Genomic DNA, 120974 nt, shown 5'->3' on the forward strand with positions numbered 1-120974 from the left:
CCTATGATAGACACCGGGAACTCAATACTACGGAAAGCTTAGAGGAGTATACAAAGTGCAGGGGTGAAGTTAAAAAGGAAATTAGGAAAGCAAAGAGAGGGCATGAAAACATATTAGCAGGTAAAATCAAAGAAAACCCAAAGATGTTTTATAAATACATTAAGAGCAAGAGGGTAACTAAGGAAAGAGTAGGGCCTATTAGAGACCAAAAAGGTAAATTGTGTGGAGGTGGAAGATGTGGGTATGGTTCTTAATGAATACTTTGCATCTGTCTTCACAAAGGAGAGGGATGATGCAGGGATTGAAGTTAAGGAGGAGGAGTGTGAAATATTGGATGGGATAAACATAGTGAGAGAGGAAGTATTAAGAGGATTAGTATCTTTGAAAGTGGATAAATCACCAGGGCCGGATGAAATGTATCCCAGGCTGTTAAAAGAAGCCAGGGAGGAAATAGCGGAGGCTTTAACAATCATTTTCTAAACTTCACTGGATGCAGGCTTAGTGCCAGAGGATTGGCGGACAGCTAACGTTGTACTGTTGTTTAAAAAGGGAGTGAGGGATAGACCAAGTAATTACAGGCCAGTCAGCCTAACCTCAGTGGTGGGCAAATTATTGGAATCAATTTTGAGGGACAGGATAAACTGTCACTTAGAAAGGCACGGACTAATCAAGGACAGTCAGCACGGATTTGTTAAGGGGAGGTAGTGTTTGACTAACTTGATTGAATTTTTTGAGGAGGTGACAAGGAGGATCGATGAGGGTAACGCAATCTGATGTAGTCTACATGGATTTTAGCAAGGCTTTTGACAGATTGGTCAAAAATGTAAAGGCCCATGGGATCCAAGGGAACGTGGCAAATTGGATCCAAAATTGGCTCAGTGGCAGGAAGCAAAGGGTAATGGTCGAAGGGTGTTTTTGCGACTGGAAGGCTCTTTCCAGTGGGGTGCCGCAGGGCTCGGTTACTATGTCCTTTGCTTTTTGTGGTATACATTAACGATTTGGACTTAAACATAGAGGGCATGATTAAGAAATTTGCGGATGACACAACGATAAGCCGTGTGGTTGATAGTGAGGAAGAATGCTATAGACTGCAGGAAGATATCAATGGACTGGTCAGATGGTCAGAAAAGTGGCAAATGGAGTTCAATCCGGAGAAGTGTGAGGCAATACATTTGGGGAGAGCAAACAAGGCAAGGGAATACACAATATATGGGAGGATACTGAGAGGTGTAGAGGAAGTGAGGGACCTTGGAGTGCATGTCCACAGATCCCTGAAGGTAGCAGGGTAGGTAGATAAGGTGGTTAAGAAGGCATATGGAATGCTATCCTTTATTAGCCGAGGCATATAATACAAAAGCAAAGATGTTATGCTGGAACTGTATAAAATACTAGTTAGGCCACAGCTTGAGTACTGCGCACAGTTCTGGTCACCACATTACAGGAAGAATGCAATTGCACTAGAGAGGGTGCAGAGGATGTTGCCAGGACTGGAGAATTTTAGCTATGATGACAGATTGAATAGGCTGGGGTTGTTTTCCTTGGAACAGAGGAGGCTGAGGGGTGATTTGATTGAGGTGTACAAAATTATGAGGGGCCTAGATAGAGTGGATGGGAAGGACCTATTTTCCTTAGTGGAGGGGTCAATAACCAGGGGCATAGATTTAAAGTGATTGGTAGAAGGATTAGAGCGGAAATGAGGAAAAAAAATTTCCACCAAGAGGGTGGTGGGGATCTGGAACTCACTGCCTGAGAGGGTGAGTTCCAGTTAAAATTCTCTCTCTCTCTCTCTCTCTCTCTCTGCCATTTTAAGTTTCTTTCTGCCTGCCTGTGTAAAAGACACAATGTATATCGAGTGTACTGGGACGTGCTGTTCTCCGTGACTGGCCTGTTTGAATAACAACGACACCTTTTGATTGGTGTGATGCTGTCCCAACATCGTATAAGATATGCGATTTGAGAACCTTTTCATTCAATCATCTGACGAAGGAGATAATCTCCGAAAGCTTGTGATTTTAAAATAAATTTGTTGGACTATAACCTGGTGTTGTAAGATTCCTTACATTTGTCCACCCCAGTCCATCACCGGCATCTCCACATCATGAGAGGGTGGTAGAGGCAGAAACCCTCAATTCATTAAAAAAAATACCTGGATGTGCACCTGAAGAGCAGTGACCTGCAGGGCAATGGACCAAATGTGGGAAAGTGGGATTAGGCTGGGTGGCTCATTTCTCAGCTAGGGTGGACATGATGGGCTGAATGGCCTCCTTCTGTGTTGTAAATCTTCTATGATTCTATCAAAACAACGTTGGAGCATCTGTAGCTTCCAGGAAATAGACAAATAAAAACACACACAAAGTAATACAAGCTTTTAACTAAATGGAAGGTTTTTATTTAAGTGAAACGTTGGTTCAATTTTATATACAAGCTTTTGTTTCTAGTATAAGGCAATAATCACTAAAGTAGCGCACAGATTCAGTCTTTGCTAAATAAATGTCGATGGCAATTATATTAGCTTTGCACTCAAACTCGTAAGCAAAATTCATTCATCACACCAGCACTGCAAATAAACACATAGGTAATGTAAATACATGGGAATGATGTCAAACATGAAATAATTACATAAAAAGTTGAAAATTCTTCGAATAAGGATGAAGGCCTGATTCTTTGGAACAACATATAATCTGTGCAATAGACATTTTAAAAATAAATTCATATTACATCATTTTCTATGTAATACATCAAAATAAACAAATGCATAGTATTTAGCAGTCTTCCAAGTATCAAAATATGCAATAGGCAGTTCTTCCCCTGTGGCCACAAACAACCTTCTGAAAGTGGCTGAGACTTGAGTGTTTTTAGTTCCTCCTGGATTTATCCTATACAGGAAGTGCAACACTTTATGACAGCATCCCTAAAAGATGACAAAAAAGAATTAGGAAATAAAGAAAGAACTTGCATTTATAAAGTGCCTTTCACAACCTCAGGACATCCCAAAGTGCTTTAAGCCAATACTTTTGAAGTGTAGTCACTGTTGTAATGTAGAGAAAAGGTTGCAGTACATGAACAATAAATGTACTGTTAAAAAAAAGTTTAAAAAAAAACTGGGCCAAACAATCAGATTTCTGTGTAGTACTCTAGACTCCGAGCAAATCATTGAGAGAGTGTATCCAAGTTCCTTAATGATTCTGCACCACGTTAGGATTGTGAGGACATTTATTAACAAGTCTCTTAAAAAAGGAGGAAAGGAAATATATAGCTGCTCCATAAACTGCATCATTGGAACAATTCAGCAAGAGGGTAGAGACCTGAAATGGTAGGCCTCCAGGCTAAAATAATTTGCCAGAAAGATATTGACGTGGCTTGTAGAGTATGTTTTCTTTCTCAGAGGTATGGAAGGAGTACTTGGAGCAGAAAGTAGTCTTTCACTCTCTGCCTTTCCTTCTCTTTTAAGGAAAGTTCAAAAATGGAAATTTATTTTAAAGAAATGTTCTTGTCATCTTGTGCAAAAACACAGGAATGTACAAGTAAGCAAAATTTTCAAGTAAGGTTACTAACAGGAATTCAGGTATGTGAGAAATATGTGTAAATCGCCAAGGCTTCTTCGACGGCACCTCCCAAACCTGCGACTTCTACCACCTAGAAGGACAAAGGCAGCAGGCACATGGGAACACCACCATCTGCACGTTCCCCTCCAAGTCACACACCATCCCGACTTGGAAATATATCGCCATTCCTTCATCATCACTGGGTCAAAATCCTGGAACACTCTACCTAACAGCACTGTGGGAGAACCTTCACCACACGTTCTGCAGCGGTTCAAGAAGGCGGCTCACCACCACCTTCTCAAGGGCAATTAGGGATGGGCAATAAATGCTGGCCTTGCCAGCGACGCCCACATCCCATGAACGAATAAAAAAATCGTTGCAAGTTCAAATTAAAATATTGCCAGGACTGCCATTTATGCAACTGTTATTATATCACATTATGTGCTGGTAATTGAAACTTCAATTGCCAACAATTCTAACAACAAAAGTTAATCTTAATGGGGGCAGGATAAACAGAACTTGATAACCAGAGCATCGATCAAAATAAGTTATTGACAATTAAGCAATTCAAAATTTTAACTAACTTGAAAAGCACATGAAAGTACTGATAGGCTAGTAAAAAACTTGACCATGGTGCAATATTGGACACATGACAATAACTGCAGAGAAAAATCAAACAGAAACACACAAATAGAACTGTAAGGGGTAAGATTTGTGTTTTTTTAAAAAATTTGTTCTAATAATCAGCTATTAAGTTGTTTGGTCAAGTTTAACACCCATTGTAAGGATTCACATAACAAAAGGCTATTTCGGCAACATTTTGGTGGGTTGTTGGTGCCCACTGAATCATGGCTGCAGCACAAGTCATTGCTTTCAGGACAGAAGCATAAGGAAGAAACCTGAATCTGCACACGTTTTGTGCAAGTATACGCACAGCTTTCCGTGATTTATTCTCACACATCAGAAGCAGAGGGGGTCTGTTAGGTGAGGGAAATGTTCAATGGAAGGGTAGAGTTTTCAAACTGGCTCAGAGACAAGATTTGGTGCCAATTTGGATAACTTAAGATACTTGGAAACTCAGAATGCAGCAAAACTAATTCAATATGCTACAGTTCCATCTCTAATATTGAAGGCTGTAATGATTTTGTGGACATTACCTGTATTAAATTAATAAGAATGCAAAAATTGGTAAATTATGATTTGTTTAAAATACAAACCTCTTAGACTTCTTTATTACTAAAGTCAGCTAATACAGATGTTGATGGTGGTAAGACCCTAACAAAGCCTATTTACTTATTGTAATAGGTTGCAATGGATTAAATCAAAATGGATTACACTTTTGCTTACATTTGCAAAACGAATAGAACACTGTATATACTACACTAATACTACTACAACATCAGCAACAACTGCCAGCTGCAGCCCTTCTCTCCCAAATTTCTGTTTGAATCCCTCCAGTCTGGCTTCCACCCATGTCACAGTGCTGAAATGCTCTGCCTAAGGTCACAATTCACATCCTTTGTAATTATTCCTCCTTGATGTTCAATGTGGTTGACCACACCATCCTCCTCCAATGCATCCCTGGTCATCTAGCACCATGGGGTTGCCCTTCTGTGGTTCCATTCTTACCTATCTGAATGCAGCCAGTTCATCTCCAGCAATGGCATCACTTTCCTCCCATACACCATCACATCTGGAGTTCCCCATGGATGTATTCTTCAACCTTTCTCTTCCCTTATCTACATGTTGCCCCCAACATCATCTGCTGACATGAGGCCAGCTTTCACATGTACACTGATGATCTCGCCACCACTTCTAACATCAGGAAGACCAAAACCATGATGTTCAGCCTCTACCATAAACTCTGCTCCCTTGCCACTGACTTCATCCCCCTCCTCAGCCACTCTTAGGCTGGACCAGATAGTTCATAATCTTGGTGCCCTGATGAACTCTGAGCTATATGCTGTCTTCTAGATTGGCAGGTTTCCAATTACTTTTAGACACATTTTTTATCAATGTCAGTTTACTTAATATTGCATGCAAAGTTTGTAATTTAAAGCGACAGTACCCGTCTTATCTACACTCACCGTTTATATGTTAAAAGGAATCATTACCATGGTCAAAGGCTTACACTGACTGAATTCTGTTTTTATTACCTTCAGATTCTGCTTTTTTAAACCAAGTTTTTAGAGATTTCATTCAATCCATTTTTCACGAAAACTGTAAACTAGCATCTTTGATAATTAACTCTTTATTTACCTGTCTTTCCATTAATACCTTTGACTATTTTATTTAAATAGCAAGTGCTGAGCACGTAGGATGAGGAATCAGAAGCTAAATCACTCAGAATGAATGCTTCTCTACTGATGTTAAATTCAGCACTAACAATGCGACTCTTTAATGCCCCGGTTATACTACAGGCTTGGCTCAGATGGTAACAATTCTGATTCTGGTGCCTAAACCATCCTTGTGGGATTTTTTTCCTGTCTACCTCTGGCCAAAAGTGGTAAGAGTAGTAAAGCGAAACAGCTGCCATTTTGGGTGACTGTGGGCAGCCCAAGCTTTCAATACACCCAACATCAGGGAAGGGTCAGACAGGCTGTCATTCAGATAAAGGAGAAATCCACACCTGCAGTTTTCCCTGTTGTATCCAAATTAATTCAGCAGTATAAACAGGAACTGACTCCATTACTCAAAATGTTTCAATATTATAAATGGGAGATAAGATTATCTCTGGAACCCAAAGAAGCTTCCTCTTACCATGTGTAGTGTGAAGATTACAGTCCGCTAGATTTTATTTTACCTTTGGGCTGAGTGAATTTATAAAATGGGGAAGGTTCTCACCTCATTTTGAGAGTGGTGGAGCCGGCTATCCTAGACTGTGCTCTCAATGTAAATACTGGAGGGAAGTTTTCACTCAATTTAGAAAGAACCTAAATGACTATTCTGTCTGCTGTGAGGTATCAGTGGCCAATGCTTTCTGCTCTATTGCATGATGATACCTCTGCCAGAAGATCCTAGCTCCCTGAAGTGCAGGCAATAATTTTCAGCTTTATACTTCCAAATTAGAATGTTTTAACATGGCTGGCTAAAATAAAATTGTATGGCAGGATACAGTTTTCAACCTGAACTGATCAGCAAGTGATCATTTTCAATGAGCAACATCAGCCCTAAGTAGCAGAGCTAGCCCTAAGTAGCAGAGCTAAATATCACAGGGCACAGCCTTTGTTTACAAGTATGGTAGAAATATAGAAAATTGTGCTCATTAAGGCGAGAGTGCTAGAAAATTAACACTTCTGTATTTTGGACACTCTGGGTCAGCAACATGGACTCCAAGGTCATATTGAGCATAAATTAGGTACAAAGCTATACCTAAGCAAAGGCAGGAAGCAAAGGGTAATGGTCGACAGGTGTTTTTGTGACTAGTTGGCCGTTTCCAGTGGGGTTCCGCAGGGCTCAGTACTAGGTCCCTTGCTTTTTGTGGTATATACGAATGATTTAGACTTAAATGTAGGGGGCATGATTAAGAAGTTTGCAGATGATACAAAAATTGGCCGTATGGTTGATAGTGAGGAGGAAAGCTGTAGACTGCAGGAAGATATCAATGGATTGGTCAGGTGGGCAGAAAAGTGGCAAATGGAATTCAATCCGGAGAAGTGTGAGGTAATGCATTTGGGGAAGGCAAACAAGGCAAGGGAATACACAATAAATGGGAGGATACTGAGTGGTGTAGAAAAACATAGGGACCTTGGAGTGCATGTCCACAGATCCCTGAAGGTAGCAGGATAGATGGAGAAGGTGGTTAAGGCGGCCATCGGGGTACTTTCCTTTATTAGCCGAAGCATAGAATATAAGAGCAGGGAGGTTATGCTAGAACTGTATAAATCACTAGTTAGGCCATAGCTTGAGTACTGCGTACAGTTCTGGTCACCACATTACAGGAAAGAAGTGATTGCACTAGAGAGGGTACAGAGGAGATTTACGAGGATTTTGCCAGGGCTGGAGAATTTTAGCTATGAGAAAAGATTGGATAGGCTGGGGTTGTTTTCTTTGGAACAATGGAGGCTGAGGGGAGATTTAGGGTAGAAGGATTAGAGGGGAAATGAGGACAAATTTTTTTCATCCAGAGGGTGGTGGGGGTCAGGAACTCACTGCCTGAAAGGGTGGTAGAGGCAGAAACCCTCATCACATTTAAAAAGCACTTGGATACGCACTTGAAGTGCCGCACCTACAAGGCTACGGACCAAGGGCTGGAAAGTGGGATTAGGCATCATAGCTCTTTTTCGGCTGGCACAGACACAATGGGCCGAATGACCTCCTTCTGTGCCGTAAATTTCTATGATTCTAAGCTGTTTGTACTCTTGTACTGTTTATTGTAACAACAACAACAACTTGCATTTAGATAGCGCTTTTAACGTAGTAAAATGTCCCAAGGTGCTTCACAAGAGCGTTATTAAACAAAATTTGACACCAAACCACATAAGGAGATATTAGGACAGATGACCAAAAGTTTGGTCAAAGAGGTAGGTTTTAAGGAATGTCTTAAAGGAGCAGAGGTAGAGAGGTGGAGAGGTTTAGGGAGGGAATTCCAGAGCTTAGGGCCTAGGCAGCTGAAGGCATGGTCGCCAATGGTGGAGCGTTTAAAATCGGGGATGCGCAAGAGGCAAGAATTAGAGGAGCACAGAGATCTTGGAGGGTCGTAGGGCTACAGGAGGTTACAGAGATTAGGGAGGCGCCAGGCCATGAAAGGATTTGAAAAGAAGGATGAGAATTTTCAAATTGAGGCCTTCCTGGACCGGGAGCCAATGTAGGTCAGCGAGTACAGGGGTGATGGGAGAACGGGACTTGGTGCAGGCAGCAGAGTTTTGGATGAACTCAAGTTTATGGAGGGTGGAAGATGGGAGGCCAGCCAGGAGAGCATTGGAATAGTTGAGTCTAGAGATAACAAAGGCATGGATGAGGGTTTCAGCAGCAGATGAGCTGAGGCAGGGGCAGAGACGGGCGCTTTACAGAGGTCAAAGTAGGCGGTCTTGGTGATGGAGTGGTTATGTGGTCGGAAACTCATCTCAGGGTCAAATAGGACGGCAAGTTTGCGAACAGTCTGGTTCAGCCTTAGACAGTGGCCAGGGAGAGGGATGGAATCGCTGGCTAGGGAACAGAGTGTGCAGCAGGGACCAAAGACAATGGCTTCAGTCTTCCCAATATTTAGTTGTAGGAAATTTTTGCTCATCCAGTACTGAATGTTGGACAAGTAGTGTGACAAATGAGAGACAGTGGAGGGGTCGAGGCAGGTGGTGGTGAGGTAGAGGCGGGTGTTGTCAGCGTACATGTGGAATCTAACATGTTTTTGGATGATGTTGCCGAGGGGCAGCATGTAGATAAGAAATAGGAGGAGGCCAAGCATAAATCCTTGGGGGACTTCAGAGGTCACGGTGCGGGAGTGGGAGAGAAGCCATTGTAGGTGATTCTCCGGCTATGACTGGATAGATAACAATGGAACCAGGCAAAGGCAGTCGCACCCAGCTGGACGGAGGAGAGGCATTAGAGGAAGGTGGTGATGTGGTCAACTGTGTCAAAGGCTGCAGAAGGGTCGAGAATGTTCTTTAAGCCCAAACTCTGCAAAGCACCCCATACTGCACCAGCAAGACATTTTCCTTTCTCACAAAAGGCTACCTTGTAACCTTTAATTTAGTAAAACTAAAATAGGAGTGGCTTTTTGTTATGCCCACCTGGAATTGAATTAATTTTACATAAGACTCTTTTAGCCGGCAGACAGAGGAGACTTTCATAACCTAATAGATTCAAACCCAAGTCCCAGAGGTGAAAGTGCAGTGTAGTAACCCAATCTCCCACTAATTTCCCATTCTTTTACTAAATGCAATTTTTGGGTGATAATGTATCCACTACTGAGTGTGTAATACTACCCATAACCATTTAAACTATGAGGAAACAGGCCAGTAAAGGCCTCACCTACAGGCATTTCTTTTAAAACAGTGAGTCCGTTAAATGCTGCAATAATAAAGCACATACTTAGGGAACTGATCGCCATCTTAAAAAACAGAATCTTTTAAAGTCTCACCTTGCAAAGGGAATGTATGACAGACTGTACCTGAAAAGGAAATTGAAAAAAAGTCAGAAATAACGACCAAGGTCTGATTAAAATCTATTATAATGGATTGTCACAAAATAGGAAGGAGATCTGCCTCTTATATCACCGTAGGATCTCAAGCAGTTGTTTTAATCAGTGCATACCTTTTATTTTGAATGGGCTGAGCATCTGACGCCAAATACGTCAAAGATATTTGTACCTCAAACTAATTCAATTAAGAAACTAAATAAAAATCATTACTGCAGTACAAAAACACCACGCCTCATTAGAACTTTATGGTTCAGAGTAGTTCCGTCAATTTAGACTGAAAAGGCAATGCACCACTGTAACTGTGTTACGTTTTGTTTGGGGGTCATTTACATTAACTCATTCAATATACGTATACCTCTATTATATGTGGGTGCCATTACTGCACGATAAATATGCATAGATAGAATTCAGCTAGACGCACACTTTGGTGCCTGTCAAATTTCTACCCAACACTCTGCATGCACATACAATGCAAGACGTTATGTGTTGCGACATATTATTGAATGCACTGTGTAAAGAATGGTGTGTTGGTTGGAGGATAGAAAGGGGAAAAAAATCCTCATTAATAAACAGCTGAGCTGTAATTAGTAAACAGTGGAGTTACTATACCATGATATGAGTTTGTTTCAGGTCGGTCAACCAGTTTGTATCATTATGAAAATGTTAAATTAGCAGCTTAACATAAAACCATAACCAAATCACCAACTTTTTAGAGTCTCACTACAGACAGTATGAATCTCAGAGTGGCCTTTGAGCCTTTGGTACCAGACTTTGCATTATTCAGGCATTAAGCTAGTATTACCATTGTGAATTTACTTATTTTCTCCCATTACCCCTGTGCTTTTTCCATTTCCTCTTTCTTAAAGTACTGATTCCTTGCAGTTCCACGGGTGCTGGTCACCCTCAGGTTCCTCATCTAAGTGGCCATTTGTGTAGGCCTAGACAGCGAGTGTCAGTGGGTTATTTGACCACAAACCCTTTTTCCGTATTTGCTTGGCTTCTAAATGCATAGTTGCAGCAGGATAGTGGGTTGTAATCACCAGCAAGAACTCTAGCTTATTTTCCGCTCCCATACCCAGGGGAGAAGCTGAGGCTAATTCTAGTGACCCGACTGCCACCTTAGCTGAGATCAGTTAAATCAGCATTGGTAATCAATCTGGTATTTTCTTCATCTGTACATTAACCAACAGAACCACTGGGGAGCTGTAAATTAACTTTCTATTGGCTGAATCCGCTGAGCACTGCACAGACATTAATACTGTAAATTTAGTAGCAAATGTCTCAAATGACATAGGTTGCAGAAATGCCATTTCAAGTTGTTTACCAAATGCATATGCAATTCTCCTATTTATTTTCTACAAACATTTTTCTTTGTGATGGACCTCTAGCATCTCAATGTTTGAAATTCCATTACAATTTGGTGGTAATGAAAATTACGAATAGACCTTTGAGATAATTATACTAAATAGACTTTCAAAAAGGCATTTGACAAAGTTCCACTTGAAAGGCAATTAACCTTCACCACACGGACTGCAGCGGTTCAAGAAGGTGGCTCACCACCACCTTCTCAAGGGCAATTAGGGATGGCCAATAAATGCCGGCCTCACTAGCGACGCCCACATCCCATGAACGAATAAAAAGAATTAAACTCAAAGCTGCAGGGATTGAGAATAAATCTTTGGTATGAATAATAAATTAATAGAAGGGTAGAAAATGATGGGTGCCTACTAGAGGAATTATATAGGTGTCAGGAGGAGAACTAAGTGGGTGCCCCAGGATTGGTGTTGGGACCATTACTAATGTTTCTAATTTACATCAAGGACTGGGATTCAGAAAATCAATGCAAATTTGCAGATGGTACCAAGCTAGGAACAGCAGCGGAATCGGAGGAGACAGTTCAGAAATTGAAGAAGTTGGACAAACTATAAGTTGGTAGAACAATGGCAGATGAAATTTAAAGCAAACAAGCAAAAAGTACTGCACAAAATAAAAAAAATGGGCAACACATATAACTCTATGAATGATGCTGGAACAGCGAAGAAAGAAGGAAGGAAAGAACTTGCATTTATATATTGCCTTTCATATCCTCAGAACATCACAAAGCACTTCACAACCAATTCATTACTTTTTAAACTGTAGTTACTTATTATGTAGGCAAATATGGCAGCCAATTTGTGCACAGTAAGGTCAACAAACATCAAATGTGATAAATGAACAGTAAATCTGTTTTGGTACATAAGAACATAAGAAATAGGAGCAGGAGTAGGCCATACAGCCCCTCGAGCCTGCTCCGCCATTCAATAAGATCATGACTGATCTTCAACCTCAACTCCACTTTCCCGCCTGATCCCCATATCCCTCGATTCCCCTAGAGTCCAAAAATCTATCGATTTCAGCCTTGAATATACTCAACGACTCAGCATCCACAGCCGTCTGGGGTAGAGAATTCCAAAGATTCACAACCCTCTGGGTGAAGAAATTCCTCCTCATCTCACTCCTAAATGGCCAACATCCTGCAACTATGCCCCCTAGTTCTAGACTCTCCAGCCAGGGGAAACAACCTCTCAGCATCTACCCTGTCAAGCCCCCCTCAGAATCTTATATGTAGTTATGGTAGTGTTAACAGAGAGATAATTGTTGGCCAGGACATCAGGAGAACTCCCCTGCTCTTTTTTGAATAGTGCCATGGATCTTTTACACCCATCTAAACTGGCAGACAGGACCTCAGCTTAATGCCTCATTTGAAAGATGGCAACTCCGACAATACAGCACTCCCTCAGTACTGTACTGGTGTGTCAGCCTAGATTATGTGCTCAAATGCTGTTGTGGGGTTTTAAAGAAAGAAATAACTTGGATTTATACTGCATCTTTCATTACCTCAGGATGTCCTAAAGCACTTTATAGCTAATGAAGTACTTTTGAAGTGTAGTCAAATGTAGGAAATGCAGCAGTCAAATTGCACACAGCAAGGTCCCACAAACAACATTAAAACAAATGACCAGATCATCTGTTTTTAGGTGTTGTTTTGAGGGATAAATGTTGGCCAGGACATCAGGAGAACTTCCCTGCTCTTCTTTGAATAGTGCCATGGGTTCTTGTACATCCACCTGAGGGGACAGGCAGGCCTTTGGTTTAACGTTTCATCCAAATGACGGCACCTTCGACAGTGCAGCACTGCCTCAGTACTACACTGCAGTGTCAGCCTAGATTATGTGTTCAAGTTTCTAGAGCGGGACTTGAACCCATGACCTTCTGACTCAAAGGCGAATGTGCTACCACTGATCCATGGCTGACTCAATGAAGCTGACGTCAGGTTCCACATGAACTCTGACGACACCCAGTTCTACCTCACCACCACCTCTCTCGACCCATTCATTGCCTCTTTGTTGTCAAACTGCTTGTCCGACATTCAGTATTGGATGAGGTACAATTTCCTGCAATTAAACACTGGGAAGACTGAAGTTATCCGTGATGGCCCCTGCCACAAACTCCGTTCACTTGCTACCAATTCTATCCCTCTCCCTGGCCCATGTCTCAGGCTGAATCAGACTGTTTGTAACCTCGGCATCCTATTTGACCTTGTGCTGAGCTGCCATATCCTTTCAATCACAAAGACCGCCTACTTCCACCTCCATAACATCACCCATCTCCGCCCCTGTCTCGGCTTATCTGCTGCCGAAACACTCATCCATGCTTTTGTTTTCTCCATATTCTACTATTCCAATGCTCTCCTGGTCAGCCTCCCATCTTCCACCCTCAATAAACTTAAGCTCATCCAAAACGTTATATCCTAACCTGCAACAAGTCTCGCTCAACCATCATCGTGCTCAGTGACCTACATTGGCACCTGGTCCGCCAACACTTCAATTTTAAAATTCTCATCCTAGTGTTCAAATCCCACCATGGCCTCACCCCATACTATCTCTGTAAACTCCTCCATTCCTACAACCCTCCAAGAACTCTGCATTCCTCCAACTCTGGCCTCTTATGCACCCCCCACTTCCTTCGTCTCACCATTGGCGGCCGTGACTTCAGCCGTTTAGACACTAAGCTCTGAATTCCCTCCCTAAACCTCTCTGCCTCTCCACATCTCTCTCCTCTAAGACACTCCTTAAAATCTACCTCTTCAACCAAGCTTTTAGTCACCCATCCTATTATCTTGTTTTTTGGCTCAGGGTCAATTGTTTTGTCTGATTATGCTGCTGTGACGTATCTGGAGACATTTTCTTATACTTAAGGCTCTATGTAAATGCAAGTTGTGAAAGAGACCTAGGAGTCTTCAGGTGTCCAACTAATGCAAAGCCAATTAAAAAAGTGGGAAAAAAATTAATTATATAGCCAAAACAGAATACAAGTCAGAGGAAGTCATGATCAAACTATTTAGCACACTGATCAGGTTGCACCTTGAGTAGTGTGTCCAGTTCTGGTCACCAAGACAGAAGGGAGACATTCAAGCGTTGGAGACAGCACAAAAAAAAGCCATGAGGCTGAGCAATAGTGTTAGAAGTCTGAGTTATGATGAAAGGCTAGTGAAACTAGGGCTTTTCAGCCTTGATCTGAGAAGTGATCTTATAGAGATACATGATTGTCAATGGTATGAAAATGTAAATTCAAAAAATTAGCTTAAATTAAATTGAGAGTAGGACAAGGGACCATAAGTTCAAATTAGTAAAAGGCAAATTTAGGACCGATATCAGAAAGGTTCTTCACATGAATAGTGATCAATACATAGAATGGATTTCCAGATACAGCAGTGGAGGCGAAAACCCGAGTTTCATTTAAGGAACCAATTGGATGCCGCAATGGGGGGTGACTTATAGTCTTTCTGGATAGATGAACTAAAATGGGCCAAATGACCTTCCTCATCTGTAATTATCTTGTGGTTTTGAACTCGATCACATTGCATGATTTATGCATTTCTCATGACTCTGATTTCTTGATCTTACAAGGCATTATACTAGTAAGCCAGAGAGAAAGATAGATGTGAGAAAGAGAATACGAAAGATAATATGGATATACTGGCAAATATTGGCAAGATTTTCTGTGCGTAGGCAGGCCAATTCAACAATTTAATACAGATGTCCCTTTTTTTGTTATGCACTTTAATTTCCATTTGGTCAGTGACATCTCCTTTGCACTCAAAATATACATCAATCAGTCTACAATATGCCTCAATATTTGAAATTCATTTGCCACTGATTCCCAGTTTAATTTCAAAGAGAACTAATTCTGCTGTTAATTAGTCTTTCAGTGTACCAATGTTTACTGATACAGCTTGCAGCCAACTGCATCTATTTAAATAAAACACAAGTTCACTTTGTCTACAAGTCATTGTTAAAATAGCTTCTCTATCCACACTGCTCCATGCAGACATTCCAGCTGATAAAAATTTGGAATGAACCGCTTGATGTACAAACCATACTAAATGCAACTCTTGCTGGTGGCCCCTGCTTTTGCATTCATAGTGTTACAGCTGGTTGCCACAACAATCTTTGAAGTGCAGCAATGATTCATGCTGCAGTGTAGCAAAAAGTCACGAAGAGACAGGCTTCCAGACAGCTATTACTAATGCGATAGATAAAGTCAGAAGGGGTAAAGACTTTTACATTTTGTCAACAATGGATGCCGAGAGGAGTTTCCCACATAAGGGAACACAGGTTTAGAAGGTTGAGGGGTGATTTAATTGAGGTGTTTAAAATGATAAAATGATTCAATAGGGTAGATACAGAAAAACTATTTCCTCTGGCGGGGTAATCCAGAGCGAGGGAGCATAGTCTTAAAATTAAAGTTAGGCCATTGAGGAGTGAAATTTTCACACAAAGGATAGTAGAAATGACCTTCCCTCCATCATAAGGTCAGAAATGGGGATGTTCGCTGATGATTGCAGTGTTCAGTTCCATTCGCAACCCCTCAAATAATGTAGCAGTCCGAGCCTGCATGCAGCAAGACCTGGACAACATCCAGGCTTGGGCTCAAAAGTGGCAAGTAACATTCGTGCCAGACAAGTGCCAGGCAATGACCATCTCCAACAAGAGAGTATCTAACCACCTCCCCTTGACATTCAACGGCATTACCATCGCCGAATCCCCCACCATCAACATCCTGGGGGTCACCATTGACCAGAAACTTAACTGGACCAGCCATATAAATACTGTGACTACAAGAGCAGGTCAGAGGCTGGGTATTCTGCGGTGAATGACTCACCTCCTGACTCCCCAAAGCCTTTCCACCATCTACGAGGCACAAGTCAGGAGTGTGATGGAATACTCTCCACTTGCCTGGATGAGTGCAGCTCCAACAACACTCAAGAAGCTCGACACCATCCAGGACAAAGCAACCCGCTTGATTGGCACCCCATCTACCACCCTAAATCAGAGAGCAAGTTATTTTCTTAATGGCGAGAGACTGGAAAGTACTGCAGTACAAAGGGATCTGGCGGTCCTAGTGCAAGAAAATCAAAAAGTTGGTATGCAGGTGCAGCAGGTGATCAAGAAAGCCAACGGAATGTTGGCTTTTATTGCTAGGGGGATAGAATATAAAAACAAGGAGGTATTGCTGCAGTTATATAAGGTATTGGTGAGACCGCACCTGGAATACTGCATACAGTTTTGGTCTCCATACTTAAGAAAAGACATACTTGCTCTCGAGGCAGTACAAAGAAGGTTCACTCGGTTAATCCCGGGGATGAGGGGGCGGACATATGAGGAGAGGTTGAGTAGATTGGGACTCTACTCAGTGGAGTTCAGAAGAATGAGAGGCGATCTTATTGAAACATATAAGATTGTGAAGGGTCTTGATCGGGTGGATGCAGTAAGGATGTTCCCAAAGATGGGTGAAACTAGAACTAGGGGGCATAATCTTAGAATAAGGGGCTGCTCTTTCAAAACTGAGATGAGGAGAAACTTCTTCACTCAGAGGGTGGTAGGTCTGTGGAATTTGCTGCCCCAGGAAGCTGTGGAAGCTACATCATTAGATAAATTTAAAACAGAAATAGACAGTTTCCTAGAAGTAAAGGGAATTAGGGGTTATGGGGAGCGGGCAGGAAATTGGACATGAAGCTGAGTTCGGATCGGTCAATGCCCTGTGGGTGGCGGAGAGGGCCCAGGGGCTGTGTGGCCGGGTCCTGCTCCGACTTCTTGTGTTCTTTAGATTTGTGGTTGGGATCAGATCAGCCATGATCTTATTGAATGGCGGAGCATGCTCGAGGGGCCGATTGGCCTACTCCTGCTCCAATTTCTTATGTTCTTATGTTCTTATGTTCTAAACATTCACTCCCTTCACCATCGGCGCACTGTGGCTGCAGTGTGTACCATCCACAGGATGCACTGCAGCAACTCGCCAAGGCTTCTTCGACAGCACCTCCAAAACCCGCGACCTCTACCACCTGGAAGGACAAGAGTAGCAGGTACATGGGAACAACACCACCTGTACGTTCCCCAAGTCACACACCATCCCAACTTGGAAATATAGTGCCGTTCCTTCATCGTTGCTGGGTCAAAATCCTGGAACCTTCACCACACGAACTGCAGCGGTTCAAGAAGGCGGCTCACCACCACCTTCACAAGGGCAATTAGGGATGGGCAATAAATGCCGGCCTCGCCAGCGCGCCCACATCCCATGAACGAATAAAAAAAAAAGAAATCTGTAATTCTCTCCCCCAAAGACTGGATTCTGAGGCAATCGAACCTTCCAAGACTGAGAGCGACAGATTTTTATTAGGTTAAGGGTATCAAGGGTATGGATCAAAGGCGGGTAAATAGATTTGAGTTACAGGTCAGCCATGATCTAACTGAATGGCGGAACGGGCTCGAGGGGCTGAATGGCCTACTCCTGTTTCAATTTACTAGAAAAAGGAGAGACAAGGAAGAACTGCACTTATCAGAAAAATCTCATGCTACATTTACCTTACAGTGCTGCTGAAGATAGCAGCCTGACTTTAGCGACAGCACCGGTAAAGGCTGCTGCCTCCAGAGGCCCTGAGACCCAGCTAGAAAAGTAGCTTTCATTAGCGCCTCGGTCAGCCTGAAGCATATAAACGCTGCCTCTGGATACAAATCACTTTCTTTTGAGTGGTTTTATATATCCAGCCGTTTATTCCAAATTTTTATCATCCAGAATGCCTGTGGTGGGAGCAATGTGGATAGGAGAAGGTACTTTAATAACCTTTAGACAAATTGAATGCAGCTAGCTGTACGCTCCATCCATACATATTGGTACAGTGGATCACCAATCTGTACAGGTCAGTGATGTAGTCGTCAGAGCATTGCCCTGTACAGACCTTCCCTAGTCTGAATGACAGAAAATAAAATCATGGGATTTGACTTTCAAACAACTCTAAACATGCAAGATTGTGCATATGTGGCTGTTTGCTTGTTGCTTAGGTGTTGTGGAAATCTGCTGGGAAATGTAAATAAGACTAATTGCACAGCAGTAGCAGCCAGCCCATTACAGAATTGTTTCTTCTTGAAGTGATGCTGCATTATTTTACAGTATCACTTTGTTTTGTTTGTAAAGTGCCATAACAACAGATTGTGGCTAGAGGCAACTGTAACTAGAACAAATGTCTAATGAATTTGATGCTGATGTTTGCTGGGAGCACTTTTAAGTTCAATGGGCAGCTTCATAGTAATTATACTCTCTGGGAAAAGGCTCCATGGGTAAGGCAAGTAGTGCATGAAGATTATTGCACTCTGTGAAATTTTTGGATCGATTCAGAATGTAACAGTGAGGCTGCATCAGCTCTTGTATTTCCATCAGTAGTACAAAGGTTTGGTTTAAGTGCCAGCAATTTGTGGTGCTGATCCAGTGATAATTCTGTGGAGCACTGACTGATGTTGTGGAGAATTTGGCATGGATTAAATCATTCTCATCATGTCCGCCAATCTCATGGCTTTAGACTGTACTGAATATCGAGTTAAGAAACAGCCGCTGATTACATCTATGAAACCGATTGTATGTTAATTGTACTCTTCTGGTTATCCCTGATCTGATAATATCACCACTGGGGCATTATAATTCTCTATGATTAACACATTACAATTTCCTGTTGCCTCTTTTACTTCTCTAAACAGTTATCGACCTGCTCTACTTCAGCCACTGGTTTATAGCAGATGGCCGTTACTATTATCAAAAGCAAAATACTGCGGATGCTGGAAATCTGAAATAAAAACAGAAAATGCTGGAGAAGCTCAGCAAGTCAGGCAGCATCTGTGAAGAAAGAAACAGAGTTAACGGGCTCGATATTAGGAGGGCTGCGGGTCCGTGGCAGGGGGGCGACTGGGCACGTGGGTAACGGGCCCGGTGAAATCAGTCTGCCCCGCGCGCGATCGCAGCCTAATTGGATCCACTTACCTTTACTTCCAGGTTCCTCGCTGCTGAGCTGCGCGTCGGGCGGACTGCGCATACGCAGTAAGGTCTGTCAGCTGGAGGAGCTCTATTTAAAGGGGCAGTCCTCCACTGACTGATGCCGCAGGAAATAGGAAAAATTACAGCATGGGGCAGCCCAGGGGGAAGGCTGCTCCCAGGTTTAATGATGCCTCACTCCAGGTATCATTGGATGGGGTGAGGAGGAGGGGGAGGACAGAGATCTTCCCCCCGGCGGGCGGGAGGAAGCGGCCTGCCTCTGCCACCAAGAAGGCCTGGCTCGAGGTGGCAGAGGAGGTCACCTGCACCACCAACATATCACGCACCTGCATACAGTGCAGGAGGCGCTTCAATCACCTAAGTAGGTCAGCCAAAGTGTGTACACTTACTCATTCCCCTACACTCCGTCTGCCACATCACCGCCCCCAACCCACATCTCCTTCTGCACTGCCAACACTACTCTGTCACATCACTCCTCACACCCACTCAAAGCTCATCCTCATCTTACCTGCACTTACTCACCTCGCCAGTACTCATCCCGCCACTACCACTCAACCCAATCCTCATACAATCTCATGGCTCTATCTCATACTCACCCTCTCATGCATCTCTTTCACGGTCAGCCTCACTCAACCTGCCACCACCTGTGCTGCAGCCACAGGGCATGCATCGCACATGTGCAGTAGGAAGCGTAAGGCAAACGTGTTGTGAGCATGAAGGGGATGCACAAGGGTGTTTGAGGGTTTCTCATGGTTTTTACTTATATTTAATTCCTGACCAACTCACATCACATATTATATTGGCACCACTACTGCCACGTCTTTGCGAATCTTGTCTGGTTTGTGCAATAATGCCATTTCCTGAGGATCGCAATGAAGACCCACACCTAATGCCACCCATTGTGTCACTGCAGAGTGGGTGTAGGTGTATTTGCAGGGCTCTTTTGTGCAGACAACTGAGAGATGTCGGCGATGTCCCCTGTGGCACCCTGGAAAGATGCAGAGGAGAAGTTGTTGAGGGCAGTGGTGACTTTGACAGCGACAGGTAAGAAGATGGTGCTCGGGCCAGCTGGGAGCAGCTCGGCATGAAGGAGGCTGCAGATGTCCACGACTACATGTCGAGTGACTCTGAGCCTCCGTGTGCACTGCTGCTCAGAGAGGTCCAGGAAGCTGAGCTTCGGTCTGTGGACCCTGTGGCGAGGGTAGTGCCCTCTGCGAAGCATCTCTCTCTGCAGTTGCCCTCCCTCCTGCCGTGCAGCACTGTGTTGTGGAGCTCCAGAGGTGGACGGCGTGGCTGTTCGCCCTCCGAGGAGGTCATGACTGCAGCTATGGCGGCCCCCATCCGGAAGATGTACATCTGAGGGGGTCTGCAAGGTAGGCACGTGTCTGGACCCCGGGGTAAGTGTGCAAGTTGGTGAATTTGATTGTTAGGAGGAGGGTGGTGGAGGCCCAACTTTGTCCCAAGTGACAGAGCGGCCTCCTGCAATGAGTGAGGGTCTCCCCCCCGCCACCTGTCAAATGGACCTTTGCAGCTGCCACAAGCTGATAGCTGCAACACGTCCATTACAACTGGGAGTGTTTCCCCCCAGTACGGGAAACAGTCCCAGTTGTTTCTAAAATCCCACCCCTCCTGAAATATTCCCGTAATCAGGTCTGTTAACGGCCTGAAATAGCAAGATAAATACTGTTAAGTGGCACCCCGCCGGCTTTTATTGCCTGCGGGAGTCCCACATGCAGGGGCAGCGCGTGCACGTCAGCGCGTCTGTGGGGAACCCGGAAGTGGGCGGGTTGGAGCCGGGCTCCCGACCCGCTCCGGGATTCCCCGATTTTCGGAGCCCCCCCACCAGGAACGCCCCCGATAGCGGGTGCTAATATCGGGCCCAACGTTTCAGGTCGAAAGACCTTTCGTCAGAACTGGAAGATGTTAAAGAGTTAAAGTTTTTAAGCAATACAAAGGCCAGGGAAAGACGGGGTAGGGAGAGGAGGGGAGGAAAGAACAAAAGGGAAGGTCTAATGGCATTTACAGCTACTCCTGACCAATCTTTTGTTTCTTAACCTGTTCTATTACCACCCTCCTTGCCTTGCACCATCATCCCTTTTGCCCTCTACCCTATCACAGACCTTCCTTTTTTTCCTCCCCTCCTCCAGTCTTTCCCTGTCTCTGTACTTGCATAAAAACTGTTAAATCTTCAACTTCTTCCAGTTCTGATGAAAGGTCATTGGCCTGAAACATTAACTCTGTTTCTTTCTCCACAGGTGCTGCCTGATTTGCTGAGCTTCTCCAGCATTTTCTGTTTTTACTGCAGTTACTATTTTGTTGCCCTTATTGTTATTCAGATTGCTTCTGTCATCTCCCTTTCGGCTATAATATCCTTCCTTACTAATAACATCACTCCTTCACCTAGCTTCACATGCCTAACGATTCAAAACATTTTGAGCTAATTTTCCCCCTCTGCACCTAGGGATGTACAATTCCCACAATGCCGATCACTCTGCAGTACCTCATTCATGTGGCCATTCTTCATAGGAGCTCAGTAAGTTTTGGCAGGTTATTTTACCATGGGGGCTTCACAGCCAAGTCCAATTCTGTCCTCCTCCAATGATTTCACATAGCAGGGATCACTAGATAGCAATCAATAGTGGGGAACCTGACTGATACTTTCTTTACTTGCCCAGGCACATTGAGCCCAATTGTAGTGATTCTACTGTCGCTTGGGCTAAACTGGATACTTTCATAACTGGTGAGATAAAGGGACTAAAAAATTACAAATAAAAATTAAAATTTAGCTTAATATAAAAGTTGTGAATTATTTATTTCCTATGGCAATGAGTAGCTGGTTAAGTTTAACAGTTACTGTATAAATGTTACTGCTATTATTCGCTTGTTTCATTACTGTTTAATAAATTTGTTTTGACAGTTAAAGCCTAAAATACAGTCTAGCATCATGTTATTCTGCTGCTTCTTGAAGAGGAGGAGGATCCCATGGAGGCTAAAGTAATCTAATGAAGCGTTCTTTGTTTGTTTCCTGAGCATGCTTTGAAACTTTGAAACTTACATGAAAGGGCAATGTCTGGGATGTAGGGAATAGGTCTCACCTATGCAACTAATATGAATCACTTCAACCAAAAATATCTACAGTAAAAAGGGTAATCCCCGCCTCCAAAGAATGTAAGAACACCATCAGGGAAGGTCTTTGCAATTAGTATAAATTGAACTTTGGAACAGCAAGCCACCTGGGTTTTAAAGAAATGTTTTCCAGCATCTGACCATGCTGTACCTGACATTACAGATTTAACAATTACAATACATAAGTGGTAACTGAGACAAGAATGGGAGTACATTTGTTCTAGCTCTTTTTGTTTTAAATTATGTCTTGCATGATGAGTCTTACCAAGTCGTTGCCAGGAACTGCAATATACAGAAGACAAGGGCGAGTCCTTTTTTGTGCCACTGAAAGAAAAATAGCAACTTGATTGCCCTGCCTTTTTGATCAGGTTAAAAATATTCAACACATAGTTAGTAATCAGCTGACAGCGCTAACAGAATATCATTCAAGCCATTTTATTGGCCACTTCAGTTTACATCAAAAAAAAAATTTTGAATTAAAAAATCATAATATATCTCTCACGTTATAGGACTATGCAAAGGAAAAAAAATGTAATAAAATCAGACAGAAAAAAAATCTGAAAAGTAAACAGACTAGATGATGAAGAGGCCTGTACATTACTGCTGTGAACTTGCATACTAGGGCAAAATATAAATCAGGAAATAAGGGGGCTTGTAAAAAAGGTAATGCAATAATCATGGGCGATTTTAACTTTCACATAGATTGAACAAATCAAATTGGCAAAAATAGCCCCGAGGAGGAATTCATAGAGTGTATTAGGGACTGTTTCTTAGACCAATACGTTGGGGAACCAACCAGGGAACAGGCCATTTTGGATCTGGTAATGGAAACAGGATTAATTAATGATCTCAGAGTAAAGGATCCCTTGGAAAGCAGTGATCATAACATGATAGAATTTCACATCCAGTTTGAGAGCGAGGATCTTGGGTCTGAAACTACTGTATTAAACTTAAATAAGGGCAATTATAAAGGAATGGTTTTTACTTATATTTAATTTCTGACCAACTCATATTACATATTATATTGGCACCACTACTGCCACATCTTTGCGAATCTTGTCTGGTTTGTGCAATAATGCCCTTTCCTGAGGATCACAATGAAGATCCACACCTGATGCCACCCATTGTGTCACTGCAAAGTGGGTTTTAGGTGTATTTGCAGGGCTCTTTTGTGCAGACGACTGAGAGACGTCAGCGATGTCCCCGGTGGCACCCTGGAAGGATGTAGAGGAGAAGTTGTTGAGGGCAGTGGTGACTTTGACAGCGACAGGTAAGAAGATGGTGCTCGGGCCAGCCGGGAGCAGCTCGGCATGAAGGAGGCTGCAGATGTCCACGACTACATGTCGAGTGACTCTGAGCCTCCGTGTGCACTGCTGCTCAGAGAGGTCCAGTATACTGAGCCTCGGTCTGTGGACCCTGTGGCGAGGGTAGTGCCCCCTGCGACACATCTCTCTCTGCGGTTGCGCTCCCTCCTGCTGTGCAGGTGGATGTGTCACAGCACTGTGTTGTGGAGCTCCACGTGTCAGAGGTGGACAGCTTGGCCGGCGAGGCTGGTCATGACTGCAGCTACAGCGGCCCCCATCCGGAAGATGTACATCTGAGGGGGTCCGCAAGGTAGGTACATGTCTCTGGACCCCGGGGTAAGTGTGCAAGTTGGTGAATTTGATTGTCAGGAGGAGGGTGGTGGAGGCCAAACTTTGTCCCAAGTGACAGAGTGGCCTCCTGCAATGAGTGAGGGTCTCCCCTCTCCCCTCCCCCCCACCTGTCAAATGGACCTTTGCAGCTGCCACAGGCTGATAGCTGCAACACGTCCATTTCAACTGGGAGTGTTTCCCCCAGTATGGCAAACAGTTCCAGTTGTTTCTAAAATCCCACCCCTCCTGACATATTCCTTTAATCAGATCTGTTAATGACCTGAAATGACAAGATAAATACCGTTAAGTGCCACCCCGCCGGCTTTAATTGCCTGCAGGAGTCCCACATGCGGGGGCTGCACGTGCACGTTGGCGCATCTGTGGGGAACCCGGAAGTGGGCGGGTTGGAGCCGGGCTCCTGACCCGCTCCGGGATTCCCCGATTTTCGGAGCCCCCCCACCAGGAACGCACCAGATAGCGGGTACTAAAATGGAGCCCAATGATTCTAAAACTTGACAAGTCCCCTGGACCTGATGGCTTGCATCAGAGGGTCTTAAAGGAAGTGGTTACAGAGATAGTGGATGCATTGGTTGTAATCTTCCAGAATTCTCTGGATTCTGGAAAGGTCCCAGCGGATTGGAAAACTGCAAACCTAACACTCCTATTCATAAAGGGAGTGAGACAGAAAGCAGGTAACTATAGACCAGTTAGCCTAACATCTGTCATTGGGAAAATCCTAGAATCCATTATTAAGGAAGTAGTAGCAGGACATTTGGAGACTCATAATACAATCAAGGAGAGTCAACATGGTTTTATGAAGGGGAAATCATGTCTGACAAATTTATTAGAGTTCTTTGAGGAAGTAACGGGCAGGGTAGATAAAGGGGAACCAATGGATGCAGTATATTTGGATTTCCAAAAGGCATTCGATAAGGTGCCACATAAAAGATTACTGCACAAGATAAGAGCTCATGGTGTTGGGGGTAATATACTGGCATGGATAGAGGATTGGTTAACTAACAGAAAACAAAGAGTCAGGGTAAAAGGGTCAGTTTCAAAATGGCAATCTGTAACTAGTGGGGTGCCGCAGGGCTCAGTGCTGGGGCCTCAACTATTTACAATATATATCAATGACTTGGATGAAGGAACAGAGTGTCTTGTGGCCAAATTTGCTGATGATACAAAGATAGGTGGAAAAACAAGTTGCGATGAGGACACAGTGTCTGCAAAGAGATATTGACAGGTTAAGCGAATGGGCAAAAATTTGGCAAATGGAATATAATGTGGGAAAATGTGAAGTCATCCACTTTGGGAGGAAAAATAAAAAAGCAAAATATTACTTGAATGGAGAAATACTACAAAATGCTGCAGTACAGAGGGATCTGGGTGTCCTCGTACGTGAAACACAAAAAGTCAACATACAGGTGCAGCAGGTAATCCGGAAGGCCAACTGAATATTGCCTTTATTTCTAGGGGTATGGAGTATAAAAGCAGGGAAGTCATGCTACAACTGTACAGGGTGCTGGTGAGACCACACCTGGAGTACTGCGTACAGTTCTGGTGCCCTTATTTAAGGAAGGACATACTTGCATTGGAGGCAGTTCAGAGAAGGTTCACTAGGTTGATTCCGGCTATGAAAAGGTTGTCTTATGAGGAAAGATTGAACAGGTTGAGTCTATACTCATTGGAGTTTAGAAGAATGAGAGGAGATCTTAATGAAACATACAAGATTCTGAGGGAACTCGATAGAGTAGATGCTGAGAGGATGTTACCCCTCATGGGGGAAATCTAAAACTAGGGGACATAGTCTCAGAATAAGGGGTCGCCCGTTTTAAGATGGAAATGAGGAGGAATTTCTTCTCCCAGAGGGCTGTGAATCTTTGCAATTCTTTACCCCAAAAAGTTGTGGAGGCCGAGTTAGACAAAGCTCAGGGGCACTAAGCCCAACTGTTAACATCCTAGCTAAAATCAGCTGACTCAGCACAAACCAAAGGTTGAATTGGGGAGGGATCTTCTGAGCCATATAGCTTAGTGCAACAAAAGTTTATGGATTTATGCACTAGGCCATTGGGTGGCCTGCATTGTTTTATTCTTAATCTAATGACAATCTATACTAGAGCAAAAAAAGGGATACCGTAAATGGCACCTACCCAAAAGACTGCACATAGCGTTAAGATGAAGCACAGCTGTAGAATAATACAAAGAGAAAAATGTTTAAAAAAAGAACTAATACAGTATATGTACAAGTAGTTCACACTCAAACAAGCCATTGTTACAGCTACTTGGAATGCTCACATTCGATGACCAGAGCAGATGAACTACCTTGCAACTGTTCATTCTGCAAGAAACTACCTGCCCAAAATCTGTCATGAACAAACTTTTTCTCCTCGTTTAATACTCCCTTTATTGGTTTTGTACACTAATTACCTGCGGCCACTGATGAAAGAAAAGCAGATAGCCTCTTCCCAGACCACAGTTAATTCCAGTCTATATCAGCAGCCCGAGTAACATAACAGTGGCATAGAGAAGGAAATAGTTACCCGCACAGCATGGCTCAGAACTGCAACTGAATGAAGGGGCAGTGGGGGGGAGAAATCAAATCTATGTCTTCCCACTCTATGGTGTCATGGAAACCAAATACACAGTCTTCTAGCAAAAGTTTAATAACAAAAGTTTAAAAAATAAAAGGGGTGAATTATTAGAGTTGAATTCCCTATGCAGTAGGGTTGCCATCATTTTTTGAATGTTAACTTCCTCCATATACTAAAGGATGCAGTATCTTTAAGCTGTCTATTTCAGTGACATCATAATAGTGCCCATGAGGCCTTCCCTTCGTACCCCCACCCTGTACTGATGCACTTCTCCTATGGGAGATTTCTTCTGACCAGAGGAGACAGAATACCAAAACTACAAGTATAAAATGTAACTGTGCAACTATGAACAAATCTTCAGAATCTTTAAAAGGAGAGAGCTCCATGGAGCGATTTGGTTGGAAAGGTACGTGAAAGCATTGAAATAATTAATTAGGTCTCATATGGGGTAAATGTTTCATTGTCAGTGCTTCTGGTGCAAAGCTTCATGCTGCACATAATTTTCTATCCATTTAAAGGAATGGACAGAAAACTATGCCAGCACTAGCCAGATTTTCCTCTATGTGTTCCTGAAGATGAAAATTTGCTTCATAATCTTTCTTCTTGCTACACCACCCTCTGCATTGTATTCAAGTCTAAGATTGTAGTATCTAGGAGGGGGTGCTCTCTCAAACTTAAGATAAAATATTTGCAGCAAGAACAGTAGATTGCCATTGGCCACTCGATCCAAACAATAGCAAATGTGCAATGAAAATACAAGAGGAACAATTGTAAGTTATTGCATTGTAGACAAATTAGGCAAAGGTGATCTAGTTTCAAAATGCTTCACTTTACATTAAAATTTCTCATTTTCCAGAATACAATGTAGGATATTTTCAACTGTCACTAATCTTTACCTCAAAATGACAATCCCAATACTGTATTTGTACCATGGGGGCCAAAAGACTGTCTAGATTTCTGAACAGACATTGTACCCAGACAGAATTTGTTTGTCACCCACATAATGGAACTTCTGAATTATACGGAGGTAGAAAGATGAATTATAACTTCCTGTTATGAATGAAATTCTGATACTACCTTCCAAACCAATTTCGTGAGAGGTCTAAGGATAGTCAGATCATCATACCAGATCATTTATGGCTGGCTAATTATCAGTTCACTTAGAAATCAATGACTCATCAACGTGAGGCCATGAGTTCAGTTTTCCATCATGGAATTTTAACTCCCAAGAATGCAAAGTTTCAGAAGAATGATACACAGGTTTATGGAAAATTAGATCAAATACCAAGGAGTTGCAGGTGAATTATAAATTGGCTTAAATTGCCATGATCCTTTCTGAAGCACAAATAGCATGGTGTTATCCAACAGTACCTTTCTAAAGGGAAATATGAAATGTGCAAGGCGTGCAGTATGCATCTGGTAGAACTTGACTTCCAGCCCAAATTCTGCAAATGTATCCAGAATCTTGCATGGTAATGGATCAGAAAAAAATGTTTCTGCTACAGATGATAACAGACCTTTAGTTAGCAGCCTTGTGTTCAATAGCCATGTGAACAGGCCTATCCAGTGAGAAAACCTCCAACTCTTGAACAGATGGAGTCAATTCAGAGCAAAGCATTCACTCATGGATGAAATAATGAGTGGCTTCAGCACCAATGGTAAATCTGAAATACATCCTAGAACAGGGATCTTGAACAAGACCTTTCTGGCTTGCTGATCGTGACTTTTGTTCAACAGGTGTACCAATATTTATAGACTAGCGAGTGAAAGTCTAACACTGCTTAACATTCAAGGCTGTTTATTGGCATTTTGGAGCCAAAGATGCCAAAAAATCAGATTAGGTCAAAACAGCAGAGAAGAGCAACTCACTGAAAATGAGAAAAAGGAATACATAGCAGCTTGGGGAGGCACCTAGAAATAACATGGCAAGGGTGCCACCTTGTTCAAATATTTAAAAAAAAGAACTGCATCTTTGTGATTTTCCCCATGACAACTTTGGCTGATTCGTATGGTATGAGGATGACAATGTAATGAAAAGTACACCACTCAAAGTGACTCATGCAACAGTCTCTGTTTGAGTGGTCATTAGTTATGTATCAAAATGCCATTCAAATTATTTTTAATGGGAAATAAGCTGAAGTAGAGAGATATTATGAAACAACAATATGATAAAGTATGAAAACTAACCAAAAAACACACAAGATATATGGGTTAACCTATAATTTAAATTTTATGTCTGCCTTTGCCCTGTTACTACGGAATGACATTTTAAACCTTAGCACTGATGGTGCACATTTCAGTGCCAGTACAACACTAGTAGTTTATTTTCTCATATCCAATGCTCCTTCATGTGTACACTCTGTATTTTCAAATGTTTTGAATTATTAACATGTATTATCCATTCAAACAGTATTCTAAACACTAGTGCTGGAAGGACTGCATATAAAGCGGCTCCTGTAGGATTATCACTTAAGTCATATTAAAAATAATTTGAGAAATTATGTAGAAAGATCAAGGCCCATAATGCAAGATAGAGCTAAGGGGAAAAAAGTAAAAGGTAACAAGATATACATCAGGATGCAGTGTTTAAGTGATGCCAAGCTTGGGTTGAAGCCTGAAGATTGTAGGAGGAAAAAAAATGGAAAAATCTATGGAATTCCACAGTTTTGAGATCCAGGGAATGAATCACTTAGAGGAAGAGACTATACAATGCGTGCTGATTTCAACATAGTGAGAATGTAGGGCGGGGGACCATGCATTTGCTATTGATGGATGTTATCTGCAGAGAGATATTTTGGTAGTGTTTTTACATAACAGTACGTTAGTAAATATAGAGCAGCAGCCAATGTCAATGTAATCGGAATGTGTGCAAGTTGCAGATTGCAACAATGGGTAAAAGGTGAAGCTGAATGGAAGAGTGAGAGAAAGATGCGACCCACAAAAACAACTAGCACAATCCTACTTGTTAGAAAATAAATGGGAAATGTAATCCCACTTCTCGCATAATGCGATTTTGGTCTTTTGGCAAAGGCAGCCCCAGGATCACAGGGTTTTAACTAGTTTTCTGTGTGCTAGAATTCTACTCCACCTTTCTAAAATACAATTATATATTGTATATTCTGGTATACTGACCAGCCTTGCAATTGTTAGTTCTTGACTTGTTTTTTTTTCATGTAATCCAGCGCAACACTTGTGGCAGAAGAAAATGCTTTGGTATTAAATTAAAAAATGCTGCAAAATACATGCTTTTAAAATCATGATCTAAAAAGGAACAATTTGACAACACCTGCTAACAATTACAATTTCCTATTTAAGATTGCTGTTTTAGCTTTCTTTTCTTAAAAAAGATGAATCCCCTTAGCCCTCCTCTCCTGGAGAGGCATGTATTCAAGGGCACAGTGGCCCTCCAGCATCTCACTCAAGTGACCATTCAAGGTCTTTCCCAATGGCTCAGTGAGTCTATCCAATGTGTAACAGAGTGATCTAGAGCAAAATAATTGTAGGTTTAATCCTGGGTCCGTCTAACTTAGCTAATCTCAGCTGAGGCGGCAGTACAGACGCTGTAGTTGGCAGTAGTAAAGCTCAAGTGGAAATCAGCTCCCTATTCAGCAACCCTTGCTGAAGATACATGTGTGAAAGATACATGATTGGACTCAGTTGTGATGGCCCCACAGTCGAACAGCCAGTTGATACTCTCAGTCAAGGCTCACACATAAATATTAACATGACTATCAAAGGCTACTTAGCTAAGATACTGTAGGATGTCCAGCACCCATGCAGCCAAAACCCCAGCAAGAATAGGGAAGTAAAATAAAACATGTGAATCCCAAAGGTTTAAACAGGCTTAAAACCAAATGTATTATCAATAAATTAGTGTTTTTTTTTTAAAAGCTGATGCACCACAGGTGTGCAATAAAGACACCAGAGCTGCTATATTTTAGCTATAGTTCTATAGTATTCAATTGTAGATAACCAATTTAAATATACTGTACCTTCTTTTGTGATGACAAGATTCCTCCTCTTTCAGTTACTTTCTCCCTTCACCTAGCGATGCACCCAAAATGCAGGCGATCGATCAAATTGTCCCCCGGCCTCTGCCAATGCCGCTCTGAAACAACTAATTTCCTTGCAGTGCAAAATTGTCTTCGTTTATATATTGTCTTTCATAACGTACATGAAGTTTTAAAAATTACTAATGGAGAAGAAAATGGAGGGAGCACTTCTTGCCCACTCTCAATTTACTCCCTTAAGTCTCTTCTTGTGACTCTTGCCAGTATGTACATTCATGGACATTATTCGTGCTCCATCATCTCATTCAAGTAGCCATTTTTCATGTCTGAGTTTGGATAGCAAGTATTGCTGGGCTATTTGTCCACAAGGGCCATTATAGCCAAATGTGACCCTGTCCTTTTTCAGTCTCCACAAGTGTGAACTTCCAGTAGGGTCATTTGTGAAAGACTGTTGAGGCTAAAAATAGTTACCTCATTGCTACCCTTGTTGTGATCGGTCAACTCAGCAGAGACCAGGGACCAAATCTAGGACATTCTTGGTCTGCATGACTCTGATCACAAAACATGCTGCATTCGTCCACTGAGGTACTCAGATTTAGGGAGTACTTTAAATGTGAAGTTCTCCAGCGCCCTTTCCTCTAATCATCGTGGGGGAACACCTCTGATCTGGGTGAGAACTGTTAGAAAAAGTCACAGCTTCTACATGAGATTTAAAACATAGATAGTTCTCCTCCTCCAGAGAAGCCCGTAATTTTGGGTCTCCACATTCAGGAAATATCAGCTACAGAACCATTTAGCGCCATGGTAATCAGCATTCTTCCTGGATGACAATCAATAGGAATCTAAGCCAGGAAATTTCATTACTAGCCAAGTATGACTGATACCTGAAGGAAATAAATCTTAAATATTTTCTACACAGTATGAATTTTTCTAAATTATGCTTCAAAAAAAATTTTTTTTTAAGATTGGATGAGAAGCTGGAAAGTCAATTCCTTGATATTTGGGAGTGTTTCATATTTTACTGCAGTTTTCAATCTGAATAGTAAAAATGGAGCTACAAACAAGTAACTAACGCTAATCCCAATACAGTAAACTATTTATTTGTAGATGATATAACAAAGAACTGCTGTAATAAGTGTTAACTACATTCCTGAGTTGTTGTAAGGCTAGCATTGGTGGGCATTTACGAATGATACGATTTAAACAAAGAGACTGATTAAAAGATATTAAGAACAGGTAGTAAATTGGTGGAATATGTCAATAATGAGTAACAGCATGAATAACCCAAGAATTTCTCTGAGGGCATTTGAAGGTCAGAATTAATAACTGTGAAAATTCCAACAGGTTAATTATTAACCAACAAGAACACTTGGGGGTTGAATTAAACAGGAAAGAGGAAAAACATTTGGAATAATACAAGCTGCTTTTCATCATGAAGCTGCTTTGGCTTTGCATTTGGAGGCACCCAGTCAAAGCCCTGCTCCAGGAAGATTTTGGTGCCTCTGACTGCAAGTGTCGGTTTGTTTATTTGACAGGGTTGTCCTCTTGTTGTTGGAGGTAACTCTGCAGTACAAAGGGGACTGAGTATAAATACATACCGCAAGTCAATATTCTCCACTCCTTCTGGAAAGGAGGGACAAAATAGAGGGGAAGGAATGGAGTCAGAAGTGAAGTCTATGCTTTGCATTTCATGATCCTTGCACAGTTTTGTGCTGGTCTGAGCTGAGTTTTGAAAAACAACATGCATTTATATAGCACCTTTCATGTCTTTGGGATATCCCAAAGTGCTTGTTATAAATTTGGGTCTACCGTAGATACATTCTCCGGTTAAGTGGTATCAGTCTGTAAGTAGTCTGAGCATCTTACTTTTTTGAGGGTTGACTCACATTGCCCAATATCTACTTGTAGGATAGAGAGACTCAGTGAAGTAATGATAGAACCCCCCCCAACCACGCTCTGGACTGGATATCAGCGTCTTTTGCACATGTATTTTGTCAATCACTCCGATGATGGATCGTGTTAACACTAGATAAGGCAAAGTTTGGTTTAATTCAAAAAACTGTTTTTCCACGGTAAGGTAAAATGTACAGTGAAGAGAGCTTTGAGGGTATGAGCTCAGTACATGGAGCACTGCTTACCAACTTTGATTCAGGCCAATTTTTAACCATGCAAGAGAATCTGTAGAAATTGAAGGCTAGACTGTTACACCCTCGGGTATTTTTTTAAAAAAGACCTTTAACAGAACTATAAACCAAAGTTTAGAGTTGTCCTTGCTTCCATTTATACTGACCTGCACCAGCAGCTTTTGGCACTGGTCAATTGAAAATCTCAGTGTGGCATCTGAAGTGCCCAGGGTGCAGCGTTGAAACAGTGCTATTCAAAATGAAGCACTCATGTGAAATTAAGAGAGTTAATTAACTTCTGTCAATTCCAGTTGTTCTGCATTGTTGCTTGTTAAATGGGTATCTGATGCGTATTGCCTATTTTCTCTCTTGCTGGCTTCCAAACAGTTCATCATTTTGTTCTCACGATAATCAGGACTAGTGGTTGGTATTTTGGGGTGGAGGAACAGGAAAAGAGATGGTCCTTTTTCCCAATACACAAAATAAATCTCCTGGAGTGCAAAGGTCACAGACATGACTACTGCTTTGCTTAATGTTCCAAATAAATTTTGGATGTCTGGGTTCATCCCACCAGATCTAGCACACATTCTGAAACTGTCACAAACTCCTGAACTGGCCCAGATTCTGAGATCTAGAACAATTAGGAGTCTCAGGCTGCAAACAGACACTTCAGCTCAACTCCTGGATCTCGTGTACCTAAAAAAAAATCTTTTTACATCAGGATTTCCCCAGCTGGCTTGCATGCAGCAATCAAGATAAGTAGGAGGAAAACTGTTAAGTGTGAGCCAGCTCCAGGGAGGTAGAAAACAGAAAAGGATAGATTTGAAATATAGGATGAATTCTACAAATACATTTTCTTGGAATTTTATATATCTTTAAACAAAAGGCAGGAATAGTTATTTCCTGTAAGGGTGTAGCATCTGCCCATTCTTCCTGTTTGCAGTACCCTAATTCAAATATTTCCATCTCTTGTAGGTCCGCTACATTATGTACCAATCCCTGGACAAAAGGTAGTCATTGGACTGATTCAGAACCTGCAAACAGTTTGGACCTATATTTTGTACCCTACTCGGATGGTGGATTATTCAGTTTGTATGGCAGTGATGAGCAAGGCACTGTCCACAGTCATCTAGAACCAGGTACTTATAAAGGCCAAATATTAAGTGAGAATAGATAGGATTTTCTGAAATACAAATTCCAGGCACTCCAACAATACTAGAGTCTGTTGGACCTCCTTTTCTACCAGTATTGAGGATGCGCTGATGAACCAGTTGCCCAGGTAGGGGTAAATTTGAAATCTCAGTTGCTTCAGGGAGGCTTCCATTACCAACAGACACTTGGAAAAGACCCCGGAAGCCAGAATCAGGCCAAATGGTAGCACATTGCGTTGCCTGGTTCTCAACATAGAGGGCAGGCAGTTCCAACTATCGGAGCAATTTTGGTGTCCAGTTGATGCTGTACGTATTAGACTGTGGCAATGGCAGAGATCTGTGTGGCAAGTCAGTCAATCTGGACAGACTGCACAAATTTTCACGAATGTACTTTGTAGGAGGCCATGCAACTGTGGAGTGTTACATGTGGGTAAAGCTATTTACCATACATGGCTAGTTGCTCCCATCTCCTTCTCAAGAACTACTGTTTTTTTCCCCAAGAATGGCGAACTCAACTTTAGCTAGATCTTGAAGATGACCAGAAAGTCAGCCGATGATTGGGAACTATTTGGGGACACAGTACAGCTTGATGGGCTGGATGACACTGGGGCTGTCTGGAACAGGTTCTTCCAGAATATCCTTGTTGCTGTCCACAGCGGGGTTAATATACAATATTGGTTATAGTGCCTGCTCTATAATCCTTATTCTTCATCCTTTTCTTTAACAGAGATGAGGGGGGAGAGGGGGATAACCTGGCATGGTCTCTGTAACATAATTGCTGGCCTCCGATAACTTAACTGAAGCCAAGGCTTTCTTTATGGGGCCGAGGGAGGCCCCATGTGGAGAGTAGCACAGCCACTAATGGAAATGGGGCCATGGGTAAAGCTGGCCATATGGTGGGTCAGACTTTCAATAGCTGAAAGTATAACTTCAAAAGTGTCCTTGAGGAATCCTGTTGTTGGGAGGGCAACAGCCTGGAAGTGTTCTTTAATCAACAGTGTGCACCTTTTTCCCCTAATAGTGTATCGATGATGGAAGGATCCACATCTGGTTAAGACTTTAGGTCAACTTGAATTCATATCTGACATAAAGCCAAGCCGAGCTTGACACAATGCTGAGCTTTTCTTCCGTCGCCATTGCCTCCGTGCCCACGAGTCTTCCCCCCCCAGCACAGCGGACCCATTCTCCCGCCTTCAGAATTTTCGTTCCACCTGGACCCCTCTGGCCTCTTACCTTCTCGATCTTTTCATTGCGAACTGCTGGCATGACATTGGCTGCTCCAATTTCTCTAACCTAACTCCCTCTGAACTTGCAGCACTCCGTTCTCTCAGGTTCAACCCTGACTTTGTCATTAAACCTGCTGACAAGGGCGGCGCTGTTGTTGTTTGGTGAACAGACCTCTACCTTGCGGAGGATGAACGTCAACTCTCCGACACGAATCACAAAAAGTTAGTATGCAGGTACAGCAAGTGATTAGGAAGGCAAATAGAATGTTGTCATTTATTGCAAGGGGAATGGAATATAAAAATAGAGATGTTTTACTACAGTTGTACAGGACATTGGTGAGGCCACGTCGAGAATACTGTGTGCTGATTTTGGCTTCCTTATTTAAGAAAGGACATAAGTGCTTTGGAGGCAGTTCAGAGAAGGTTCACTCGACCGATTCCTGGGATGAGTGGGTTATCTTATGAGGAAAGGTTGGACAAGTTGGGCCTGTGTACACTGGAGTTTAGAAGAATGAGAGGTGATCTTATTGAAACATATAAGATCCTGAGGGGACTAGAAGGGGTAGATGCTGAGAGGATGTTTCCACTTGTGGGAAAGACTAGAACTAGGAGCCACAGTTTAAAAAATAAGGGGTCTCCCATTTAGGACAGAGATGAGGAGAAATTTTTTCTCTGAGGGTTGTGAGTTTGTGGAACTCCCTTCCCCAGAAAGCAGTGGAGGCAGGGTCATTGAATATTTTTAAGGCTGAGTTAGATAGATTCCTGATTAACAAGGGAGTCAAAAGGTTATGGTAGGTAGATGGGAAAGTAGGGTTGAGGTCACAATCAGATCAACCATGATCTTATCAAATGGCAGAGCAGGCTCGAGGGGCCGAATAGCCTACGCCTGCTTTTAATTCGTATGTTCGCATGACCCCACCACCGAACATCAAGCCATAGTTCCCCAGACCGTAACTGACCTCACCCCTCTGGAGATCTTCCCCCCACGTCCTTCAATCTCATAGTTCCCCCAACCCCACACAGCCCGCTTCTACCTCCTTCCCCAGATCCATAAACAGATTGTCCCGGTAGACCCATCGTTTCAGCCTGTTCTTGCCTCACAGAACTTATTTCTTCCTATCTCGACTGTATTTTTTTCTCCCCTTGTCCAGTCTCTTCCTAACTACATCCGCGATTCTTCCGACATCCTCCACCACTTTAACAGCTTCCAGTTTGCTGGCCCGAACAGTCTCCTTTTCACCATAGATGTCCTGTCTCTACACCCCCATCCACCACCAGGACAGCCTGCGGGCCCTCAGCTTCTTCCTTGAACGTAGGCCCAACCAGTCCCCATCCACCACCACCCTCCTCCGCCTGGCTGAACTTGTTCTTACATTGAACAACTTCTCCTTTGAGTCCACTCAATTCCTCCAAATAAAAGGTGTCGCTATGGGAACCCACATGGTTCCTAGCTATGCCTGCCTTTTTGTGGGATACGTGGAACATTCTTTGTTCCAGTCTTACTCAGGTCCCCTGCCTCACCTCTTTTTCCAGTACATTGATGACTGTATTAGTGCCGTTTCCAGCTCTCGCCCCGAACTGGAAAATTTCATCAACTTTGCTTCCAACTTCCACCCTTCCCTCGCCTTCACATGGTCCACCTCCAACTCTTCCCTTCCTCGACTTCGCTATCTCCATTTCTGGGGATTGGCTGTCAACCAATATCTACTATAAGCCCACTAACTCCCACAGCTACCTTGATTACACTTCCTCCCACCCCGCTTCCTGTAAGGACTCTATTCCTTTCACCCAATTTCTCCGTCTCTGTTGCATCTGTTCTGAAATGCCATCTTCCACACCAATGCTTCCGATATGTCTTCCCTTTTCCTCAACCGAGGATTCCGCTCCACTGTAGTTGACAGGGCCCTCGACCGTGTCAGTCCCATTTCCCGCATTTCTGCCTCACCCCTTTCCCTCTCTCCCAGAACCATGATAGGGTCCCCCTTATCCTCACCTTCCACCCCATCAGCCTCCACATTCAACGTATCATCCTTCACCACTTGCAGCTCGATGCCACCACCAAACACATCTTCCCTTACCCTCCCCTTTCAGCATTCCAAAAGGCCTTTCCCTCCGCGACACCCTGGTCCGCTCTTCATCACCCCCAACACCCGCTGACTTCCCCACAGCACCTTACCGTGCGAGCGCAGGAGATGCAACACCTGCCCTCCCACCGTCCAAGGCCCCAAACACTCCTTCCAGGTGAAACTTGTATTTCTTTCAATTTAATATACTGAATTCGCTGCTCACGATGTGGTCTCCTCTACATTGGGGAGACCAAACGCAGATTGGGTGATCGCTTTGCTGAACACCTCTGCTCAGTCCGCAAGCGTGACCCTGATGTGCTGGTCGCTTGCCACTTTAATTCCCCGTCCCATTCCCACTCTGACCTTGGCCTCCTACACTGTTCCAAGTAAGCTCAACGGAAGCTTAGGGAACAGCACCTCATCTTTCGATTAGTCACTTTACAACCTTCTGGACTCAACATTTATTTCAATAACTTCAGATCATAACCATTGCTTTCATTTTTTTGGACAGCAGGAGCTGGTAATGGTTCTGCTGTTGCCATTTACAACTCCTCTAGACCCGTCTTTTGTTTCTTTACTTGTCCCATTACAACCCTCCTTGCCATGCACCATTATCCCTTTTATCATTTAATCACTCCTACCCTCCACCTTATTTTCCACCCTATCACAGACCTTCCTTTTTGTTCTTTCCTCCCCTCACTCCCCCGTTTTCCCTGGCTCTGTAATTGCTTAAAAACTGTTAAATCTTCAACTTCTTCCAGTTCTGACGAAAGGTCATCGATCTGAAACATTGATACTGTTTCTTTCTCCACAAATGCTGCCTGACTTGCTGAGTAGAATCATAGAAGTTTATAACATGGAAACAGGCCCTTCGGCCCAACATGTCCATGTCGCCCAGTTTATACCACTAAGCTAGTCCCAATTGCCTGCACTTGGCCCATATCCCTCTATACCCATCTTACCCATGTAATTGTCCAAATGCTTTTTAAAAGACAAAATAGAAACTTCCAGCATTTTCTGTTTTTAGAATCATAGAATGGTTACAGCACAAAAGCAGGCCATTCGGCCATTGAGCCTGTACTGGCTCTTTGTAGGAACAGTCCAGTTAGTCCCATTCCCCCATAGCCGTGCAAATTTTTCCCCAAGTGTTTATCCAATTTCTTTTTGAAAGCCACAACCAAAGAATCTGCTTCCACCACCCTTTCAGGCAGCACATTCCAGATCATAACTATTCGCTGCGTAAAAAAGGTTTTCCTCATGTGGCCTTTGGTTCTTTTGCCAATCACCTTAAATCTGTGTCCTCTGGTTCTTGACGCTTCCGCCAACGGGAACAGTCTCTCTTTATTTACTTTATCTAAACCCTTCATGATTTTGAACACTTCTATTAAATCTCCTCTTAAACCTTCTCTGCTCAAAGAAGAACAACCCTAGCTTCTCCAGTCTATCCATGTAGCTGAAGTTCCTCATCCCTGGAACTATTCTAGTAAATCTTTTCCATATCCTCTCTAAGGCCTTAACATCTTTCCTCAAGTGCAGTGCCCAGAACTGGACACAATACTCCAGCTGTGGCCGAACCAGTTATAGAATTATAGAATCATAGAATGGTTTCAGCACAGAAGGAGGCCATTGGGCTAGTTCAGGATCTCTGCAACAGCAATATAGCTAGACTCACTCCCCCACCCTTTCCCCTTAGCCCTGCAAATTTTTTCCCTTCAAGTACTTATCCAATTCCTTTTTGAAAGCTGAGTGAATCTGCCTCCACCACCCTTTCAGGCAGTGCATTCCTCGCCAACGATGCCCACATCCCAGGAACGAGTAATAAAAATAAATTCCGGATTAAAACCACTCGCTGCGTAAAAAAGTTTTTCCTCATGTCACCTTTGGTTCTTTTGCCAATCACCTTAAATCTGTGTCCTCTGGTTCTCAACCCTTCTGCCAATGAGAACAATTTCCCACAATCTACTCTGTCTAGACCCCTCATGATTTTGAACACCTCTATCAAATCTCCTCTCAACCTTCTCTGCTCTAAGGAAAACAACCCCAGATTCTCTAGTCTATTGTTTTATAAAGGTTCAACATAACTTCTTGCTTTTGTACTCTATGCCTCTATTTATAAAGCCCAGGATCCCGTATGCTTTTTTAAACCACTTTCTCAACCTGCCCTGCCACCTTCAACAATTTGTGCACGTATACCCCACAGGTCTCTCAGTTCCTGCACCCCCTTTAGAATTGTACCATTTAGTTTATATTGCTTCTCCTCATTCTTCCTGCCAATACGCATCACTTCACACTTCTCTGTATTAAATTTCATCTGTCACGTGTCTGCCCACTCCAGCAGCCTGTCTATGTCCTCTTGAAGTATGTTGCTATCCTCCTCACTGTTTACTACACTTCCAAGTTTTGTGTCATCTGCACATTTTGAAATTGCACCCTGTACACCCAAGTCCAAGTCATTAATATATATATAAAAAAAGCAGTGGTCCTAGTACCGACCCCTGGGGACAGCACTGTATACCTTCTTCCAGTCCAAAAAACAACCATTCACCACTACTCTCTGTTTCCTGTCACTTAGCCAATTTTGTAACCATGCTGCCTTTCCCCCTATTATCCATGGGCTTCAATTTTGCTGACAAGCCTACTATGTGGCACTTTATCAAACACTTTTTGAAAGTCCATATACATATCTACCACACTGCTCTCATCAACTCTCTCTGTTACCTCATCAAAAAACTCAATCAAATTAGTTAAACATGATTTGCCTTTAACAAATCCGTGCTGGCTTTCCTTTATTAATTCATACTTGTCCAAGTGACTCTTAATTTTGTCCTGGATTATCATTTCTAAAAGCTTCCCCACTACCGAAGTTGAATTGGCTGGCCTGTAGTTGCCGGGTTTATCCTTACACCCTTTCTTGAACAAGGGTGTAACATTTGCAATTCTCCATATCTAAGGAAGATTGGAAGATTATGGTCAGCACCTCTGCAATTTCCACCCTTACTTCCTTCAGCAACCTAGGATGCAACCCACCTGGACCAGGTGACTTATCTACTTTAAGTACAGCCAGCCTTTCTAGTATTTTCTCTATCAATTTTTAGCCCATCCAGTAACTCAACTACTTCCTCCTTTACTGTGACTTTGGCAGCAGCATCTTACTTCGTAAAGGCAGTTGCAAAGTACTCATTTAGTATCTCAGCCATGCCCTCTGCCTCCATGCATAGATCTCCTTTTAGCCCTAATCGGCCCCATCCCTCCTCTTACTACCTGTTTACTATTTAGATGCCTATAGAAGACTTTTGGATTCCCTTTTATGTTAGCTGTCAGTCTATTCTCGTACTCCCTCTTTGACCCTCTTATTTCCTTTTTCACTTTTCCTCTGTACTTTCTATATTCAGCCTGATTCTCTGTTGTCTTATCAACCTGACATCTGTCACGCGCCCCCTTTTTCTGCTTCATCTTACTCTCTCTTTCGTTATCCAGGGAGCTCTGGCTTTGGTTGCCTACCTTTCCCCCTTGTGGGACTGTACCCGAACCATCTCCTCTTTAAAGGCCGCCCATTTTTCGATTATAGTTTTGCCTGCCAATCTTTGATTCCAATTTACCTGGGCCAGATCCTGTTCTCAACTCACTGAAATTGGCCCTCCTTAAATTAAGTATTTTTACTCTAGATTACTCCTTATCCTTTTCTATAATGAATCTAAACCTATGATCACTAAATCTATGATCACTGTTCCCTAAATGTCCCCCCATTGACACTTGCTCCACTTGACCCACTTCATTCCCCAGAACTAGATCCAGCAATGCCTCCTTCCTCGTTGGGCCGGAAACATACTGATTTATTTCAGATTTCCAGCATCCACTGTCTTTTGCTTTTGGTAAGACCTAGGTGACTGCCTTGGTGATTTTTGACGTTGGCACCAGCGGGAATGAGGGAATTGTTGAGTGCTGGTTGATGCCTGGGATGCTTTAGTCACTCTATCGGTGTTGATACCCTGAAGGTAGGTCTAATAAATAACTGATGGTGGAGTAAGCAGTATCAGAGCTGTATGCTTCCCAAAACCTTCTCCCTGGCAATGTCAGGCTAAAGGGGTTAAATTATGAGGGCATGTTGCATAGACTAGACTTGTATTCCCTTGAGTATAGAAGATTAAGGGGTGATCTAATTGAGGTGTTTAAGATGATCAAAGGATAAATAGGGTAAATAGACAGAAACTATTTCCTCTGGTGGGGGAATCCAGAACAAGGGTGCATAACCTTAAAATTAGAGCTAGGTCGTTAAGGGGTGATGTCAGAAAGCACTTCTTCACACAAAGGGTAGTGGAAATCTGGATCTCTCTCCCCCAAAAGCTATTGAGGCTAGGTCAATTGAAAATATCAAAATTAAGACTGATAGATTTTTATTAGGCTAGGGTATTAAGGGTTACAGAATCAAGGCAGGTAGTTGGAGTTAAGATACAGATCAGCCATGATTCAATTGAATAGCGAAACAGGTTTGAGGGGCTGAATGGCCCACCCCTGTTCCTACATTCCCATGTCATCCAAAGTAGACCCAGGCTCAACCATTGCAACATGAAAAGGAATGGTCTTGGGAACTTAGCCTGCCCATGCTCATGCTCATTTCTGAATTGCAGCTGGGGGTCGACAAGTGGCTTGTGGAAAGCTGGAGGTTCAGATCTGTTCCAGAACATTCTGAACTTCTTGTACTCAAATGGCCATTGCTGTCTGTTAAGGGCATACTGAGCCCCCTCTGTTGAGCAAATAACAGGTTTGATACCAAAAGGAGTCATGTAACAATGAAGGCTGGCATTTGCTGGAAAGGATTTGTAGTATTTTACACAAATTTTAAAGCCATGAGTTAATATGAATCAGGTGTTGCAGTGGGGAGGGGTGCAATCTGAAAGCAGCCACAATCTGTGATAGCATTGGTGAAAATGGCAACAAAAAAAAATTACAAAGGAACAAGTGGATTAAACAAATTTTCACAAAACTCCCAAGGACCGCAAGAAAGTATTTAACGTACTTATGCCCACAAAAAATAACCAATTAAAACTTTGGTAAGAAAGACAACAGAATGTCTGGTGCCAATGATGGGGAAAATACATTGAAGGCATAGGGTTTCATACAGCAGAGTAGGTAGGGATCATAAATGACTGCTCAAGTATGATTTTCTCGAGGGGCAAAATCCCTGGATGGTTTTCCTCTATGGGGAAGAAAGTATGTAGAAGTTGAACAAATGTAGAATAGTAATTTTGTGTACAAACTCAAATTATAACCATGGGTGTATATTTGCTCAGAGGAGGGAAATAAAAGTCTTAGTTACCAACCTGTGAAATTCTTATTAACAGCTTAACACTTCTATAAAAAATATTCCTGTTTTAGCCAAACGATAGATGAAACAGATACTGAATATGACATACACTGTTCTACTGTAAACCAATGACATTGAATGTACAGCACAGAATCAGGCCATTCACCCCAACTGTTCCATGCCAGTGTTTATGCTCCACACGAGCCTCCTCCCAACCTACTTCATCTACCCATATCAGCATGACCTTCTAATTCTTTCTCCATCATATGTTTATTTAGCTTCCCTCTAAATGCATCTACGCTATTCTCCTCAACGACTCCGTGTAGTAGTGAGTACCAGACGCTAACCACTCTCTGGGTAAAGAAGTTTCTCACGAATGGACTTATTAGTGACTATCTTATATTTATGGCCCCTAGTTCTGGTCTCCCCCACAAGTGGAAACATCTTCTCTACGTCTGCCCTATCAAACGCTATCATAATATTAAAGATCTCTATCAGGTCACCCCTCAGGCTCCTCTTTTCTAGAGAAAAGAGCCCCAATCTGTTCAGTCTTTCCTGTTAAGTATAACCTCTCAGTTCTGGTATTATCCTTGTAAATCTTTTTTGCACCTTCTCCACTGCCTCTGTATCCTTTTTATAATACGGAGACCAGAATGGTGCATAAGTACTCTAACTGTGGTATAACTTCTCTGCTTTTTAATCCTATTCCTCTAGAAATGAACCCTAGTGCTTGGTTTGCTTTGCTTTTTTTTTTAAATGACCTTATTAACCTGTGTCGCTACTTTTAATGAGTTGTGAATCTGTACCCCTAGATTCCTTTGCTCCTCTATCCCATTTAGACTCTTATTTTCCAAGCAGTATGTGGCCTCCTTATTCTTCCTACCAAAATGCACCACTTCAAATTCATCTATATTGAAATTCATTTGCCAATTACACACCAATTCCACAAGTTTATTAATGTCTTCTTGTATTTTGTCGCAGTCTTCCTCAGTATTTACTATACTCCTAATTTGGTGTCATCCACAAATTTTGATTCCCAAGTCCAAATCATTTATGTAAATGGTAAACAAGTGGCCCCAGCACCGATCCTTGTGGAACACCACTTCCCGCCTTTTGCCAGTCTGAGTAATTACCCTTAACACCTACACTCTGTTTTCTATTTTGTAGCCAGCTTGTCCTGACTCCACATGCTCTGACCTTAGTCATGAGTCTACTATGCGGTACCTTATTGAAGGCCTTTTGAAAATTCAAATAAATTTCATCTACTGCATTACCTTTGTCTACTTTTTCTGATTCTTCTTCAAAGAATTCAATAAGGTTGGTCAAGCGTGAACTTAACTTTCGTAATCCGTGCTGACTACTCAATTATATTTTCGGTTTCTAGATGTTTTTCTATCACATCTTTGAGTAAAGATTCCATCATCTTACCTACCACCAACATTAAGCTAACTGGTCTATAGTTCCCTGGACTTATTCTATCTCCCTTTTTAAATATAGGAATCACATTAGCTGCCAGTCCTCTGGCATTATTCCCGTTTCTAATGACTTTTAACATATACGTAATAATGCCTCTGCTATCTCTTCCCTAATTTGTTTTAATATGGGTGGATGCAATCCATCCAGATCAGGGGTTTTATCCTATCTAAGTTTGATTGGTTTATCAATTATCTCCTCCCTTTCTATCTTAAATGTTGTTAAATCTTTTTTGATCTCTTTTTCTAATGTCATGCCCACCCTGTTAGTCACCCTGGTAAATAATGAGGCAAAATAACTGTTCAATATTTCTGCCATTTCACTGTCATTACTTGTGAGTTTATCTTGTATATCCCTTAGTGGTCTTATCTCTATCCTGATTTTTCTTTTGTTATTTATGTGTCTGTAGAATACTTTACTATTTCTTTTTATATTCCTTGATAATTTAATTTTGTAGTTCCTCTTTGCTTTCCTAATTGTTTTTCTTTAGTTTCAATTTTACCCTCATCTCTTTATTCATACATGGTGTTTCATTATTGGCTAGTTTGTTCTTGTTCTTCAGTGGAATATATTTCTCCTGAACTCTACTGATCACCTTTTTAAATATTTCCCACTGTTGTTCTATTTTTTTGTCTGTCAAAATGTTTTTCAGTTTACGTTCCTAAGCTTCATTCTCATCCCTTCAAAATTAGCTTTTTTCCAATCTATTACTTTGATCTTTGAGAAAGACATAAGTAAGACAATCATTATTTTAAACCGTATGATGTTGTGATCGCTATTGCCTAGACGTTTCCCCACGTTTACTTCTCTTATCTGCTCTGGTTCATTTCCCATTACTAGATCCAGCAGCGATTCCTCTCTTGTTGGGCTTTTCATGTACTGGGTAAGAAAGGAGCCCTGAACATACTATAAAAACTCCATTCCATTTTCCCCATTCCCTTCCACTTCTTGCCAGTTTATTTGGGGGTAGTTGAAGCTTCCCATGATTATTATTCTATGTCTTTTACTTATTGCATAGATTTGCTTAAATATTTCTTCCTCCTCTTCCCTTCCACTATTAGATAATCTGTAGAATACCCCATTACCGTGATCAATCCCTTCTTATCCTTTATTTCAATCCATATGAATTCTATTTCTATCTTAATGTTAGTTATGTTCCTTTTTTCTACTGCCATTATGTTATTGAGTACAGCTACCCCACCCCACCTTCTTCCTTCCCTATCCTTTCTAAATACGTTACAACTTGCAATATTTAGCTGCCAGTCTTGATCTTTATGTAGCCATGTATCAATTATCACTGCTATATTTGGCTCCTTGCTATGAATTATTGCCTCCAGTTTTGTTTCGGATGCTGTGCACATTGCAGTTCAGGCAATTTAATTTGTTTTTATTAATTGTGCCATTCACTTTATTTTTAACAGTCATTTTATACATGTTCTATAACTGTATCTGCCCCTGACTGTTTGTTACCCTTATTCCTTATCTTGGTCTGACTTTTATTCTCATCTCCTATTTCTTTTATCTTCAGGCTTACGTTATTTTCGCCAGAACTCTCTGAAAGTTTAATCTTTCAGATGGGTATTTCTCTTTATTTCCAATTTCAAATCCACAAATTAAAAAAAATCCATCTAAAAATATAACATGCCATCAAGACAAAACTTTGTTTATGATTGAGGCCCACCTTTACCAAATGTAGAATATTACAGGATTGCATTATGATAGCTTTGTGCGTAAAGGGTGCAGACAAACTTTTGCAATTTGAAAAAAAAAATTCCAGTCACATCAATGAAATCACTTTCAAAACCCCAGTGGCAGGAAGAGAGCTGATACGGAGATCCAACTTTTCAGCAAGCTCCGGCCATTTACTTCATAATAACTATAGTTTGAAACAGGGAAGTAAAGGTGCAACATCATCAAAGCCACAAAATGGGTTATGTATTTGTAAAAATTACAGTAGTGTTTTTTTTAATGGGGGGCTGGCGAGAGAGGGAGAGGAAATAAAAGAGTGCTAACAATATAATAGTCTCGCACAATTACAATTTAGATCTTTGAGAACTTCAGAAAGACTTACACTTTTTAAATTATTCAAAATAATTACTGGAAAAATGGCAACAGACTTGTCCCCATTCCATTTTCAATATCCCTATGAGAAGCATTCTCTTAAGGTAGGATACCCTGTATATATTTGCTCAGCTTATTGAAATAATACATGTCAAATTTATGTACTGGTAAAAAGAAGAGTTTTATGTCATAAAATTCTAATTACCAACATAACAATGGTAGCAGCCAAGCGGTTTGGGTCAACCATCTTCTTCAGTTGCTTCATTGGTCCCATGAGAAAACAGGTGCTGGAATTATGAGACAGAAAAAACAGATTAAGTTTCCAGAAATTAAGTTTTGCAGATAAGGCAAGAACAAATAAGACTGTTTTATGAGAGAGGGGAAGAAAAAGAAACCCTCAACTGCCAGCTAATAGTTATCAAATCATGAATAATAATCGAGTTTGGAGGTAACAAGCGTACGAATAAGGTTTTCAGCAGCAGACAAGCTGAAGTAGGGGCGGAAATGGACGATGTTACGGAGGTCTTTGTGATGGAGGATATGGGGTTGGGAGCTCAGCTCTGGGTCAAATGGGGTGCCGAAGTTGCTAACAGTCTGGTTCAGCCTCAGACAGTTGTGAGGGAGGGGGATGGAATCGGTAACGAGGGAACAGAGTTTGCGGCAGGGGCCGAAGACAATGGCTTTGGTCTTCCCAATGTTTATTTGGAGAAAACTTCGGCTCATCCAGGACTGAATGTCAGACAAAGAGGCTGACAATACGGAGGCAGTGGAGAGGTCAAGAGAGGTGCTGGGGAGGTGGAGCTGGATGTCGTCAGCGTACACGTGGAACCTGACGTCATGTCTTCGGATGATGTGGCCGAGGGGCAGCATGTGGATGAGAACTAGGAGGTGGCAAGGATAGATCCTTGGGACATGCCAGAGATAATGGTGCAGGAAGAGAAGCTATTGTAGGAGATTGTCTGGCTACGACTTGATAGGTGACACAGCTGGATAATGGAGGAGAGACTTTGGAGGAATATGGTGTGGTCAATTGTGTCAAAGATGCAGAGAGATTGAGAAAGATGAAGAGTGATAGTGCACTATGGTCACAGTCACAGAAAATGCCATTTGTGACTTCGGTTAGGGCTATGGCAGGGTCGGAAACTTGATTGGAGAGTTTCAAACATGGAGTTGTGGGAAAGATGGACACAGATTTGGGAGGCAACAACACGTTCAACGACTTTTACATGCAATATGTAAACCTCAAATGCCCACGGAGCCTGGTTGTCTCTAGCAGTTATTTATCCTTTGATGTAAAGTTGTATTTTCTTTCCCACATTTTAACCAGACTGGTTATCGTAGACAGTGGGGCTCTGGTTCACCATTTTATACTTGGAAGGATCAACCTCCATTTTAAATTCATGTTATTTAAACTATACAAACCCATACAGAAATTCCTATTTTTCTTATTTTTGGCAACAGCAATGAGATACTTTCCAGCTCCAAAATAGTAAAATTAAAAGCAATAGACATATAGTTGATATAAAACTTTCCTGGCTATCTGTGCAAAATCAGCCACATGTTTTAATAACTAGAATAGGCTTCTTCGAGTTCAGTTCTCTGCAGTACAAAGGTGGAAAGTAGAATTTGTTTCAATTGCTGAAGAAAACAAATTGCTTAACATTTTCACAATGCAGATTATTTTTGGTTAATGTACAGTAATTTGCAGCAACACTAAATATGTGAGTCGTTTTCTATGACCTCCATGCCTCAGTGCCAGTGTTTAATGTGTCTCCTGCTTCCATGAACGTAGGAGTAATTGTTCTGTAACTTAATTGGCACTCAGACTGAGGAAAGCAAGTGTGCCAAACTCTAAAATAGACTGAATTTTTGTACGCAGTTGATATTTAGATAGGGTGATTAATTTGCTTTTTGTTCTGCATAGGTATTTTATACGTCATACTGATTCATTCAATCCTCTCTGTATTGCTGTGCTATTCATATTGAATGATGCATAATATTTTTGCATGCTGCATTAAATGCTAAAAATATTGCCATCAGAATGCACAAAGCAATAGTTCAGAAATCCTCATTTTCCTATGTACCTTGCTATAAAGATCAATTTGGCTGGCTTTCAATATATTATAGTGACAGTATGTTGCAGTTTTTTTGTGCCTTAATTACAAAATTAGTGGCTTTAAAAAAAATTGAATCACATGCAAAACACAATAAAATCAGATACTTCGGTAATGTTACCAAGTCACTTTAGAAAGTGACACATATTACTTACTGTCCTTAGAAAGAAGGAAAGTGATGGCCACTGCCAGCTTGCATACCTGCCTTTAGTCTGCAACTGAAGCTTCTTTTTAGATTATATCATCCAAGAAATTAAGTCTTTTTCTAAGTTCTAGGCCCTTAAATAATTCACAAGGACATATTTTAATCCATTTCCTCTTTCCTTCCAAAACCCTCAACAACTTTCCAAAAATTCTCACTCTGCCCCAAAATGAATGACCATTCCTTACCATGTAACACATTCTGCTGTTATGAAAAGATTAAAACAGGAAGAAGCAGCTCCCCTCTAAATAATATAGCGTTTCTTTTTCGTTCTATACATCCCTATATTAGGTACAATGAACATGTTTCCCAATTGCTTTTTCTCTATGCACATTTGACAATCCTCACACATTTTCATGTAAGGACTATTAGAAGAAAAAACTGCAAATGTCATGAACAGGTGCAGAAAATAATCAAGAAGGCAAATGGAATGTTGGCCTTTATATCTAGAGGACTAGAGTACAAGGGGGCAGAAGTTATGCTGCAGCTATACAAAACCCTGGTTAGACCGCACCTGGAGTACTGTGAGCAGTTCTGGGCACCGCACCTTCGGCAAGACATATTGGCCTTGGAGGGAGTGCAGCGTAGGTTTACTAGAATGATACCCGGACTTCAAGGGTTAAGTTACGAGGAGAGATTACACAAATTGGGGTTGTATTCTCTAGAGTTTCGAAGGTTAAGGGGTGATCTGATCGAAGTTTATAAGATATTAAGGGGAACAGATAGGGTGGATAGAGAGAAACTATTTCCGCTGGTTGGGGATTTTAAGGAGTAGGGGGCACAGTCTAAAAATTAGAGCCAGACCTTTTAGGAGCGAGATTAGAAAACATTTCCACACACAAAGGGTGGTAGAAGTTTGGAACTCTCTTCCGCAAACGGCAATTGATACTAGCTCAATTGCTAAATTTAAATGTGAGATAGATAGCTTTTTGGCAACCAAAGGTATTAAGGCATATGGGCCAAAGGCAGGTATATGGAGTTAGATCACAGATCAGCCATGATCTTATCAAATGGCGGAGCAGGCACGAGGGGCTGAATGGCCTACTCCTGTTCCTATGTTCCTAAATGCTGGAAATCTGAAATAAGGCACTGAATATTTACAGCAGCTCAGTCAGCATTTGAAAAAGAGAGACAAGCTAACGTTTCAGGCGTAGACCTTCCGTCAGAGAAAAGTGTGTGCGCGATGTCTTTACCCTCCATTTGGCAAATGCCAGATTGACAAGATGCGAGAGGTGTTAAGTACACCAAAGATATTTTACTAGAAGCCTCTAAAGTCTTGTCCACCTTCTTCATACCTCACCCTGTGTTCCATTGAAAAGCTTATCCTTTTCCTGCAGGGATAGTGAGGGGGGGGGGGGGGGGGGGAGAAGAGAAAGGGTGCCTATTAAGTTGACTTTTTTGTGTAAAAGAAGTCTCAGTGTGCACATGAACAAAGTGAGAAGCATGAGTAGTTGCTGCTTCGAGTCTTTGCATTGTGCAGCTGCATGAAGTTATTGACAGGTGCCAGTGAAAGAAAGTAGGTGGTCAAGTAGGAGAAAGTCAGCAGAAAGAATGATGATGGGCAGAGAGCGAGTCACAAGGCTGTGAAGTGAACAATTCAGATGGCAGAACAAAAGGCAGGGTTGGCAGTGAAAGCAAAGGCACAGAAGAACAGAGGTGCCCCTCTCTTGCCAATATAAATGACAAGGCAAATAGTGATAAACTGGTCACTGGTCTCCTAAGACAACTTCTCTAGGTACTACTTGTCTGGCCTTTATTTTGCAGTTGCAAAAGAAGTTTGGTCAGTATAAAGATGTGTGCACTTCCTTCAGATTTCCAACATCCTCAAAACACACCTGCTGCCACAACTGTTCCAGCATTCTGGAACCACTTCCTCTGAACTTGCGTTACCTGCTCATTCTGGTGTATTAAATTTGAACTAAAAATAAAATTACTGCACATTTCACCCCCACATACGAGATTTTTTTTCCTTTATCACTCATTTAACTGTTAAAAGTTTACCATGCTGGGAGCAGAAACAGTGGGCAATTCAAGTTTTGGGCAGGAAAAACTGAGAAAGGATAAACTGGTTACAGGAGGGCTGCAGCAGTTGTGGCTAAATCATGATTGTTTCTGTTTTTAGAAAGAACTTGCATTTATATAGCGCCTTTCACAACCTCAGGACATTCCAAAGCACCTTACAGCACTTTTGAAGTGTAGTCACTGTTTTAATGTAGGAAAGGCAGTAGCCAATATGCGCACAGCAAGGTCCCACAAACAACAATGAGATAAATAATCAGATAACCAGAGAAGCAGACGCAGTTGAAACAGCTCCCTCGGCAACCACACCAGGAACTCTATGGATGCATCAAGCTGGTAATGGTTTGTAGCTTGTTTGTGTCAATGATCAAGCTCCATCGCTAAAATAGCTAAGTCACCTGGTCCGGATGGGATGCATCCTAGGTTGCTGAGGGAAGTAAGGGGGGAAATTGCGGAGGTACTGGCCACAATCTTCCAGACATCCGGTGGTGCCAGAGGACTGGAGAATTGCAAATGTTACACCCTTGTTCAAAAAATGGTATAAAGATAAACCCAGCAACTTTAGGCCAGTCAGTTTAACCTTGGTGGTGGGGAAACTTTTGGAAACGATAATCCGGGACAGAATTAACAGTCACTTGGACGAGTGCGGATTGATTAGGGAAAGCCAGCACGGATTTGTTAAAGGCAAATCGTGTTTAACCAACTTGATAGAGTTTTTTGATGAGGTAACAGAGAGGGTAGATGAGGGCAATGAAGTTTATGTGGTGTATATGGATTTTCAAAAAGCGCTTGATAAAGTACCATATGCTTGCTGTTAGGATGGCGGCCCATGGAATAAAGGGGACAATGGCAACATGGATACAGAATTGGCTAAATTACAGGAAACAGAGAGTAGTGGTGAGTGGTTGTTTTTCGGACTGGAGGGAGGTGTGCAGTGGTGTTCCCCAGGGGTCGGTGCTAGGACCACTGCTTTTCTTGATTTATATTAATGACTTGGACTTGGGAATACAGGGCACAATTTCAAAATTTGCAGATACACTAAACTTGGAAGGGTAGTGAACAGTGAGGAAGATAACGATAGACTTCAAGAGGATATAGACACTCTGATGGCATCGGCGGACACGTGGCAGATGACGTTTAATGCGGAAAAATGCGAGGTGATGTATTTCAGTAGGAAAAATGAGGGGATGCAATATAAACTAGAGGGCACAATTCTAAAAGGGGTGGAGGAACAGAGGGATCTGGGCATGTATGTGCATAAATCGTTGAAGATGGCAGGGGAGAAAGCGGTTAAAAAAGCATACGGGGTCCTGGGCTTTATAAATAGAGGCACAGAGTACAAAAGCAAGGAAGTCATGATGAACCTTTATAAAACACGGGTTCGGCCACAACTGGAGTATTGTGTCCAGTTCTGGGCACCGCACTTTGGGAAGGATGTGAAGGCCTTAGAGGGTGCAGAGGAGATTACTAGAATGATTCCAGGGACGAGGGACTTTAGTTACGTGGATAATCTGGAGAGGCTGGAATTGTTCTACTTGTTCTCATGAAGGGTCTAGACAGAGTGGATATAGAGAAACTGCTCCCATTGGCGGAAGGGTCAAGAACCAGAGGGCTTAGATTTAAGGTGATTGGCAAAAGAACCAAAGGTGATATGAGGAAAAACTTTTTTTTACACTGCGAGTGGTTAGGATCTGGAATGCACTGCCCGAGGGAGTGGTGGAGGCAGATTCAATCTTGGCCTTCAAAGGGAACTGGATAAGTACTTGAAACGAAAAAATGTGCAGGGCTACGGGGACAGGGCAGGGCAGTGAGACTAGCTGGATTACTCATGCATAGAGCCAGTGCGGACTCGATGGGCCTCCTTCCGTGCTGTAACTTTCTATGACTCTATGATTGCCATCTAACGTCAGAGAGCTAGAACTACTGTTGAAAATACTATTTGTACAATTTGCCAAAAGCACGCTGTCACTTAATCAGTATTTAGCCAGTAGAGGGATCTAATGGGCTGAGGGAGACGAGCTAATTTTGATCTACTTATATTTTAGTGTTGTAAAAATAAATAACTATAGAATGAAACTACCAAAATAAGTTTTGCCTTGTAGAATAGCATCATTATTCTCACCCTGCTCAAAATTTGGTTAAAATTTTTGGACTATTTTGAGATATGAATTTGCTGATGACACCAAACTATGTGGCCTTGTGCCGATAATAAAAGGGAGATGAACAGCATGCACTGTACCAATTAATTAGAAGGGCTAAGGAATGATAGATAGATTTTACTGATAAATGTAAGGTAATGCACAGTGGCATAAGCAGCACAAAACACATGCATGCGATAAAGAGGTGTCAAAAGCAGAAAAGGAAAAAGAAAAGGATTTGGGTGTGGTGAGTGATCAATCACCAAATGTTTCCCATCGATGTAAAGTACTTATCAACAAACCCAATCATGTACTAGGTAGATCTGGAGGGCATTGGACCGAGTCTGGAAAATTATTTTCATTTGTCTTGTAAAGATCTTGGATGAAGCCACATGCATAATAGTGCATATATGATTTGAGAGCGTTTACAAAAAAGCAAGGAGGATTCTGTGACTTATGTCTCTATTAGAAGAGTTTAACTTGTTTTGCTGAAGAAAAGATTAAGGAAGGACAGAAACCTGGTCTTTAACATGCTGAGACACTGAGGTGATGCAGAAGTAAACAAGATATTTGATTTGTACTGAGAGCACAAAAGGAGAGTTAATAAGACTCAAAATTAATGAGCCTCAAGCAAAATTAAAGAATTTTAAAAATACAACACACAGAAGCGGACATATGGGACAGACCTCAGGCTGAAAAAATGACTAAGTACTGATTGTGAACAAGAATGAAGTTTATAGATTGAGATACTCGAGAATTCCATAACACTTCATAATTAGTGCGTTACAGAGAGAGGAGACGGCTGAGCCTCTGGAAAATGTCTAGATAGCAGCAAGCCAGGACTGAATGGTGGAGATGTGAGTATAGATGAATATCTGGAGTTTTGCTTGCTATTCTTTAGGGATCAGGAAATACTTATGCAGAACAGTCTCAATTTTTCTTGGATAATTAAAAGGGTCAAGTGGATACATTGTACATAGTTTGCAGGAACAATATGCTTGATGGCTGCTTCTCATTTCATGCTTTATATACTGCAAAATTGCGCCAGTAACACTGAATTTAAAATCCTAACAGGATTGTATATTGAGGGGTTAACACAGTAGGCCTCACAATAGGTCTACTGAAAGGGTAAAATACAGTCAGTCACATCAGTCAGATAATCCTTTACTGAATTTATTGTTCTAAGAAAGCTGCTGTACTTTTCTAATGGTGCCAATCTATTGAAAGTATTTCCATAATACCACAAACACTGTAGCTGTGATGCACAGCACTCACCATAATTTACTACTGCTATATTTAGCACAAAACACTAACAATATTTCAGTAGAACATAGAAGGCAAGAAATAATTGCATTTGTGATAAAAGCTACTTTGATGATTTAAAAGGCACTAAAATTCTGGTCAATGGTGGCGTTGACATATTGTCAAAGTAACTTTTTTGTCAGATCAGTTGGCAAAAAAAATTAGGAGGCTGAAAAACAATAGAGATTGGTGAAAATTTGAAGCATTAAGGAAAAGCAGATCCCTTAAGTCTAAAACAAAAATAAGCTGAACATGCAAGAGCAAATGTATCCATTACAACCAACAATTTGTTGCTGTTAAACTAGTAAACACTTACCTGGCAAGAGCAGCAATGTTTCCTGTCGTGTAAAAAATTGCAAATAATGATATTCCTTTAGGAAGCCAGAGCAAAGCTGTTCCCTGAAACAGTAACACACAATACAAAGAGTAAATGCTACCATTTTATCATTGATCATTCAAGCTGCAGTTATGCTGACCCTTGCAGTGTATGTAAACTTCACCTACAATAAAGTCACTTCAATGACTTTTACTACCTTTTGAGAGAAACTGAAAAAATAGTGACCTTCAGTTTGGTCGTCTTCATTCTTTGCCTGTATTTGATCTTTTACATACCTATGGACTGGCTCATTATCGAAAAAGGGAAACCACCAACACACAATCTTAGAAATTTTATATAGTCTGAAGCCATCATAGAAAGTTACGGCACAGAAGGAGGCCATTCGGCCCATTGTGTCCGTGCCGGCTGAGAAAGAGCTATCCAGCTTAATCCTACTTTCCAGTTCTTGGTCTGTAGCCCTGTAGGTTACGGCACTTCAAGTGTACATCCAAGTATTTTTTATAAATGAGTTGAGGGTTTCTGCCTCTACCACCTTTTCAGGCAGTGAGTTCCACACCCCCACCACCCTCTGGGTGAAAAAATTACTCCTCAGCTCCCCTCTAATCCTTCAACAATTACTTTAAATCTATGCCCTCTGGTCACTGACCCCTCTGCTAAGAGAAATAGGTTCTCCCTATCCACTCTATCTAGTCCCGTCATAATTTTATATATCTCCCCTCAGCCTCCTTTGTTCCAAAGAAAACAACCCCAGCCTATCCAATCTTTTCTCATAGCTAAAATTCTCCAGTCCTGGCAACATCCTCGTAAATCTCCTCTGTATTCTCTCCAGTGCAATCACATCTTTCCTGTAATGTGGTGAGGAGAACTGTACGCAGTACTCAAGCTGTGGCCTAACCAATGTTTTATACAGTTCTAACATAACCTCCCTGCTCTTATATTCTATACCTCAATTAATAAAGGAAAGTATCCTGTATGCCTTTTTAACCACCTTTTCACCTGCTACCTTCAGGGAATCTGTGGACATGCACTCCAAGATCCCTTTGTTCCTCTACACTTCTCAGTACACTCCCTTGCCTTGTTTGCCCTCCCCAAATACATTACCTCACACTTCACTGGATTGAATTCCATTTGCCACTTTTCTGCCCACCTGACCAGTCCATTGATATCTTCCTGCAGTCTACAGCTTTCCTCCTCACATCTGCAAACTTCTTGATCAAACCCCCCACATTCAAGTCCAATTCATTCATATGTACCACAAAAAGCAAGGGACCTAGTACTAAGCCTTGCAGGACCCCACTGGAAACAGCCTTCCAGTCACAAAAATACCTGTCAACCATTACCCTTTGCTTCCTGTCACTGAGCCAATTTTGGATCCAACCAGCCACTTTCCCTTGGATCCCATGGGCTTTTACGTTTTTGACCAGTCTGCCATCTGGGGCCTTGTCAAAAGCCTTGCTAGAATCCACGTAGATTACGTCAAACTCGTTACCCTCATCGAGCCTCCTTGTCACCTCCTCAAAAAATTCAATCAAGTTAGTCAGTCACGACCTTCCCTTAACAAATCCATGCTCACTGTCCTTGATTAACCCGGGCATTTCTAAATGACAATTTATGCTGTCCCTCAGAATTGATTCCAATAATTTGCCCACCACCGAGGTTAGACTGACTGGCCTATAACTACTCGGTCTACCTCTTTCTCCCTTTTTAAACAACGGTACAACGTTAGCAGTCCTCCAATTCTCCTGCACCATGCCAGTAGCCAGGGAGGATTGGAAAATGATGGTCAGAGCCTCCGCTATTTCCTCCCTTGCTTCTCTTAACAGCCTGGGATACATTTCATCCGGGCCTGGCGATTTATCTACTTTCAAAGATGCTAAACCCCTAATACTTCCTCTCTCACAATGTTTATCCCATCTAATATTTCACACTCCTCCTCCTCAACGACAATCTCTTCATCGTCCCCCTCTAATGTGAAGACAGATGCAAAGTATTCATTAAGAACCATACCCACATCTTCTGCCTCCACACATAGGTTATCTTTTTGGTCATTAATAGGCCCTACTCTTTCCTTAGTTATCCTCTTGCTCTTTATATATTTATAAAACACCTATGGGTTTTCCTTAATTTTACTTGCCAGTATTTTTTCATGCCCTCTCTTTGTTTTCCTAATTTCCTTTTTAATTTCATCCCTGCACTTTCTATACTCCTCTAGGCATTCTGCAGTATTGAGCTCTCGGTGTTTGACATAAGCTTCCCTTTTCTGCCTTATCTTACCCTGTATGCTCCTGGTCATCCAGGGGTCTCGAGATTTGGCAGTCCCACCCTTTTTCTTTGTGGGAACATGTTTACTCTGAACCTCTTGAATCTCTCCCACTGCTCTGACACTGATTTACCTTGAAGCAGCTATTTCAAGTCCACTTTTGCTAAATCACTTCTCAGCTTTGTAAGATTGGCCTTTCCCCAATTAAGAACTTTTACTCCAGTTCAATCTTTGTCCTTTTCCATGACTATGCTAAATCTAACTGAATTATGATCACTACCACCAAAATGCTTTCCCATTGATACTCCTTCCACCTGTCCAGCTTCATTCCCTAAAACTGAATCCAGAACTGCCCCCACTCTTGTTGGGCTTGCTACGTACTGGCTAAAAAAAGTTCTTCTGAATGCAATTTAAGAATTCTGCGCCCTCGATACCTTTTGCACTGATTGTATCCCAGTTAATATTAGGGTAGTTGAAATCCCCTACTTTACTGCCCTATTGTTTTGGCACTTCTCAGAAATTTGCCTACATATTTGCTCTATCTCCCTCTGACTGTTTGGGGGTCTACAGTACACTCCCAGAACTGTGACTGCCCCTTTTTTGTTCTTTAGCTCAACCCATATGGCCTCATGAGGAGGAACATTTGCCCCCAATCCTAAAAGGCATCAAAGCCATTCCCCACAGAACAATCCTTAGTTCTTTACAATGGTAGGCTAATTTATACAGTGAGTGAAAAAAAATGAATGTTCCCACACTCCAAATCAGAGTTAAAGACAATCAGAAAGGAGAAAGTGAGAGAGGTTTCAGCACAGTTGTGCAAAAAATAGGGATTGGGCTATGTACAATATGATGTTACAGACTGCTTCAAGAACCAATGCAGCAAAAAGAACATTTTCTTTTTCTTTATGCAACGTCCCAAAACAAGATTTGTGAAATTTGAAGGTGTAGATGTGCACTAGATTTCTTTTGATGTGGACTATTGCAAAGAAGCATACCGACAACTAGATTTCTTTTGTGAACATTAAAAATCATCCAGTGACAGGATTATGTACAGTCTACTCTTAATTCAATGTTGCTTTATTCAATTTTTAGCACTAAATTCTCACTTTGCTGTGTTATTTGTGTTGCTTAATTCAAATTATCGGATAATTCTTAAAATAAAAGCATAAAATATGGCTTTCAATTAGCAGTAGAGTGTAGCTTGCTGTCAAGTTGAAATGAGAATGACACCAAATACTCACATATTACATGATACAAATTAAAACAACTGGGTTGATAGATGAATGAGGAATATGTAATATTTTTAAATGTTACATTATATTCATGACATCAGGATATGCAAATTAAAATTTTAAAGCAGCTTGTAAATTCTTGAAATTCGAATACACTTTGGTAGCAGAGCGGTTTTTACTAGATCAAAATTAAATGCAACACGACAGCCATTTGCCAGGTTAGTATAGTGTATGCATTGCACAACATAGGCAGTAGTACAATAATTTTATATCACTAGTTCTCAAAAATTTTTCAGACTGTGACCACCAAGAAGAAAAATCAATTTCTCTCATCACGTTAGCTACCCAGAGTGGTGTCTGTAAGGTCAAGTAACATTTACCAAAAAGATTGCAGTCCTAGATATTTTTAAGGAACACAGCCCTTATGGTAAGCATTGCTGAGGTCACCACCAATTCTACCCAGCTCGTCACATTTGTGTGTCAGGTAGCCAAGCCACAGCAGTATCCAACTCCTTGCCTGGCACATACATAGGGATAAACAAATTCTCAATCTGGTTTTTAGCAGTGACCCTAGTGCTGTATCAAACCTCCATGTGGTGGAAAACCTTTTTTTAAAAATTCATTCCTGGGATGTGAGCTTCGCTGGTGAGGCCAGCATTTATTGCTCATCCCTAATTGCCCTTGAGAAGGTGGTGGTGAGCCGCCTTCTTGAGCCGCTGCAGTCCGTGTGGTAACGGTTCTCCCACAGTGCTGTTAGGAAGCGAGTTCCAGGATTTTGACCCAGCGACGATGAAGGAACGACGATATATTTCTAAGTCGGGATGGTGTGTGACTTGGAGGAGAACGTGCAGGTGGTGTTGTTCTCATGTGCCTGCTGCCCTTGTCCTTCTAGGTGATAGAGGTTGTGGGTTTGGGAGGTGCTGTTGAAGAAGCCTTGGCGAGTTGCTGCAGTGCATCCTGTGGATGGTACACACTGCAGCCAGAGTGCGCTGGTGGTGAAGGGAGTGATTGTTTAGGGTGCCAATCAAGCGGGCTGCTTTGCCCTGATTGGTGTCGAGCTTCTTGAGTGTTGTTAGAGCTGCACTCATCCAGGCAAGTGAGAGTATTCCATCATACCCCTGACTTGTGCCTTGTAGATGGTGGAAAGGCTTTGGGAGTCAGGAGGTGACTCACTCGCCGCAGAATACCCAGCCTCTGACCTGCTCTTGTAGCCACAGTATTTATATGGCTGGTCCAGTTAAGTTTCTGGTCAATGGTGACCCCCAGGATGTTGATGGTGGGAGATTCGGCAATGGTAATGCCGTTGAATGTCAAGGGGAGGTGGTTAGACTCTCTCTTGTTGGAGACGGTCATTGCCCGGCACGAATGTTACTTGCCACTTATCAGCCCAAGCCTGGATGTTGTCCAGGTCTTGCTGCATGTGGGCACGGACTGCTTCATTATTTGAGGGGTTGCGAATGGAACTGAACACTGTGCAATCATCAGCGAACATCCTCATTTCTGACCTTATGATGGAGGGAAGGTCAGTGATGAAGCAGCTGAAGATGGTTGGGCCTAGGACACTGCCCTGAGGAACTCCTGCAGCAATGCCCTGGGGCTGAGATGATTGGCCTCCAACAACCACTACCATCTTCCTTTGTGCTAGGTATGACTCCAGCCACTGGAGAGTTTTGCCCCTGATTCCCATTGACTTCAATTTTATTAGGGCTCCTTGGTGCCACACTCGGTCAAATGCTGCCTTGATGTCAAGGGCAGTCACTCTCACCTCACCTCTGGAATCAGCTCTTTTGTCCATGTTTGGACCAAGGCTGTAATGAGGTCTGGAGCCGAGAGGTCCTGGCAGAACCCAAACTGAGCATCGGTAAGCAGGTCATTGGTGAGTAAGTGCCGCTTGATAGCGCTGTCGACGACACCTTCCATCACTTTGCTGATGATCGAGAGTAGACTGATGAGGCAGTCATTTTTGTGGACAGGACATACCTGGGCAATTTTCCACATTGTCAGGTAGATGCCAGTGTTGTAGCTGTACTGGAACAGCTTGGCTAGCGGCGCAGCTAGTTCTGGAGCACAAGTCTTCAGCACTACAGCCGGGATGTTGTCGGGGTCCATAGCCTTTGCTGTATCCAGTGCACTCAGCCATTTCTTGATATCACGTGGAGTGAAACAAATTGGCTGAAGACTGGCTTCTGTGATGGTGGGGTTATCGGGAGGCGGCCGAGACGCTCGGCACTTTTGGCTGAAGATGGTTGCAAACGCTTCAGCCGTGTCTTTTGCACTCACGTGCTGGACTCCGCCATCGTTGAGGATGGGGATGTTTACAGAGCCTCCTCCTCCCGTTAGTTGTTTAATTGTCCACCACCATTCACGACTGGATGTGGCAGGACTGAAGAGCCTTGATCTGATCCGTTGATTGTGGAATCGCTTAGCTCTGTCCATAGCATGTTGCTTCCGCTGTTTAGTGTGCATGTGGTCCTGAGTTGTAGCTTCACCAGGTTGGCACCTCATTTTTAGGTATGCCTGGTGCTGCTCCTGGCATGCTTTTCTACACTCCTCATTGAACCAGGGTTGATCTCCTGGCTTGTTAGTAATGGTAGAGTGAGGAATATGCCAGGCCATCTGGTTTTAGATTGTGCTGTAGTATAATTCTGCTGCTGATGGCCCACAGCACCTCATGGATGCCCAGTTTTGAGCTGCTAGATCTGTTTTGAATCTATCCCATTTAGCGCGGTGGTAGTGCCACACAACACGTTGGATGGTGTCCTCAGTGCGAAGACGGGGCTTCATCTCAACAAGGACTGTGCGGTGGTCACTCCTACCAATACTGTCATGGACAGATGCATCTGCGACAGGTAGATTGGTGAGGACGAGGTCAAGTAAGTTTTTCCCTCGTGTTGGTTCGCTCACCACCTGCCGCAGGCCGAGTCTGGCAGCTATGTCCTTCAGGACTCGGCCAATAGTGGTGCTACCGAGCCACTCTTGGTGATGGACATTGAAGTCCCCCACCCAGAGTACATTCTGTGCCCTTGATACCCTCAGTGCTTCCAGTGGTGTTCATCATGGAGGAGGACTGATTCATCAGCTGAGGGAGGGCGGTAGGTGGTAATCAGCAGGAGGTTTCCTTGGCCATGTTTGACCTGATGCCATGAGATTTCATGGGGTCCAGAGTCAATGTAGAGGACTCCCAGGGCCACTCCCTCCTGACTTGATATCACTGTACCGCCACCTCTGGTGGGTCTGTCCTGCCGGTGGGACAGGACATACCCAGGGATGGTGATGGAAGAGTCTGGGACGTTAACTGAAAGGTATGATTCTGTGAGTGTGGCTATGTCAGGCTGTTGCTTGACTAGTCTGTGGGAGAGCTCTCCCAATTTTGGCACAAGTCCCCAGATGTTAGTGAGGAGGACTTTGCAGGGTCGACTGGGCTTGGTTTGCCTTTGTCGTGTCCGGTGCCTAATGGTCCGATGCCGGGTGGTCCGTCCGGTTTTATTCCTATTGTGACTTTTTTTAGCGAGAATTTACAACTGAGTGGCTTGCCATTTCAGAGGGCAATTAAGAATCAACCACATTGCTGTGGGTCTGGAGTCACATATAGGCCAGACCGGGCAAGGACAGCAGGTTTCCTTGCCTAAAGGGCATTAGTGAACCAGATGGGTTTTTACAACAATCCGGTAGTTTCATGGCCACCATTACTAATACTAGTATTTTAATTCCAGATTTTAGTTAATTAATTGAATTTATTTAATTGAATTTAAATTCCCCATCTGCCGTGGCAGGATTTGAACTCATGACTCCGGATTATTAGTCCAGGCCTCTGGATTACTAGTCCAGTAACATAACCACTATGCTACCGTACCCGTTCTTTAATCATAATATAATTAGGTTTAATCTTATTGACCAATCTAATGTTGGTCCCAGACTTTAAAACGGCTAACTTTGCAAAAATGGCTGAAGATGTTCCCGATGGCGGGGGAGTCCAGAACCAGGGGTCACAGTCTCAGGATACGGGGTATGCCATTTAGAACTGAGATGAGGAGAAATTTCTTCACTGAGAGGGTGGTGAACCTGTGGAATTCTCTACCACAGAAGACAGTGGAGGCCAAGTCATTAGATGTATTCAAGAAGGAGATAGATATATTTCTTAATGCTAAAGGGATCAAGGGATATGGGGAAAAAGCCGGAACAAGGTAATGAGTTAGACGATCAGCCATGATCATTTTGAATGGCAGAGCAGGCCTGAAGGGCCGAATGGCCTACTCTTGCTCCTATTTTCTATGTTTCTAAAATTCTCCAGCCCTGGCAACATCCTCGGAAATCTCCTCTGTACCCTCTCTACTGCAATCACATCTTTCCTGTAATGTGGTGACCAGAACTGTACGCTGTACTCAAGCTGTGGCCTAACTAGTGTTTTATACAGTTCTAGCACAACCTCCCTGCTCTTATATTCTATGCCTCGGCTAATAAAGAAAACTACCCTGTATGCCTTCTTAACCACCTTATCTACCTATCCTGTTACCTTCAGGGATCTGTGGGCATGGACTCCAAGGTCCCTCTGTTCCTCTACACCTCTCAATACACATTTACTGTGTATTCCATTGCCTTGTTTGCCCTCCCCAAATGCATTACCTCACACTTCTCTGGATTGAATTCCATTTGCCACTTTTCTGCCCACCTGACCAGTCCATTTATACCTTCCTGCAGTCTACAGCTTTTCTCCTCACTATCAACCACACGGTCAATTTTTGTATCATCTGCAAACTTCTTGATTCAACTCCCTACATTCAAGTCCAAATCATTCATATATACCACAAAAAGCAAGGGACCTAGTACTGAGCCCTGCAGAACCCCACTGGAAACAGCCTTCCAGTCACAAAAATACCCATCAACCATTACCCTTTGCTTCCTGTCACTGAGTCAATTTTGGATCCAACTAGCCACTTTCCCTTGGATCCCATGGGCTTTTACTTTTTTGACCAGTCTGCCATCTGGGACCTTGTCAAAAGCCTTGCTAAAATCCATGTAGACTATGTCAAATGCTTTACCCTCATCGATCCTCCTTGTTACCTCCTCAAAAAATTCAATCAAGTTAGTCAGACACGACATTCCCTAATCAAATCCATGCTGACTGTCCTTGATTAACCCATGCCTTTGTAAATGACGATTTATGCTGTCCCTCAGAATTGATTCCAATAATTTGCCCACCACCAAGGTTAGATTGACTGGCCTATAATTACTCGGTCTATCCCTTTCTCCCTTTTTAAACAACCATACAACTTTAGCAGTCCTCCAATCCTCCGGCACCACGCCTGTAGCCAGGGAGGATTGGAAAATGATGGTCAGAACCTCCGCTATTTCCTCCCTTGCTTTTCTTAACAGCCGAGGTTATATTTCATCCGAGCCTGGCAATTTATCTGCTTTCAAAGATGCTAAACCCCTTAATACTTCCTCTCTCATTATGTTTATCCCATCCATTATTTGACACTCTTCCTCCTTAACTGTAATCTTTGCATCGTCCCCCTCTTTTGTGAGGACAGATACAAAGTATTCATTAAGAACCGTACCACATCTTCCGCCTCCACACATAGGTTATCTTTTTGGTTTCTAATAGGCCGTACTCTTTCCTTAGTTATTCTCTTGCTCTTTATATATTTATAAAACACCTATGGGTTTTCCTTGATTTTACTTACCAGTATTTTTTCATGCCCTCGTTGCTTTCCTAATTTCCTTTTTAATTTCACCCCTGCACTTTCTATACTCCTCTCGGCTTTCTGCAGTATTGAGCTCTCAGTATCTGACATAAGTTTCCCCTTTTTGCCATATCTTACCCTGTATGCTCCTTGTCATCCAGTGGGCTGTAGATTTGGCTGTCCCACCCTTTTTCTTTGTGGGAACATGTTTGATCTGAATCCTCACTATCTCTCCCTTGAATGCCTCCCATTGCTCTGGTACTAATTTACCTTCAAGTAGCTGTTGCCAGTCCACTTTTGCTATATCACTTCTCAGCTTAGTAAAATTTGCTTTTCCCTAAATGAGAACTTTCACTCCTGTTTTATCTTTGTCCTTTTCCATAACTATGCTAAATCTAACTGAATTATGATCACTACCCGCAAAATGCATTCCCACTGATACTCCTTCCACCTGCCCAGCTTCATTCCCTAAAACTAAAGTTGAGACCTCAGCCTTTGCCCTGCAACAGAACATAATGACACATATAGAAACATATACTAAGAGCACAGTATAAAAGTGTAGGTTCAAGATAGGTCTCAGTTACTTAAATCCTGCACCTCACAATGTAGAAATGATTGGTCGGATGCGTCTGTCAGTACCCAGGGAGATACCAGTTCAGTTGTTAGAACACAGCTCTGAGAGGGTTCTGTTCATAGAGTGTTAACCTGTTTTTCTCTTTTATAGTCTGGTGTTTCGAGCATTGTTTGCATTTCATTTCAGACATCCTGCATGTGTAGTTTTTTTTCCAATTTTCCCACTCTTTTGGCTTTGCACCATTTTAGTTATTTGTACATTCTTTTGTTCTTTTAATTTCTTTCCATTACCTCACTAAGATTAACTTTTACATTATCTAATAGTTCTCTATTAACAACTTTGCAGGCCATTCAACCCATTACCTCTATCTGTGCTTGGCTGATTTGTTTTTCCCACTTTCCCCAATCTGACTAAAGTGCTTCCCTACCTTTTAGTTTTCAGATCTGGCAAATGTCAACCTATTTTTCTTTGTACAGATGTTGACTGATCGGTATATTTCCAGCATTTTGTATTTTTGTTATAGAAATGATCTGATTGCTCAAAAATGAAATCACAACTTACAGCAATATTAAGACAGACGTTAAAGCAATAACTATGAAATACGGTTTCTTCTGTATAGTTAGTCCATAAAATCAATTTCTCTATAGCAGTATCGTCCAATGCATTTGTCACTAGCCACATGGGTGATTTGGAATTCAGACGTGGCTAACTGCATTTTTGATTCATAATTATAAAATGAGTAATTGTCACCGTCATTGGACATATGATTGCAATACTCATTCACACAGCGTAAGCATGAGTACATTAACCTTTTGTGCATTTGTTGGTAAAATGAAAAGTAGTGTGCGAGTATTTTTTGATTGTTGTGTGTGCTTTACTTCCTTGGTTACCTCGAGTCCCCCAAGGATCTATCCTTGGCCCCCGCCTATTTCTCATCTACATGCTGTCCCTCGGTGACATCATCTGAAGACACGACATCAGGTTCCACATGTACGTTGACAACACCCAGCTCCACCTCACCACCACCTCTCTTGACCCCTCTACTGCCTCTGTGTTGTCAGACTGTGTGTCGGGCATCCAATCCTAGATGAGGCCACATTTCCTCCCAATATACATTGGGAAGATCGAAGCCATTGTCTTTGGCTCCTGCCACAATCTCCTTTCCGTAGCCAACAACTCCATCCCTCTCCCTGACTACTGCCTCAGGCTGAACCAGACTGTTCGTATTTGATATCCTATTTGACCGAGCTGAGCTTATGATCCCAGATCCTCTCCATCACAAATACCGCCTACTTACACCTCCGTAACATGGTTCATCCCTGCCCTTGACTCAGCCCATCTGCTGGTGAAACCCTCATCCATGCTTTTGTTATCTCCATTCTCGAATATTTCAATGGTCTCCTGGCTGGCCTCCCAACTTCCACCCTCCATAAACTTGAACTCATCCAAAATTCTGCTGCTTGTATCCTAACTCGCACCAAGTCCCGTTCACGCATCACCCTTGCGCTCGCCGACCTACATTGGCTCCCGGTCCACCAACACCTCTATTTTAAAATTTTCATCCTAGTGTTCAAACCTCTTCATGGCGTTGCCCCTCCCCATCTCTGTAACCTCCTCCAGCTCAACAACCCGCCAAGAACTCTGAATCCCTCCAACTCTGGCCTCTTGTGCATCCTCCACTTCCGTTGCACACCAGTGGCGGCCGTGCCTTCAGCTGTCTAATCCCTAAGCTATGCAATTCCCTCCCTAACCCTTTCTGCCTCTCTCTCTCCTCCTTAAGACCTACCTAAAATGGTGTGGAACACGGGTGAAAATGCTGGACTTCAGCACCATTGAAACACCAGCAACACTATGTGGCGAGGAAAGCTGTCATTATGGTAAGCTCAATCAATCAGAACAACCAATCCAGACCAGAAGAAAGCAAGCCAAGCCCATAGCGAGCTGCTCCAACAGGGCACGTCATGGAAAAAGGAAAGCAGCATCCTGCTGTTGCAGGTCTGGCACGTCTTGTTTTGCAAGTCAACATTCTCAGCATTCACTCTGATAAAGTCAAAGATCTGCTTGCAATTGCTGGAATAAAACTTAAAAGTAGCACTAAGATGTGCTGTGTCTGATAAATTTATGCCAAAATTCCAAACTTGGGTGAAAGAGAAAGACTGCAAAGTTTCACACTGAATGGTGGTAGATGTTTAAGTAAATGTACATGTGAAGTACATATACTTGGCTAAAACGGTGTCACCGTGGCCACACCTGTGGATTGTCAGCGATTTCTATTGCACAACACTGCTCTACAGCATACAACATAAGAAAACCTGTAACTGATTGTTACAAAACAGTGAGAAATGGGTTCTCCTATAGGATACAGTCTATACCTACAGTATATTAAACATTTGTAAACAATTTTACAACACCAAGTTATAGTCCAACAATTTTATTTGAAATTCACAAGCTTTCGGAGGCTTCCTCCTTCCTCAGGTGAATGTTGTGGAAATGAAATTCACCTGAGGAAGGAGGAAGCCTCCGAAAGCTTGTGAATTTCAAATAAAATTGTTGGACTATAACTTGGTGTTGTAAAATTGTTTACAATTGTCAACCCCAGTCCATCACCGGCATCTCCACATCATGGCTATATTAAACATGGAAGGGTAGTAAACAGTGAGGAGGATAGTGATAGACTTCAAGATGATATAGACTGGCTGGTGCCATGGGTGGACACATGGCAGATGGAATTTAATGCAGAAAAATGCAAAGTGATACATTTTGGTAGGAAGAACGAGGAGAGGCAATATAAACTAGAGGGCACAATTCTAAAAGGGGTACAGGAACAGAGAGATCTGGGGTATATGTGCACAAACTGTTGAAGGTGGCAGGGCAGGTTGAGAAAGCAGTTTAAAAAAAAGCATACAGGATCCTGGACTTTATAAATAGAGGCACAGAGTACAAAAGTACGGAAGTCATGATGAACCTTTATAAAACACTGGTGCGGCCACAACTGGAGTATTGTATCCAGTTCTGGGCACCACACTTAAGGAAAGATGTGAAGGCCCTACAGAGGGTGCAAAAGAGATTTACTAGAATGATTCCAGGGATGAGGGACTTCAGTTATGTGGATAAACTGGAAAAGCTGGGGTTGTTCCCCTTGAAACAGAGACGATTGCAAGGAGATTTGATACAGGTATTCAAAATCATGAAGGGTCCAGACAGAGTAGATAGAGAGAAACTGTTCCAAGGACCAGAGGACATAGATTTAAGGTGATTGGCAAAAGAACCAAAGGTGACATGAGGAAAAACATTTTTTTTTTAACACAGCGAGTGGTTAGGATCTGGAATGCACTACCCGAGGGGGTGGAGGAGGCAGATTCAATCGGGAACTGGATAAGTACTTGAAAGGAAAAAATTTGCAGGGCTACGGGGATGGGGCAGGGGAATGGGACTAGCTGGATTGCTGTTGCATAGAGCCGGCGCGGACTCGATGGGCCGAATGGCCTCCTTCTGTGCTGTAAACTTTCTATGATTCTATGATCACTGGCTATAAAACCTAACTTTCTGTTGTCACACTTTTGCATGAACTTTGTCTCATTATAAATTCCTATGTCCACTTTTATAATGGAAACTGGCTGTGTAAACTTAGCACACTAAAGAAGTTAGGGAGGAGATAGCAGAGGTACTATTACATATGTATAAAAATTCATTAGAAAAGTGAATAGTGCCAGAGGACTGGCAGACAGCTAATGTTATTCCTATATTTAAAAAGGGAGCTAGAACAAGTCCTGGGATCTATAGACCAATTAGTTTAACGTCAGTGGTGGGAAAGAACATGGAATCTTTACTCAAAGATGTAATAGAAAAACATCTAGAGAACAAAAATATAATAGTCAGCATGGGCTTCTGAAGGGAAAGTCATGCTTGATCAACCTTATTAAATTCCTTGAAGAAGTAACAGAAAGAGTAGACAAGGATAATGCAGTAGAGTAGATGTAAAATATTTTGATTTTCAAAAAGGCAATATACGTTTGTAATATATTTGGATTTTCAATAAGGTACCGCATTGTAGATTCATGACTAAGGTCAGAGCATGTGGAGTCAGGGGATAGGTAGCGGAATGGATAGCAAGCTGGTTACAAAACAGAAAAGAGAGAGTAGGGGTTAAACGTAGTTACTCAGACTGGCGGAAGGTGGGAAGTAGTACTCCTCAGGGATTGGTGCTGGGATTGTTCACAATTTACATAAACAATTTGGTTTCGGGAACAGGAAGTACAATTTCAAAATTTGCGGACGACACCAAATTGGGGGGGGGGGGGGGGGGGGGGGGGGGGAGTAGTTCATACAAAGGTAGAATGTATCAAAATGCAAGAGGACATTAATAAACTTGGAGAATGAACGTCTAATTGGCAAATGAATTTCAGTATAGGTAAATGTGAGGGGGTGCATTTTGGGAGGAAGAATAAAGAGGCCACATACTGTTTGGATAATAAGAGCTTAAATGGGATAGAGGAGCAAAGGTATCTAGGGGTACAGATACACAAATCACTAAAAGTAGTGACTCAGGTCAATAAGATCATAAAAAAGGCAAATCAAGCACTGGGGCTCATTTCTTGAGGGACAGAATTGAAAAGCAGAGAAATTATGTTAAGCTTTTTCTACAGAACCTTGGTTAGACCACACTTGGAGACCAGAACTGCACAGTACTCCCATGATATAGAGAGGATATAGAGGCATTGGAGGGGAGGGGATGCAAAAAAGATTCACAAGGATGCTACCAGAACTGAGAAGATATACTTATCAGGAAAGGCTTAGCAAGCTGGGGCACATTTCTAAAGAAAATGTTTCCACTTGTGGGGGAGTCCAAAACTAGAGGTCACAAATATAAAATAGTCGCTAATAAATCCAATAGGGAATTCAGAAGAAACTTCTTTACCCAGAGAGTGCTAAGAATGTGGAATGCGCTACCACAAGGAGTAGTTGATGCAAAAAGCATAGATGCATTTAAAGGTAAGCTAGATAAGCACATGAGGGAGAAAGGAATAGAAGGGTATGCTGATAGGGTTAGATTAAGTAGGGAGCATAAACGTCTGCAAAGACCAGTTGGACCGAATGGCCTGTTTCTGTGCTGTAGTTTCGATGTAACTTGATGTAACCATGAGTTTTGCCTTTTAACTATAAATCTACTAATATTATAGAAGTCTTGCATCTGTACGCCCGTCCTGTCAATTTATTCCACTATAAACTCCTTTGTGCACAGTTATAATGGAAATTGCCTGTGTAGTAGCCTTGTCATGCTGTGCTTGCACTCTCCTCTTCCAGTGGAGACACTGCAGTGCCACCACTAGTTCAAGTGTGTAATTACAGCATGACAAGTTTGCATAGGCAGTTTCCATTATAAATGGAAATATAAAAAGGACTGAATTACTTCTGCGCATCCTGGAGACTGCCCATGTACAATGAGATGGGAGATTACAGCTATTTACTAAATCCTGCAAAATATATAATCATTTAATTGTATTAAAACAATTTTCTTCCAGTTTATTTACATCTATTTTGATTCCTTCTCACCAATTTTTACCAATAGTTTATTGTGCTTTCAAGTCTGATAATGCACACATTTGCAATTTAAAATTTGTGAATTTTCAGTTATTAAAATTATCTTGATGCAAAAGTTCTACATAACATAAACCCTTTGTGATACTGAGAACAAATCTCAAAAAAGTTTCACACAAAATGATTAACAAAAAAAACTCCTTCAATTCAAACTTGGGTTGATTCAGTAGCCACTGAATTATGTATATAAATGGCAGTGATATAAGTTATCTTCACAACTGAGACTGAACAAATAATTCACAGGGTATAAAATCACAATCTGTTAGGGTCAACTCCATGAATAAAGCAGTATCTTACTATTGGCAAGAATATATTCTATTTATAAAACTTATAAGTGTTTTACTTTCCAGCTGAGAATAAAGTATGATTGCCTGCAGTTCTTAGTCCAAGAAAATCAAAAGTAAACAGATTTAGTGAGAAAGCAAAATATCACCAAATACATTTTTGTATTTGTTGAACTTGTAGGAAAAATATGGGGAGAAAGAAAGAACTCGCATTTATATACCACCTTTCATGTCGTCAGGAAGTCCCAAAGCGCTTCATAGTCAATTAATTATTTTGAAGTGTAGTCACTGTTTTGCAAGCAAATGCAACAGCCAGTTTGGGCACAGCAAGGTCCCACAAACAACAATGAGAAAATTATGTTAATCTGTTTTTTGGTGGTGTTGATTGAGGGATAAATGTCGGCCAGGACTCCAGGGGAATTCTCCTGCTCTTGTTCGAATATTGCGATGGGACCTTTTATGTCCATCTGAACAGGCAGATGGCGCCTCAGTTTAACATTTCATCTGAAACATAGCATCTCCGACCATGCAGCACACCCTCTCCAGTGCACTGAAGTATCAGCTTGGATTATGTGCTTAAATCCTAGAATGAGTAAGCACAACCTGCTTACTCAGAAGCAACAGCGCTACCCACTGAGCCAAGCTAACACTCAAAGATAGACAGAAGTCATGTATGTTCAATAAAAATATTACAACACTACTTGGCAAGTCTACTCCCTAGATAAATAACTATGTGGATCTTAAATGTGCTGTCTGCATATAACATAATCTCCTTTAACACAGTGCTTTGTATTACTTTAAAAATAATATGGCAGTTCATATTTGGGTTCCAAAAACAATGATAGAAAATAAATAAATAAAAACAGTTTGAGTAACAGTGTTGCCCAGGATTTTGGTGGTGTAATAGTGGGTGTCACCAGGTGACGCAGCTTCTATTTAAAATGGACTTGCAGAATTTCTATTTATATTAACATAAAATAGGTAGTTCAGGCTGGAATTCATGTCCCAATACGACTCCGAAGTGCACTGAAACCTGGAGGATGTGTAGACTCATACTGCTTGAGCTTTACCCCAGCTATAGTATAAATTGAACATGGCAGAATGCCACACATTTAAAATGCCCAGATGGTCCAATGGGCATTTCATTCTGTGCACTCCAAGTATTAAAAATTAGCTGCCCGAGAGCAGAACTTCGAGAATGCATACAAGAGCCCCTTTATTATTGAGCTCAGTGCAAGACACAGCTGGTACCTTAACATGGGTCTGAGCTGCATATCACACCCTACAGATAAAGCTCTCAAGACTTGTAATGTAACTGCAGCCTTAGATCAAGGCCCTGCAAGTTATTTAAAATAACACACTGAAACAAGAAGATTGCTCTATTTCAAAACTGATCAGTAAAACATAGTGAGCAACCCAAGCATTGCAGACATGTTCTGTAGTGTATTTTTTGTCTGATTACACTCCTGTGAAGCACCTTAGGATGTTTTACTACAATAAAGGTGCTATATAAATGCAAGTTACTGTTGTTATGCATATTAAATCAGTCAGTCACAAGGATGTGTGCTGTGGAAAATCCCAGAAATGAGCCACATTCAAAGTGTATCGGGCCACTTGCTATTTTCACAATAGTGTATTGGTCCAATAAGCTTTAAATGCAGGGTGACAGCACTGAACAAAATGGTACAATGCATGTTATCCATTGGGTTACTGAACCATAGTATAAAATGTATAGTGTGACATCCCAACTATTTCCTGCATTTGGTTCTATTGGTGCCGGTTGCCTGCAGTACCTTGCCCAAATCCTTCACATGTGAGCCCAGTCAACAAGTGTGAAGAGCTCATGGACTTCTTGGTCACTGAGATTGAGACCAGATTAAGGCAGTTCAGCTGCCTCTGTCGCTTCCCCTAACCCATCAAGCCAAACTTCCCTAAGGTTGCCCCCCGCCTAGCCATGAACTCACATCTTTCTCTAATTTCTCTTCTATCTCTCCATCAGGCCTCTCCGAGCTCATCTTGTCCATGAGACCCACCTCTTGCTCCCTCGATCCAATTCCCACCAAACTGCTGACCATCCAACTACCCTTCCTGGCCCCCATGTTAACTGATACTGAGAGGAGTTCCCTCTCCTCAGGCACTGACCCCCGTTTCAAATCTGTCGTAAGCACCACCCCCCCTCAAAAACCCACCCTTGACCCCTCTGTCCTTGCAAACTACCGCCCCATCTCCAACCTCCCTTTCCTCTCCAAAGTCCTTGAATATGTTGTCGCCTCCCAAATTGGTGCCCATCTTTCCCTCAACTCCATGTATGAATCCCTCCAATCAGGTTTCCTCCTCTGCCACATCAATGAAACCGCCCCTATCAAAGTCACAAATGACATCCTTTGTGACTGTGGTAAACTATTCCTCTTCATCCTTCTCGACCTGTCTGCAGCCTTTGACATGGTTGACCACACCATCATCCTCCAACCTCCTCTGCTTTGATGTCCAGTTGGGTGGGACTACCCTCGTCTCGTTCCAGTCGTAGCCAGAGAAATCACCTGCAATAGATTCTCTTCCTCCACCCGCACAGTTACCTCTGGAGTCCCGCCAACGGTCTATCCTTGGCCCTCTCCAATTTCTGATCTATATGCTGCCCCTCAGCAATAACATTCGAAAACATGTCAGGTTCCACCCATGTATGCTGATGGCACCCAGTTCTAGCTCACCACCTCTCTCAACCCCTCCTCCACTGCCTCTGATTTGTCACGCTGCTTGTCCGACATCCAGTATTGAATGAGTAGGAATTTTGTCCAATTAAATATTGGGAAGACCAAAGCCATGGTCTTCGGTCCCCGCCACAAACTGCGTTCCTTTCCCTGGCCACTGTCTGAGGTTGAACCAGACTTTTTGCAACCGTGGCAACCTATCTGACCCTGAGCTGAGCTGAGCTTCCGACCCCCTACATCCTCTCCATCACCAAGATCACCTACTTCCACCTCCGTAACATCGCCTGTCTTCGTCCCTGCCTCAACTCATCTGCTGCTGAAACCCACTTCCATGCCGTTGTTACCTCTAGACTCGACTATTCCAAAGCTCTTCCGGCCGGCCTCCCACCTTGCACCCGCCGTAAACCTGAGCTCATCCAAAACTCTGTTGCCCATATCCTAACTTGCACCAAGTCCCGTCCTCCCATCACCCCTGTGCTCGCTGACCTACACTGGCTCCCGATCCGGCAACGCCTCGATTTTAAAATTCTCATCCTTGTTTTCAAATCCCTCCATGGCCTGGTGCCTCCCTATCTCTGTAACCTCCTCCAGCCCTACAACTCTCCCAGATCTCTGCGCTCCTCCAATTCTGGCTTCTTGCGCATCCCCGATTTTCTCTGCTCCACCATTGGCAGCAGTGCCTTCAGCTTCCTAGGCCCTAAGCTCTGGAATTCCCTCCCTATACCTCTCCGCCTGTCCTCCTTTAAGACCCTCCTTAAAACCTACCTCTTTGACCAAGCTTTTGGTTACCTGTCCTAATATCTCTATGTGGCTCAGTGTCAAATTTTGTTTGATAATCACTCCTGTGAAATGTCTTGAGACGTTTTACTACATTAAAGGTGCAATATAAATGCAAGCTGTTGTTGTTTTGTCAGGCTACATGATCAACTGAGGCATCATAGCCAAACCAGACCCTGTTCTAACCTGATGCCCACACGTGTTCATCCAGCAGGGATCATTGTATAGAGTTAGGAGCAAGAACTTAAGACAATTTTTTTTTTCAGTGGCCGAGGCACTGCTACCTCAAACCTTCATGGTCTCTATGGCTCAGCTATTCACTTCCTTAACTAGATGAACCATTGGGCAGCCCTAACTGGTCAGTTTTAATACAATGAAATCCTGACACTTAAATAATGCTTAGTCTTATTTGAGCACTACTAAAATAAAAAGCAATATTCAGTAGTGGAGTAAAGCTTCTACTTACGAGAATTGAACAACAAACTCCAACAGCAAAGCAAATCGCAAACCACTTCACCCTTGTCCCAAAGCTGAGTGAGGATGAATCAAGGACCTTGAAATAAAACCACAAATGAAAGATATAGTTTCGTATCATACACAGAATCAACAAGTACACAACAACTTAAAAACAAAAAAGTGGTAAATTAGTTTGCCTGGGCTCTGGAGATATCCAAATGATTTGAAGCTCTGTGTGTTCAAAGTATATGGAGTTAGGACTGCAGAATAGATAGAGGGCACTGGAAGGAAAATTCATCAGAACAGAACAGGAAGTTGACCCATAATGAAACAACCAGGCAGCTTTGTTCCAATTTTTGTGAGATTATAACAAATTTATTTTAAAATTTTATATATATTAAAATAAAATCAAGCTCTGGAGGCAAAATATTGATTAGAGTTTTCAAAAAATAAAGATCAGCATTCAAAATATAAGTTTCTTTGAAGAGGTGGGAATGGTGAGTCAAAAAAATAATAAAAATTGTGGAAATGGGATTTACATTATTAGTGCATAAATATCTGAGCTGGTTTCTGTCCAACTTTTGTATATGCTCTAGCATAATGCTATTCAGAAGTAGCTCAGTGAAAATCATGAACCTATAAAGAAGCTAGGAAACACAAAATTGAAATTAAATTTGTTCTGCATTGTAGCACTATTGGAGAACATTCTCACTAATAGTGAAAACTTCAAATTTGTACAGCAAACAATTAATCCAATAAAGTACACTGCATGTTAAAAGAACTTCAACTGTTTTATGAGCTACAAATAAAAGTAAGAAACAAGATTGAATGGATGACTCCACGCCTCCAAGTACTTTAAACGACCTTACCCCAACCACTCAGATCAATTTAACCATTTGTTATGGTCACTGCCCCAAGTTATTTTGAGGAGAGCACATATTATCTAATTAAAATAATTTAACAATAAAAACATACAATAGTCAATTCTCTAAAAAGCATATTTAGGCAAGTGATGAAGATGTCAGTTACACTTACTTTTCCTAGGCGCATGCACTTACAGCCAATTGGAAATTATGGATTTAAACTATTGAAGTAAAGGGAGATAAACTTTTCCAATCTTTACTGTAGATAATTATGTTGGCCAATTTGGATTAAAAATCAGTAATTTTTGTGTTACTTTTAGCACTGTACTCTACAAAAACAAATAACACCATGTTACTGAAGACTGGTAATGTATAACAGTCGGATATTAAAAATAGTCTTAAAGACAATTTGTGGACCTTTTAAACAGGTGAATTCCAATGGGGCTAGTTTCCCACATGCATTAACTACATAGAGCAGAAGTGCCCAAGCTTTCTTTTGCTGAGCCCCTGTTTGTAGAGACAAGTCCCATTCACACACCCCCTTTTATTAAGAAACAGTATTTTGTAGTCTTCAAGATGACAGAGTTCAATCCTATTGGTTTCAAAAACTGGGGGGAAAAATTGAGAAAAATTCAAAATGGTCACCCTGCCATCAGTCATGTAGGGACTGGGTGCTTCAAATATCCAACTGCTTCGAGGATCTCTATTTTCATGCAATCAGGAGATGCCACTGACCTTTAACTGATGTAACCTCACATAGCCATGGGGAGGTGCATCATGGGGCGATTTCAGCACAGCGCTGGACGTTTGAGTCCCAGCTAATTTCTAGAAGCGGATTGTCGTAAAAACCCATCTGGTTCACTAGTGTTCTTTAGGGAAGGAAACCTGCTGTCCTTACCTGGTCTGGCCTATATGTGACTCCAGACCCACAGCAATGTGGTTGATTCTTAATTGCCGTCTGAAATGGCCTAGCAAGACACTCAGTTGTACAATCTCGCTAAAAAAAAAGTCATAATAAGAATAAAACCAGACGGACCACCCGGCATCGGACCACTAGGCACCGGACATGACAAAGGCAAACCAAGCCCAGTCGACCCTGCAAAGTCCTCCTCACTAACATCTGGGGACTTGTGCCAAAATTGGGAGAGCTCTCCCATAGACTAGTCAAGCAACAGCCTGACATAGCCATACTCACAGAATCATACCTTTCAGCCAATGTCCCAGACTCTTCCATCACCATCCCTGGGTATGTCCTGTCCCACCGGCAGGACAGACCAACCAGAGGTGGCAGTACAGTGATATACAGTCAGGAGGGAGTGGCCCTGGGAGTACTCAACATTGACTCTGGACCCCATGAAATCTCATGGCGTCAGGTCAAACATCGGCAAAGAAACCTCCTGCTGATTACCACCTACCGTCCTCCCTCAGCTGATGAATCAGTCCTCCTCCACTATGTTGAACACCATTTGAAGGAAGCACTGGGGGTAGCAAGGGCACAGAATGTACTCTGCGTGGAGGACTTCAATGTCCATCACCAAGAGCGGCTCGGTAGCACCACTACTGACCGAGCTGGCCGAGTCCTGAAGGACATAGCTGCCAGACTCGGCCTGCGGCAGGTGGTGAGCAAACCAAAATGAGGCAAAAACTTATTTGACCTCGTCCTCACCAATCTACCTGTCGCAAATGCATCTGTCCATGACAGTATTGGTAGGAGTGACCACTGCACAGTCCTCGTCGAGACGAAGTCCTGTCTTCGCACTGAGGATACCATCCAACGTGTTGTGTGGCACTACCACCATGCTCAATGGGATAGATTCAGAACAGATCTAGCAGCTCAAAACTAGGCATCCATGAGGTGCTGTGGGCCATCAGCAGCAGCAGAATTGTACTACAGCACAATCTAAAACCTCATGGCCTGGCACATTCCTCACTCTACCATTACTAACAAGCCAGGAGATCAACCCTGGTTCAAATAAGAAGTGTAGAAGAGCATGCCAGGAGCCGCACCAGACGTACCTAAAAAGGAGATGCCAACCTGGTGAAGCTACAACTAAGGACCACATGCATGCTAAACAGCAGAAGGAACATGCTATAGACAGAGCTAAGCGATTCCACAACCAACGGGTCAGATCAAAGCTCTGCAGTCCTGCCACATCCAGTCGTGAATGGTGGTGGACAATTAAACAACTAACGGGAGGAGGAGGATCTGTAAACATCCCCATCCTCAATGATGGCGAAGTCCAGCACATGAGTGAAAAAGACAAGGCTGAAGGCGTTTGCAACCATCTTCAGCCAGAAGTGCCGAATGGAGGATCCATCTCAGCCTCCTCCCGATATCCTCACTATCACAGAAGCCAGTCTTCAGCCAATTCGATTCACTCCACGTGATATCAAGAAACGGCTGAGTGCATTGGATACAGCAAAGGCTATAGGCCCTGACAACATCCCGGCTGTAGTGCTGAAGCCTTGTGCTCCAGAACTAGCTACGCCTCTTGCCAAGCTGTTCCAGTACAGCTACAACACTGGCATCTACCCGACAATTTGGAAAATTGCCCAGGTATGTCCTGTCCACAAAAAGCAGGACAAATCCAATCCGGCCAATTACCGCCCCATCAGTCTACTCTCAATCATCAGCAAAGTGATGGACGGTTTCGTCGACAGTGCTATCAAGCGGCACTTACTCACCAATAACCTGCTCACCGATGCTCAGTTTGGGTTCCGCCAGGACCATTCGGCTCCAGACCTCATTACAGCCTTGGTCCAAACATGGACAAAAGAGCTGAATTCCAGAGGTGAGGTGAGAGTGACTGCCCTTGACATCAAGGCAGCATTTGACCGAGCATGGCACCAAGGAGCCCTAATAAAATTGAAGTCAATGGGAATCAGGGGGAAAACTCTCCAGTGGCTGGAGTCATACCTAGCACAAAGGAAGATGGTAGTGGTTGTTGGAGGCCAATCATCTCAGCCCAGGACATTGCTAGGCCCAACCATTTTCAGCTGCTTCATCAATGACCTTCCCCCCATCATAAGGTCAGAAATGGGGATGCTCGCTGATGATTGCACAGTGTTCAGTTTCATTCGCAACCCCTCAGATAATGAAGCAGTCCAAGCCCGCATGCAGCAAGACCTGGACAACATCCAGGCTTGGGCTGATAAGTGGCAAGTAACATTCACACCAGACAAGTGCCAGGTAATGACCATCTCCAACAAGAGTCTAACCACCTCTCCTTGACATTCAGCGGCATTACCATCGCCAAATCCCCCACCATCAATATCCTGGGGGCACCATTGTCCAGAAACTTAACTGGACCAGCCATATAAATACTGTGGCTGCAAGAGCAGGTCAGAGGCTGGGTATTCTGCGGCGAGTGACTCACCTCCTGACTCCACAAAGCCTTTCCGCCATCTACAAGGCACAAGTCAGGAGTGTGCTGGAATACTCTCCACTTGCCTGGATGAGTGCAGCTCCAACAACACTTAAGAAGTTCAACACCATCCGGGACAAAGCAGCCCTTTTGATTGGTACCCCATCCACCACCCTAAACATTCACTCCCTTCACCACCGGCGCACTGTGGCCGGTGTGTACTATCCAGAGGATGCACTGCAGCAACTCACCAAGGCTTCTCCGACAGCACCTCCCAAACCAGTGACCTCTACCACCTAGAGCAGCAGGCACATGGGAACAACACAACCTGCACATTCCCCTCCAAGTCACACACCATCCAGACTTGGAAATATATCGCCGCTGGGTCAAAATCCTGGAATTCCCTTCCTAACAGCACTGTGGGAGAACCTTCACCACACAGACTGCAGCGGTTCAAGGTGGCGGCTCACCACCACCTTCTCAAGGGCAATTAGGGATGAGCAATAAATGCCGGCCTCGCCAGCGACGCCCACATCCCATGAACGAATAAAAAAAAACATTGAACCTATCAAAGCTGCTTCCGGTGTCACAGTAACGTACCACATGCAGGTCTGATAGGTCCAAAGTTCACTTCTAGAAATTAGCAGGGATTCATGCATCCCATGCTATGCTGAGATCACCCCATAAGGCAACTCCTGAGGTTGCATCGGTGGCTCTTGTTCTTATCCAGTCCGTCCACCTTGCACCCTCCCCAAATAACCTCAGCACGCCTTCCCCATCCCAGTTTTGGAACCTCAGAGTGATTGACATTTTGCACTGTACACTTATTGAGTCATACATGTATTTAAAATTTACTTTAGAAGACAATTTCATACTGTACTTATACTCAATGGAAGGTGCATCAAGAAAGGAGGAATTCATTATAAAATTTGTTATAACTACAGCAGATTAATTATCTTAAACTGTTGTAACAGCAGCATGCACATTGCATATGACAGGGTGTCTTACCTTATCAGCTCCTGATATTTATCCTTAGGCAGCATGAAAGAGGCAAATTAATAGTAATTTATAGTTCATCCTTTATTATTCACATTTAGTAATTTTGCTTGCTTGTTGGAGGACGATAAGAAGTATTGAGAATGAACTATCAACTTCAAAAACAGGTACATTGGCAGACATTTTGCACATTTCAACAAATTTAAAGTTGCCATACAAAAAAATTCAGTATGAATTACATGTACATCAGAGATGTTCATCAGTATGGTACACAGTATTCAGTAGGAAATCGATGAAATCTTACTCAAAAAATAACATATCTTACAGTATTCACAAGAATACAGAATATGTCTTATAGTATCTGTTATCTTTCTCTTTCCCCAATTTTCTCCTTTTCAATCCTGAACGTATTGATACATTCTGGGATACAATTCCTCAGGGGTTAGCAATCCTCCAGTATCTTACCCAAGTAGCCACCCTTCTTATATGAGCCTAACACAGCAAGTACCCACAGACTGTTGGACTGTGGAGTATCAGCTGAATTTGATGTTCACCTCATCTCAGAGCCAAATTTCAAGCAGATGTAATTGGAAATCAATCAGGAGCAGGAACTCAGGCTGATTTTCCTCTCTGCCCAGGCTTGCCAAGACCAAATATGATGCTCCCATTAAGAACAGACAGCACATGCTGGGAATCAAACTTGGTCTGTACAGGACAGTAGCCACCATATGGTACATTTACCCATTAAGCCATCAAGGGAGCCCTAGGTGATAATGTTACAACTAACAAACATTGGTTCCCATACTCGTCTTAGTACAGTATACATTTCTAAAAAGACATGAATGTAGCATACTTAATACAGATTCATACTAACCTTCTCACTCAAACTTGAACTCACTAAGCACAAGTAATTCACAGCAATCAACTTTACAGATTTTTGAGAAATTAAATTAAAAAACTGCAGTTCTATTTTCAACAGTTGGAAGAATCACAAGAGTATGTCATGTAACATTAAGCCATAGTTCATGCCTGTGCCCTGAACTACAGTTAACTATCAACCATAGAAACAAGTGGCTAATGTAGGATTTAAAAAATGCTCTGCACTAATTTCAGCCTATTCCATCATATTTACATAGCTGAACAGCCTTCACATCATCTTCTGGATTTCACTGTGCTTCACCATGTCTGATGCCTTTTCCATTGACAGTATTTCACAGCAGGGACTCATTAAACAATTACAATCTGTGCATGTACAATTGATTTAGTTCCAGCAACCTTAAACTGTGATTGTAATAGTGACAATATAATTGAAATTATGCTAATGACTGGAGTGCGCAGATATCAATTTGAAGCCTGCACCCATTTTGATACTGCTGAAGTACTTTCAAGCCAAATGTTCAGTAAACCTTCCCTCTCTAGTTGTATTTTTTGGCATTTTTTTTTGCACTCATCAAGATGAAAGCTGTTAGCATTAGAAAATGGAACACATTCCCATGTTGGACATCAGTGCCAGCATCAAGTACTACCACGACAGGTATCAGTTAGGAGCCATAAACTCCTGACAGAGTCAAGCCTGATTCAGTGCTCATCAGACACTGACATTTGCAGACTTCCAGCTGGGAACATTGGATAGCTATCAGGAACAAAAACCTTGGACAATTTTTCACCTCCCTGACAGGACCGTTGTAGCAACCCTACTGTCACCCAGCTAATCCAGCATAAATCACCCACCAACTCTGGGACTTTCTAGTCTGCAATGGCTCAGCAACTCGCTGCCTTAAATGGCTGTGGTGGCACTCCCGTAGTTTCTAACCACAAGGGAAATACCTTAATTGCCACTGTTGGAGGCAGAATCACAAATATTGTGCACTACCACTAAAAATTTACCAACTTCCACCAAGAAATTATAGCGTTCCATTAAATAGATCTATTTAATATTGCAGCCCATTCATCATTGTTGAAGCTACTGGTTTGCAATGACTGAGCAAGTCAAATTCCATTTCTATTGCATGGGATTCTGGCATTTTCGCAGGCGTTTTGGAAATTACATTATGCAATTCTATCTGTTTATAATCATGATCACTGATTTATTGGTGACAGAATAAAAAATTGTTTTCATTACGTGGGATTATGGGTTCGTCATTTAATCTATGTTTTGAAGATTGCATTATACGAATCTGTCCATGGGGGGGGGAAAGAGGGGAGGGACAGCAAACCAATGGCCTAGATCATAGTTTAAGAGGCTGAAGGTATTCAAAATAAGGTTTCATTGCATACCAGCACATTATATTATGTTGTATCAGAGCAGAAACTAAAACATGTTCATCTGGTACTTGCATTGAATCAAGAGCATAAGTCACAGTTTGCACAGATTTAAAAAAAATAAAATTGCAACTATGCCTCAGTTACATCATGTTGATACACATTCCTTTCATAGCATGCAGTGGACATGTTATTGTACGATATGCCTTTCAGAATAGTTTGGAGACAACTCTTTTGGTTAACTCTGCTAAGTGGTAATAGCAGTAGTTTGCAGCTGCGATTGTCTACTTTGACTGTGTCTAGTCAGGTTTTGGCCATACTGTTGGACTGAGTTTCTGCAGTTAGGTAGTTTGAATTAACTGTGACACTCCTCTTGTAAGGTATTTAGGTTATACAGGAGTGTGCCAGTACAACTTACCTAGGTTAAGCTTCAGCGAGTATGTTAGGGTTGCTACAGTGCGTATGTTATTTCTTTTCCCTTCCCCGAAACAGGACTATTTTCTATAGTAACCACTGTTGGAAGGGGAGGGGTGGTGTGGGGTGGGGTGGGGGAAGAGAAAGAGAACTTACACTCTATCTGGTACATCACATAGGAGTGGTAGAGTAGATGGAGCATCACACACTATTGCACAAACTCACAACTTCACTATTATTTTGAATAAGCAAGGATCGCTGTCATTGTTTTTGCTTCCAAGTTTATGTTTACCAGTAACAATAAGAGTTTGTTTACAAAAAAAATGAAACGTAAAGACAGGCCTTAGGGAAAGAGCTCCTCAATCATAGCCTGGAATGCCAATGATGCTCCTGAAGTGGCTGCTCTGTTTCTGCCAGCTCCTCATCATCCTTTCCCTTTTCTTCTGCCTGGGTCATGGTGTATTGCTGGCCCTTAGATACAGACTCTTTCTACATCTACATTGTGCAGCACGCAGCACACTACCACTATTTTGTCAACACCTCCCTCAGCTGATGAATCAGTCCTCCTCTGAGTGAGCGCCACTTGGAGGAAGCACTGAGGGTAGCAAGGGCACAGAATGCACTCTGGGTGGGGGACTTCAATGTCCATCACCAAGAGTGGCTCAGCAGCACCACGACTGACCGAGCTGGCTGAGTCCTGAAGGACATGGCTGCCAGACTGGGCCTGCGGCAGGTGGTGAGCGAACCAACACGAGGGAAAACCTACTTGACCTCATCCTCACCAATCACAGATGCATCTGTCCATGACAGTATTGGCAGGGGTGATCACCGCACAGTCCTCGTGGAGACGGAGTCCCGTCTTCGCACTGAGGACACCATCCAATGTGTGGTGTGGCACTACCACTGTGCTAAATGGGATAGATTCAGAACAGATCTAGCAGCTCAAAACTGGGCATCCATGAGGGGCTGTGGGCCATCAGCAGCAGCAGATTTGTATTACAGCACAATCTGTAACCTCATGGCTCGGCATATTCCTCACTCTACCATTACCAACAAGCCAAGGGATCAACCCTGGTTCAACGAGGAGTGCAGAAGAGTATGCCAGGAGCAGCACCAGGCGTACCAAAAAATAAGATGCCAACCTGGTGAAGCTACCATACAGGACTACATGCGTGCTAAACAGCGGAAGCAACATGCTAGACAGACCTAAGCGATTCCATAACCAACAGATCACATCAAAGCTCTGCAGTCCTGCCACATCCAGTCGTGAATGGTGGTGGACAATTAAACAACTAACGGGAGGAGGAGGCTCTGCAAACATCCCCATCCTCAATGATGGCAGAGTCCAGCACATGAGTGAAAAAGACAAGGCTGAGGCGTTTGCAACTATCTTCAGCCAGAAGTGCCGAGTAGATGATCTATCTCGGCCTCCTCCCGATATCCCCACCATCACAGAAGCCAGTCTTCAGTCAATTCGATTCACTCCACGTGATGTCGAGAAACGGCTGAGTGCACTGGATATGACAAAGGCTATGGGCCCCGACAACATCCCGGCTGTAGTGCTGAAGACTTGTGCTCCAGAACTAGCTACGCCTCTAGCCAAGCTGTTCCAGTACAGCTACAACACTGGCATCTACCTGACAATGTGGAAAGTTGTCCAGGTATGTCCTGTCCACAAAAAACACGACAAATCCAATCCGGCCAATGACTGCCTCATCAGTCTACTCTCAATCATCAGCAAAGTGATGGAAGGTGTCGGCGACAGTGCTACCACGCGGCACTTACTCACCAATAACCTGCTCGCCGATGCTCAGTTTGGGTTCCGCCAGGACCACTTGGCTCCAGACCTCAATAAAGCCTTGGTCTAAACATGGATAAAAGAGCTGAATTCCAGAGATGAGGTGAGGTGACAGCCCTTGACATCAAGGCAACATTTGAACGAGTGTGGCACCAAGGAGCCCTAGTAAAATTGAAGTCAAAGGGAATCAGGGGGAAAACTCTCCAGTGGCTGGAGTAATACCTAGCACAAAGGAACTTGGTAGTGGTTGTTGGAGGCCAATCATCTCAGCCCCTTGACATTGCTGCAGGAGTTCCTCACGGCAGTGTCCTAGGCCCAACCATTTTCGGCTGCTTCATCAATGATTTTCCCTCCATCATAAGGTCAGAAATGGGAATGTTCGCACAGTGTTCAGTTCCATTCGCAACCCCTCAGATAATGAAGCAGTCCGTGCCGCATGTCGCAAGACCTGGACAACATCCAGGCTTGGGCTGATAAGTAGCAAGTAACATTCGCACCAGACAAGTGCCAGGCAATGACCATCTCCAACAAGAGAGAATTTAACCACCTCCCCTTGACATTCAATGGCTTTACCATCACCAAATCCCCTACCATCAACATCCTGGGCGTCACCATTGACCAGAAACTTAACTGGACCAGCCATATAAATACTGTGGCTGCAAGAGCAGGTCAGAGGCTGGGTATTCTACGGCAAGTGACTCACCTCCTGACTCCCAAAGCCTTTCCACTATCTACAAGGCAGAAGTCCGGAGTGTGATGGAATACTCTCCACTTGCATAGATGAGTGCAGCTCCAACAACACTCAAGAAGCTCGACACCATCCAGGACAAAGCAGCCCGCTTGATTGATACCCCATCCACCAGCCGAAACATTCACTCCCTCTACCACCGGTGCACAGTGGCTGCAGTGTGTACCATCCACAGGATGCACTGCAGCAACTTGCCAAGGCTTCTTCGACAGCACCTCCCAAACCCAGACCTCTACCACCTAGAAGGACAAGGGCAGCAGGCACATGGGAACAACACCACCTGCACGTCCCCCCCCCCCCCCCCCCCAAGTCTCACACCATCCCGACTTGGAAATATATCACCGTTCCTTCATCGACGCTGGGTCAAAATCCTGGAACTCCCTACTTAACAGCACTGTGGGAGAACCGTCACCATATGGACTGCAGCGGTTCAAGAAGGCTGCTCACCACCTCCTTCTCAAGGGCAATAAGGGATAGGCAATAAATGCTGGCCTTGCCAGCGACACCCACATCCCATGAACGAAAAAAAAGAAACACCTTCCTTTGTTCCAGTTACTCTCAGGATGGAGGAAGGTGATCTTGTGGTACTTGATCCCACTTCTTCTTCACCGTGCAACATAAAATAGTGGCAAGGTTTCCTCAAGCTCCTTGGTATGGGCTACATTAAGAAGCCTGCGATATGATACTAACCTCAACACAGACCCCCACAAATCACACTAAGATTGCTCTGCAATTTTTATATTTGGACTCAGATTTGTGAAAATCCAAATTTTGACTCTTCACCCTGTTCAGTAACGTGCAACAATGTTGTCGTGAAAAAAATATGCTTTAAGCATATTTCAACAGCAGTTTGCAATACGTGTTAAAGGAAATTGTCACATAGCGTGCTGATCATGAAAGAGATCTAGAGTGAACAATGGACAGTTTAATTAAACTGTCAGCCAAACACAAAAAAAGCAAACATACAGAGTTACATTAACATTGGAACAGAGCACAAGTCAACAGAGGTTCAATTTTTGCTGTGCAAGGAGTTAATCAAATCCCATTTGGAATACTGTATGCAGTTCTGCCACTTAGTCATAGGAAGGATATTATTGCTCTTGAAAGGGTAAGGAAAAAAAGGTAATTCCTAGTGGCAGGAATCTTAACTGAGGAAGCTGAACTTGTTCTCTTTGGAAAAGAGACTTTTTAAAACCACTGAGCCTGCAACCGGTGTACCATGTTAATTATATCCATATGATTTATATCAATGTGTTAATTGTATTCAAGTGGTTCGTATCAATTGGAGACTCTCGTATCCATTGATATGAGAGCTTATCTAGGGTGTGGTGGGTGTAATGTGGAGCTCTGTGAATAAAGGCTTGGAAGCAACTGAAGGCTAGGCTCTAGTAGTCTATCCTTTACTCCCTGCCTATCCAATTTATAACATACCTTACAGGGTTCCATTCAGTGGAACCCCTACACTTGGTCTACATTAAGGTTAGATGTGACAATTTACCTGTTTCTCCAGACCCTAGTGATTGATCTAGAGATGCAGCCAAGTGAAATCCTGTGAAAAATCCTCAATCTGTGGTCTATACAAGAGCTGGAACCTGGAAGAAAGGTTCCATCCAAAGTCAGGGACCCCAGAGCCGGTGCATTGTGGCTTTCATTGACTCGCGTTAAATGCCTGTAAAAATGCGCACCAAGGCAACTCTTCGCGGCCTTCCTTTTCCCTGGGGGGGGGGGGGGGTCATATTCCCAATCACCTGTAGGTAAATGAAATTTTTAAAGCAAGCCCACGAGGTTCTCTGGCTGTAAAAATGCCAATCTGCCACATCATGGACATAGTCACCGATGGTCTTGTTCGGAGAATTGACTGGTCATACCATGTGCACTGTCGTTCCCTCGTATATTGTCCAGGTAAGGATACTGAATCCATCTGTTTCATAGTAACACAATAACAGTTTCAGGCAGGAGAAGATCTTCAGTCTATCTAGCCCACCTATCCATAGTATTCCTTTGGTGCATTTCTAATAACCCTGAATCCCTTTTGTTGACAAGCACCTGTCTAGTTCCTTCTTGAAACCCATTAAGGTTTCATGTTCCAGTAACATACTTATCACCCTTTTAGTAAAAAAAAAGTTCCTCCTGCATTTCCTATTTGCTTTTGCTGTCCTTGATTTGCAGATATGACCCCTTGTGCTTAAATTATGTACATGTCAGAAAAGCTTCCTTGGATCCAATTTGTCCAAATCTTCCATAATTTTAAACGCCATCATATCCCCCTCTCAGTCATCTCTTTTCAGAGAGAAAAGGCCCAAGGTAGTAACTCTTTCATCATACGTCATTCCCTCAAGTTCCAGAATCTACTGCACAGCCCTTCTCTGTACCCCCTCCAATAACTAAATGTTCTTTTTGAAATAAGAACACCAGGACTGCACACAGTACTCCAGATATGGTTTCACCAGGACCATATAAAGTTTTAAAATTAACACACTGGAAAATATGTTATACCCCTTGCTATGCATTGGTACATTCTGCTTGCTTGCTTTTTAAGAGCCCAAGAACATAAGTAATATGGAAGGAGCAGGAGTAGGCCATTTGGCCCCTCAAGCCAGCTCTGCAATTCGATAAGATCATGGTTGATCTTCAACCTCAACTCCACTTTCCTGCCCGATCCCCATATCCCTTGATTCCCTTGAACATCGTGCTGATGGTTTATTGTCCATTACTGCCCCAACCACCCCCCCTCCCAAAAGAACTCGCCTGCTCTGATACCTCAAGTATATTTTCAGTTAGCACATAACCCACATCAATCTTTCCACTGCCAAATCACATTGATTCTTGGTCTGTGCAAGTTAACTGAATTCAATTTACTTCTACAAAGCATCCCTGAGCTAGGATAGAACAAAAAATAATAATCAGCCACTGTTCTCACTACTGGTTGCTATCCAATTAACTGTGTGGGAAAGTCTATACATCGGAACTTCAGGTGAGGACAGGAAAGGCTCAGCTACAATGCCAATATGGTTGCATAGTATGTTAATGCTGACTATTTATCTTTACACATGAAGAATAGTCACTTCAGCAAGAGTGTAGAGCTGCCAGTGATCCTGGAACTATACATCCTCACCATGCTTCAATATCTTCAGGTGAAGCAAAATGAGAAAAGGACAAAATTGGAATAAGCGAAGCAATGATGACAAAACTGGAGGAAAGAGGAAGACAAATGAACTGCCATTGCTCAATTAACAAACAGCAAGAATTTGTGGCCAAAAATAATTTCTGAACGTTTATAAAACAATCCGAGCAGAAAAAAAGTCTTAGGTAGTTTTTGAAAGTGCAGGAAGAAATGAGTAGAGACAGTAATGGCTTAAAAAGAAATGATGCACCACACTTTAAACTCCACTTAACTGTTGAGTTTCAAAAAAAATGTCTGCAAAAGGAACATCAAAAACATTTTTGAGCCACAAAATAAAGATGAATGTGTTCGTGCGCTTTTCCTTCACTTGACTTGTGAATGAGTATTTCACACTTTTGAGCATTAAACCTTGACAATGTAGGACCAGAAGAGGTGTCTATCTATCTATTAAAGACACAATGAAGCACATAACAGTTGTCCAGCTTATGTTATATTTAATTACACTATAGCATTTTGAGAAGACAGACAGTCTACTTTATACATTTTTTTAAAAACAGCCTATTAAACCTTAATTCATTGCAAACCCTATAAAACCCATTTAGAAGTGATCTTATGTAATATTATTTAAGTATGATTCAGAAGGAAGCAAAAAACTTAAGAACCAAAACTATTAAGATTTTATTCCTCTCACCTTTTGGTTGTATGTTCAAAAATATGCCTGATCCTTATTAGCTATCTTAGGATACAGGCCCTCTGGAGCCTGCTTTCACAAACAAGACATTGCACTACATATAAATTGTGTTCAGCAGTCACTTGTCTTCATACAATCAATACCCATAATGGAAGTTGGTATGGATTGCTGGCACTAAACAGTTATGCTTGCTTCAACTCATTTGGAGAACATAGAGATTTAGACACATAATTGCCGACTGCAATTTTGCCTTCAGAGATGATGGGGTCTCACGAGAACATGTCTCTAGCAGTGTCAATAACTTGCATTGTATAGTACCTTTAATACAGAAAATGCTCTAAGGTGCTTCATGGAGAAGAAACATGTCTGACAGTAGTGAACAAGTTAGGAGAGTTAATTGAAAGCAAATTGGAGACTTGTAAAGGCAGGGCGGCTTTGGGAGGACATTCCAGAGAGTAGGAGTGCAACTGTTCAAGGTTCTGCCACTGATGGTGGAACAGCGGTAGCGGGGATGCACAGGAGGCTAGAGTCAAAGAACTGAAGGGCTGGCATGTAGAACTGGAAGGAACGGCAAGCTCATGGAGGGATCTGTGAATAAGGATTTTGAATTCCATCTCTTGGGGGGGGGGGGGGGGGGGGGGTCAGTGAACCTATAGATGACAGCAATGGGATTGGTGGGCAAGCAGGACTTACCCACCAAGACCCTGCAGGGTCCAGGCATGAGATTTTTGGATGAGTTGGAGTTTGTGTAGAGTGAAGCTTGGAAGGCCAGTGTTAGAGATGTTGCCTGGAGATAACAAAAGCGTGAATATGGGTTTCAGCAGTGTTGATGGACGACTATGGAGTTTTTTTGTCAGGAACCGAAGAAGATGCTTTTGGTCTTCCCAATGTTCAAATGGAGGAAGCATGTAGAGAGAAGCACAGGATTAGCCAGTTGGCTCTCATGTGCTATCATGAACTGACAACAGCAAAGCATCCAAAAGTACTGAGATTTAGCACTTCCAAATTGGCACTGATTCAGATACATCAGAAGTAGCTGCAAATAGAAGTAGAATATCTGATGAATCTCATCTAGATGGACAGTTGCCTGAACAGACCCACCATTCTAATCCCCCAGCTAGGAGAATAACAAACATTAAACCACATGTACTAAACAATATCAGCATTTGCTCACTTTGAGTATACTTATCATTGTCAGGTGAGACGAAGGAGATAATCTCCGAAAGCTTGTGATTTTAAAATAAAATTGTTGGACTATAACCTGGTGTTGTAAGATTCCTTACATTTGTCCACCCCAGTCCATCACCGGCATCTCCACATCATGACTCCTGACATAGGACGCTGTAGAGAACCTTTCTTTTCAGCCATCAAGTACAAGTAAGCAATTTGCTGCTTTTATATTGCTGGCCCCTTACTTGCCATCAAGTCAAAATTCAAACTTGGAAGCCTGTGCAAGTGCAGTTGTTTTTAGGTTACCATTAGAGCTCTGAATTTCATTCATACAATTAATTCAATTTAGAGCACCAGCTCCTAAAACTTTTTGTGCAACAGCTTCCAGTAGAAGCAGCTGACCAATATAAATGGGGTATCAAAGGCTTCTACTCTAACAGGAATTGAAAACCAACAGGATGAAAATAGAACCTCAAGAACTTCTTTCTCTATGAGCAGACACAAAATTGTTTATTTTCTGCAATTTCATGCAAATATTAGCAACACAGACAAATTGAAAAGATATGATTCAATAAACTGGATAAATTAATAAACCAAAGACACAGCAGAGCACTAAAGCACTCTTTACTGTATAACTGCAAAAGAGAGCTGTGAGAAAACCAAAACCATTGTCTTCGGCCCCACCATCAGGCTGAACCAGACTGTTCTCCCTATACTCTCTGAAATCTAGAAGAATGAGAGGTGATCTCATTAAAACATACATGATTCTGAGGGGGCTTGACAGGGTAGACGCTGAGAGGTTGATTCCCCTGGCTGGAGAGTCTAGAACTAGGGGGCATAGTTTCAGGATAAGGAGTCGTTTTTTTTTGAAGACTAAGATGATGAGGAATTTCTTCACTCAGAGGGTTGTGAATCTTTGGAAATTCTGTACCCCAGCGGGCTGTGGATGCTGAGTCATTGAATATGTTCAAAGCTGAAATAGATAGATTTTTGGACTTCAAGAACTTGGAGCATGAGGGGGAGGATCCTGTTGTTGTGGTCCACACAGAAACCAACGACATAGGTAGGACAAGGAATGAGTTTCTGCTGAGGGAGTTTGAGAAGCTAGGGTCCAAATTAATAAGCAGAACCTCAAAGGTAATAATCTCTGGATTATTACCTGAGCCACACGCAAATTGGCATAGGGTCAAAGAGATCAGAGTTAACTGTGCGGCTCAAAGTGCAGTGTGGCAGACAGGGGTTTCGATTCATGGGCACTGGCACGAGTATTGGGGAAAGAGGGAGCTGTTCCGTTGGGTTGGGCTCCACGTAAAATGGGCTGGGACCAGTGTCCTGGTGAATCGAATGACTACACCGGTAGATAGGGCTTTAAACTTAAAAAAAAAAGGGGGGGCGCGGGGGGAGGGAGGGTTCAGTCAAGGGCAAATTTATAGATCTGAAGAGAGAGAAGTAAAGGCCATACAGCAGTGTAGCGATTTTAAAAAATTTGTTCATGGGATGTGGGCGTCGCTGGCAAGGCCGGCATTTATTGCCCATTCCTAATTGCCCTTGAGAAGGTGGTGGTGAGCCACCTTCTTGAACCACTGCAGTCCGTGTGGTGAAGGTTCTCCCACAGTGCTGTTAGGAAGGGAGTTCCAGGATTTTGACCCAGTGGCGATATATTTCCAAGTCGGGATGGTGTGTGATTTGGAGGGGGACGTGCAGGTGGTGTTGTTCCCATGTACCTGCTGCTCTTGTCCTTCTAGGAGGTAGAGGTCGCGGGTTTGGGAGGTGCTGTCGAAGAAGCCTTGGCGAGTTGCTGCAGTGCATCCTGTGGATGGTACACACTGCAGCCACTGTGCGCCGGTGGTGAAGGGAGTGAATGTTCAGAGTGGTGGATGGGGTGCCAATCAAGCGGGCTGCTTTGTCCTGGATGGTGTCGAGCTTCTCGAGTGTTGTTGGAGCTGCACTCATCCAGGCAAGTGAAGAGTATTCCATAACACTCCTGACTTGTGCCTTGTAGATGGTGAAAAGGCTTTGGGGAGTCAGGAATGGAGTCACTCGCCGCAGAATATCCAGCCTCTGACCTGCTCTTGTAGCCACAGTATTTATATGGCTGGTCCAGTTAAGTTTCTGGTCAATGGTGACCCCCAGGATGTTGATGGTGGGGGATTCGGCAATGGTAATGCCGTTGAATGTCAAGGGGAGGTGGTTAGACTCTTGTTGGTCATTACCTGGCACTTGTCTGGTGCGAATGTTACTTGCCACTTATCAGCCTAAGCCTGGATGTTGTCCAGGTCTTGCTGCATGCGGGCTCGGACTGCTTCATTATCTGAGGGGTTGCGAATGGAACTGAACACTGTGCAATCATCAGCGGACAGCCCCATTTCTGACCTTATGATGGAAGGAGGTCATTGATGAAGCAGCTGAAGATGGTTGGGCCTAGGACACTGCCTTGAGGAACTCCTGCAGCAATGTCCTGGGGCTGAGATGATTGGCCTCCAACAACCACTACCATCTTCCTTTGTGCCAGGTATGACTCCAGCCACTGGAGAGTTTTCCCCCTGATTCCCATTGACTTCAATTTTATTAGGTCTCCTTGGTGCCACACTCGGTCAAATGCTGCCTTGATGTCAAGGGCAGTCACTCTCACCTCACCTCTGGAATTCAGCTCTTTTATCCATGTTTGGACCAAGGCTGTAATGAGGTCTGGAGCCAAGTGGTCCTGGCGGAACCCAAACTGAGCATCGGTGAGCAGGTTATTGGTGAGTAAGTGCCGCTTGATAGCACTGTCGACGACACCTTCCAACACTTTGCTGATGATTGAGAGTAGACTGATGGGGCGGTAATTGGCCGGATTGGATTTGTCCTGCTTTTCGTAAACAGGACATATCTGGGCAATTTTCCAAATTGTCGGGTAGATGCCAGTGTTGTAGCTGTACTGGAACAGCTTGGCTAGAGGCGCAGCTAGTTCTGGAGCACAAGTCTTCAGCACTACAGCTGGGATGTTGTCGGGGTCCATAGCCTTTGCTGTATCCAGTGCACTCAACCGTTTCTTGATATCACGTGGAGTGAATCGAATTGGCTGAAGACTGGCTTCTGTGATAGTGGGGATATCGGGAGGAGGCCGAGATGGATCATCCACTCGGCACTTCTGGCTGAAGATGGTTGCAAACGCTTCAGCCTTGTCTTTTGCACTCACGTGCTGGACTCCACCATCGTTGAGGATGGGGGATGTTTACAAAGCCTCGTCCTCCCGTTAGTTGTTTAATTGTCCACCACCATTCACGACTGGATGTGGCAGGACTGCAGAGCTTTGATCTGATCCGTTGATTGTGGAATCACTTCGCCCTGTCTATAGCATGTTGCTTCTGCTGTTTAGCATGCATGTGGTCCTGAGTTGTAGCTTCACCAGGCTGGCACCTCATTTTTAGGTACACCTGGTGCTGCTCCTGGCATGCTCTTCTACACTCCTCATTGAGCCAGGGTTGATCCCTGGCTTGTTGGTAATGGTAGAGATAAAGATAAGCAGAGTGAGTCAGAAAGGGACAGAGAGTTTAACAGTAATAGTGCATCAGTGAATAAGGTCAATTCAGGGAAAAATATAAAATGTTAAATTAAAGGCAAATTATCTAAATGCACGAAGCATTCGTAACAAGACAGACGAATTGATGGCACAAATAGAGATAGCCATTACTGAGAAGTGGTTCCAAGGTGACCAAGGTTGGGAACTAAATATTCCAGGGCAGTTGACTTTTCAAAAAGACAGACAAAATGAAAAGTGGTGGGGTTGGGGGGGCGGTGGGTAGTCCTGATAATAAAGGATGACATAAAGACGATGGTGAGAAAGGATCTTGGCTCAGAAGATCAGGAAGCAGAATCAGTATGGGTGGAGATAAGAAATAATAAGGAGCAGAAAACACTGGTGGGAGTAGTTTATAGGCTCCATAACAGTAGTTATTCTGTTGGACAGAGTATTAATCAAGAAATAAGAGGCGCTTGTAACAATAATCGTGGGGGACTTTAATCTTCATATAGATTAGGCAAATCAAATTGACAAAAAAGTAGTTTGGAGGACGAGTTCATGGAATGCATTCGAGACAGTTTCCTAAAACAATACAGTGGAACCAACCAGGGAACAGGCTATTCTAGATCTTGTCTTGTGTAATAAGACAGGGTTAATTAGTAATCTCATAGTAAGGGATGCCCTGGGGCAGAGTAATAATAATATGATAGAATTTCACATTGAGTTCGAGAGTGATGTACTTAAACTTAAACAAAGCCAATTACACAGGTATGAAGGGTGAGTTGGCTAAGGTTGATTGGGAAATTTGTTTAAAAGATATGACTCCACAAACATACATTCCATTGAGGAATAAAATCGGCACAGGAAAAGTGATCCATCCGTGGCTAACTGTAGAAGTTAAGGATAGTATTAGATTAAAAGAAGAGGCTTATAATGTTGCCAAGAAATGTAGCAAGCCTGAGGATTGGGAGAGTTTTAGAAACCAGTAAAGGATGGCAAAAAATTAATAAAGAGGGAGAAAATAGAAAGAGAGAGTAAACTAGCAAGTATGAAAACAGATTGTAAGAGCTTCTACAAGTATGTAAAAAGGAAGAGAGTAGCAAAAGTAAACATGGGTCCCTTAGAAGCTGAGACAGGAGAAATTATAATGGGGAATAGGAAATGGTAGAGATGTTAAACAAATATTTTGTATCTGTCTTCACAGTAGAAGACACAAAAAACATACCAGAAATAGTGGGGAACCAAGGGTCTAATGAGAGTGAAGAACTTAAAGTAACTAATATTAGTAAAGCTTGTCCATTTCAGTGTAAGTACGCTTTTAACAGTGTGGTAAGTCTTAATTACAGCCAAACAACCTCTCTGGCACTGAAAATGAACTTTTACAAGTGTGGAGTCTCATTCCTTCAGCTTTTAATTACTGTTGGAGATTTAAAATAACTAACTTTTAAAACAACTTTTTATTTGTCTCTTTAGTCTCTCTTAATCCAATCTTTCTTTCCTGCTCTATTTCGCTTTCTGTATCTCATTTGACATTGAATCCACCATTCTAACTTACACTTCCTAGTTCGGACTGCGCTGCTCATTAACAATTCTTCTATCTGATTAGTTAAGGGGATACCAGCTGCTTGCCCTGTTCACAGGTCCCAGATGCCTTGTAGAGGTGCTGCACTGTTTGGCTCTTTAATTTATAGTAATTTGCCGTGCAAAACCCCATAGAAAGTCTATGGGTAAGTGCATGTCTAACGAATGGCACCGCTCACTGCAAAATCCAGCCCATCATGTCCACTTGAACTGAACAAAAGCACCATGGAATACAATTATAGATTTTATCCTTGCAAACTTGAGTTGTGTTCAGAGACAGAGTTTTGGGGCGAAGTACTCAAGGTTACAATTATGTCACTGTAAATAATACAATTGGGAGCAAATTTGAGGTGATGAATCAACATCACACCACAACAATAAAGCAATACAGCTTAAGTTTGATTTTTCCTAAGTGTACTGGTACTAATACAACAGCACAAATACTCAAGAATGTTCTGGTAGCATACTATTAAAATGTGAACCATTTATGCCACTGTGCTCAGAATAAGATGAAAATGAGATAAGATGAAAATCAGTAGCAATGGCATGATAAATCCAATTTTTAATGGTTCATTTAAAAAATGTATTTTTAGGAATGGCTCTGTGATCATCAATAATTTAAAAACACAAATTAAATTGTATCAAAAACAGCAATGGATTGTTCTCAGAAATAAATTTAATACAAATGTGACATTTTGACCATTAAGTATTTATGAATCTGAATACTGGATATATATTTTGAAATATATCAAATGCATTAATTGGTAATTTTCCTTGGATTTGTGATTTTCTGACCCTTTTCTGATAGTATTCTTCTCCCTTCCTATCCTGAAGGCCCTGACATATGCTGGGATACAACAAGTGCATAGATTTAAACTTAAAAGAGGGACAGTTTAAATTTAATGACTTGACATAGAGGGTGGTGAATATATGCAATGGACTAAAATGGACTTTTTGTACCAGCAAATTCAAGTCAGAGTTGGTTAAGTTCCTGGTTAAAAATTTGATAATTGAATGCAAAAGATATCGTGGGATATATTTCCTAGATAGTAGCCAGATGGACCAAAATGGACTTTTCTGATCCTGTACATTTCTCAGCTCCACTAGTGTTGGCAGCCTTCCATACCTTACTGACAGTGCCATTTTTGTTTATTACTATAGGCAGTGGGTGTTGGAAAGATATCTGATCATGGCAATGGGGGGGGGGGGGGGGGGTAAGAGAGAAGTGGGCATCACGGTGGAACCCAACTCTGTCCTCACCTGGCGTCCCCATTTATACTCTTTCCAGTATTGGGTCACTGGACAGTGATCAAGAATGTAAACTCTGACTGATTTTAACTATCTCTAACTTGGGAACTGATGCCAACAGTAGTATTCCAATGCTACGACCACCCCAGCCAAGATCAGCTAACTCAGCACAAACCGGAAATGGAACCTGGGACCTTCTTGGTCCTTGTACGTGAGCATCACATCATATGGTGCATTTATGCACGGTGCCAGAGAAACTTCTATTTTTCTGTTAGGCTGAACAAGCCTCAGTGCATTGACTCATACTGTCATCATAAGACCTGTGGTAACGAGTTAAAAAAAATAGCATTTGTGGGAAAAAAACAATGGTGCTACTGTTCAACAGCACAAGTTCACACATTTATGCAAATCTAGTATATCAGATCTGACTACCGTCAAAGCATTTCCTCAGTTTTACTCATTGGGAAGTATGAAAAGGCAGTGTGTCCAGCTTCAAAACAATAAACACTCCCCAACTTTTCACATTAATTACCTCATTTTTGGCCAGATATCCCCTTGTAGCAGCCAAATATGCTCTAACAAAGAAAAATACATGTACATGGCTGTGTTACTGGCATAGTACCACCTTCAGATATAGTTACTCTACTACTTGAAGCAGTAGATAACCAAGATTACAGCTGGTCCTGTTAGAGTGGTGCTGTCCAATACATTAGCTAGATATGGCTAATTGGGAATCCAGATAGATAACTGCATTTTTGGTGGATGTAAAAGATCCCACAGCACTTTTCGAATAAGAGCAGGGGAGTTCTCTCGGTGTCCTGGCCAACATTTAGCCCTCAACCAACACCCAAATCAGATAATCCAGTCATTTATTTCCTTGCTGTTTGTGGGATTTTGCTGTGTGCAAATTGACTGCCACGTTTCCTACACTAAAAAGCAGTGACTACACTTCAAAAATACTTCATTGGCTGTAAAGCGGTTTGGGATGTCCTGAGGTTGTAAAAGGCGCTATATAAATGCAAGTTCTTTCTTTAAAGAAAAAATGAGCAATAGACACTGTTGTTGGGCATGTGATCTCAATACTCATACGCACGGCACATGCATGTGTGATTTAACCTTTTTGTGCATCTCTCCAAGAGAAGGGTCTTTTGAAGACAAAGAAGGAGGTGACAAGGTGAAGTGGCTGAGAGGGGAGTTCTGAGGTGGGGAGAGCAGGGGCGAGGGTATAGTGGCTGAAGGAGCATCTGCCAATAGTGGAGGGGAGGGAATGAGAAATGAGAAAGATGGTGCTGGAGGAGGGGAGATTGCATGTTGGGACGTAGGGCTGTACTTTTGAACATAACCCAGCAATGGAGAACCTCTACTTTAAATTTAAAGCCTGACAATTTAAATTTTGATTGTGAATATTTCATAGAATATGCAAATCCAAACCGCCCATTGAGATAGCCTGATTTTAACATACTTATGTCTCTTACTCAGTATATAGAATCAGCTACCTCCTTTTTTTTAAAAAAGTTAAGAAACATACTTACTCAAACAGGTTAGAGACCTGATGTATGAATAAGATTGATTTATGGCTCGGTACTGAAGTGACAGCCTGTGTTTGGTAGTTTACTGCACAAATCTGACTAAGCAATGCCAACTATATGCATGTAATAGAAAACACTCTGATGGCAATGAGGGAGATAAAAATGGTCTTGGTTTGCCCTGCACAAGGACTTAAATGACAGAGCTTAATAAGCCGAATGATCTTCTCTTTTTCTGATGTTATCACCCTCAGGGACCACTTATTTGATCTTACAGACTGCAACATTAATAAATTGGCAATTTTGGGGAAAAGCATCATGGTGAATCAAGAAATAAATGGCTAACTTCACTTGACTGAAAAGAAAATACACAGCATTATTGCAGTAATGTGCACTCACATGCAAGTACTAACTCAGAATTACAAACCACCTCTTGACTATGCAATATGTCTGAGCCAGGTAATACGCAAGCTTGCATGGTGCGTCAATTACAGGATCCCTGGGTTGTCCACAAAAATAGTAAATTTTGAAGATGACCATATTAAGCGATCTGGTGAAGTTTTATGAAATACGTTCTACTGCAATCAAGTTGGCACATGAAAATTTTGTTTGTTTTTTCTAAAAAAAAATCAATGAAAGTATGATACTCCTACTGTGCCAACAATACATAGCACAAATATACACCAACACATTACAGAAGACTGTAGGTCAATTCTATGAACAACAGTTTGGATATTTGGTATGAAATTACTGTGTAAAAGACAAACTTAAGTATTTACATGTTTCTAGTATTCATTAAAATAAATTCATGTAACAGCTGTCGTTAAAAGGTACAACTAACTTTTTAATTTTCATAAATGTGCTGGATTCAAAAACTCAATGCAAAGTGGTTAAATTTGCAGATGATACTAAATTAAAGTGGAGTCGGAAGAGGAAGCTCAGAAATTACAGAATGAGTTGGGCAATATGTGTAAGTGGGCAAAACAATAGCAGATAAAATTTAATGCAGACAAGTGTAAAGTCCTGCACATAGGGAAAAAAAAATAGGCAACATGCTTACTCCATGAATGGTGTTGAAATAGCTATGGGTGAAGCTAACAGAGACTTAGGAGTCTTAGTTAAGGTTGAATCTATGCAGGGATCCTGTAATTGACTCGCCATGCGTAATACCCGCCTCAAACTTGCATAGTCAAGGGGTGGCTTTTAATTCTGAGTTAGTACTTGCATGTGAGTGCACATTACTGCAATAATGCTGTGTATTTTCTTTTCAGTCAAGTGCATTTAGCCATTTATTTATTGATTCACTATGATGCTTTCCCCCAAAATTGCCAATTTATTAATGTTGCAGTCCAACATATGCAAAGTAGATATAAGCAAAGCCAATAGAATGAACAGAATATGTTGGAGGAAGTAGTGATCAAACTTTGTAGTGGTCATATTAGATCCCACCTTGAATGCTGCATCCAGTTCTGGTTGCCAAGAAACAAGAGAGACATTCAAGGGCTTGAGGCAGTGCAGAAAAGAGCCACAAGGCTGTTCTCTACTGTCAGGGGCTGGCGTTATGAAGAAAAACTGGAGAAACTTGGGCTTTTCAGCACAAAAAGGTATCAGAGGTGATCTTATGAAGTTTCTAGATTGTTAAGGATATAGAAGTAATATAACCCAAAATATTAATTTTAATTAAACTGTGGTAGTATAACAAAGGGACACAGGTTCAAACTCGTAAAAAGTAAGAGTGTTATCAGTAAATTCTTACTCACACAAAGAGTGATCAATGCATGGAATAAAATAGTTACACAGAGTCCACAGCACAGAAACGGGCCATTCGGCCCAACTGGTCTATGCTGGTGTTTATGCTCCACACGAGCCTCCTCCCACCCCACTTTATCTAACCCTATCAGCATATCCTTCTATTCCTTTCTTCCTCATGCGCTTATCTAACTTCCCCTTAAATGCATCTCTGCTATTCGCCTCAACTACTCCATTTGGTAGCGAGTTCCACATTCTTACCACACTTTGGGTAAAGAAGTTACTCCTGAATTCCATACTGGATTTATTAGTGACTATCTTATATTTATGGCCTCTAGTTTTGGTCTGCCCCACATGTGGAAACATCTTCTCTACATTTACCCTATCGAACCCTTTCATTATCTTAAAGACCTCCATCAGGTCACCCCACAGTCTTCCCTTTTCTAGAGAAAAGAGCCCCAGCCTGCTCAGCCTTTCCTGAGAAGTATACCTTTCAGTTCTTGTGAATCTTTTTTGCACCTTCTTCAGCACCTGGAGACCGGAGCTGTTCACAGTACTCTAAGTGTGGTCTAACCAACGTGCGATACAAGTTTAACATGACTTCTCTGCTTTTCAATTTTATACCTCTAGAAATGAACTCCAATGCTTGTTTTTTTTTTAAATGACCTTATTAACCTGTGTTGCTACTTTTAGTGATTTGTGTATCTGTACCCCTAGACCCCTTTGCTCCTCTACCCCATTTAGACTCTTATTATCCAAGCAGTATGCAGCCTCCTTATTCTTCCAGCCAAAATGCACCACCTCACACTTATCTATATTGAAATTCATTTGCCAATTACATGCCCATTCTACAACTTTATTAATATCTTCTTGTATTTTGTCACAGTTTTCCTTTGTATTAACTGTACCCAAAATTTGGTGTCATCCGCAAATTTTGAAATTGTACTTCAGATTCCCGAATCCAAATTGTTGATGTAAACTGTGAACAACAGTGGTCCAAGCACCGATTCTTGTGGATCAGCACTTCCCACCTTTTGCCAGTCTGAGTAGCTACCCTAAACCCCTCTCTGTTTTCTGTTCTGTAGCCAACTTGCTGCTTGTCCCCTGACTCCACATGCTCTGACCTTAGTCATGAGTCTACTATGTGGTACCTTATTGAAGGCCATTTGAAAATCCAAATACATTACATCTACTGCATTACCCTTATCTATTCTGTTACTTTTTCAAAGAATTCAATAAGGTTGGTCAAGCATGACCTTCCCTTTTGAAATCCGTGCTGACTACACTATTATATTTTCGGTATCTAGATGTTTATCAATTACATCTTTAAGTAAAGATTCCTTTATCTGTCCTACTATCAACGTTAAGCTAACTGATCTTTAGTTCCTTGGACTTGTTCTAGCTCCCCTTTTAAACATAGAAATAAGATTAGCTGTCCATCAATCCTCTGCCACTATTTCCTTTTCTGATGAATTTTTATATATATGTAAAAGTGCCTCTGCTATCTCTTCCCCAACTTCTTTTAATGTGCACGCATGCAATCTCTCAATTTGATTAGTTTATCAATTATCTCCCCTCTTTCTATCTTAAATGTCTTTATATCTTTGTTGATTTCTTCATCCATTGTGAGGTCCACCTTGTTAATCTCCCTGCTAAATACTGAGGCAAAGTAACTATTCAATATTTCTGCCATTTCACGGTCATTACCTGTGAGTTTATCTTGTGCATCCCTTAGTGGCCCTATGCTGATATTTATTTTTGTAAACAATTTTACAACACCAAGTTATAGTCCAACGATTTTTATTTGAAATCTACATGCTTTCGGAGGCTTCCTCTTCCTCAGGTAAATATTTATTTTGTTATTTATGTGTCTGTGGAATACTTTACTATTTCTTTTTATATCCCATAACAATTTAATTTCATCGATCCTCTTTGCTTTCCTAATTGTAGTAAAGAAAGAAGAAAAACTCATTTATATAGCGCCTTTCATGACCTCAGGACATCCCAAAGCACTTTACAGCCAATGAAGTACTTTTGAAGTGTGGTCACTGTTGTAATGTATGAAAAGTGGAGGCAAAAACCCTGGAATCATTTAAGAAACAATTGGATGCTACGGTGTGGGGGTATCAGGATCTCTGTGCACGGATGAAGCAAGATGGGCCGAATAGCCGGCTTCATCTGTAATTATCTTCTGATCTGACCACCCTTTAGAACACTTGGTCAGTGGACTTGATTGAATCTCCATCTCACTCATCAGATGAAGCCTCAATCAAAAGGAACTCTCGCCAAGGAGTTACTCAGTCTATTTCACATCTTATTCTGCATATCATATGCACTTAAATCTATATATATGAGGAGTTTTACGTGTACACACACCTCAGTAAACATGTCCGTACAGAAAAATGTCACTTCTTGTACAAATTCCAAGAGTATTATTAGATAGATTGATGGAAGAGGCTTTGACAAACTGAATACAAAATACAAAAACAAACAGTGCTTAACTAGTCAGATTCAACCCATTTCCTTGATGTGGTTCTCTAGGCTTATTATTCACTTTTTAATTTCTTTACTACTCAATTTTCTACTTGATCAAACCATCCTACATTATCAACTTTTTCTGATCAATCCCCCTAAATTATTTTTTCACAGACTACCATTGCATCTCATTTTACCAAACTAGATTGAGACAAAGTGAAACTACTGGAACAAATACACATCCTAAATCAATAGATTTTTGTTAGGTAAGGGTATCAAGGGATATGGAGCAAAGGTGTGTAAATGGAGTAAAGGTACGTAAATGGAGTTGAGATACAGATCAGCCATGATCTAACAGAATGGCGGAACAGGCTTGAGGGGCTTAATGACCTACTCCTATTCCTATCTTCCGAAAGCCAACCTCAACAGATGATCTTAACAATTTAAATAACATTACTGTTTTCACTGTCATTCTAACCGCAACCATAAATAAAGCACACTCATATACATAGGGTATACTAAATAGTACACAATTCAATAAACCATAACCTGGTTAATTTTGACATCATAATGCAATAATGAGCAATGTTGCATATCTTGTCAAATATTACAATAAGAACTTCAACTACATCACCCAAGCCAGCAAATATTAAAGAATGGCAATTACAATTTAAACTAACTTCTGCTATATTAAAACAGATCCACAAAAGGAAGTTAACAGTAGAAAGAGCTGCATTACAGTTCCTAACATTTGAAACCCTCAGTCTCAAAACAGTCTAATAAAGCTAAAAAGGAGGGTTGCACTTACATTTAAGAAAATGCATACAAAATAATATATGGAAGGGATAAGACAGAGGGTGAAAAGACAATCTGCAAAAATTCTAGAGCTTATGTAATTTTCATTCATTGCAAGCTAGGAGTGCAGCACCATTAAATGGATTTGATTCTCACACTGCGAGGAAGCACGAAGGGTAAATTTGGATATAGAGTCATCAGCAGGATGATAGTATGTGCTTCCTTGCAACCAATTGAATAGCAGCGTTGACAGAAATTTTGAAGCAGGTTTCTCGCTTCCTCAGCCACAGAAGATATGTAGCCTGTTAGCAAGCTATACAGGGTATAAAAGTGTGTGTGTTGGGGGGGCGGGGGGAGAAGGGGAATTGATTTCATAAGGCTACTGTAAAAGAAAACTATATACATCATTCAATGCACACAAATGCTTTATTCCAGCTTGAGTCTCAGTCACCATGGCCAGTTCACTTTGGGTTGTGAGCTGAAAGCGTGAAACAGAGAAAAAAAAAATCACATTAGACCCGCTGCACCCAATCCTTCCACCAATCACCTATTTGCTCTCTGGTGGACTCGACTTTTCCGAAGTATTTAGTAAAACCCAAGAGTACACCACTTTCAGGTTTGCTAAGGATTGATAAAACTACAAAAAAAAACACCCACCTTCTGCAGACAGATAGAATCATAGAATCTTACAGCACAGGAGGCCGCCATATGGCCCATCGTGCCTGTGCTGGCTCTTTGAAAGAGCTGTCCAATTTAGTCTGCATACAGTTCTGGTGCCCTTATTTAAGGAAGGACATACTTGCATTGGAGGCAGTTCAGAGAAGGTTCACTAGGTTGATTCCAGGTATGGACGAGTTGTCTTATGAGGAAAGATTGAACAGGTTGGGTCTATGCTCATTGGAGTTTAGAAGAATGAGAGGAGATCTTATTGAAACATAGAAGATTCTGAGGGGACTCGATAGGGTAGATGCTGAGAGATGTTATCCCTCAAGGGGGAATCTAAAACTAGGGGGCATAATCTCAGAATAAGGGGTCGCCCGTTTAAGACGGAAATGAGGAGGAATGTCTTCTCCCAGAGGGTCGTGAATCTTTCAAATTCCTTACCCCAAAAAGCTGTGGAGGCTGAGTCATTGAATACATTAAAGGCCGAGTTAGACAAATTTTTGATCAGCAAGGGAGTCAAAGGATATGGGGAAAGGGCGGGAAAGTGGAGTTAAGGTAAAAATCAGATCAGCCATGATCTCATTAAATGGCGGAGCAGGCTCGAGGAGCTGAATGGCCTACTCCTGCTTCTATCTCTTATGGTCGCTTATAGTCCCACACCCCAGCTCTTTCCTCATAACCCTGCAATTTAGTCCTCTTCAAGTCCAATTGCCCTTTGAAAGTTCCTATGGAATCTGATTCCGCCACCCTTTCAGATAGACGGTTGTTAAGATCTGGAACACACTGTGTTGAAATCTCTCTTCTCATTTCCCCTCCAGTTCTATTGCCAATTATTTTAAATCTATGACCTCTGGTTACCGACTGACTTGCCAGAGGAAACAGTTTCTCCCTACTTGCTCTATTAAAACTCCTCATAATTTTGAATACGTCTATTAGGTCTCCCCTTAATCTTCTCTCCTCTGAGAACAATCCCAGCTTCTCCAATCTCTCCACGTAACTGAAGTCCCTTATCCCGAGTATCATCCTGGTAAACCTCCTCTGTACCCTCTCCAAGGCCTTGATATCATTCTAAAGCTTCCTTCAAAGCTTTGTGCATATGTATCCCCAGGTACCTCTGCTCTTTCACCCCCCTCAAAATAGTACCACTAGATTATACTACCTCTCCATATTGTTCCTCCCAAAGTGCATTACTTCACACTTATCTGCATTAAATTGCATCTGCCCATTTCACCAGTCTGTCTATGTCCTTCTGAAGTCTGCTACTATCCTCCTCACTATCTACTACATTGCCAAGTTTTGTATCATCCACAAACTTTCAAATTGTACTCCCTATACCCAAGTCCAGGTCATTTATATATAAGAAAAGCAATGGCCCTAATACCAAACCCTGGGGGACCCCGTCGCATACTTCTCTCCGGTCAGAAAAACATCCGTTCACCACTACTCTCTGCCTCCTATCCTTTAGCTAATTACATACCCAAGTTTCACCATCCCTTTAATCCCATGTGCTTCTGTTTTCCGAATAAGTCTGTTATGTGGTACTTTATCAAATGCCTTTTGAAAGTCCACATATCCATCTACTGCACTACCTTCATCAGCTCTCTCTGATACTTCATCAAAGAACTCAATCGGGTTAGTCAGACATGATTTGCTTTTAACAAATCCATGCTGGCTGTCCCTTATTAACCTATGCTTCTCCAAGTGAGAATTGATTTTGCCATTCGCCCCCTTGCTTCCCTCAGCAACCTCGGATGCATTCCATCTGGACCGGATAACTTGTTAACTTTGAGAGATGCCAACCTATTTAGCACCTCCTTTCTATCTATCTTTATCCTATCCAATATCTCTACTCCCACCTCCTCTACTGCAATGTTAACTTCATCCTCTTCTTTTGTAAAGACAGATGTAAAGTTCTTTCAGTACCTCAGTCATGTCCTCTGCCTCCACAAGATTTCCTTCTTTGTCCCTAATCGGCCCCACCATTCCTTTAACTAGCCTTTTACTTTTTATATGTTCATAAAACATTTTTGGGCTCCTTTTTATGTTACCCGCTAATCTTTTCTCATATCCTTTTTCAATTTCCCCCTTCACTCTCTGTATTCTGCCTGGTTTTCTATTGTATTCTGCACTGACATGTCTTAAACCTCCTTTTTTCTGTTTTATTTCAACCAGTTTCCTTTGTCATCCAGGGAGCTCCAGTTTTGGTTGCCCTATCTTGCCTCCTTAGGAGAATATGCTTGGTTTGCACCTGAACTACTTCCACCTTGAAGGCCTGCCATTGCTTATTTATTGTTTTCTTGGCCAATCTTTGTTTCCAGTCCACCTGTGCTAGGTCTCTTCTCAAATCACTGAAATCAGCTCTCTTCCAGTTAGGTATTTTCACCTTTGACTTTTCTTTGTCCCTTTCCATAACTACTTTAAACCTAATTATATAATGACCACTATTACCCAGATGTTTTCCAACTGAAACACACGCCTCTTGCCCTTCTTTAGAACTAGATCCAGCATTGCTTCCTTCCTCATTGGGCTAGAAACATACTGATTAAGGAAGTTCTCCTGTACACATTTTAGGAATTCTTCACCCTCCTTGCCCTTTATACTGTTCTAGGAAGATACAAAATAGAAACAGAAAATGCTGGAAATACACAGCATCTTCGTCAACACATGAAGAGAAGGAGAACGATTGTGTCTTTTCAAAAGCTGATGGCCCGCTGTATATTTCCAGCAATGTTCCCTTTCATTTCACATTTTCACCATTGGCAACAATATTTTTTCTTTTTATTTCTGCAATGATGTAGGGAGGGTGAGGGAACGTGGGTTTGCGGTGCTGCTACGTCGTCAGCTCCAAATGACACAAGCCCCAGCCTAGGCCGGACACTCACTGACTGTAAAAGCTGCAGCAGGGGTTTTACCTGTGCCGTCAGACCTTGCTCCTCGTCCTCTTGGCCGCTCAAAACTCTCCGTAGTTTCTCCATTGATTTTAACCAGAGGAAAAACGCCCAAAAATGAAACTTCCGCTAAACTGCCGATACGCGACCAGCCAAGCAGCACCCGGAAAACAGTGGTGTCACCACTATTACCATCCCCGTGCAGTTGTGTTCCTCGTCCAAACCCCGAACGGTATAGTATGTGACACTGAGGTGGTGGAGTGAACTTGTTTCCATGCAATGGTTACCATGGAAACTGGAGACCAAGCGCCGATATGACTCAGTTGTTTGATGGAAGCCAGAGCGCAGAGAGGGTGAAAAACAGAACTTCATTCTGAAGCTTTTCAGTAAAAGGTCTCAGTTAAACATAATTGGACCGAAATTCGCCCGAGGTTGCGCCACTGATCTGGCATTTCCACCCACTGATCCTCTCCAGCGGAGACTGGGCCGTAAATCGCGGGTCCGTTCATTTAAAGATCCACTGGGCTCGGCCTGTGTGACATGAAAATGGCCGAGGGGATGTAAATTTCAATTCCCCATTGAAATAAAGCAATAGAGGCGGCACTGGGTTGCTTTGCTCCAGTGTCACCAACAAAAAGACAGTTCCAAAAGTGCCCCCTCTTTAGGAGGCACCACTAACCTCTAATTAACTAAAATAAACATAATTCTAAATCATATTATTATTTATAATCATTTAGACATTCTATACCCAGAAGACCCTGAGCGTACCGGTGGACACCATAGACAAGATTGTGGAAGAGAGACGGGCAGCCAATGCAGCCCTCCCCACTGGACCTGAGAAGCGCTGTTTTATCCAGGTCCGGGCGCAGACCCACGAGAAGGGCCTATGGCCTGTCTGCTTCCCTCCGCACCGGGTGGCCAAAGATTAGAAATGTGGGGCTAAAATTCAGCAAACAATGGGAGATGCCGCTTTCAATAATAAAACGGGCTGCGGGGTCTCACACTCTACGTGAATCACAGTTTCAACTCCAGACTTTAAAAAGTCTACGGTGGCTGAATATTGCAGCAACAGGCTGGGGGAGCAGCAGATAATTATTAAGGACGAGTCTAGTGACAGTGGGTTATGTTATTGGCAAGGCGTTGTCAATAGCGGTTTCTAACCCTAACCATAAACCTAAGATAACCTGAACCCTAACCCTAAATCACGTGGTGTCAGTACCGTGCTGCAGGGCCGACTGCGGTGCCAATAGGCATTGTGATGTCATCGGTGATGCGGGTCGCCCAGCGCTGTAAATAGTCACTGAATTATTAAACAGTTTGAAAGACTGAGTAAACTGTCCGGTAATTGTGATGGAGGTCCCCTATGATTTGGTGCGACTTTCAAAGAATATTTTCAAGTGGAGGAACAGGTAGAAGCACCCAAAGAAGGGAGCAGGGCATTGGGAGGAGGCAGAAGAGGAAAACACACATTTTTAATGAGGCCACTCACTCCTTGTGAAATACAATAAAGGAGAGAAAGTCTGCTGGGTGCACATGATGATGATTTGGGGGGGAGGAACACCCTTGGAAAAGCGTCTCACATGCCATGTGCAGAGAGGTAGCAATGGCACTGAATGCCACCTCCCTTACCCCTAGAGTAGTGGTCTTATAAAGTTGGGTTTCCAGCCCCCTGCGATTGTCTGTGAATCTCCCTGAATTGGGAACTGAATTCTTAGGCACTGCTTGCTGTAAGTAGTGAATCTCCCGGAACTGGGAATTGAATTCTTAGGCACTGCTGTAAGTAGTGAATCTCCGGGAATTGGGAATTGAATTCTAAGGCACTGCTGTAAGTAGTGAATCTCCCGGAATTGGGAATTGAATTCTTAGGCACTGTTGTAAGTAGTGAATCTCCCGGAATTGGGAATTGAATTCTTTTTTTTTTCTTTTTTTTTTCTTTTTTTTCTTTTCTTCAAATAAAACGAAACCAGGTATCAAATTAAAATTTAATTTTCCCCGTTCAGGATGCACTCCAGCCCCTGCGGTGCCCACCGGTCGCGGAAAGCCTCAAGCGTACCGGCAGACACCGCGTGCTCCATCTCCAGGGCCACCCGGGCGCGGAGCATTCCGCGGAAGAGAGGCAGACAGTCCGAGCGACCGCCCCCACCGGCCGCACACAACCTAGACCTGTGGATGGCCACCTTAGACAGGCCCAGGAGCAGGCCCACGAGGACGTCCACCGACCTGCCCGCCCCCCTCCTCACCGGGCGGCCAAAGATCAGGAGCGTGGGACTGAAGTGCAGCCAGAACCTGAGGAGCAGCCCCTCCAAATAATCAAACAGGGGCTGCAGTCTCCCACACCCCGTGAACAAATGAAACACGGACTCCTCCAGGCCGCAGAAATTGCAGGCGGCTTGGGAGTCCGTAAAATGGCGTAAACGCCTGTTGCACGCGACTGCTCCGTGCAACACCCTCCACCCCAGATCCCCGATGGAACACGGGAGGATCCCTGAGTAGAGAGCCCCCCACTGGGGACCCCCGTCTCCGCCGGACGGCAGGATGGTACGCCAGGGCGTGTCCGGGCGAGAGACGAGGGCGAGGAAGTGGAGAGTGTGCAGGAGCAGCCCGTACAGGAAATCCCTCCGCGCAGAGTGAAACGGCACGGAGGGAATTTCCGAGAGACGGCTCAAGTTGTGAGGCGCAGCCCTCCGAGGGAGGTTTCGGGGTCTGGCGCCAATGAGGAATTCCGTCCGAACGGGGGTCAGATCGGACGGGATGGCTCCGCACGCTTGAGCCGCCTCCACACCCCAAGTGGAGTCAGGGCCGAGCGCCGATTTCAACGCCCGGATGGCGGCGGCCGCGTCCCCGGCACGCCACGAGGACATCCGTGCGGCAAGCGCCCAGGGAATTGAATTCTTAGGCACTGCTGTAAGTAGTGAATCTCCCGGAATTGGGAATTGAATTCTTAGGCACTGCTGTAAGTAGTGAATCTCCCGGAATTGGGAATTGAATTCTTAGGCACTGCTGTAAGTAACCCAGGAGAAAAATCTGTAAAGTCAGCAGAGCTACTGGCTCGTGCTGACCTGTGTGCAGTGACATCACCAGTCTCGCGAACAGAGGAAAGTCGTGAAGGCAGCAAGAGAGGCTGCTCTTTCCTACCCCAGCACCAGGATGAGTGCATGCATGAGTCCCAAGGTAAAGAGGAGTGCTTGAAAATATAAGACTATTGTATATAATTCTGCTCTTCAAAGTGGTTAGTGCTTTATTGATTAGTCAGTAGAAATCTGATCAGACCATTTTCTTTCACTAGGTTGAAACACTACAGTTTGATCAAATACATCTAAACAATTTATTTGACCCTCAAATGACTCTGATCCAATGTTAGATCACTGGTGCTAACTGTCAGCAAAGCGTGAAATTTGTTTACCGGTGTAATGTCTTACTAGCAACAAATGCAGGTGTTAGCCTTGGCTCTGTGGCAACACTCTCACCTCTGACTCAGAAGGTTGTGGGTTCAAGTCCCACTCCAAAGACTTGAGCCCATAATCTAGGCTGACACTTCAGTGTAGTACAGAGGGAGCACTTCCGGAGGTGCTGTTCTTCAGATGAGACGTTGAACTGGGGCCCCCTCTGCTTTCTCGGATCCCATGTCACTACCAATATTTATCCCTCAACCAACAACATTCAAACAGATTATTTGGTCATTTTCACATTGCTGTTTGTGGGACCTTGCTGTTACTGCATTGACTACACTTCAAAAATACTTAAATGGCTGTAAAGTACTTTGGGACATCCTGTGGTCGTGAATGGCGCAATAGAAATGCAAGTTCTTTCTTCATCAGAAAAGTAGAGCTTTGTGCCTGTGGTTTGCAAAAGTCCACTTTCTTCGCCTGCTCCTTTCTCAGGACTTCTCGCACCACAATTACAGACACAAAACCACGAGCAAAGACACTCAACTATAGGGGACCCAACCTTTATAAGGTAAATGCAATAACATTTGCAAACTATGGGCGAGAGTTGTGATCAGACATCACTTGATCAGATGTCATGTGATCAAACCTCCAGGAAAATGTCCAATGAGAGTTGACCACCCGATTACAGGTATACAAGATTGTTAAGGGTATAGAAAAAAATTAAACCAGAATATTAATTTAAATTAAACTGGGAGTACATCAAGGGAACACAGGTTCAAAATAATAAAAGGTAATTTTCAGACTGTTATTAAATTCTTACTCACACAAAGAGTGATCAATGTGTGGTATTGACTTCAAAATACAGCAGTGGAGGCAAAAACAACAACAAATTGCATTTATATGGCACCTTTAATATAGGAAAACATCCTAAGGCACTTCACAGGATCTTAATCAGGCAAAAATGGACACCGAGTCAAAGAAGAGGAGTGACTAAAAGTTTGGTTAAAAAAAGATAGGTCTTAAAGGAGGAGTGAGAGGTGGAGAGGTAGGGAGGTTTCAGGAGCTCAGGGCCTAGATGACTGAAGGCATGACCACCAATGGTGGGGCTGGGGGCGTGGGGGGTGCACAAGAGGCCAGAGTTAGAGAAATGTAGAGTGGAGGGTTGTGGGGCCGGAGGAGGTTACAGAGATTGGAAGGGATCTGAACATGAGGCTGAGAATTTTAAAATTGAGGCGTTGGTGGTCTGGGGGCCAATGTATGTCAGCGAACACAGGGTGATGGGTGAGCAGGACCTGATGCGGGTTAGGTTATGGGCAGGAGATTTTTGGATGAGCTCAAGTTTATGGAGATGGAAGATGGGAGGCCGGCCAGGAGATCATTGGAATAGTTGAGTCTGGAGGTAACAAAAGTATTGACGAGAGTTTCAGCAACAGATGGACTATGACAGGGGCCGGGGCTGGCAATGGTACAGAGCTGGAAGTAGGCATTCTTTGTGATGGAGAGGATATGGGTTTGAAAGCTCAGCTCAGAGTCAAATAGGATGCCTAGGTTGTAAACACTCTGGTTCAGCCTGAGACAGTGGCCAGGGAGGGGGGTGGAATCAGTGGCAAGGAATGAAGTATGTGGTAGAGGCCGAAGCCAGTGTCTTTGATCGACCAATGTTTAACTGAAGAAAATTGCATCTAATCCAGGACTGGATGTCGGACAAGTAGGCTAACAACTCAACGGCACTGGAGGGGTTGAGGGAGGTGTTGGTGAGATAGAGCTGAGTGTCGTCAGTGTACATGTAATATCATGCCTTCAGATGATGTTGCTAAGGGGCAGTATGGAGATGAGAAATAGAAGGTGGGGGGGGGCCAAGGATAGATCCTTGGTGGACTCCAGCAGTAACGGTGCAGGAGTGGGAAGAGAATCCATTGCAGGAGATTTTCTGACTACAACTGGATAGGTAAGAGTGGAACCAGGCACAGGCAGTCCCATTCAGCTTGACAACGGAGGAAAGGTGTTGGAGGAGGTTGGCCTGGTCGAATGTGTCAAAGGCCTGGAATCATTTAAGAAATAATTGGATACTACAATGTGGGGATTTTAAGGTTTCTCTGGATGGGACTGCAGATCAGTGCCACAAAATATTCAACGAGCTGACAAGGTGAAGCAAGATAACAGATCAGCCACTCTCCTTTTTCTTCCTTGGGCACCAACACACTGTTTTCCCTCTAAAATGATTAGCTGCAGCAATCACCCATCACACTGCACTCTGGTTAAGGGGTTCACTAATTTTGTATCTTGCAATATGTGTTTGCAACTCCGCTAATTGGAATTGCTTGAATACTTAAGCTTTAAAGTCCTTCCTCCACTTTAACAGGGTAATACCAGCTGAGATCAGCTATCTGATCCCACCTCGGAGACATCCCTGAAATACTACCATTCATCTAAAGCACTTAATCCTGTTACAGGGGAAACTTGCATACAATGCCTGTGAAAGGCAGGGCACTGGAGGGGGCATCTGTACCGTCAAAGAGCTCACTGCCTACAAGCAGCACGCCCTAGAGTTGTTGGGAGATGGTGAAATTGGTGAGACTGTGCAGGTTGCAGGATAGTGAGTGCAGAGATAGTCACCATGACATCCCTGTGAAGGACATTCTAGGAACATAGGAACAGGAGTAGGCCATTCAGCCCCTCGTGCCTGCTCCGCCATTTGATAAGATCATGGCTGATCTGTGATCTAACTCCATATACCTGCCTTTGGCCCATATCCCTTAATACCTTTGGTTGCCAAAAAGCTATCTATCTCAGATTTAAATTTAGCAATTGAGCTAGCATCAATTGCCGTTTGCGGAAGAGAGTTCCAAACTTCGACAACCCTTTGTGTGTAGAAATGTTTTCTAATCTCGCTCCTGAAAGGTCTGGCTCTAATTTTTAGACTGTGCCCCCGACTCCTAAAATCCCCAACCAGCGGAAATAGTTTCTCTCTATCCACCCTATCTGTTCCCCTTAATATCTTATAAACTTCGATCAGATCACCCCTTAACCTTCGAAACTCCAGAGAATACAACCCCAATTTGTGTAATCCCTCCTTGTAACTTAACCCTTGAAGTCCGGATATCATTCTAGTAAACCTACGCTGCAGTCCCTCCAAGGCCAATATGTCCTTCCGAAGGTGCGGTGCCCAGAACTGCTCACAGTACTCCAGGTGCGGTCTAACCAGGGTTTTGTATAGCTGCAGCATAACTTCTGCCCCCTTGTATTCTAGTCCTCTAGATATAAAGACCAGCATTCCATTAGCCTTATTGATTATTTTCTGCACCTGTTCATGACACTTCAATGATCTATGTACCTGAACCCCTAAGTCCCTTTGGACATCCACTGTTTTTAACTTTTTACCATTTAGAAAGTACCCTGTTCTATCCTTTTTTGATCCAAAGTGGATGACCTCACATTTGCCTACATTGAATTCCATTTGCCACAGTTTTGCCCATTCACCTAATCTATCAATATCGCTTTGTAATTTTATGTTTTCATCTACACTGCTTACAATGCCACCAATGTTTGTGTCATCAGCAAACGTAGATATGAGACTTTCTATGCCTTCATCTAAGTCGTTAATAAATATTGTGAATAATTGAGGCCCCAAGACAGATCCCTGCGGGACTCCACTAGTCACATCCTGCCAATGTGAGTACCTACCCATTATCCCTACTCTCTGTCGCCTTTCGCTCAGCCAACCTCCGAACCAAGTCCGTACTTTTCCCTCGATTCCATGAGCTTCTATCTTAGCTAACAGTCTCTTATGTTGGACCTTATCAAATGCCTTCTGGAAGTCCATATAAATAACATCCATTGACATTCCCCTGTCCACTACTTTAGTCACCTCTTCAAAAAATTCAATCAGGTTTGTCATGCACGACCTACCTTTCACAAATCCATGCTGGCTCTCTCCGATTAACTGAAAATTCTCGAGGTGTTCAGTCACCCTATCCTTAATTATAGACTCCAGCATTTTCCCCGCAACAGATGTTAGGCTAACTGGTCTATAATTCCCCAGTTTCCCCCTCTCTCCTTTCTTAAAAAGCGGAGTGATATGTGCAATTTTCCAATCTAGAGGGACAGTTCCTGAAACTAGAGAACTTTGAAAGATTATAGTTAGGATTCTGGAGGGGGAGGGTGAACAGCCAGTAGTCGTGGTCCATATCGGTACCAATGACATAAGTAAAAAAAGGGATGAGGTCCTGCAAGGTGAATTTAAGGAGTTGGGAGATAAATTAAAAAGCAGGACTTCAAAGGTAGTGATCTCAGGATTACTGCCAGTGCCACGTGCTAGTGAGTATAGGAACAGGAGAATAGACCGGATGAATGCGTGGCTGCAGGGATGGTGTAGGAGGGAGGGATTTAGATTCCTGGGACATTGGGACCGATTCTGGGGAAGGTGAGACCTGTACAAGCGGGACGGGTTGCACCCGAGCAGGACCGGGACCAATGTCCTCACGGGGGTGTTTGTTAGTGCTATTGGGGAAGGTTTGAACTAGAGTGGCAGGGGGATGGGAACCTGAGCAGGGAGTCAGAAGGGAGTAAAGTTGAGAGCAGCAAGAGAGGGGAAGACCCAGGGGAAATTTACAATACAAATAGTTGTTCAAGAACAAGTGAAAGGGAAAAGTGTAGAGCAGCAGAAAGAAAGTGTACTTTAGGCACGACAGATACAGTGAAAACTAGAAGGCGTAAGGCGATTATCCCAGCATCAGAGCTGAAGGTCAGGCTAGGGTGTGTGGCCCAACTAAGAGTTCTATATACAAATGCACGGAGTATAAGGAATAAATTAAATGAACTACAGTTTCAAATTTAAATTGGAGGGTATGACATGATAGCTATTACTGAGACATGGCTGCAGGATGCTCAGGATTGGGAACTAAATATACCGGGTTATAAGGTCTGCAGGAGAGATAGGGAAAATGGAAGAGGGGGAGGAGTAGCCTTAGTGATTAGAGATGAAATCACTTCAATGATGAAGGGGGATATAATGAGAGGTAAGCAGCCATGGGTTGAATTGAGAAATAGGAAAGGATCTAAGACTATAGTGGGAGTTGTGTATAGGACCCCTAGCAGCAGCTCTGAAGTGCTAGATTGTATGAATGCAGAGATTAGACAAGCGTGTAACAAAGGCATAGTGGTCTTAATGGGGGACTTTAACCTTCACATAGATTGGGAAAAGTAGACTAGCAACTGTCAGAAAGGTAGTGAATTTCTTGAGTGTGTCCGGGATAGTTTTCGACAGCAGTATGTCTTAGAGGCAACAAGGGGGCAAGCCATACTAGATTTAGTAATGAGTAATGAACCAGATTTAGTTAACAGCTTAACTGCGCGAACATCTATCCAATAGCGATCATAACATGATCGAGTTCGATGTCGTGTTTGAAAGGGAAAAAAGTGAATCAGCTGCTAAGATTCTAGACTTGGGTAAGGCCGACTTCAATGGGATGAGACAGAGACTGTCCACAGTAAACTGGGCAAATCTGTTAATGGGTAAAACGACTGATGATCAGTGGGAAATGTTTAAAGAAACATTTAACGTGATACAGAATCGGTTTATACCCCTGAGGGGCAAGAACTCTACTTGCCAAAAAAAACAGCCATGGACAACTAAAGAGGTAAGGGACAGTATAAGGCATTAGGAAAGGGCATACAAAAAGGCAAAAAATGGCACAGATCCTGGCGAATGGGAAAGATACAAAGATCAACAAAGGGTCACAAAACAGATAGTAAGAGCTAGAAAAAGAGAGTATGAAAAGAAACTTGCAAGGGATATCAAAACCAATACGAAGAACTTTTATAGTTATATTAGGAAAAAGAGAGTGGTCAGGAGCAGTGTTGGCCCCTTAAAAACTGAAAGTGGGGATATTGTCATTGACAATGGGGAAATGGCGGACATGTTGAACAATTACTTTGTGTCAGTATTTACAGTAGAAAAAGAGGATAGCATGCCGGAAATCCCAAGAAAACTAATATTGAATCGGGGACAGGGACTCAATAAAATTAGCATAAGTAATACTACAGTAATGAAGAAAATAATAGCACTAAAGAGTGACAAATCCCCAGGACCAGATGGTTTCCATCCCAGGGTTTTAAAGGAAGTAGGTGAGCACATTGCAGATGCCCTAACTATAACCTTTCAAAGTTCTCTAGATTCAGGAACTGTCCCTCTAGATTGGAAAATTGCACATGTCACTCCGCTTTTTAAGAAAGGAGAGAGAGGGAAAACAGGGAATTATAGAGCAGTTAGCCTAACATCTGTTGTGGGGAAAATGCTGGAGTCTATAATTAAGGATAGGGTGACTGAACACCTCGAGAATTTTTAGTTAATCAGAGAGAGCCAGCATGGATTTGTAAAAGGTAGATCGTGCCTGACAAACCTGATTGAATTTTTTGAAGAGGTGACTAAAGTAGTGGACAGGGGAATGTCAATGGATGTTATTTATATGGACTTCCAGAAGGCATTTGATAAGGTCCCACATAAGAGACTGTTAGCTAAGGTAGAAGCCCATGGAATTGAAGGAAAAGTACAGACTTGGTTAGGAAGTTGGCTGAGCGAAAGGCGACAGAGAGTAGGGATAATGGGTAGGTACTCACATTGGCAGGATGTGACTAGTGGAGTCCCGCAGGGATCTGTCTTGGGGCCTCAATTATTCACAATATTTATTAACGACTTAGATGAAGGCATAGAAAGTCTCGTATCTAAGTTTGCCGATAACACAAAGATTGGTGGCATTGTAAGCAGTGTAGATGAAAACATAAAATTACAAAGCGATATTGATAGATTAGGTGAATGGGCAAAACTGTGGCAAATGGAATTCAATGTAGACAAATGTGAGGTCATCCACTTTGGATCAAAAAAGGATAGAACAGGGTACTTTCTAAATGGTAAAAAGTTAAAAACAGTGGATGTCCAAAGGGACTTAGGGGTTCAGGTACATAGATCATTGAAGTGTCATGAACAGGTGCAGAAAATAATCAATAAGACTAATGGAATGCTGGCCTTTATATCTAGAGGATTAGAGTACAAGGGGGCAGAAGTTATGCTGCAGCTATACAAAACCCTGGTTGGACCACACCTGGAGTACTATGATCAGTTCTGGGCACCGCACCTTCGGAAGGACATATTGGCCTTGGAGGGAGTGCAGCGTAGGTTTACTAGAATGATACCCGGACTTCAAGGGTTAAGTTATGAGGCGAGATTACACAAATTGGGGTTGTATTCTCTGGAGTTTAGAAGGTTAAGGGGTGATCTGATCGAAGTTTATAAGATATTATGGGGAACAGATAGGGTGGATCGAGAGAAACTATTTCCGCTGGTTGGGGATTCTAGGAGTAGGGGGCACAGTCTAAAAATTAGAGCCAGACCTTTCAGGAGCGAGATTAGAAAACATTTCTACACACAAAGGGTTGTAGAAATTTGGAACTCTCTTCCGCAAACGGCAATTGATGCTAGCTCAATTGCTAAATTTAAATCTGAGATCGATAGCTTTTTGGCAACCAAAGGTATTAAGGGATATGGGCCAAAGGCAGGTATATGGAGTTAGATCACAGATCAGCCATGATCTTATCAAATGGCGGAGCAGGCACGAGGGGCTGAATGGCCTACTCCTGTTCCTATGTTCCTATAAGCAGCACACAACCAGAAGCTTCCACATGCTTTATCTCCTTAATCCCATGTGGGTTATGTTTCAATCATTCTTAATTTAGATCCCCCTTTCATGCAGATCCATCACAGCAACAGTAGGCAGAGGATGATGTGGAGGAGGGGGAGGAGGCGAAGCAGCAGCGTGGAATAAATTTCTTCCCTGTTGACTATGATGACGATGAAAAAGAGAATGATGAGGACGTGGCCGCACAGGAGTCCCTGCAGCAAGATCCTTTCCCATGTTCCTCTACCCCATCCCTTCAATGTTACCACCTGTATTCTGGGAGAAATTAGATACTAAAAGTGAGGATGTGGCACTGGGTGATACACGGAGCACAACAGAGCTGCAGCTTCCCAGAGGAGAAAGCTGCCTATGGTTTTGGAGTCTTATAACCCAGAACATGTACGTACTCACCTGAAAAGATGCATATCTGGCATTGATATGAAGAATTCTTTGTATGTGGTCACACAATCCAAACAATCAGTTGGTGACACGTATTGCAAGATCCTGTATTTGTGACCCCTTTAACTAGAGGGCAGTGAAGGGTTACTTGATTAGCTGTTAATTTTAGAGGGTGAATAATGTGTTGTTTTCTGTAGTGTGCAAGGAAGAAAAGGGAGAGTTGCCAGTGTGTGAGAAAGAAATAATTGTATCTGCCCAGGGTTGTTGAATAAATTGACTGGCTGGATCACATAACTCAGCACAAACCAGGAATTCAGTCTGAGATCTGCAAGACTCATGGCTACACAATACAGTCTCTTTACTCACTAGGCTGTCAGTGTAGCTGAGCCATTACTTACAATTTTAAAAATGGATATAAATATTTCATTTGTCATGGTTAAAAATTCAAAAATTGTGTCTCACTCATCTTTTAGTTGTCTATTTGGTGGTTGCCCATTTGTTAGTTCTTTCTGTCTTTGTTCCATACTCTCTCCCTTTTCCTCTCTGTCAGTGTATGGTGCTCACACACTTTCTGTTACTTTCATCTCTCTGCTTATTTGCCTTATACTCTTTCTCTCATTCTTTCTTGGGATGAGAAACCAATGGAGGTGGGCAGGGCCTAGGACAATGGATGTGCAGAACTTTGTGCAGGATAGGCTGTAGATGGGAAAGTTAACAATGTTTCAGAGTTTTGGTTCCAATGATTGTTGGGAGCACAACAAAAGGTGGAGGAAATGTGTTAGATTTTCCAATGTACAGATACCAGGTTTCCATATTGTTTATTGCATGCTTTAATAACCCTAATTCAACAAGAAAGGGTTGGTTCCACATTTGAAGTTCAAGTGATAGTGCAGAAAGGTCACCCTTAGAGTGGGAAATGGTGCACAGTGGGATATCCACCTGACTACCTTTGCCGCCAAAACTGCCAGGTATGCATCCAATTAGTTAATTTATGTGAGTTCCTGCTCGCACAGTGGCCAATCTCTGGGCACGTGCATTTTGTAAGTATTTTCCATGTTGCAACTATTTAAAGGGCTGTAGTCGCCATTTAAAGGGAAGTGCTGATTTAAAGTGAAGTTCCCATTTAGCAGCATAAAAATCTTGGTGCGGCATAAAACTGAGTGTCTGGGTAACTGGTGGAGGGGCATATCAGAAACAAGTCTCACTTTATTGATGCAGCAAAAGAGGTGCTATTGTAGGAAGTGAGTGAGAGGAGTGTTCGCTCTGTTTGGCAGTTCAAAGCACTTTCTGCTCAGGAGCGCAGTGTAGTAGGCCTGGAATAAAATGGTGACCACAGTAAATGCCATCTGCACTATCCTGGGGACATGGGAGCAAATGAGAAAGAGCTTTATATTCCTGAAATTTTTTTTAGCCTATTGACTCTGTTTGAAGTGACCGCTCTAGGAATGGAGAGCGTAGAAAGAATGGAGAAGGGTAAAGCTGAAGGCGAGTACCTTCCAGCTATTTCTTCTTTCCTGCTCAATTACTTTCACCTAGAAGTACACTGCAGCACAATGTCACAGCACACATTATATTGGGAAGTCCATGCCAAATAGAAAGTACTGGAATATGCTCAGTAATCTGATGTATTTTGCACCTTGTTATTTGTGGTATATTTTACACTTGAGTGAAGAGCTGCTGTTTCGGTTATAATGCTACAATTAATATTTTAATTTGCTGGTCTCTTGAATAAAAAACAATATATTTTGGCTCATCATACATCTTGGGTTAAGCTGTCACAGAATAGATTTCGACACGTGGCTCAGCAAGTTTACCCCATGAAAGTTATTTCAGCAATCCATCCTGAAAGTGCATATGTGTGTGCATTGGAGGAGGATGGGATCGTGGTCAGCTGTGGTTCCCCTCATGGTCAAATAGCCTGCCAACACTCAAGATTCACACAAGAATGATGGCCACTTGGGCAAGATATCAGAGAAAGATGAGCGTCCAAGGAAATATTTTTACACAGTGAGTCATTATGATCTGGAACGCACTGCCCAAAAGGGTGGTGGAAGCAGACTCAATAGTATATTTCCAAAGGTAATTGGATATATACTCGAATAGGAAAAAATTGCAGGGCTACGTGGAAAGAGCAGGGGAGTGGGACTAATTGGATAGCTCTTTCAAAGATCCTCACAGACACGATGGGCTGAATGGCCTCCTTCTGTTCTGTAATATTCTAATGTAAGTGAAGCATGATAGAGACATTGAGAAAAGGGAGTGAGTGAGATGCCCTCAGAGGACTCCTGCACTAGTTGCCTGGTCCTTAGAGTACTTAGATTATGCCTTTTTTTTAAGTTTCAACTTCACCCTTATTTCTTTATTCATCCAGTGGTGTTCCCCAGGGGTCGGTACTAGGACCACGGCTTTTCTTGATATATATTAATGACCTGGACTTGGGTGTACAGGGCACAATTTCCAATTTGCAGATGATACAAAACTTGGAAGTGTAGTGAACAGTGGGAATGATAGTGATAGACTTCAAGAGGATATAGACAGGCTGGTGAAATGGGTGGACACATGGCAGATGAAATTTAACACAGAAAAATGTGAAGTGATACATTTTGGTGGGAAGAATGAGGAGAGGCAATATAAACTAGAGGGCACAATTCTAACGGGTACAGGAACAGAGAGATCTAGGGGTATGTGTGCACAAATCATTGAAAGTGGCAGGGCAGGTTGAGAAAGCGATTAAAAAAGCATACGGGATCCTGGGCTTTATAAATAGAGGCATAGAGTAGAAAAGCAAGGAAGTCATGATGAACCTTTATAAAACACTTATTCCAGTTGTGGTCGAACATTGTGTCCAGTTCTGGGCACCACACTTTAGGAAAGTTGGGAAGGCCTTAGAGAGAGTGCAGAAAAGATTTACTAGAATGATTCCAGGAATGAGGGACTTTAGTTACGTGGATATACTGGAGAAGCTGGTGCTGTTCTCCTCGGAATAGAGAAGATTGAAAGGTGATTTGATAGAGGTATTTAAATTCATGAAGGGTCTAGACAGAATAGATAGAGAGAAACTGTTCCCATTGGCGGAAGGGTCAAGAACTAGAGGACATAGATTTAAGGTGATTGGCAAAAGAACAAAAGGTGAAATGAGGAAATTTTTTTTTACTCAGCGAGTGGTTAGGATCTGGAATGCACTTCCGGGGGTGTGTGGTGGAGGCAGATCCAATCGTGCCTTTCAAAAAAGAACTGAATAAGTACTTGAAAGGAAAAAATTTGCAAGGCTACGGGGATGGGGCGGGCTAGTGGAACTAGCTGGATTGCTCTTGCATAGAGCCCGCATAGACTCGATGGGCCGAATGGCCTCCTTCTGTGTTGTAACCTTTCTATGATCCTACGATTCTTTCAACATAATAAAGGAGGGGATGACAAAAGGGAATATTAAGAGGTTAGGAAGGATGTCAAAAAAAAAAATTAGGAAAGCAAAGAGAATTTAATTTTGTAGTTCATCAAGGAATATAAAAAGAAATAGTAAAGTATTCTACGGACACATAAATAAAAGAAAAATCAGCATAGGGATAGGGCCACTAAGGGACACATGAGATAAACTCACAGGTAATGACAGCTAAATGGCAGAAATATTGAATAATTACTTTGCCTCAGTATTTACCAGGGAGACTATGAAGATGGGTATGACATTAGAAGATGAGATCGAAAAAGGTATAAAGACATTTAAGATAGAAAGAGGGAGATAATTGATAAACTGATCAAACTTAGAGAGGATAAAACCCCTGGTCCGGATGCATTGCATCCACACATATTAAAAGAAGTCAGGGAAGAGATAGCAGGGGCACTATTACATATATATGTATAAAATTCATTAGTAATGGGATTAGTGCCAGAGGGCTGGCGGACAGCTAATGTTATTCCTATATTTAAAAAGGGAGTTAGAACAAGTCCAGGGAACTGTAGACCAGATAACGGCAATTGATACTAGCTCAATTGCTAAATTTAAATCTGAGATAGATAGCTTTTTGGAAACCAAAGGTATTAAGGAATATGGGCCAAAGGCAGGTATATGGAGTTAGATCACAGATCAGCCATGATCTTATCAAATGGCGGAGCAGACACGAGGGGCTGAATGGCCGACTCCTGTTCTTATGTTCCTA

The 120974-nt window shown here is 42.6% G+C and overlaps 1 protein-coding gene across 2 annotated transcripts; it reads right to left on the reverse strand.

Annotated features, from left to right (window-relative positions):
• Positions 1-2366: 2366 nt before the first annotated feature.
• Positions 2367-105568, reverse strand: sft2d1 (SFT2 domain containing 1). 2 transcript variants are annotated; one of them, XM_067989090.1, is made up of 8 exons: positions 105384-105567; positions 73509-73595; positions 53905-53987; positions 46019-46100; positions 25958-25993; positions 22439-22497; positions 9625-9654; positions 2367-2911 (listed from the first exon to the last, which is right to left on the reverse strand). In XM_067989090.1, the coding sequence occupies exons 1-8, from the start codon at positions 105444-105446 to the stop codon at positions 2872-2874; spliced, it is 480 nt and encodes a 159-aa protein (XP_067845191.1). In that variant the 5' UTR covers positions 105447-105567; the 3' UTR covers positions 2367-2871. The 2 variants fall into 2 exon arrangements, with proteins under 2 accessions (XP_067845191.1, XP_067845192.1); XM_067989091.1 differs by lacking the exon at positions 73509-73595 and having other exon boundaries at positions 105384-105568.
• Between the last annotated feature and the right edge of the window lie 15406 nt (positions 105569-120974).

The sequence above is a fragment of the Heptranchias perlo genome, chromosome 8 (genome assembly GCF_035084215.1).
Source record: "Heptranchias perlo isolate sHepPer1 chromosome 8, sHepPer1.hap1, whole genome shotgun sequence".
In the NCBI taxonomy this organism is placed as follows: Eukaryota; Metazoa; Chordata; class Chondrichthyes; order Hexanchiformes; family Hexanchidae; genus Heptranchias; species Heptranchias perlo.

Coding starts and splice junctions, on each gene's coding strand:
- sft2d1 (XM_067989090.1), bottom strand. CDS start 105,446: ATGGAGAAACTACGGAGAGTTTTGAGCGGCCAAGAGGACGAGGAGCAA. Junction 53,988..73,508: donor GAGTTTGTTGTTCAATTCTC/GTAAGTAGAAGC, acceptor TTACTGTTTCAG/GGAACAGCTTTGCTCTGGCT. Junction 9,655..22,438: donor CAGTTCCTGGCAACGACTTG/GTAAGACTCATC, acceptor TTTCCTTTTCAG/GTACAGTCTGTCATACATTC.